At 38.7% G+C, this 121,896-nt stretch overlaps 2 protein-coding genes across 4 annotated transcripts in view; one reads left to right on the forward strand and one right to left on the reverse strand.

Moving 5' to 3' along the window:
- Nucleotides 1-47,522, reverse strand: part of CCDC85A (coiled-coil domain containing 85A) — a 169,421-nt gene extending 121,899 nt beyond the window's left edge. The window contains exons 1-2 of the mRNA XM_042789571.1: nt 47,492-47,522; nt 13,479-13,611 (exon numbers count right to left, since the gene is read on the reverse strand). Coding sequence (XP_042645505.1) covers nt 13,479-13,493 — 15 coding nt within the window. The 5' untranslated portion in view covers nt 13,494-13,611; nt 47,492-47,522. The remainder of the gene's footprint in view (nt 1-13,478; nt 13,612-47,491) is intronic.
- Nucleotides 47,523-72,116: 24,594 nt separating this feature from the next.
- EFEMP1 (EGF containing fibulin extracellular matrix protein 1) lies at nt 72,117-121,688 on the forward strand. Of its 3 annotated transcripts, none has more exons than XM_042789573.1 (12): nt 72,117-72,340; nt 72,730-72,803; nt 72,961-73,048; nt 76,017-76,065; nt 76,244-76,504; nt 108,609-108,731; nt 112,374-112,493; nt 114,911-115,030; nt 116,458-116,577; nt 118,034-118,157; nt 118,280-118,475; nt 120,468-121,688. In XM_042789573.1, the coding sequence occupies exons 3-12, from the start codon at nt 72,968-72,970 to the stop codon at nt 120,624-120,626; spliced, it is 1,353 nt and encodes a 450-aa protein (XP_042645507.1). In that variant the 5' UTR covers nt 72,117-72,340; nt 72,730-72,803; nt 72,961-72,967; the 3' UTR covers nt 120,627-121,688. The 3 variants fall into 3 exon arrangements, with proteins under 3 accessions (XP_042645507.1, XP_042645506.1, XP_042645508.1); XM_042789574.1 differs by lacking the exon at nt 72,117-72,340 and adding an exon at nt 72,383-72,530; XM_042789572.1 differs by lacking the exon at nt 72,730-72,803.
- The last annotated feature ends 208 nt before the right edge of the window (nt 121,689-121,896 follow it).

A 121,896-nucleotide genomic window follows, 5' to 3' on the forward strand; every position in this document is an offset into this window, starting at 1 on the left:
TGCATTGGACACATGCACAAAAACAGATTACCGGAGAGATTTTAGCATTCATCTAGCTGTTCTTCAATATCATAAGTAGAATATTGTTATCTCCAGGGCAACTAAATGATGCTACAAAAGGTGATTTCAGGTAAAGAGTAATGGAGAAAGCTCATGAACCCTACAAAAATAAACATTCTGTAAAGATGAACCTGTTTCTGCTATCACAGGTAGATTACAGTAAAAACTACTTACAGCTAAAACAGTGTTTAATCAAAATTATTTTACAGTTTGCCACATGGTACAGCAACAGCCTTAAATATTACAGCAATCAAAAAAGGTGTCACCTGGTGTCATGCTGGTAGAGTTTAACCCCAGCCAGCGACTAAGCCCCCCCTGGTGGGATGGGGGAGAGAATTGGAAGGGTAAAAGTGAGAAAACTTGTGGGATGAGGTAAAGACAGTTTAAAATGTAAAGCAAAAGCCATGCGTGCCAGCAGAGCAAAACAAGGAATTCATTCACCACTTCCCATAGCAGGCAGGTTCAGCCATCCCCAGGGCAGCCAGGCTCCATCACATGAAATGGTGCCTCGGGAAGACAAATTCCATTGTTCCGAATGTCCTCCCCGTCCTTCTTCTTCCCCCCGCTCTGTATGCTGAGCGTGACGTCATATGGTCTGGGATATCCCTTGGGACAGTTGGGGTCAGCTGTCCCAGCTGTGTCCCTTCCCGACTTCTTGTGCACCCCCAGACCACTTGCTGGTGGGGTGGGTGGGAGGCAGAAAAGGCCTTCACACTGTGTAAGCACTGCTCAGCAGTAACGAAAACATCTATTATCAATGCTGGTTTCAGCACAAATCCAAACCATAGCCCCATACTAAGCACTATGAAGAAATTGAACTCTCTCCCAGCCAAAACCAGCACATGTGCTCAGATTCATGTAATTACTCTTCTGGTTATTAGCTCAAGAACCAAATAAGTGTTGTACTTTGGGGAGACTTGAGCTGCAGAGCACATTTCAAATGAAAAATTTTACACCCTGTCTCAAGAAACTGCATTTTTCTCAAGCAGCAATTCAAGATATCCCAAGTTCTCCAGTGCCATGGCTACTCCACTCTCTTTATATTCTCTAGTGTTACCATATGCGTGGCTTAAAAACAGGGACCACTTTAACCAAGGCTTATTTGGCCATTGTGCTTTTGGAATTAGGAGATCACCAAAGGACCCAGCTTAGTATAATGACAGAAAATAGGAATGACTTTGGCTTAACAGGGAAGTATATATTCTGACTAATGAGGATACATCCACCTTGTGCCAACTGGTTAAACAGTGCTTACAGAGATGCTTAATACTTCTCAAATCCAATCTCTTAATTAAAAAATTATCATAAAAATGAAGATGCTTAGCTAAAGAGGACTGCTTCATCCAACATCACAGACAACATTTTATTATTTCATTTAAGTCTTTGAAGGATAATATTGACCTATGTCTTCTTTGGTCACCACACTAGAGGGGATCCTACAGTATTTATACAGTGTCACATATTGGTTATTGGATGGAGTAAAACAGTCCAGTCAGTGTTGTCATTGCCACGTCTTTGTTATGTGTAGCAGTAGAGTACTCCATGCTGCTGGAGGCAAAACCACAACCAAACGAACTGCTCCATGTCAAGCAACAAAAAATGATTTGTTTTCCTTTGATCCACAGGAATAGGAAACTTTTCCAGGGAGGAACAAGCCCATAGCCAGAAGCAGACTATTCACTCTCTGTGCCTGCTCACTGCTGGCCAGCACTGTGGGTCAGAAAGGAAACAGAGCACGGGCCTTCTCCTGGCACAGAAGAGGATTTGGGGCAGCCCTGGTGTCCACACTCCTCCTGTACTGTCTCTGCTGGGTGAATATCTCCCACCCAGCAAGAAGCAATGCCCTCTTCATGCCGTACGGTGCTACACAGCTATCAGGGATGCACTGCAATCATTCTGTATGTAGATGTGTATATCCTGTAGGCATAAACTTAGAGACCACTGTTCGGAAATTTGTTGAAGGACAGCATTTCCTAGCAAACGCACATTCGTAACTCTGCCTGAAACAAGGGTTCCAGTATAAGTGTGGTCAAAATCTGGTCCAAAGGAAGCTATGCTTATTTATATTCTGGAGACAGATTTGAGCCCTTAGTATCTTGTTTTCCATATTAACTTTAACAAAGCATGCCTTTTCCAAGACTTGCTAATGAGCCTAGCATACTTGGGGAAAAAATGTAAAATATACAAACAAACTCACTGTCAGATGGGTTTTTCCAAGGTCTGGACTGAAACTCAGAGAAATAAGAAATAAATGTTATGTCCCTCCAAATATCTTACAAACTCTGATGAAGAAAAAAAAAAAAAAAAAAAACAACCTTGATTTTCTGGCCAAATCTCCCAGCTGCTTTTGCAATTCATAATGGGTCTGGCTGAAGAGTTGGTTCATTTTTATAAATCCAGTTCCTTTTCACAAAAATGTTACTTTAATAACATCCAAATCCTGATTATTTTGTGCTTAAAACCAAACTTTGTTAAAAAACAGTGCCTCTTCCTGCAATGCACTTTCACTCAACATATATGAAAACACCTCTGAGTTTCTTTTGGAAAGAGTGTGCCCCTTCCAGAACCAGTGCTGTTACTCAGAGATTGGGAAGAAAAATAACACATCAAGATAGAACGATAGTGCCTAAAATCCTGGTGATCAGTAAAACTGTCAAAACATGCAAGACACTAAATCTTCAGAAACCACATATGTTCAAAATTCAACTAATTGGTGGGCAACCAATGCAAGTTCCAAACTGATAATATCACTCCAAATGCTAGAATACACGAATGTCAGTTTTTGAAGGATATATTTCATTGCATTTCCTATATTTCATCAATGCTAATCAGCACTGGATTCTCATGGATTCTTCTACCTTCTTGCAGGTGTAACGTTTTCAAAGATTCACTAGCTAACAAACTTTTCTGGTTTTCTTATAAATTCATGAGTAGCATGTATTTTGTACCTAAACTGTTGCAAGCAGAAATCAGAAAACGTTTTTGTTATATATGCACACAGTTATTAATGCAATTCTACAACTTTTGTGTGCAAATACATGTGTGTGTGTGTTGTAATCTAACTTACCTGAGCATGTTCTCCTCAACATTTATTTTTTTCCTGTCAAATTACACAAAAATAACCATATAGGAACCGAATGTGCTTCTCAGAAATGCATATGCTAGGCTTGCCACAGAGCCTTTTTCCACTTCCAAGCTCCACTGCTCAAAATAGCTGTAGTTCTGAAGTATTTCCAAAAGGCTGGCAAGACACAAAGCAGCTTTCACATGCAACTTGCAGCCACTTGTTTCTCAGCTCCTAAGTGACAGTGAGGGGGTCTGGAGAGGTCTTGACCAGATTAAACCTTTCCTCCACCACATGCACCAGAAGTCTGTATGTAGCTACTTCTCATAATGTGCTTGTCTCTTCAGCACTGACAGCTTACTCAAAGAAGTAAATATTGTAACTTCTGACATCTTATAAGCTTGCTCTGAAGGACAGCACAACAGGTCTTAGCCGGGGTAGCTCTAATGCCACAGCATACACGAAACAGCCACTTCCAACTCTCTAATAAATAGTCCACATAATTTTGCTTCATGAAAATCTTAGAAAACAAGTTAAAATGTATCACATTAAATACACCAGTATTTGCAGGTAGTCCTTCAAAGAATCTGCCTACCAAGGTCAAAATGCAGTCACCTGAAATGGGAATTAACACCAGACAAACATAGATTTAGTTGGAGATTTAGCTTCCTCTGATTAAATTCTCCAGCTAGTCTTTTTCAGGAGGAAAACACTTCTTACCATATGTCCAGAGCATGTCCTCACTTTCTACTGTATAGTACAAGCCATGGCCACCTTCCTGTTCACTTGTATTAACATTAGATGAGAGGCCAGCTCAGTAAACCAAATCTTCAGAAATGAAAGGGAGAATGAAGACATACAGCAAACCTTAAGTTTCCCAAAGTGCCATAACATGGTATGATTGGAACCAAGTGCCATCAAGCACACACAGGGACCCAACACTAAAAGAGTGAAACAGCAGCAACCTGAAGCTCAAAAGCTCACATCTCCTCTCCTTAGAAGTCAGTTCTGTGGTACTTCAGGGAGCAGGGCTCCAAGCTGAGAACCAGCAGACCTACGGGATGATGAGGACTTTGAAAATTCCAGAGTTTGCTGCTCCAAAAATACACTGTTTGACCAGCCTGCTGTCAGAGCCGATTCCTACTAAAACAAACATTTAACATGTGCAAATACTAAAAGATGAATTTCCTGTTTGAACAGTCAGCACAACAGAATATTGCCAAAAGAATCATTGCAACATCTGTCAACGTAACCAACCAACTACCAGCCAGAAAACAGGACAACCATCATCTGTCATCAAGAGACAGAAAGAATGTCCCAGCAAAGCCTTCCTATATCAAATTCCACCACGGAGAAAAATGATGAGCAGGACAGGGTGCAAGAGAGACAGCCACTGTGATCTCTGACCCTTCCCTTCATACCCAAATAAAACAATAATCAGTTTAGGAGTGAAAGTATCTTTGGTGCTTATCTCAAAGGAGACATGAAAGCAGCAAAGGAACAACACTCTGGGCAGTGACAAGTCTGACACCCGTTCTGCCCTCCACAAAGATGCACTGATTTGTATACGCTCATGGTGCTGTTTCCCTCAGACATATGAGTTGACAGAGCTCACAAGCCCAGCCAAATATCCACAGCAGACATGTAAAGACAGTGTAACGATGGTAATGGCAAGCCATTAATATCAACAAGAGACTGCACTTCAATTTTTTTTCAATAAATATTTCCAAGTTCTTTGCTCTTTTTCTAAGCATTCACATATTCACTGTCGCTCACTTTCAATCAACTGATAATAAAAAGGTTTAATTTAAGTTCTGAGAGAAAACGTGCTATTTCTGACAGCTCATTGCACACCTCTGCTCCACTGAAGCAGGTGTGTCACAGTCCTCAACATTTCCTTCTTGCAAGACAGCATGGACTCACTCTGAAAAGCTGTCTGCATGTGCAGTGGGACACTTTCATGCCATGAGAGATGTCACTTTATCAGTAGAAATGATGCTGATGTGGCTATGGGCTTTTTTAACCCATTTCAGGAACAAAAACTACCCCTGCAGCCTAAGTACCTGAAAAGTTATTACGCTTGTGTGCAGTGAAAGAGGAAATGTTATCAGTTTTCCTTTTAAAAATATGTTAAAAAAAAAAAAAGCAGAGGTAGCCAAATTAAGACTAGTCTAATTTGACCAGCTGGTTAAAGACTCCTCCAGTGGTAAGGAGGAGGCCACAAACGGCCAGGGGAAAATTTCCTCTGTGAACTTGCTGCCAGTGAAAATCTGGTGAAGAATTTTCTGAGCCAGTTCTTACTATTGTGTCATATGGAACATGCCAGGAGGGGGAAAAAAAAAAAAAAATAAAAAGGTATAGCAAAACAGTTTATAGTATCTCAACTAGAATATGCTAGAGGAAGGCTAGCAGTAGCAAGATGCAGCCGATTTCCAAACGCTCTCTCCCTGGATACCTGCACCAAGTCTACAGGGAGAAACTGAGCTCACTGCCATTTCAGCCACAGCTTGCATGCCTGGGTTTGTAAATGTGTACGGGGCCCTTAACTTCCAAAAACCTTTTTCCTGTTTCTATTTTAAACTAAAAGGAGCCACTCAGAACTTGTAGAAGGGTGGCATAGCCATAAATCTCTCCAGGCTCAGGGCATCTAAAGCACCAGCATAAAATGTTGCATTTGCAATTTGTTGCAAGTTTGAAGACTGCTATTTGTAACATTATAAAATGACGGAAAGTAAAAATGGTGGGGGTTGGGGGAAGCAATTTCCACTGCTCAGAACTGACACCTGCATTAGTGTATCTATCACTCCCAGTGTTTTACACTGTTTCCGGCTTACTTCCACACACTGATAACGGTAGTTTCCCTTGTTCCCTTTGGGAAACCACCCCCAGACATAACCTACCTCATTATCAAAAAGCTCTCCTTAATATCCAAGCTTAGTGTTCTTTTTTCCTTAATTTATCTTACTAGTCTCAATTATGTTTTTTTCCCTCATTCTAAATTACTCCTTAAATACTTTGATATTTAATGTTCTCCTGCTCACTGATAATCAGTGGGACACTTACATCCAGAAAAACCCAAGATGAACACAAATAATTAATGAGAAAATTTTGTAAATCATTGGCTGCATAAATAAAATCCCCACTTGATAATTTTCTGCTTACCATTCATGCACAATAGCAAAACCTATCTTAATAGTTTGGATTCAATTATTTGACACAAAGTTTGGAGAATAAAGACCCAAATGCATCTTTAAACAAACAGTGTGGCTATAGAGCAGTTTCTTGAAGACAGGACACGCAGTTTGAAGCAGTTAAATCCAGCTGGCTGAATGATCCATACAGCTGTGGCTTCCCTCAGCTCTTAAATAAAATATTAGGGTGTGTTTCTATTGTTTGTTAGCTGTCATCAGACCATCTTTCAGCTGATGGAGGTTAAAGGCTATGTAGATTCCTGGGACAGCTGTTTGGTAATTGTCACAGCCAGTTACTTGGTAACCCAGGAACGGCAATCTCAGGAGGTAGATTCTTGGTTGCTAAGCGATAAATTCAGGTAAAATAACCTTTTCCTGGATTTTATTGCAACTACAGGCTCCAACTGTATAGTCCAAAGCTCTCCTTTTTTTTTTCTTCCCAGGGATGAGATTTTAAATTATTGCTGAATAACTTTTCTGGGATCTTATGCAGCATTCGACATGGGTTAAATGAAGTGGCACTATATTTCACTCCTATTTGAATGGATAAATCCACAACAGGCTTCCTACAGCATGTTGCAGCACATGTAGTTAATCTGCTGAGTATAAGAGAGTGATTTACACGAGAACAGGCTGGGGAAAACAGAAAAAGAGGCAGGCCCTCCTGCAAAAAGGACTTTGTGTTCCTATTTCCTTCCCTTTTTCAGTTTGTTTAGGTGTTTTTTTTATTATTATTTTTAAGAAAATGCAATGTACAGGTTTGAGCTGAGCCAGATGCTTTTGTGACTAATGCTTGCTAAGCAAATGACCGAAGACCTCAGTACCCTTGGCAGCATTATAGGGGTCAAACTTCCACATGTACACGCGGTTCTTTAGCAATTTTTCCCACATGTGTGTCACAAGCAGGAGCTCTCAAACATAATCTCAGCTTCAGCGCCAGCTCTTGGTTTCCCTAATTTCTTCGCCTATGAAACAGAGATACTAACAACACCTATTTTTCTACATTGCAACCTTATTTATGAAGGCCTTTGAGGATGAAAGTCTGCTCTTGCCAAACAGACTCATAATTTTCTGATGTTTCATGAGCAGATGCAGCTGTGCACAGTGGGGATGGCAAGTCACTGGCAATGGGTAAGAGAGAGACTGGGTTAGCCTGGCCCCGGCTGTCAGCAGCTCGTCCTAACCGAGGATGCAGTATCTGTGTGGGACCCTGCGCGGAGCACTGTGGGCTGACGGCTTTCTGTCGTGGGGAAAAGGGCAGCTGCTCTGCCCTCTCTGCACAGGGAATGGTTAATGTCCCCAGCTGCTTCAGCTCTGTCTTGCACAAACATGCTTTGCAGCTCTGTCTCTTTTTTTCATTTGTGTTTTCAACAAAGATGTTAATATTGGTTGCTATGGGAAAAATCCCTTCTACCTCTTGTTATTTATTAATTGTCATGTCCCTCTTCAAGGAAATTGATAAGTCAACGTCACTTTCCTCCAAAAGGGATATGCAAAAAGAATTTGGCTGAATTGGCTGCACTAACCCCATCTTGTTATTACAAAGCAGGACAGAAAAGTGTTATGGCTGTGGTACCAGCCCAGGGAGTAGGTGACTCCCCTTTCTAGGGGTCTCTGACCAGCGTGAAGAAAATCACATCATACTTCTTATAACTGCCCATCGTCCTGCAGAGCAGTGGGCATGACCTCTCCCATAATGCCTGAAGGAGGATGACTTGTTGGTCCATGCTCTGGGATCACACTGTCTATATTTCACTTTCTTTCTGGAAACAACCAGCAATGTCAAGACAATTTCCCAGACACACTGGAAGGATTTTTCTAGGGGTCTCAAGTGACTTATGTTCCTTTCAAGGGGAAGAAATCTAAGGTGTTCCCTTGTCCAGACCTCCATACAATAACCTTTGATACGGGAACATTAAGCTCTCAAGAGCTATCAAGAGCTATCAATCTGGCATCATGCAGAGGAACTTTCAGGAATAATTTGTGTAGCCAGCTCTGCTACAATACCCCAGTGAATAAGACCAATTCTTGCCTCGCTGTCAATGACTTTAGAATGTTCAGACTTGCCTTATTCCCTTGACCAGGAACAAGTGAACTCAAGCCACACTAAAAACCTACCTCAGCCAGCACCTGAGTCGGTACCACAGGGACTGGCAAGCACGATGCATGTGTGCTGGCTACACTAAGCAGGGCATCCAGCCTTCTACACAAAAGACTGACAGAAAATACAACACAGCATCTCAGAGGAAAAGCACACCGTGAAGAATGGTGATGGTGAGGAATATGTACATAACATATTTCTGCTTTGTATGTGTGCAGTGTGTGCCAAGCTTTCAACCAAAACACCCAGAGCTGTGAATCACAGAATCACAGAATAGCAGGTTGGAAGGAAATTCAAGGATCATCTGGCCCAACCTTGGCAAAAGCACGCTCTAGACAAGATGGCCCAGCACCCCGTCCAGCTGAATCTTAAAAGTGTCCAGTGCTGGGGAAGCCACCACTTCCCTGGGGAGATGAGTCCAGTGGCTGATTGTTCTCATTGTGAAAAATTTTCCTCTTGTGTCCAATTGGAATCTCCCCAGGATTAACTTGTACCCATCACCCCTCATCTTTTCCAAGTGACACCTTGTAAAAAGGGAATCTCCAGCTGCTTTGTAGCCGCCCTTCAAATACTTGAATATGGTGACAAGGTCTCCCTTGAGTCTTCTCAAGGCTGAACAAACCCAGTTCTCTTAGCCTTTCCTCACATGGCTTCCCAGTCCCTTGATCACCTTTTTGGCCCTTCTCTGGACCCTCTCCAGTCTGTCTACAGCTTTTTTGTATAGCAGGGACCAAAGCTGAGTACAGTATTCCAGGTGTGGCCTGACAAGTGCTGAGCAGAGTGAGATAATGACTTCTTTATCTCTGCTGGTGATGCCCTTGTTGACGCAACCCAGCACACCGTTGACTTTCTTTGCCACTGCACCACACTGTTCACTCATGTTCAGCTTGTGTCCCCTAGGATCCCCAGGTCCCTCTCCACAGAGCTGCTCCCCAGCCAGGTAGATCCCAGCCTGTGCTGCACTCAGTTTGGTATCATCAGCAAACTTCATCAGGGTACACTTGATCCCACCATCCAGATGACTTATGAAGGTATTAAGCAGCGTTGGGCCCAGTATCAATCCCTGGGGGTCCCTCCTTGGGACAGGTTGCTAGTTTGAAAATTAACTATTTACCACCACCTGTGACACAAGTACGCCGTGCTTAAGGAAGAGCATAGACCTCAGCAAAATTATTTTAACATATGTAGGACAATTGCCTTGTGAATGCACAGACTTCAGGCTGGGTGGCTCCAGGGAAACATATACAAGGGAATCACGACCCTATAGAAGACAAGTCCTAAGCTTGGGAAATGGGGACAAATTCTGAAAGCATCTTCTGTCCTGATACTCTATAAGAAACCAATGAAATACACTTGGTATTTCATAATGTTAGAATTCACACTAGTACTTCTTCAGTATCTTTTCTTTGTGTTATAACCACTGAACTACTGGTGCTATGCTGATAAAGGATACCTCAGCTAGCCAAATAACCCTCCTTTTTTACTAATAAAGGTTAAAGGAATTAACATAAACCAGCAAGTTGGTTTGAATGAGTAACGCACAGACACGTAACAAACCCTTTTGTAAATGTTCACTGTCACAAAGATTACAGAAGAAGTGTTCTTATTTCAATTATTACAAAAATTACTATTCAATATAATGAAGATCTGGCCTGTAGGTATACAGAAAAAGTAGAAAAGTTACAGTTTACAGTGAGACAAAAGGCACATTTTTCAATGGCACTACATTTCTGGTGAAGTGAGGAGCTCATTTGCTGATGGCACTGCCCTGCTTTTTCCTACATAAAAATGATATGCATTACTTTGAAACCAAAATTCATGTTTCCCCCCCGTCTTAATTTTTTTTTTCCCTAAGTTACATATTCAAAACAGTTGCAACATACATCTGAAGAAAAAAAAAAAAGTGGCTTAAAAGGAGTCCAAACAACATCTGGTGGAAGACTGAAGTCTAAAGGTAGTGTAGGTAAAAAGAAGAATGGGCAGTGGCTTTCAAATGAAAAAACAAACAAACAAACAAAAAACCCCAAACAAACACAGGAGCAAATTACGATAATTGGGAATAGTGCAGAGTATGCATTAGGCATGGGTCAGATTTTGCATTACAGACATTAAAGAAAATACACATGCATTTCAATACATCTTATTTAAAAGTGTTAAAAGATACAATCAGATTAAATATAATAATATCCTACATCCATCTGTACACTACCCATCTTAACCCATTTCACTACTTCTTCAAAACACGGGAAAGTGATGGTATCCAAAAAAAGGAAAATACTTGCTTCTGTGTAATTTGAAGCTGCTCCAGCACCTACGGAGTCAATGAAATAATTCCTGTTGACTCCAGTATGTTTCAGATTAGGCTCTTAGTAAGAGAGAGTTTTATACCAGAGAAGGAGAACATCTCATAATCTGCCTCATAACCCAGTCTTCCTATCCCTCAAAAACACTTTTTTGAGGAAACAAGGTACCATCTTTTGTGAGACATTTTCAGGTAGCTTTGAATGCTGATAAAAATTAACTCGATACAGCAGTCATACTGATAAAGGGTTAGTAAATGTTTCAAAATGCTACAAAGACCTATCTCAAGAACTAAGCACAATATTATAGTTCTGTTATGCAAAAAGTAAACAAATGTCCATTTTTCTACCACATATTATCATCTTATGCCTAGGATTAATTTCTTCCCTTAAAATGGCATTATTTTCATATTATTCTTTATTTTTTTGTTAATGTTTCAGAAGATAATTAAACTCTTAATAATTAAGCAATGCCTTTCTCAGAACAGGCAGGCCCTATTTCTGTTTGCTTATTCTCCTGCTGCCTAGCCAGTAAGCCTACCTAAAGCAGTAGTGATTAAACAAGCCACGACTTTTTGGGACACAGGCAAATGTAGAGTAGAACAGAGAAGGTGAAGATTTTTAAGCCACACAAACCTTAAAATAGCACCCTCCTCGCTTGTCATTTTTGTACCTTGACAAGATCTCCAGCAAAAAATTTTGCATTTTCAGTCTCACAAAAACCATGGGTTCTCCAGCAATGAGGCAACGGAAAAAATCAATACTTGCCATGTACCATGTAACCAATAGAATAAGGGCAATGATTTATGTATGGATGGATGCAGACTGAATCAGCTGGGGCCTCAAACAGAGGGAGAGAGAGAGAAGGAGAGAGAGAGAAAGAGAGGTGTGGGGGTGAGCTGGACTGCAGTGATTATTCCTACACTATGGCCAGATTTTTTTTTTCTGCAGCAATAATCCCCCTCTCTAGCACTGCAGGACATAGAGGAAAGACTAGCAATGTGTGGAATATATGATGGACCAGCTTTTCTCTTTTTGCCTCAGAATAATGATGCTATGTTGAATACTAAGGTACAGTAAAAAAGGAAGAATGATATATGGTCTGCAGTCCTTCAGTCTTCCAGCTACCTCCACCCTAATAAAGAACCAATCCAGTGGGTCAACAAGAAATAGTTTAAAGACAGTCAAATTATCAACAGGATAAAAATGTACCATCACTGCTTCATGACAAGAAAAAGCAGGAAGGGCTTACTGAAGAGAACTACTGTATACCCCAGGAGTTTCTGCTGAGAATATAGTTTTGTAAATTGGATTACCAGGGATACAGCACTATAAGGTATTTAATGACTGTGGTAACTTTTAGGATATCTAATACTGCTGTTGATTTAAAAACAAAACCATCAAGATGAAATTTACTTATCTGTTTGTATGATGTAGGCTACCAATAAACACTTATCCAAACTATATTCAATGCTTTACTGCTGTACTATTAATAAATATATAGTAGATGACTTTAAAGTGACAGTAATTTGCTACAGAAATGTCATACTATTTTATTTAATATACCATCTCTGTAGTTTGTGCAAATTGCTAAAATAATCCGTAAACATTTTTGCAATGACTTGGATATTCAGACTGTATTTACATTTTTGAGAATCAGATGTTCATTCAGTACTTTCAATATTGTAGTTTGTCATGTAGTAATCTTGTTACAATTAATATTTCTACCGCAATTACCACTGATGACTGAATCAATTCTCTGTTCTCCCTAGAACATTTATACAACATTTAAACCTTGGTATTGTCAGTCTTTCTCTTGAAAGGCATAATATTTTTAGATAATCCTATAGAACAATAGGAGGCCACTAGTTAAATACACCAGTTATGCAATGTTAGATGAATTAAAGCTTTAAGAATTGTGGTATGTTTAAAAGCCTTAAACATTATAGATGTCTGTGAATTTAGCAGGTCTGAATAACACAGAAATAATTTAATTTCTGACTTTACACAACATATGTATGATAATATGCTAGCGAGATTAATCATTAGCTACCAAACTACATGTGTATGTGTTATGGTGAAAATATCAAAGAACATATGAACAAAATTTAATTTAAGTATAAATAGGTTTTTGTTTTCTGAGGAATGCAATTGTATGTCACCAGACTTTGCACTTGAATTAAAAACATTTCTGACTATTTTGCTTTGATATTACCTACCTAGTTCTTTTATATAAGTTATACTATGCTAAGCATAACATAACACACACCTCTAAGGTCATATCAAAATAACAGTAATGCAGTAAAATAATACCCTATAAATAGAGTTTGTATTTAATTTCCTATTCAGTTGACAATGGCAGACAACATCATATTTCAGAGAATGAAAGTATGAAACACGTTATAAAGCAGAATAAGTATATGTAGCTCATTACCAATTCAGTCAGAAAATTCTTCTTGTGGCAAACACTCAACAACAGGAACAACTAACGGTTCCTAGATCCCTCAGTCCTCTATCTTTATAAATACCACAAATTAAAATCTTGAGAAATTAAAACATTTCTAAGGTCTTAGAATTATGTTAGGCTAAAATGGAAAATTATGTAGTCTATGTACCAATTAAAGCATGACAGAACGCAATCCACAAGTGAAGACACCTTAACAACAACTTCTAATGTAGAAATATTATGATGTGACTAATTTAAGGGGATTTCTGGAACTCCTCAAAGTACTGAGAACAGAGCAGGTTATCAATATGCTTACCTTGGAGCAACACATTGTAATTCTTCTCCCCCTGCTTTCTCTCTCTCTTCAATAAACAGAGCAACAGAAACTCCACGGACGATGACGGACTTTCTTGACTTTTGTTCTGAGCTTCAGCCAGAACACCATGGACCTAGAGCATTTGGAAATGGAGAGGGAATAACATGAAAATCTTGGCACAAGGCCAAGCGAAAAAGTGAAACAATCAACGAAACAGGTAATATTTTTCCACAGCACTGCGACCAGGTGAGTTATACGAGCAAACAATGATTTGGAGCCAGTGACATGCAAAATTAATGAAAGCACATTGCCTTCATCCTGGATCTACGCTGTCTTGGTAAACTGGAAGTACAAGCTTACAGAGTTAAAGAAATCTGACCAAGGCCTTTTAACTGTTCACACAGTTGCAAATTAATATAACAGCAGCCAATTAATTTTAAAGCAACAGACAAGTTTTCATTTTACAAACAAAAGGCAAGATGTACTATCACAACTGTAACTCTGCATCTAGACATAGTGCATGCTGTGCTCAAAAATTTCAAATGGCAAACAAACTTTAATAACTGAATAACATTGTCACAATTAATTAGAAAAAGATTAAGAAAATTATCATATTTGCAATACAGAAAATTATTTTAATGTTTCATGGAAAGCCCTTCTCACGAACAAATGTTTGTTTCTATCCAGCATACTATGTTCTCTTTTCAAATTACCACTTGAAAATATACTTAAATTGAAGAATAGTCTCATGGTGAAAATCCACAGGTGTATTAATAAAAGCTGACACAAAAATACTGGAGAAAAAAAATCTTATTCACCATTTTAAAAGAAGGAAAAGAAATATGATGTTTACTGCAACTCATTTCCTTAGCATGCCTTCACCTGTTATTAGAAGAAATACACAGTCAGGGCACAGACTTGCTCCCATTTACACTAATGGTGAGATTATCAGTAATACTAATGAAAGTATTTCAGCCGATATGTCCTTAGCATTTTAAATATTTGTGCTTTGGGAACAAGACCAAAAAGAAGGAAGCTGGTGTATGACTTTGTTGTAACATATGTGTTATTTTGAATTAATTTTCAATTCAGAAATTCAGCTTTTCATATTCAGAAAATATATACATACAATTGTGTGTTAATATGTCTTAAAATGAACGTGCTAAAATTTCTCATTTCTCTTAAAAGCAATATGATATAATTTAAAACTGTTTAGGTATACACATACAGAAAAGCACATCTGAAACTTTTTCCTACATTATTGTAATTTGTCACATGAATAAGGAAATGTCACAGAATTTACTTGATTGAAATGTTTTATCATGCTCTAGAAACTGGTATGCTGTAGATTAGAAATGTAGACTTCTGATGTCTTCACAATTTTTTGTCTCTGTGTGGTCAAAGAACTATTGATATTTGTTAGAAACTGCTAAACTACTTCTGAAAATGTGCAGCACTGTCAGCTTCAACTGAAACTACCAGTTACTGGGAGTAATGAACAGCACAAGATTCAGCCTAACACAGACCAAAGTAGACCAGTGAATTTAACAGAAATTTAATACGTATCGCAAGGTGTCGAATTTAATAAAGAGTAAAAGGAAAAAAAAAATACAGAAGTATTATAGGACCTAGCTTTGAAAATGCCAGATACACAAAAGCATCACATACTCTGCAAATGACCTGGTGTTCTCTAGGCAAGGCCTTAGTATTGTGAAAAAAATATGAAAAGAAAAATGACCCTTGTTATTTGCCGTATAACAAAGCCAAAATATTTGTGTATCAATACACTCCCTGACCAGCTGGATAGTTGGCGGTTATCATTTGCAATTACTGTAATTGCATTTATTCTTTGCTATCATCTCCCATACTTACATTGTGCAACATCTAACTGATTCTTTTATCTCATGCAAACCATGCCAGCTCTGTCAACAGCTCTTGAATTTTTAAAGAGGTACCCTCTCCCTGCATCTTTTATTCCACCTGAAATTTTCTGACCCCAGATCTTAAGATAGAGCAACTTCCATGGATTAAACAGTTCTATAGGAGTCACCTAATAAAACACTATTAATTGTAATAGATTTTTGTTTCTTCTTCCAATGATATTTCCATGGCAACATTTTCACGTTCTATTGTTGAGGGTGTTCTTCATTCCCAGAGCGGGTTAACCACAGGGCAGGAAGGGCAGGCTGTTGGTCAGCCTTTATTTTCTCTGGTCCTTCAACAAAGGTTAGTTGAGGTCATCAGAAGCCAAAGGGTAATTACTTTTCCTCAACAGGGTTAAAGTCACACAGATTGCTATTGAGACAACTGTATGGACAACCTTCAGTTTTTTATGTTCAATCTTCCTTTCTTTTAGCAGAGCAAATGTTAATAAGGATAGCAGATAGGGTAAAAGCCTAGCAAACTACACACTGCGTACATCTCCACACTTTTCAGTTGTGCTACCAACTATTAGTGCAATTTTCAACAGGGAAGCAATTAGGTGAGCCCAAACCACAAAGGGTTGAACAGTGATTAAATGTAAAAGATATCCATAGCCAAAAAGGAGCTATTTTGTGATTTCTCTATTCAACAAATGTTAACAATATTCTAACTCAAATAAGAATTTTTTAGGATAGCCAGCACCCCCATATTCTCTGTTTCACTAGCCTCAAATTTATCACTAATGTCACTTGCCTCACTCAAAAGAATGAATTGGGATTGCAGGTTGTAACTAGGGACAACATTAGTGCTCAGTGTATCAGGCCTGGCTCCTTTAAGTTTCCCAAGGAATAACCATCAGATCAGGAGTTTGGTGGGGATGGAAGAGAGAAAGCCCGACTGAACTGCAGAGAAAGCCAGGAAGCTGACTGGGTAAATAAGGATTTTGCATGGATGCAGGGGAAGGAAAGCGGGCTGGTGGCACACCAGTGTCTCCAGCATAACGGGTTTAGCTCTCACCCTGTGTAAAGAGTGGAAATACACTCAAATTTTTAAAAAGCTTACAGCACAAATCTAGTCCATAAAGAAGTCACAGTACCTAAGAGTAAGTGAAACCTCATGGTCAGCTGTTACAAGTCAGTGCAGGTAGGAGGAAAATTGAAAGATACCCTGTTGTCTTCTTCCAGGTGGCTTTGGCCCAGGTGGTGCTGGCCACCTGGCCCCAGTCCAATCTTTTCCTCCCGTGGCGGTACGCTCATCTTGCCCAGGGATCTGAATGTCCCCAGTGGCTTCCTGGGCACCACTGATCTCATTACTAAAACTAACAGCATTGGTTTTGCTTTCTGTGGTACACTTTGAAGGAAATAGTAAAAGTCAAGAATGCAAAGCAAGATAAAAAAAAAGGGGGGTGTCATCTTTCTCAGCCTTAGTTTTAGTCTCATATCTTCTGGCTACTCTTTTCAAGCCCAGTGTTGACAAAATTAAATAAATAAACAATAAAAGGATCAGGTACTGGTCATTAAAATACTCATTATAAATCAGAGAAGTGCAACTCAGCTTCTTGATTGCTGCATTACTTTGTAAACTCAGCAAAAGTTATGTATAATCACAATGCTGATAAATGATAAATGGAAGATTTGGTAATCAATCAATTCAAATTGAGCTAAATGGAAGAATAATGCATCATTTATATTTGGCTATATTGTACAGTATGTAAATTATTGAATACTTGCTATACCGCTTTCACATCAAAGAAGTGGTAGACAAATAGACGATCATAAAACAGAATTATCAGACTCTAGCCTTGTAACACTGTTTAACCATCTGCACTACACACAGCATGCTGGTGGGAAGCCAAAGGACCTGCAAATCTTCTCTCCAGTTTTCATAAGGGCAGATCTTTCTTTGTTCAGAAGTTGCACTTCTCCAGGTACAGCAACTGCTACCTTCAGAGGTTCAAATATTAACTCCCAAATAGAAATCACGTTAAACAGCATTACAGACAATATCATTAAATTAAGGATAAATGCGTTGCAGGGACTATCCACCAAGGATGAGCTTCCAACACAGGAATCTAAGAGTTAACATTTCATATATAACTTACATCTGTAACATATATGTATAATAGAACCAAACATACTATGTTATGAAAAGCTGTTTTTTAAAGGTACTCAGTTCCATCATTAAATTACTTTACATAGCAACCACACAGTTACAATTTGTTCTTAACTCTGTAATCTCACACTTCACTAAATTAATTAAGATCCTGAATTTGTTGGGAAAGGAATTTATATTTATCTTTTTCTGACTGTGACACTAGGAAGTGTGTCAGTCCCAGACAGCAAAAAGGCACAGACTACCAATGCCCAGGTGTCACTAGTACCAGTTTTCTACTATGGAAATGCTTTCCCTTTTCCTGTCACTCCTATTCCCATCAGTTACCAGCATCCTTGCAGTCTGGGAAGGAGCAGAGAGTCTTTTTTTCTGTGAGGAAATTAGGAATTTTCAACTATTTATGATACATACATTGAATTTCCCAAACTTTCACTCTCACTCCAGTTACAAGAGGTGTTCACAATCCCTTTCCCTTCCACTTAGCATATGAGAGTTGATACAGAGCAGGACAGACATAGGCGTCATGAGCACTTCTCCACAAATATCTGTAGTAGTAGAAGTCCTTCTGTCCCATCTGTTTTGGAAAATTTGGGCTTCCAGAAGAACATGTAAACATCCAGGACTAGACTAAAAAATCCACGGAGGTCTCAAGAAAATTTAGACAGCTGTCCTGGATTAACCTGCTTCCTTAGGACTCATAAACAATGCCAAGGGCCACAAAGTGCTGACACTGGCAGGCCAGAGAGCCAAGAAACATTTATTCGCTATTTTTTCATTATTAATTTAGAATATATTCTATCCAATTTTATTCAGACAACATTCTTACAGCCAAATGCAGGCTTTCTGAGTTGGTATTGCATCATTAAAAACAACAGTGATACGATAAACCTACAAGCATTCTTATAGATTTAAAAGACAGAAATGGCAAAAAACACTACTAACTTATAAATTTCATCTGTCTTTTCCTTTAGTTAATCTGTGGTAGCGTACCACAATCATTAATGATTTATAAATGGTTATTTGGATATACTCTGCATCTACAAACAATGACTGAAAATGGCACAGACTTGGAGAAGACTGACTGCATAGGCATTTAGTTGCTTTGAAGTCTTCCTCTTGGGTTTCTACTGTTGTTTTATAATGAGAAGAGATTGAAAAACAGCATCTCTGAAAACCACCTAGCCTTCAAAAATGTGCACTCCTCTCCAAAGTACAGCCTGCCTTTGTCACTATGTTTATGCTCATGTAGCTCCAAAGTTATATATGGTTTAGGAGAAAAGAAAAACTGGAAACCCCAAAATATTGAAGCTGTTTCTTGATGTTTTATTCATTTCACCCACGTTTCCTATAATGCCTACTCTCAACCAGAGTGCAAATATTTCCCAGGGTGGACACCTTAGGTGTAAAGCTCTTTAAGCCCTCAGACAGCATAGACCTCTGAAGCCATAAAGTCTTTGCAAAGGTGTGAAAAATTTTCCACAACTTCGATGCAAAAAAAAAAAACAAAAACCAAAATTTTTTTTTCTATAACATAGAGAGGAAAAAATTATGTCCCACTGGGACACCAACCAAAGTGCATGTGTGTGTGAGCACTAGTTCCCATACCGAGTCCCCTTCCTATGCTGCAGATGCAGACTGCTAAACTTGAGCTACGCCAGCTACCAGCGGCACCTCTGGAAGGCTGAGGATGGCTGCCTGAGACCTTGGAAGAACGTGAGCCAGGAGTGCGACTGTCCATTAGCTTTTTGATTTTCACGTGCCTCCCTGGTCTCTGTAATTTCCATTCATATTCTTAAACTCTTTTTCCCATTGGTTCCCTCAGGTGTGTTGGCTTCTCTGTCACAAATTCTATAATCAACTAATGTTATTAGGAATAATGCCTTATTTCAAATAGTGTAGAATAGTGTAGAACAGGCTTTCTGAAAACTAAAAAGAAAAGCTTTAAACTGCTTCTCCAAATTTGGACCCAAATTGTCAACTGGCCACATGCAGTGGAAGCCTGAAGTGAACCACTATAACTTTTATATTAGAATCAGCTGCCTCTCTGACCACCTTCCATACCACACACTCAATAGCAATATACTTCTTCTAAAGTATTAAATATATTTTATATAAAAAGTACTGTTGTATCAGTCATACGAATATAAGCATATTCCAACTGTAGTATAGAGCTCATATTTTTAACCTGGGCTTTTGAAAAGCATGTTTAATGGTGCTCAAAGCAAAAGACACATTTTGTATCTCACAGCTCTTGATCAGAAATACACAGATCCATCTGCATACACCTTTCCAGATGATCACTGCTAGCACAGTGGAAAAAAATAGCTAGGAAACCTGTCTTGGAGCTGACAGAAGAACCGTGGTACCTGAAGTATCGTAAAGGAAAGGTAAATAGGTTTCCCAAATGGTAAAACTGGAAAACATACAAATCAAACAAGCTGACAAGTTCACATTATTTCAGAAATACCCAATCTTCACTAATAATTTCCCATTTCATAGTAAGACTAATAAATATTTATAACCTGCCTTGGGACTGACCACTGCAATCACTGACTATCACAAGTTTGTGCCTAATTGAAAAGATGTTTGTTCCTGAACTTTCTCAGGAGTGACTTTGGCTTTTCCTGGCATTTCTCTGACCAGAGTGCAGATCACAGAGGTCTAGGATGCCCACCCAACACACAGCCAGCCACAGGATACACTGTTCCTCCATCATTCCCACTTCATTCCTTCAAGGGCTATCCCATAAACAACATGAGCTGTAATGTCACAGACCGGGTAACTCTCTCTTACAACAGGTAAAGGAGAAAGACATCATTGTTAGTCTAATAAGGTAGCTTTTCCACTTAACCCCTTATGCCATAAAGGCAGATAGCAAGAGGACTGTGGTATCTGTGCGTTCATTTGACTGTCACCAGAAAAAGCACATGCAGGAAAACCACATACCCTGGCATAGCATTTATCTGTTCACGCGTCACAAGTACTTTCTTCCACACTGTGACCCTCAGCGTCTTGATTTTCCGTCAGCTTTCAAATCCCATCTAATTAGAAGATTCACTACTCCTTATGATTCCTGACTTTCACAGTTTCTAATTAGTCTTTGTAGCAGTCTATTACCTAAATGAATTGTGATATTCCACTTGGCGTGTTAAATGAAAGCAACCAAAATTACCATTTCTCCTAAGCATTATTTACCTCACAGTAAAGTCATTTTGTTCTGAGGATAGCACATTTTAACTTTGCAATTAAACTGGAAGTCATTCAAATGAAGCAAGGTGAAAGGAAACTAAACCAGGTTGAATATTAACTCCAACTTTCTTTTCCAAAATTATTTCTCAGATTAGGAGTTTTAACTGGGAAGATCTGTTCATAATGTTGTACTTACAGATACCGCTGAAGGTCTGTACACGAGATAGGCACATAACAAGTGCCTGCCCAGTCTGGCACAGTCCTCACTCACATGGCAGTGTTTACGAGGACAATTCTCTCCACTCTGCGCTGCAGATCTCTGCTCTCTATTCTGCACTGCAGAAGTTATGGAGTCATTCAAGCAGAACACACCAAAAGGTAAGATGATGGACAAAGTTTATCCCTAAATTTAGAGAAAGTTTAATCCCGAGGGAAAATAAATTATGAAGTGTAGGATGATGAGGGTTGGTTTCCACTGCAGGAGGAGGTGAATGAATGTGTTATTTCTTCTGAATGCTGTAGGCTTCTGAAAGTCATGGACCCACCAGGTCCACAGCTGTTCAATATCACAACAGTTGTTCAGCAGAAACTCTAATATCTAAAAAATCATCTCTGGAGCTGGTCAGTAGGCGATGCTGAAAAATTGACAGCAGCCTTGAGTGTTATCTGGTTTGGAAAAGAAGTAGGTTTGGCCAACTTTTTTGAGCTCAGCCTGAAGACCTGAGATTGATATACCACTAATCTTTCTGGAAAAGAGAGCACTAACAGCTTGTACAGGGTGATTTACTTTAGCAACAATAATTTGAGCAACAAGTCATAAATATTGCTTATTTCCGTCTTCATCCAGTGTAGCAGAAACTCTGTGCTTAACTTTAGATTTCCAATTTTAAGATCAACAAACAAAATTTTAATCTCTTCAGACATTTTATTGCATTATAAAAACTTCCTTCAATCTCGGGCAAATTGCATCATCTGATGCAACCCAGGCACAGCACAACTACTAGTAGTAGTAGTAGTAGTTACCAGAATATGCACTCTTACAGCTCCTGCACCTAATTTCAGGTTAAAACAGTAGGAAGCATTTACTGGCCACTGCCCAATACCTGTCACCTCTCCTAGGAACTGCAACACATAAGCACAGCCAAACCAGTTAGACTAAACCCGGAGTCCCGTCTCTGGCAGTGGCACATAGTGGATGCCACTGGGAAAGGATAATGATATGGCAAAGAGCAGAGCCACCAGCAAACTGAGGTTCAAGGACTTTCTATGCCAGAGCTTCTTCCTCTAAGGTAGCCCTTGTGGATTAAACAATTTGTACCATCCTTTTTTGAACGCAGTACTCCGGGACCTTTTCCACGACCACTTCACTTTCACAGCAGACATTATAGTAACGACCCTGTCATTGGCTCTGCATTGTCTTACACCAGTGAACCAGGTAACAGCAAGTCCTAATGCAGCAGAGAAAACAAGAATGGCAGAAGTTCGGATGAACAACAGTAGCACCAGACTCTGGGGCTAATTTTGTTTCTCTACCCAACATCACAGCAGGGTACTCTTAGGCATCCACTGCACAAACCATGTGATTAGCCTGGACAGCTAGGCAAAGTGAAAAGGTGTATTTATGCAGCACTTGAGTACCTGCGATGCATACTGAGCCACCAGTTCTGGCAGTGGCCCTGTTTACAGTCACTACTACATCTACCGACTCTCTTTTCCTGGACCTTTTTGTCTCTGTGTTAATTATGCCTTGCAGTGCTTTTTAAAGGTTTAGTGTATTTTTCTTGTCTTCTTGCTCTAATTGCCCTTCCCTCTCTGCCTCCACTTCTACTACCAGCTCATCACTACTTGATGCTTGCCTCTTACCCATTTCTGTGACACCTTTCACTACACCATATGTATACTATACCGTACAGCTGAGCTAGGTCAGGCAACCTGGGTCTAATAATAAATCTGAGTGGAAAGTATGTCTTAAAAAATATAAAATTATCTGTATATCCAGACAGTCACCAGTCCATACTAATGATCCAAAAGGCACTAAAATAAGTATTATATTAGATTTTCTGGCTGCTATTGTCATTAGAATATTTTGCCTAAATCAGTAAGTCTAGACAAGGCCTAATGATTAGCTAAATTCATAACAGAGTATCCGAAGCATCTCTCTGAATTTGGTTAAGGCAGTTCACGCTACTAGGATTCACAGGACTAAATCAATCTCATCTCCACGTGCAAAGTTTTATGTGTATAGTATCTATGTATCTGCACACAAAAGGCATTTCTGCATGCAAAACAAGTGGGTGTTCTGAGTAGTTCAATATCACATGCTTATCCAAAATGTCTTTTCCAGGTGCAATTATGCATTCAAAAGCTTGCTTAAACAGCATTAAAACTGTAACGGTCTTTTGTGAAAAATCTATTGTAGTGTATATTTGTAGTGGAGCAGATTTCTCCCCATATCCACTACCAACCATTTGTCAAATAATTATTTTAGGAAAGCAAACTAACAAGATGCAAAAGCACTATTTTTTCTCGACCGAAATGAATTTCAGAAAAGGATAAAAAGACTTCTAAACTTTTTTGTCTGACACTTTTTATTCATTAATAATTATGCAATACTTTCCTATGGTTGCCATCCTTGCCCACAGAAATGGGGGATTCGGAAAATTAGTTATGATCTTCATCCTGTAGATCCCAAAGAGTTCTTATCCCTCCAGAATGAGTAATTTGCAGAAACATTCTACAGAGCTGAAAACAAACTTGCCTATTTTAGTGTCCACCAGACTTCTATCAGCATTCAGCACTTTACAGGAAAGATCTTCAAAACAGTATTTTTTTCTAAGTGCAGGACTAAATGATTGTGTGGAATGTTTAATAACTACTTTAACAAAAGCTTCCCCTGCTCCATTTATTTGGAGCTAGTACTAGCTGTCAGATAGTACTCTGGCAGCAAACAAAGAGTTAATGTCAAAATACATCTTCTGATACCCTGATTGCCTTTCCTCATCCATTGTTATCAAAATTCTTTTGAATGGTCTGAAATTTTCTGCCTGAATAAACTCTCAACAGAAAAGAGAACTGGAGCAAACAGAAAAATGAGTAAAATAAAAACAAACTGTGTTGGCAATATAAAAAGTAGACCTGGTTATAAAATCACAAATTTCTAGCACCAGCATTTATTGTGAAAGCAATATAATTTAAAAATGCAAATTTTTCCCTCTTGAAGCAAAATTATTTAAAGATAACAGCATTCTCTACAATATCATAAATCTGGCAAATTTAGCTTTGGATGACTCAATACTTAGAACAGAAAAGAAATTAGCCCAACTCTGGAAATCTTTTATAAAAACGCTTTTAAAATAACAAATCACTGTTTTCATAGTTTTCATATCTCAGCTTTCCTTTAGACTGAAATTTGATGCTAGGAGTAGTATTTGTCACTAATACATAAGAGCTTCTAATTTTGACCTTCTGTTTTGATCACTCTTAGCATTCTCATATTACTATTGGTAGCAAAAATTATATTCTTATAAAAAACAAGAGTAGTGCATTTCAGTTATGGTTATCTATTGATTCAGTTACACTTGAATTGATCTCAAATTGTTTCAAGCAACTGTTCTGCACCCAAAACACCACATGAACCACAGAAACCAGATCAATAGATTTCAAGTGAAATAATTGTTTTCCTTTGTAAGACCCCATTACTTCTTGAATGCAGAACTGTTTGATTGACCTCCAGGAAAGCAGCAGATGTGAATAAGCCAAGCACCTCAGGCCTTATCATTTAAAGTGAGGCCTTGAAAATTACAGGAAAGTACACTGAACATGTGCTCGCTTAGCTGTGGGAAATGCACAGCTGGAAAAGCCGCAAAACTGCATTTTACTCTGATAACACTACAGCAGTACATGCATGGCAAAAATAGACTTTTAGAGTTAGTCACCTGTGAACACACATAAAAATATTTTACTAGTTCAGGAAATAATTGAAGGATTCTTGAGTGATGGGTTTTATTTTTGCAGTATCAGTATTAGTGAGCTTTTGGTCTTGTTTCATGAAATTTCACACAGCTCTGCCATTGAACTCACTTTTTTTCACAGTGTCTTACTACATAATTTTAATGCTTTGTGAGTGCAGTCATTTCCAGATTGTCATATTCAGACACAAAAAGTAGGAGGCATAAACCAGTGCAGCAGCTGAGGAAATCAGAGTGAGCTCATTAATTCTACTGGCAGGATGCAGATTTATACCAGAATAGCAATTTATTGGGGTGCCTAAAATGAGCTCATAAGCAGTACTGCCAAACACAGTGAGATGGGCTCTTCTAGGGACTGAAGCTGGGTTGAAACAGGGGCTGCGCTGATCTCCGTGCAACGCAGCCCTAGGAAATGAAATGAAAATAGTATCCCCAGGCTGCCAAATCTGCAGCACTGCACAGAGAGTGCTCTAACTATAGCCCTGCCTCTGTGGGGTCAGTGCTGCTCCCTCTGCCATCACACATTTTCAGCCCTGTGATAAAGCCATACAACCCTCGTTCCTACCCGGAGCATGCCCTTTTGCCAGAAGAAAAAGTCCAGGGACCGTTATCTCTGTCCACAGCCACAGGCAGGTAGAGAGTGGCTGCAGAAAACTGAGCAAGAGCGTGACTAGAAGGTGTTGGATCCCAGGTGGTCTGGGATCTGAGGACAGGGGTGGTTGTTACTGGACAGAGCAGCTGCAGAGGGCTAGGATACCTTGTGACAGTGATTAAGGGAAGGGATTGCCAGAAGTAACAAATTTGAGAGGCTTGACCTGTCAATCTCAGCCCAATATTCTGTGCTCTCTCCATTCTACAGACTTAAGCAGCATACAGCAATAGCAAAATTACTGCTTAGGTAATGCAAACATGGGTGTTCCCCGAGCAGGCATCAATGACAAATGACAAGAAACATATGTGCACCTACTTATAAATTGCAGTTTTAATACACATATCTATTTTTAGTTAATTTCTACCCTCAGTTGATGCTTCCCCCCACAAAAAATGTAGAAACTGAGAATACACCAGAGTTATTTTTGTGGTCTTAGGATGAGTTGCTGTCCCTAGTACCAGTCCTACTGGTATGGAAAATTTTTATTTCTTTTAATTATATTGCAAATAAATGAAATATGTTATAGCTTAGAATGTTTTTGTGAGGAAGTCTTGGTTGGCTCCTTGCACATATTGGAACTGATCTGAGCTTTACTCTTTCATGAGTGCAATTAACTGCAAACACCTTGTCATAAACATTTTAAAAGGTCAAAGAGATTGCAACAATTTTGTTAAAGAGATAAATGGTCAAATAAAACATTGAATTGTTAATTCCCAGGTGACGAAAAGCTGCATGAGTCAGATCAATAAGAAGACATACAGAACGAATTCTGGGATAAAGGGCGGGTCAACCTTGAAGTGTTAATAACTTGCTCCTATTATTTTGCTCTGGCACATCATGTGTTCTAGCAGGTAACATTGCTGTTAATAGAAAATTAATGTCCACAGATTCACAGAAGTAAAACTGGGCATCAGAAATTATTGAAAAAAAAAGTTTTGAAAGGATTTAGCTCTATTAACACAGGGGAAAACAGTGACTTTATAAAAAACAGGTAAGAGCAGTCTTACTACTATTTCTAATCTAATGTGTTAATCAATTGCTAGATAGGGCACACTCTCTCTCCACAGATTTTCTCTTTTCAACCTTGTTCTTAATGCCTGGACTTTTATTAATCAGTAACTGTCAAAAACATACAGCCTTATTTGAGTTAAGAGAATTGTAAGAAATCAGTACATTAGATGAAAACCAAGTCTGTTGAAATAGACATTTGGCTGGTGTGTACTCCCAAAGCTGTTGTTACGGAACTGGGGCAATTTGTATTAGCCTAAAGTCTGCCCCACAGAATGCATTAGTATTTGTGGAAGGTCAGATATAGAAATTAGCATCCTTGCCAGACACGTGTTTCTCTAAGAGAAGGGAGATCCCTTTTTTATCTTTCTGAAGTAGATAATGGTATGACCGTTATGTTCAGCATTTCTGTCTGTGAGAACAGCATTTTGTAACTATAGCTACTTCAGATATCAGTCCTCCTTTTATAAGGAAATTCATGTCTTTCTGTCCATACCGACCATCCAACTCAATAAAATGCAAGTTTGCAACTGAAAATGTGCAACTGACACTCAAGATTGACTAAATTTGAATAAAAGGTTCATCAGGTCAAAACAGTAGATATGAAAGAAGGGCTTACAGAATTGTGCAGAAGACACTGTCTATTTTTTGTCTAGTCTACCCCATTCAGTATGATGTTAGTTGGACTACAATAAGAGTCATATGAACCATACTTTGCTATGAAAACTACACCCATCCAATTTAATGACTACCTTTAGATAAGATGACAAATATTTCTTTCAAATTGTTACAATTTCCATTCACTCTTATTCATAAAATTCCAATAGGGAGCGTGCAAGTGCCAAGTATGTCCCCTGAACTGTGTATTGCATGACTGCAGTCTAGAAACTAGCTCTTACTTACCAGTGAAGTAGAATGGGCTCCCATTTCCAGTTTATTTTTAGCAAAATATTAAGAATTTCAGGCTGTTGGAAGGAGACCAACTGCAGAAGTCTCTTCTCAAAACTATTCATTTTTTTAGACCATTATAGAGAAGATTACTAGATTAAAAGTTATATGCAAAGAAAATTCTCTCAACATTATTTAATTAAGGACATTCTCAAGTGAGAGACTTTTCCTAAAGATGACTCAGCAACTCATGGAAGAGAAGCCATGAAAAATGTAAAAGTCTATCAGAAACTCCTGATATGCAGTGAAAAATATCTACCAGTATCCGTGGGAAGGAATTGAGGAACTCAAACTATTCTGAAGCATTATGCAGTGGCGTAAAATATAGATAGCAATGCCTATATTGATCCCACTGGACACTTGAAGGCAAATGAACTTTTGAAAGGTCAGTAATTTTACTTCTGCCAAATTGAATGCTAGTAATTTGCATAAGACTGAAAGTCAAATATCAGTGTAAATCCACCCAGTCATATGTAAAGTTAATCACCCCATACTTCGAACAGCAATTTTATGTCATCTGGCATGAAAAATGTAGAGAAAGTGCATAATCCCATAAAGCACGCAGGAATGAGTGATACATATAACACAAGAAGATACTACATGACAAACATCTATTTTATGTGCTTTATAAAAGCCATGAAAATATGACAGCAAATATACTCTGACAGTGCATTTTAAGGTTGTGTTAACTACTCATTAAATGATTTTGCAAATTAATATAAACTCTCCTTTTCTAGTGCACTTCAGAAATATCTGTTGGGTTTTATGCAGACTGCAATCTAAATGGATTTTTTAAATTCATTTTAGTATTTAAACAAAAATTGACTCAACTCATTTCCAAGTCAACTTTGAAGTCTGATTTTAGCTTTAAAAAGCGAAAGATGCATTAGTGTATTTTTCCAGAAAATATATTTTCACTTTGTGTCTTCTAAAAACATCACTTGATATATATAGCATGAGGCCTCAAGGCTCACTCAATCAATGGCAGTTATGCCACTAAAATTAATGGCTATGGGATCAGGACTTAGTTAGGTTTTCCTAGAGTATTTAAAATTTAAAGAGAAGCCTAAGAGACTTCCACAATTCTAATATAATAGTAATAAATAATAAGTACTAAATGGGTCTGTCCAACATGGGGAAGGAGACCTGGCAACAGTAACATAACTCAAACTAACGTTAAAGCAGTATTTCTCGTGAAATCAACTGACATCATCTGAAGACACGTGAAGAACATAAAGTGACATGAAATGGCACCCTACCCCTCATCAGCTTCTCAGGATTTTATAAGCATTTCAGCAGAAATCCTGGTGCTTTCTTCTACAGATCAGGTACCAGGGAACTGCCCTGATCCACAATTTATTCATTGCCATCATCTCCTTCACCACACTTTTTTATGTAGGGAGATAAAAATGACTGATGCAAAACAGTACGCTGGCACCTACTGGAATCTGTGCTGCAAACTACACTGTCCTTCAAGGAAACATGACACATACAGTGACTGTTGTGTGGACCTTCCTCAATCTACAACCCCTAGGAGAAAAGAGGATTCAACACTGACAACCTAGGGGTTAGCAGGATAGGAGAGCTTCCCAGTAACACTCCTCTCCACTGCAAAATTACAGGCATGCTTCAGTGTCTTTTGCACCCCAGGGTAGAGGAGAGACTGTAAAGTCCAAAACTACCGTTGCCCCTCGTGTTGCTGTTATTGTAAAGACACCCATGTTATGGTTCATGGATTTCTGGTCAGCATGAAGATCATACACTGTAAGGTCTACAAAGAAAGAAAGGTTTCTGTAGGTTGCCTTGAATGGCAAGGCAATTTAAGAACAGGCCACTGCTGAAGAAAGAGTCCATTATGGTGATAGTCTATAGGGCTAATTTCATACCCCTAGTTACAATATAGATCTGTTTAGCTGGTTTTAAGGGTTCTACTTCATCTCTCTCCCTTCTAATTCTGATCACTTGATTACATTTTATGACACTGAACACATATAAATGGGGTGCTTCTACCGCTGCATTTTGATGCAGTTGTTTGCTTTGTTTTCCTAGAGAATTATAGTTTTTAAATAGTCTAGACTTTCATGAGAAATTATGTGCTTTAACCTTATATCTGTAGGCTGACTCACTCTATATTAAACCAAAAGTGACTGTGTCAAAGCAATCATTTGAGCCAATAAGTTTGTAAGACACATGGAGCAACAGCAGTATAGAAGTCTTCTCATGTCACAAAGGACAGAATAAGCTGTTTTTAAAATCACATCTATTTACTAGTTTTTAGTTAGTTCAGACATAATGTTAGACACAATACTATTTGATTCACCTGAGATACAACATGGAATAAAAATAATCTGTATTGCATACCACCCGTTTTACCAACGCAAGACACTGTTTTAAATAACTATTTTAAAGTCTCTTTGGTCTGTTAAGAGAGGAAAACAAGAAGCATTTCATACACACCTTCTAGTAATCCTGATGGAATATAAATGTTAGCTTACTAAAGTAAATGCCACCTACTAAATAGCCACAAAATACTAGATATTCCAGAGTGACTGCTACACTGGTTTAAATGCTTCAAAATGCTAACACAAATTTTTACAAATTGAATAATGTGATACTCAAAGTATAGCAGCTTAACTATAAAAGCTCTCCTTTCTCACAAATGGAGTCTGGCATGCTGAAGTGTAACTAATTCTCATGCAGTTTTATTAATTACATCAAAAGAATGTGATTTGACCTCATAACTGTAGTCTTTTTAAGAAGAGAGCGACAACTGCTGTGAAAGTGCACATCTTATGCACTCCCAGCTTTTCTGGTTCCATTAAAAAGCTCCTGCGTCTCTCCTGGGACCCCACTGGCAGCAGATACAAACAGCACAAACCAGCAGGAGTATGCAAAGGACAGGTGCTCCGGCTTATTGCAGCTGCGGTGCATGGGGAGGAGGGAGAAAAAAAAGCTATTTCTTTTGCTCACCATCTCTGAAAAAGCTCTCTACCTGGAGATGTTTCCTTTCTCCCTCACAATACATCTTTAAAAGCAGATCTTGTCAGATGTTATACTCGCTCACAGTTAAACAACTAGTAAGGCTCTTTCTGGAAGAGACATGGCCTGAAGCGCTTCTGTGATTAGACATACAATCCAGCATACAGTACATTTAATCAAAGATGTTCACAGCAAAAGGAAATACATAAATGTAAATGTTGCTCAGCAAGAGATTGAAGAGAATGCAAAGCCATAGAATCATACTCTCTTATAGTATCACTCTGCTAACTCAGCACTGTCACACACTTTACACTGCATCACTTAGGAAAAATACAGATGAATGGCAAGATAACAACAACAGATATAGCTAAAAACATCAGCTCTGACTGGGCATTTTTGGGAACACATTGTTCACTCTCTCCTTCCTTTCCTCTTCTGCTTTCTGTGTGCCCTGCCTGCTTAGACTGAAGCCCCTCAGGGAAGGGGCTTTCTACTGATCACTGCTCACCCATCACCAGGGACAAAGGGATTCACCTCTGGTTTGTCTGTCCTTGAGTACTACCGAAACAAAAAAATGCAAGGAGGATGATAAGAATTGTGGCAAGGAATCTGTAAAAATACATACTTCACATACAACTGCAATAGCCTCCTAATATTAGGCAAGTCGTGACATTACCACGTGCTTTTGTTTGAATCATATGTAATAGTTGGCATCCAAAGACAGCAACATCTACAGGTACAAAAGCCCACACATAAGCCCCTAAAGTCACTTCTTTATGTAAACTGCTTCTGATACACGCCACAACAGTCTTTTGTAGACTACCTGCTCTCCCTCAAGGGTATGTTCTAACGACCCTTATCACAAGAAGAGACAAAGTGAACATCCGAGTTCTGAATTTTGCTGATCACTGCCCCACCTGTGTCTCCAGCCCGAGCACTTGCCAGTGTAACTGCACAAGTATAAAATTGCAATGAGACCAGAATCAAACACTCATTAAAATCACACTGCTGACCTTTTAAAATGGCAATATAGAATTGCTGTGACTAAAGAAACCATAAGGGGACAATAAAATTGCATTAGAACTTTTTGAGTCTATGCTCACAATTAGCCACATATCTCCTCTGATAAATAATTAGAAATTGAAATAATGAGATGCCAGTCAGTAGAGGTAGAACAACATAATATAGTAAAAGAAGACTTAGGCATGTTGTTTAAGATATTTAAGTTTCTGCTTTCTAAAATTCAGACACTGAACAAAAATTCATGCACAATTATATACCCACTTTCTATGGTTGATTACATTTCATGTGAAAGCTGAGCACTGCCAACACAAATGTCCATCAGGAGTCTCAGAGCCAGCTTTTCAGAGGCAAAACATCTCCTTCGGGTTATGAAGTAGTGTGAGAAAAGACAAGAAAGCCACTAAATGTCCCCATTAGGGATGGCTATGACATGCAGGGCTGTGCCACTGGTATGGAGCTAATATAGCTGGCACTGCAGTGTCTTATACAAAATGACCCCCGTCCCACAGCTACCTGAAAAGACACAGGTTGTTGGACAACATGCTCAAAAATCAATGACATGAAACAATTTTTCACTCCTTTCTCCTAAGTATTAGCAACCACTGTGGTTCGTAGGAATGTGACTCTAAAATAGCAATTGATGCAGGTAGGATGTGTGGATACCTGGCTGCACCATGCAGACGTGGCAACCACACTTGCAGAGCCACACAGGTAACTGCAGATACATCTTCTCACCTGGCCCTCAGCACTGGAAAATCAGGACACTTCTTTTGTTATATTCTTATTTTCATGTGTGCATGTACATCTGTAATAACCCACAAACGCCTCTGTTTTGATGAATTGTTAGTAACATGTTAAAGAGAAATACTTGTCTGTGTCTCTAAAGTTCCAGCAAACTTTGACAAAGTTTGGAACAGGTGCCAATTTAGGGCTGAATATAAACTAATGAGACATAAAAATGCCCCTTGGTAATTCTTTTACAGTGCAGCAGGGGGCCATTTCTTCTCTGCCAGCTCCTCTTATTAAATGTCCATCAATGGGAAATTTGGAATATCCTGCAAGAGTGTTTCTTTAGAAAAACAGCTGAAACCTCTGAACTGTGCGTCACTTCAAAACTCTTGCTAATACCATGGTTCATATAACTTAGTTTTTCAAAATCATGCTTTCAGTTTTGGGTTTCTGATTTGTTTCCCCACTTCCTGAAGCGTATTATATACTTGTTTTTAAAATTGTTAGGAACACAGAATAATCTGTTCTCTTGCCCAGCGCTTACTGAGAGTTTTGGGGAACAGCAGGATTTCTTTAATGCTTCTTATTGAATTTCCCTACTTTCTCATTTAAGTGTAGAAAAGCAACTTCCATTCCGCACCCCTCTTAGCAGATTGTAGTAAAAGAGGAGAGAGAAAAAAAAAAAAAAAAACAAACCAGTAAAGCTCTGACAGATGGTACCCAGCGATTGACTCATGCTGGGCTCAGCAGGACCTATAGTTTAGAAGGTTAGGACTGTCAAAAAGACTCTGCTTATCAAGTGAATAACAAAGTGTGGACTGCCAGGCTGTTTCCTATAGAAAACTTGTATTTTACTCGTAATTCTCTGCTATCTTTCTGGTGCTTCCGAAACTTCTGAGGAGCAGATGCATGCTTTTCTATTTAAGAAACAACTTGGAAGCTGACATCCCGGGAGCAGCCGGCGGCACAGTAGGCCTGACTGTAGGAAGTTGTGCCCCTGTGCTAGTGTCAGCACTGCGGTTTGGGGACCTCAGAAGGGATCTGAGAGCAAGGAGAGAACTCTTCCTCTCCATTCGCCTTCTTTTGCAGTCAGTGAAAAATTAATCTTTTCCTAAATTACTGCCCCAGTCTATTGCTTTAGCAAAGTAACTGTGGTAAACTGTGAGCAAAGCAGAAAGGTCTGAGCATTATGCAGCACTTACCAGGCTTTTCTTTTTAAGTCATTTCCAAGCTCACATCAGTCAGCACCTATTCCAGAACTGAAGTATCTAAAGTGACTACAAATGTTAGTGAGCAGACCTGAAAGCAATACTGAAGTCTGGAGAAATACCAATAAAAGGTTAACAGCTGGTACCCATGTTTACTGGTAAGTCTGGACTTTTAAATTCGGGGGTGGGGGAAGCTTGCTGGTAAATGTAGCATTATGGTGAATATGTGACAGACACTGTTATTAATCATTGCTATAGCACTGTAAATATTCTTAATGCTTTTCTCCTGAAAATAATGCCAATTCATTTGTTAAACAAAACCATTGTTTTAGTCATAAAGTAAACTGGTACCAGCAGTTAGCAGCTGCTCTTCAACAGTTAGAATTAATGAGATAGTAATTATACAGCAAAATACAACCTTTTTTATTGCCAACACTCAAGCCTCTGTCATTGCCTCGGTCGCTTTTTATTCAGAACTATGAAAAATGAAACAATTTAACTGAGTTTTGAAGTTTACAGAATGTAATTAATTCAATGTGGATTCATTGCTACGCCTGGAATCAAAGCTGTTTTATAAAAGACTTTAAACTAGTCTGGTACTAAATGAGGAAGGGGGAGGAATCAATTATGTTTTACAGTGAAACTGAGACACAGGCACACAGGATAGTGTGACTACATGTACATTATTAGTTTTGTTTACTCCGCTGCCAGATAACCTGCAGCAGAACAAGTGTGTGGTCAAAAATTCTCTCCTCATAATTACTTATTAATTGATATCACATTGATCTTACAGCAAAGTCATAGCCAGTGTGATACTCCTGAATAATATAGCTCAGGGCATTTTGAATAAGGCGGTCTGTGTTTCAGGACGTTTTTACCTGGTTTGCATATTAAAAACTTGCTTTGAGTAAGGCAATGAACAAGGACAATAATTTTTTCTTTTGCCTTTCAATCTTCACTGTAAAGCAAAAATTCTGGCCTCAAATATGGCTACTTCATTTAAGGCTCCCCCCCACAAAAAAAAAAAGGAAGGAGGAATAGCCTGAGTGTACCTGTTGCTTTTCTTCCTACCTTATATGATTTCAGATCAGTTTCCATTCTCCAATTCAAATGTCTGCTAACATATTATGTAGAGATCATGACAGGAAATGTATCTGTCCAAAAAACCAGTCTGATTTAGTTTTCACGCAGTTCAGTCATGAGCCCAAGTGAAAGAAGTCATTAAGCAATATATTTCTGAAACACATGTAAAAAATAGGCAGTGTTCTCACCCATCACTTCAGGGTACACATGATGTATCCTTGCAGAAGCTGTGATTCCCATCCCCTTATTCAGCACAAACCCAAGGACCTGCACAAGCCATCTCAGGGAACAGGCAATTTTCCTTCTGTCACTTGGGTCCAGTACAGCCAGGAATGGGACTCCCAGCAGCTCCCTGCAGTCTCCTCTAGGAGCTGACTGAAAATCCCTTAGGCTGTGTTGAGTTGCTCTGTGCTCTACATAGCACAAGGAGCCCTGGCCCAGGAACCATTTTCCTGCCCTTTCCCCTGTTCCAAGGCAGGTCCCAGAGCGGGACTTTGCCAGAGAGCAAGGGCTCAGGGCAGGGGCACGTTGTCCAGTCCTGTGGTTACTTACCAGATTGACCTTTGAGTTTAATCTCGTGGATGTATACACAAGTTAGTGATGAGTGATTCTTGTTGTTGTAAGATGTCCACCAAAAAGACTGACCAACCTATATAAAAACTGGTACCTATAGCAAAGATGTGATGTGGAACAGAGAGAAGACAAGCAAAGATACTTGCATGGACAGATACAGGAGGGAACCTGCATTAAGTCTTCAACAAAACAAGAGCTAGCAACCAAGTCACATTGGCTACTTTATGCATGAATGCCCAAATTTCTCTGAAAAAATCCTCTACACACTGAAAAATCAGTGTTTTAACAAAGAGCCGCAAACACTGTCAGTCTTAGAAAATGCACAGTCATATTCATGCTCGTATTTCAGTAAATGATGTACTGCTTTCAGCCAGATATTAATATGACGTGTTTGCTTTCTTCTAATGACATGATTCAGTCACCAGCAGCCTCTAGTTCTTCACTGAAATGTATCTCTTGTAAATCTTTGGGAATTGCTCAGCTGCTAGCAGTAGAAACTTTGCCCTCACTCTCGCCACATCTGCCTGGGGTGCAGCTAAAGCACACAGCCCAGGGTATCCAAGCTACAAGTATGTGCTTTGTAACAAAGGGAGCAGATGGGCTGGCCTAGGAACACCTACCACCTCTGTACCTTTGACAAAACTGTGCTGATAAAATGTGACGTTAAATAAATTCCACGAATGAAGGCCCTGAATACTTTCCTTGTTCTCCAGATACCAAAAAATAAAACAAAAAATTAATTATTAACCACGATCCCTAGGGCTTGAACCTAACCACTGGGTTGAGAGTTAATGTCATTAAAATCACAACAGTTTCTCATACAATCTTGGGAAGCTTTGTTTCGTGCCTATTTAGAGCACACTGTACAAAACAGGTTGTCTGCTATTACACAGTACCTTTTTCAAAACAGACTTCACACTGCCAACGCAACCATAATTTCAGAATGCCTCAAAAAAAGGATAGAGTCAGATTTAAGCACCGCTCCCTCTTTTCAAAGAGATGAATACAAGCCTTTTATTACAAGCTTCACAGCATGTCATTTAAACATTATTTTTATTTATACCTCAATCAAAGTAAACATGCAAATAGCTTCTATAAATTTTATCAAACAGACAGGAGAGGGAGCTCTCTCTTCATCCCACTAGATTATGAATGGATTTTGCTGAATTTACTTAAATCTAATTACATTTTTATTCTGTATCACATGTTACTTGCCATTCTTTTGTTCTGGGACTGTGTCCTCTTAACAAACAACTCCATAACATGAAACATTCCTGTGTACCACAGAACATTTTTTTTGATGAATGCAGTAAGTACATTTTAAAGGCACTTTTAATTTTGGTATAGGAAAAAATGAGGATGTAATTCCTACTTACAAAATTCTGCTTCCCTACTTACTGATACGCATACAAACGCATACTCTGCATGTATTTGTGAATAAGTATACTTCTGTACTTTCCAACTTAAAATACCAAGCAAGTTATTTTTTCTTTGTCACCATCCTTTACGTGTTCACAAATAGTTCTGTATTTGTCCTGAGATTCATCAGACCAACCTAAGAATTCTGGTAAATCCAAGTGCATTTTTAAGATAAATCACTGAAATATCAAATTCAAAAGAAATACATACAGGCAAACAAACCACAGCTAAAATAAACCCAAGACAAAAGAAAGTCCCAGTAATCTTAATGCCTGCATGTTCACACTGTGTTTATTTGAGAACTTTTTATTGGAATATGGTCTTAATTCACATTCTAAAAACAAAATTTTGACAGCAGAAATGGTTGTATCAGCATCTGGATATAATGCTAAAAATCAAACTGTGAGCTACATCTGTCTCGTAAAGGCTATATAATAAGATTTATTTAATCCATTTGAAAGAAAAAAAAAATGTTTTTGTCCCCCAATTTGTTGTGACATCTGAAAGTTCATGAGGTTATGACCCCTCTTTAAGAAAGCATCTTCTACCACCTGCAAATACCCTAGGAAAGCAGTTTGAAACAATAAAACACGTGCTAGTTAACCGTTACCAGGGAAACAGTTATGCTTCAGCAATGGGAGGTTTCAGCCCCACAGTGGCTTTGTCTAAAGAAGACACGGCCCAGCTGTTACCGAATAACCATTGTTGTAGATCATCGGGAAATAACAGTCAGTGCACCAGCTAAGCCCTATGAAAGTTAGTATTTTCTTCACTGACAGAGGTACATCTGAGTAAAATGACAGAAGATCAGGCATTTTACAACATAAATCAAAATAAAATAATAGTAAACATACTTAAAACAACCCTTCAACAGTGACTCATCTTTAAATGCACACAATCTATTGTCTTTCACACTTTTAGGATGATGATTTTTCTAATGCAATAACCTCAAGTCACTACGTGGCAAATACTAGCACTATTAATTATTGATAACATCAGAAAGTTTCAGAGCGTGAGGATGAAGTTATTCTTTGTGCTTACAAGTGAATCAGCATACAAAGCCATTTTTTTTTTTCTTACATCAAAGGGATACAAAGGGATGCAGCAACAGATTGTCTCCCAGCTCATTATAGCTTTTTTCAGATGCAAAATAGTTAATTGCATTGTCTTGAAACACAGCATCATACTTTTCAGTCCAAATTTTCATTTCCCATTAAAATGGAATTTGGCTGACTATACTTGTTAGATAGTAGAACAGACTGAATAATTTTACAGGGGTGTTTCGCAGGTTTTGTCAGTTGGGTTTTGTCTGATTGTTTGTTTTAAACAGGGAGAGTCAAATCCCGAATCCCAGACAGTCAATGCAGAGTTCTCAGTAACAGCAACAGAAGGAAGGGTTCATTCTGGTATTTAGGAGAGTTTTTCCCTCTTATAGATGTATTCATTTGCTTATTCTACAAAAATTATTACTGGCTACATTAAAAGTTGCAGTGAGATGATGCCATGCTGAAAGGAACCACCGAGCAGGTAGGATGCAGCTCCATTAATTGTGCAAAGCCCCCCCAGCAGCTGTCAGGAGGGGCAGCGCACCTACAGGGACGGAACCGCTGGGACGAGCTAACTCCCAGGCTGAATGCAAAGAATAAACGTGCAAAACGCGCAGCAAAACTGAGATGTTCCATAACCTCAATTTCTTTCTACAAAATACAAGCTGATTTCTCTGATACTGAAGGGTGTGGTGACGGGAAAATGTGGCTCTGTGTGTTCATTTCCACTTTCCTAGTGCTCCACTAGCATTACAAAAAAATTACGAGAATGAGTTGTTCTCTAGAAAGAACCATTTCAACCTCTCCTGATAATCTGCTTAGCAAGGACACAAGCTGTTTTTCATTTGTTTACACTGTAAAAGCAGTCACTGTGAGTCACATCTTATGGAGACTTTTTTGCATGGATTTTTCAAGAATTTCATACAAAACATCCTTTCACTTCCAAAAGACAAAGGGAAATAAATAGTGGTCTTTAGTCTCCTTCTAAACCACATTAAAGATTTTTCACAGCAAAAGACAAGAAAGATCTATTCCTCATCCTTCAAATTCTTTGGATCACTTAGCATTGGCAAAAACAAATCTCTTAATATGAAAGCTCCACACCAGAACTGAGTACATTAATCTGAGGGGTTTATAGCGTCCTTTGCGGCTCACAAAGAGAGTCTTAAAGTAGGTTAAAGTAGCGGTTTTTTTCATTTTTATTTCTTGTGCTTACTGTTTGGAATTAGTCTAAGTGTTAGAAACTATACAGTCCACGATTAATCTCCTCTCATTTACTTGTGTTTTTTTCATTTTTTTAAACACCCACACAGTACAAACCTATTCATAATCGGTGCCTCAAAGAATGCCCAATTTAGATGTAAAAATGCACAACAAGACATAACAAGTGGGAGAGTCATAAAACAGGCAAAAATTACATCAACTGAAGAGGAGAAAAGGTTAGTACCAAAGAACCTCCATGTTGCTGCAGCAATCAAAGTGGGGGTGATGATGACTGGAGACTAAAAACCTTTTATCTCCTTTCTTTCCCAACAGCAACAACTAGATAGAAACAAGAAAGAGAGAAAAGTTGACAGAAAATATTCACTGCTATTTGACTACAATTAGAATGTATATTGAGAAGGAAAGGGGAAAATTATAGTTGCTCTAGACAAGACCAGAAGAAAAAGTAGCAGAGACAGGGACAAGAAGTACTAATTCACAGAAATTTTGAGGAAAGGTAGTGTTCTCAGTTTTAGCCAGATCAAATCTCAGGTGATTGTGAGACATTCGAAATGCAACCTTTGGAAGACGGGGATCCACACAGACTGAATGTAAAGTGTCGGAACCAAACAAAATTGTAATTGTTGTCGGTATAGTTATCTAGTCTTCTAGGAAAATTTCTAAGGAGTTACATCTTGTCTTTCAACAACAGAACCTTCATCAACATCTTACTCGAAATCCAGTTTAAAATATTACACGGACTAGTAGAAAGAAAATATTTCTCTCTCCACTTCAACCTGGATAAAAGTCGCAGACTGGGAAATCTCTGCAGGCAAATGTGATGTCTTTATAGCAATCTCACAATTACCTGTAGAGATTCTACAATCTGGCATCTTCGTACACAGTAATTATAAAGTATACAGTTCTTCAACTTCTGCACCTCTGCTGAGTTGAGCTGAATTCAATCCAAATTGCCTAAATTGCATGGAGCTGACTGCAAACTTTTTTCTAAATAATTTTCATGAGCCAAAAATTGAAAACAAAAGAGTAAAAACTACATAAATTAACCCACTTGACACTGGAAAACTACTGTTAACATCTGTATACTAAAGGACAAAGTTATTATAGGTTATATTTCAAATATGAGGGCTTGATATTCCATTAATAGGCTACACCCACTGCTACCTGAACCTGAATCACAAATGGGGTTTCATGGGTGATTAGTTCATACAGCACTGGATGAGTTCCTCTTTTTTAAAATGATGATGCTTGGAAGAGCTGTTTGGTTGATAAGTGTTCTAAAACCAACCTTTCAACACAGCAGCAGCAATAACTTTGAAAAAAAAAATCTTTTTTTCATATAACGGAATACCTAGCAAGGCAGGCCTTCATCGGTGGAGAAAAAAGTAACTTTTTTTTACTCAATTAAAATGGACCTAGAACTATTTGATATTTGAGAAGTTTTGGCTCATCTTACTTGAATGATATTCAACAGACTCATAGATGGACAAATATTTATTAGGGCTCAGGAAGGCAGCAACTCTTGAAATTTCTTGAAATATCAAGGTGTTGATCCTGTTCAGAAATGCATTCCTAAAAGCTTATGTATGCACAGAAATAATCCTATGCCATACCTACACATGGCCTTATTTTCATCACCGTTCTCAGAAAGGTGATGACACTGAACTACACAGTACAGCAACAGTAAGGTTGTGGAGTTTTAACAGGATAATACAGATGATGCAAATAAAGCTCATGAGAAGATGACTGCACACATATCCTCTCAGTGCTTCAGTTAACATAACATTGAACCAAATGGGCCCTGTTCTCCTCCCACTGACTGTGTACCAGAGTCTGTGCCTACATACTCCAGAAGACAGACCTCTGGAAAATTCACTCCACCTGAACAAAACTTATAGAAAAGCTGGAGAGGAGGACAGTTTGGCATGAAAGGACATCAGTGGTGATGCTGAGCTGTTCATGCAAGAAGACAGAGGCAAGCAGGATCACAATCTTTATCTGGGTTGCAAGTTAGATAAAGACTTTGACCTTCTCAGTTTTATGCTATGCTAGAGGACTCTTAGACAACACTTGTCACTTCAAAGAGCCATCATATCCACTTGAAATCCTGCTGAGAAGTCAAATATATACCTGGGCCCTGAAGACGTCACTTAGGTTTCACCTCAGCGCTACTGTGGGCATAGGGGAAGCCAAACTGCCTCTTCCTCTGACCTTGCTGCTTTGCTACTAGCTCCAGAGGAAGGGAGAAGCAGAGAAGACACTGGTGTTTTCAAGTGCAGAGGTGCTGTTCCAGGAAGAGGGGACATAAAGCAGATACTACTTAGACAGAACGGACAAGAGCACGACACTGAGGCAGGGAAAAGGCATGGTTCAAGCTCTCATTGCAAAACTCCACGAAATCCAGCAGCTGTGCTCCACCCCTTACCAAAAAGGATCAGATGGATGTTTTTTAATTCCAGCATGATTCCCACACTTTTTTTATTACTTCCTCATTTTACATCTCCTCTGTTCTCCCTATTCACAAGAGAGCTATACTTAGTCTGCACAACAGTCTTGCTATGTGACTTTCCAGTTCCCAGCACTTCCCAGCAAGCCACCAATCTTCCAGCAGAGCTACCACCTTTTTTCCAGATTGGAATTTACATAAAGACTGAAATAAAGGTATGAGTTTAAACTATTCTTCTCAAACAAGTGTTAATTGACAAATGATGAGGGCAAGCATGTGCAACTACCATGATTATGGCTGATAATTGTGCATGCAGGTACAACTGGCATGTCAGCATCTGCAAATAAAAATTGCGGTGATATCCTAGAATAACTCAAAACAATGGCAAAGCCCCATTCATTTCAATAGCATGATTGTTTCAACACAAGCCTTAAATATTAATTCTGGGACTGGAGGCAGAATAGCATTTGGAACCAACACATTTTCCCCAATCAGACCCTTATAAATTATCTTTACTTTTATTAAAGCCAACTTGTTCTTGCCTACTGTGTCTTCACAGAGACTGTTTTAATAAGCCATAAAATGTGCGGTGCAATAAAAACATCAGTTACCTTATATGATTCTTAAAAAATTTATCTGACTGTTCCACTCTAATATTTTAAATCCATCTTCAAATATGCAGTCAACCCAAGTCCTTCAGAGATATCAATATGGTGCCATACAATTCCAAAAAGGCTGTTGATGAATAATATGCAACCTGTCCATCCATTTCGATTCATAAAGAAATGCATCAAAGAGAAGCTACGCTGGCAAATCCAGCCCTGAGAAAGAAATCAAAGCTTCATTCCAAGAACTGACTCAAATCAATGCTAGAACCACTCTAGGCTAATCTAAAATTTTAATCCCTTGATTTTTTTTTTTTTTTGTTACTGTTCTGATTAAGAGGCTCTTTCAGTTCATCTTCTAAGTAGCTGACATCATTCTAAATACTTCTTGTCATACTGCCAGAATTACCTATGCTTTCACACCTCTGTCTTCAGAATGCTGCCATTGTATTAACTACAATATCACGCATGAAAGAGAAAAGCAAATTTTTCTGCAAGGTTCAAGAGCTTATCATAAAACTGGAGTAATTATGCCAATGCCAGTAACATGCACCTATTATTTTCTGGATGAAATCTGGGCCCCAGTGAAATCAACACAAGTTTTTGTATTGTCTTCTGAGGGATTCCTCCAGAAGCCTTCTCCTCCTAGTCTAATGACCTATTTCCATCTACCTGTTTATTAGCAAATATTTTTAAGCATTACATAAAAATCTGTCACCCAGCTAGTTTGAACCCATCATACCAATAGTGGAAAATTAAATAGCACATACTAAAACATCCCTTTTTACCAAAAAAAGGAAGAACATTCTTAAACATTTGCCACCAGTAAAGGTAACATGCAAACTGGAAACACAAATCTTCTGCAGCTGCACCAAGTCAACATTGTGATGACAGCTACTAGAGATCTCTGTTCCTGTATAGCTGCCCAGGTTTCAAATACTAACTATCTATTATTTATTGTCTTTTTTTTTAAAAAAAAAAAAAAAAAAGTCTGATTCTTTACTTTCAGCAACAAGTAGAACTGGAGCACCACCTACTATTTATCCAACTCTGAACGTAAGCAAAGCATTCATTATGTCTGAACTTTTCATGAGACATTTTCTCTGCAAATTAATCTTTGAGCTGAAAGTTCTAAACTCTTTTAATCAGTCTGACACTCATTTCATAATCTTATTACATCCATGTTAAAAAAAAAAAAAAAAGAAAAGAAAAAGCTATGTCAAAAGATCATCAAGGTTGAAGAGACAAGCAATGAAAAATTAGAAAGTGCCAGAATTAAGGTTGCCTGTGTGTGATTACTCCGTCTCCTCTGTGCCTTTTCGGTATGAGATAGATTTTAAACTACAGGATCACATGCGTTAGAGCAAGATTAACATTCTTTTACCATAAGGTTTTTATGCATCATAGAAAAGTGAAAGATACTCCAAACATTTCAAAAACTTGGAACACGTTCTCACTCATTGAGAAGTTAGGAGGCAGAAAACAGAAAATTGATGTTTATCTTTAAAAAGACATCCAACCTATGCAGGTACCTTCTGTTTGTAATATTAACCTACATCTATCTACACATGTTGTAGTAATGCTTGCCTAAATTCCTATCTAGAAATGGTCTCCTGCTCCTTTGGGGCCTTTCCTTCCACAGAAGTTCTACAAACATACATTTGGATGCCTAAACAGTTCAGATAAAGAAATGGCAATCTAACAGCCATCCTCCATCCACCGCCATTTGGCTATGCTTTCAGTGCCATGTCAAAATTGTATCTGCATGATAACTAGCACTGCATACAGAGATGGCAGCAAGAAAAAGGTGCAGGCCAAAAATGACCAAGCAAGAAGAGGAGTTGCAAGAATTGACCCCACATGGTTTTAACTCTTTTGACACCAATGGAAAACAGTTTAAGTACTACAACAGAAACACAAAGAAATCCAAATTCTCAGTAGTGTTGTGTTTAGTAGCCTGCCATGCAAGAATCGGCAGAGTAGATATGCCTTCTAGCTCCTGCGCCTTCTCCTTTAGCCAGAAGTTTTCCTCCACTTTCACAGATATTCAACAGATGAGAAAGTCTGGTCATGTCTGTATTCATCTGGAGCTTTGTTTGGGACTTTCTGTATCACCTGATGCCTTCTTTTGCCCAGCAAATACTGTTGAACTGGCTGAGCAAACATAATGAGACCACCTGCCAAGCCTGCCTCTGGTTTGTTCCAGTAGAAGGCCGGTTTGTCTGAGGATTTTCTGAGTCGCTCCCCTGCCAGTATGCTCCAAGGCTGCACTATGCACAGGACTTTTCCCAGAGAAAAATCAACAGCTTTACACCGGTGATGGTACAGGCTGTATTCTGTGGGCCTCACTTTTTTAGTACACAGGTAAGGAAAGCAGCCCAGCCTTGCAAAAACACCTAGTCCAAACACACACCCTGTCGCTTGCCGGAGGGCTCACGCCGGCTAAAGATTTCAGCAGGAACTGCCGGTGGCCCGGCAGTCTGCCCCTCCATCAGCCAGAGGCTTCCCGCCTCTCCATCGCACCCCAGAGGAGCGGCCCCAGAGAACCCCACGGAGCGGGCAGGGTGTGCAGACACGGTGTCAGCACTGCTGCTGCTGCTGCTTATACCCACTCTGCAGGCCTCCTGCGTGCAACGCGGCCCCCAGCGATGTGCTGGGGGCAGGGTGACACTAGCTTTCTTTAAGATACTATGAGCAGAATATTGCCTATAGAGCCTGAGGGGAAAAAAGCAGTTGGCTCTCCTTGCTACAGTACTCTGCTATTGCAGCAAATCATGACGAAACATAAAGCGAATGGTCTTGCTTATCATGTTCTGAAGGTAATCAGCCCTAGGAAACAAACTTATATTTTACTTCATCCTTCAGAAAACTCTTGTACAGCTTTTTTTCAGAACAATCTCTCAATGTCTACCTTTCTTCTTCTAATTTCATCAAATGTCTCCAGTATATCCAACTTCTCTGACTCTTGTCCGTTCCCATGTGCGGTTCTGGCATTTTATTTCTATATATATATTTACTGACAGAGCTCCATAATGACCAAACACAAAAGCAGGATTTGGTTATAGTTCTCTGCTCAGATGTGCTACTCTTGTTTGAAAGCACTGATCAGCAGAGTTACAGGAGCATAAAAGGAGGTAAGTGTAAGGAGCTGAAAAAACATGCACATTAGTCTTAGATGCTCTACATAGATATTTTTCATGCAAAAGTTAGAGAGTTCCTTTGAATTTCTATTTTATTATATTCCTTGTTATACAAGAGAAGCCAAATAAGCAGAGGCTGAACCAGAAAGAACAAGTCTGCTTTATCAGTTTACACGCAGATTGGGGCATGCCAAAGATCACCAAATAAACTAGGTCTCAGTTCAACAAATGAAGTTGCTTAATAATACTCTCAGAGAAGATGCACAGAGACCCTAAACGTTTTAATGACAGATCTTCACAGTACCAGGTGTTGTCTGTGGAATTATGCCATTTTTTCCTGTGTAGGACATTCAGGGAAGAAATTTAGCTGACATGAATCCACTTGCAGGCCTAACCTGGATGGCTGTGAATTGGCTTAATCTCAGCTGGCAACTGTGAGCAGTTAATAACTCTCTCACAGTGGTATCTGGGATTATGCTAAACACAGCAATTTCTTTGCTCTAATGGTTTAGCAGACCTGCATGGCACCTAAATTACAGAACCAAGAGATACCATTGCAGTAAACAAAATCCAAACACACCATGCACACAAGGTTAACCTCCTGGTTTATTCAAACCATGAAGAACACTGAACTCCAGACCTTGCCTTGGTAACTCCTACCCTTCCAAGCGTCACTGTTGCAGCATCCAGCAGCAGCAGAACAATCTCTGTGTTAACTGGGTTAACTAATTTTTCTGAAACCACATCTCATTTCAACCCCACTGAAAATGTTACTTGTAAAAATACATTCCGAAAACATTGGTCTAGGACCTAACTGTAGGGCAGATGATAGCTTTTTTGTGTTTAATCCTTCATGTCTGAGTTTTTTAAGATAAACAAAGTTCTGTGCACAGACTTTTCACTCCATCCCTGTCTTGTCACAAATTCAAAGATTAGTGTTCCACCATAATCACCATCTATGCCGAGTTTTCCATTACGCAAAACAATTGCAATCAATTTTTCCCACATTTGTGACCTTGGTAATGTCCCAACTCAAACCAGTCAGGATTTTTGTAACTTTTTTAAAGTTGAAGTTCACATGCTGAAGAGGAACAAACAATTACCTACCATTTCAAGAAACATGGTTATCATATCTACGTCCATATTTATGGTACCTAGCATTAATGCAATGTTTGGAAAATGAGATGTACTATCAACCTTTATGTAGTTCTCATTTAGCTATTACTTTACCTTTAAAACGTAATTAGAGCTAACATTATAAATAAGCAAATTGAAGCAACATCTTCTGTCTCTAATTCAACCCCATTACTTTATGATAAAGTCACCACTGACTCTGGCTGGGTATCAAAGATCATTAACGTTAGCTAGCTACCAAGTAATCAAAAACAAATCCTTTTATGCTGAAGCATATATTCAGTATTATGGAAGGCAGAGACCCTCCTTGATACCCAGTGCCACTCACATATAATTTTCCTAAGCTGCCAAACAAATATGGTAGCTCCTTAGACATAATTATAATATTGTTATTCACATTTACAGTGCTTGCAACTTCATTACTTACAGCCCAATCCAATGATGCAGAAATCAATACAAGATTCCCATTAACATTAGATAGCCTTAGATCAGCCTATAGATACCCAGAAGAAAGGAATATTACGTATAGGCAGTGCACATAAGATATTTATATTCATTTCACCACAGTTTTATGGCTGAAAGCTCCAGATGGCCAATCCTTAGAGATACCTCCCTAAGTTTTATTTACTTGTGAGATTCCAGGGAGCATCTGTAGTCTGCCAAAAACTATTCATGTCACACTGAGGATCGAAGGAACCTGATAAAAGATGGCTCACTCTGATGTAGAGAAGCTGGTGCTCAGCAAAAAAAAAGGCATGACACAAGTTCTTTTTAGTCCTGCAGGATTTTAGAAGAACATAATTCTATCTCAGATGAAAATGCACTACCTGAAACAGCTCGGGTTAAATGATGCTATTTCTATCTTAGTAACTGTTAACAAAAGCACCTCTGATGTAATAGTGTAGTTTGTCCATAATGTTTATATGGACTTAATTAACACTCTCATTAGTCACCAGATGACACCTCACATGGTTTGTGTTTCCCTGGAAAATGTTCTTTAAATTCCTCAATTCACTGTAAGCATTTTTCTTCCACACCCAAAGTTCAAATTAATGAAAATATCTAGATCACTGTGGGACACAGATTGCAGAATATTTTAACAGAGAGACCTAGTAGATTGCATGGCATTTGTGACACTGAGGCAATAACAAAATAAATGTTACCAGCTTATGTATGGCTTCCAAAAAATGTAGAATTTCTAAAATCAGTGTGTGCTCCAGTCACACACCTGCACCCAGGGCTGTGGACTGGCACTCTTAACAGCTGACATGAGCAGATTGTAATCTAAAGATTCATTTCAGATTCATTTTGCTGATTCTTAAAAACCATGTATTTGGTGGTATTAGAAAAAAAAATAACAAAAATTCTCTGGCTAAGCACGGGTTTTGGTCAAATGTTTGAATATTGTTCAATTGGGCCTAATTTTCAGCCTTGAAACTCAGGAGCCACTGATCCAAATTAAAAAAAAAATGATTAAATACATCTTAGAACTGATCTATGTTGTGACTAAGCATGAAACAGCTGGCAGATCAGAGACACAAGGACAACGCTGATGCATCAGCCTCTGTTGAGAGCTAGTGTAGCATGTTAGAGGGAGGTCTAACCTGCATCTCCACATCAGTGCATACCATCTGAAACAGTGCTCTGTCCCAGCCACGCACAGCTTTCCTCCTCCAGCTCACCTTGGCAACGTGGCTGGTTAGACAAAGCCAGGGCACCTCTGTGGAGGAGAACAACCTGATTAAATTAGTTACAGTCAGACACATTCCAAAATATTTCTTTCTAGACCTGTACCAGATACACAAAACCCCACTGTCTCCAAAATAACTGACTACACACTTTCAGCCAGACATGGGTGAAAGCAGAAATCTTGATGTCTGAGGGATGTGATGACCATATTCTGCATATGGTGTGTGTGTTACTTGCTCTCGGTACAGTAAGATCTATAGCAAATGGACAGATATACCTGGCACATACTCATCCAGTGGAAATCAAGCTACCAAGACTCAGGTCTGAAACCAGATTGTTCCTTTCAAATGTGGTGTTCTTTCTAGATCCAGAAAATGTGTGAGAAATAGGATGGTATCAGGTCTGTAGTTCTCATTGCTCAAATGCTGCATACAGAAAGCCCATACAGGCCGGCGTAAGGCTATGGTTTCTCTTTAGTTTCACAACTCAGACACTGAATTTGCAGACTTGCCCTGCTGCAAGCCTACATCATTTCCTGCATTTTTGAGAGGCAGAACACTTGCTGACTAACTCGTGGTAAACTATTCAACCAACAAACAACAGTTTCCAATAAAGTAAAATTTGTATAAGATGTATAGTGCTCTCTAGCAGTGCTACCTAGAGTGATACTTGGTAATATTCATTCTTAGCAATTCTTAGATAAAAGACAGGTATACATTTCCTAAAAAACTGAATGGCACAAATAAGCAGTTTTCTTTTGTTTCTAGTACACTTGCCCTTTTACGCCTCAACGTTTGAAGTTTGAAATTTTTTTAAAAAGACATTAAATGGGGACAATGCAAATTAAAAAATTAGCATGTAACCAAAGCTACGGAATTTTTGATGTCGCGGATACTGCATCAGGAACTGATTGGATAATAATCAGTCACCATCAGTTCCTAATGCATTGCCTTCAGCATCTAAACAAGCATCTCTGAGTTTCTAACATGAATAGCTGCAATATTGTAATGTTTACGTATTTGCTAAATGTCCACCCACCAAAAACTTGACAGCTCTCTCACAAAAACACAGTATTACCTTTAGAGGGAAATCTAAAGGTATAAGTGCCGTTCAGTGGGACACCTCACTCCTGCCCACATTAGGGCAGTGCAGTTAGAATCAGATTAGGAGAAAAAATTGAAGGAGAAGAGGACTGTTCTTGCCCAAGGTTGTTACCTCAACAACGTATTTCTCTTCATAAAAGATTTACAAGACATACCTAAAATATAAGGATAGTGATAATGACAATAGTCCCTTATATTGCACCTTATTTCAAAGTACTGCAAAACTACTTATGATCTGGTTTGTATTATTAGAATATATGCACAAAAACTATGCATACTACCTGTATGTATCTATAAGACCAAATAAAAGACTAGAGAGAGAGGAATCTTCTCTTCACTGATGAAACAGAAGCCACACTGAACTGGAACACAGCAAAGGACATCATATAACATTAATACCCAAGTCACTGAGGAACTGAATGAAGCATATCCAATTTTAATAGCCTATGACATCTGGGTAAGTAGAAGACCACTTATAAAATATTCATTTGACAAATCTTTGCGGCTGTTTGGGTCTTGCATCTGAAAATGTAATCTGAGCCTTGATTTAGACCTCACCTGAAGAACACAGCCCTCACCAACACATTTTCTATTAATATCACAATTTCACAGCTGAGCATTGGCTCAGAGCAAAGCATCTGGACCCTCCAGTACATCTACAGATGTGCTGAAGGTCTCATATCTCTATTCTGAGCGTATCTTATCCCACATGAATTTGTGCTCACCAAGCTGCAGCAGAAATCTGGATAAACTGAAGCAGGAAGATGCACATCAGGATACCAAAACTATCAGTGAACTTACTTGTATTAATTGCTCAGAAAGATAACCTGGCAAATCTTACCTGCACTCTGACAGAAAGAACATCACCTCCACAGTTCTCTGAGGGGAAAGTGGATGCCTAAGAACTTAATTATGATATAACAGTCAACTGACATTGTTTTATTCATTATTCTTACTAGGACCTGAAGCTCAAAAACTTTAAATACAACCTCCTGGCTGTCTCCTCATGAGTTTTACCCATTTCTTCTACATGAAGATTAGTCTGGCCACAAACTCTGAATAAGAACAGCGATCTGGAACTCATCTCCATCCCAGAAATTGCAGGCATTTTTTTAACCAAAGGTGTGTTTCATTATGTTACATTGGTAGGAAGCAAAATCTGTATTCAAATCCTCAATCCAGAATCCATGTATTTGGAGATGAGAAGTGCTGGCACAGGTCCACAGGTTAAATCCTCAGAGTGAACCACTCCACTGAGAAAGAAATTTGCATAGCAGAAAAACAGTCTAAAGGCACCGCCGTACATGCAGAGACACGGAGCACCTTCTAAGAGGCAGGAAATATGGCTTGTGGCAAGAGTAATTTTAGGAGTAAGACAAGAAGCCTGAGTAAGCAGATGTTGTCTGCAAGGTCAGAAAGGTAAGTGCCAGTTTCACAACACTGCAGTTTATGCAGTGACACAGAACTTATTCCAACCCCTCTGGGGAATCAACACCACCTGTGTTGGTTTGCATCTGTGATCAGATTAAACTGTGACGTACAACTGCCTCCCTTCATGCAGATCCCAGGTTCCTGCACATGGAGATCCATACTGTCTCCAGCTAGCACTGTGGTTCTGAGGGAACAGTCTGAAGGAAACCAAGGTAGTTTCTTAGCCCTTATTTTTCCCTTCCTGGGTAAATATTTCAAGCCTACCAAGACTTAGAAACACTGGCCTTCCACTTATTTTTTCCCTACTGGCTACCTTTTTAAAAACACTTGAATTCAAGGAGAACTACCCCATTTTTATTTATTAGTTTATTTATTTTGACCTTTTCTAGCAACAAAAATGTATCCAGCACATCATGCATGCGTGAATGGTATGGTTCCACAGGCCAAACATACACAAAACGTGAGGAATACTTGCTGCAGAAAGGAGCTGGCAATAAAAGGGTGAAATAATTAATAGTAAAAATTAATAATTATATATGTATTAAGTATTTTTATATGAGAGGAGAGGAGAGGAGAGGAGAGGGAGAGGAGAGGAGAGGAGAGGAGAGGAGAGGAGAGGAGAGGAGAGGAGAGGAGAGGAGAGGAGAGGAGAGGAGAGGAGAGGAGAGGAGAGGAGAGGAGAGGAGAGGAGAGGAGAGGAGAGGAGAGGAGAGGAGAGGAGAGGAGAGGAGAGGAGAGGAGAGATAAGAGAAAAAAAAGAAGAGGAAGAGAAGAGGAAGAGAAGAGGAAGAGAAGAGGAAGAGAAGAGGAAGAGAAGAGGAAGAGAAGAGGAAGAGAAGAGGAAGAGAAGAGGAAGAGAAGAGGAAGAGAAGAGGAAGAGAAGAGGAAGAGAAGAGGAAGAGAAGAGGAAGAGAAGAGGAAGAGAAGAGGAAGAGAAGAGGAAGAGAAGAGGAAGAGAAGAGGAAGAGAAGAGGAAGAGAAGAGGAAGAGAAGAGGAAGAGAAGAGGAAGAGAAGAGGAAGAGAAGAGGAAGAGAAGAGGAAGAGAAGAGGAAGAGAAGAGGAAGAGAAGAGGAAGAGAAGAGGAAGAGAAGAGGAAGAGAAGAGGAAGAGAAGAGGAAGAGAAGAGGAAGAGAAGAGGAAGAGAAGAGGAAGAGAAGAGGAAGAGAAGAGGAAGAGAAGAGGAAGAGAAGAGGAAGAGAAGAGGAAGAGAAGAGGAAGAGAAGAGGAAGAGAAGAGGAAGAGAAGAGGAAGAGAAGAGGAAGAGAAGAGGAAGAGAAGAGGAAGAGAAGAGGAAGAGAAGAGGAAGAGAAGAGGAAGAGAAGAGGAAGAGAAGAGGAAGAGAAGAGGAAGAGAAGAGGAAGAGAAGAGGAAGAGAAGAGGAAGAGAAGAGGAAGAGAAGAGGAAGAGAAGAGGAGAAAAGATGGGTCCCATTCATTACGCTCACTGATTCCACAAGCTCATACCTACTTCTGCAGGAGATACACTAACCTGGACAGCTGGCAATGTGTGGACAAGAGAGAAGTGATCCTGCACCACACACATATGCAGAATTACATGACAGATACTGGTCTATGTGCTGTGGCAATTTTAGCCAGCTTTATTTTTATTGGAGAAGTTAAAAAGAATTGAGCTCCCTGCAATTAGCACTGCCTGGTGCCACTTGCACTCTGATCTCATGGCATGCAGTTACAATCCTTTCTTCTCTAATCCCAAGACTCTCATTTAGACAGAGGTCATGCCAACCCTAACCAATAAGAGTACATTCTTCTCAGAAATTATTACAGACATAAAGCACACAGCTAGTTCTCTTAGTCCTATAGCAGTAATTTTACTTTTACTTTTCTTTGGTCATTCTTCAAGAAAATTTTTGTTTTTTGTTTTTTGTTTTTTTTTAAACAAGCCTTAACCTTAAGTTTTTCTAAATGTGAATGTGTGAATGCACTCTGTGAACTTAACAACTTTGTGGCCATATAGCCACAAGGAAGGGAATGAGGGGGGGAGAGAGGGAGAGAGACCTCTTATAACAAAAGTTGCAAAACTTATTGATCCTTTTAGGCTTTATTTTAATTTACTAGACTTCAAGGTGACTTGACAGTAGTTCTGAGGTGCTCTGAAACCAAGTGCTTTTTGGCCTGCTAGGTATATCAGGCTACCTATGTAGTGCAACACGCAGTTATCTACACTCTAGACTTCTCAGTACTGGGGAGTGGGACTGACAGACCTGGGCCTTTGCCTTGAACCCAATTAACCACCAAGAAATTACTATGGTATTATAGGTGTCTTCAAGTCCCAATCAGCTTAAACACAAATGCCGTGAGAAAGCAAATGGGTGGGAAGACTGAAGGGAGCTGATGTCATCGAGCTCACACTGTAATCTAATTCTAGACTCTTTAGGCCTCCCATCTCTCATCCTCTTCTTCTCTTCCTGTTTCTAGGAAAGAAAATAGCCTCCACCCTGCTAATGATCCCTCAAGGGAGGCAGCGTCAAGAGGCAACACTTGCTGCAGCAGAGAAAAGCCACGGCTGCTGCTGTTGCTGTACACAGCACCAGGCTAATTGTATCCACAGCCTACAGATATCAACTAATCTAAGTGGGTGAGGAAGGAAGCCTCCCCCCCATGGGAACTCTGATTCAGGGAAGGAGGGGAACAGCTTTTCAGTGAAAACAAACCACTGAGCTTCTCAGAACCCCAATAATGTCTACGCATTCTCCAGAGAGGATTTGCAGAAAAACATGAACAAACATACTCAGACAGAAAGATGCATAGCTGGAAACCTCATTTGAACGTGACATTTTACAGTGAAAACATAGGGCAGAGGGCTTAAGAAGATCTTGCTCCTCATCCCCACCAGCAGGCAGCGATGGGTTCCTCTTGCTTTGATTTTTCATAACTTCTTTGCCTCCCTCCTCCCTGCTGCATGCTTACAGCCAGCTTCAGAGCTCCCTCACTGAAGCCGCTGGAAACAGGTAAGGAAGCCAAAATGAACCATTTACTGTTCTTCCACAATTTTTTTCCCCCCTTTCTCATTTCCATCCCAGTTCAGCTACTGTCTAATCAGCCTGCAGCGACAGTCACAAAAAACATGGCATTAACTGTATTTCTCCTCACTTACCTTTTCCTCACTACCCAGAGAGTATCCAGTAATCCTTGCCCTGGGAAACTGTTATTATCTCAGAGGGAAAGCTCCCTTTCCATTACTTGCTCCCACTCCCCGATTCAACCTCTGCCAGAGGAAAGTCTGCGAATGCGATGCTCCACCAGGTTTGTTAACCACAGAGCACCACATTCATTTATGACAGCTATGACCTGGGAGAAAAATGAAGAGAGAAGAAGGAGGAAGAATTTGATAAGACAGTAATTAAATACTGACGTGTTGAATCTCCCACTCTGCTATCACTGCTTTTGAAGGCAATAAAATCCAGACTGGTATTTCCCAGGAACCTCTATACATACAAAAACCCATCTGAGGCAGGCATTCTCTACAATAAAAATTATTGTAATGGTTTCAGACCAAAGATCCATCTAATTCACCTGGCAGTAACTACAACAAGGTGCAAGAACAAGGTAAACACAGTGGTACTTTCCCAAGTGCTCTTCCAGGCACCAACAAACTGTGACTTATGAATCCCCTGAGACATCCATTCCCATGCATTTAGTATCCTAACAAATTTATTTTTCATGAACCTGTCTGGTATCCCGTCAAGCCCACATAAGCTGCAGTATCCATAATACCTGAGGCAAGGCTACACATAGTAATAAAGAACCACTTCTTTTTGTACCTCTGCTCAGTAGAGGTTCCTTCAAGCTTTACCTTACTTGAAAATCTGGCCGCTGAGTATGCATATGAAAAACAGTGATCATTCCTAAAAATTTGTGTAAATTTTACCACACTATTCCATAATTCCTGCTGGAAATGTGCGAAGAAAAAAAGAAACAAACAAAAAAAAAAACATAGGGAGGGAAAAAAAGCCCAGGCAATGAAAAAAGAAGGTGACTGGTAAAACAGGTCATTGTATCAAAAAAGAGAATCTGTAATTCCTACTTTAAGGACACAAAGAAGTCTTCAGAGAAGTTTACACATCTTTTGAATTTCTGCCCAAGTATCTCAGCAAGTAGGAAGATGTTTTAAATGACAGGCCCCCCCTCTCTCCTGACTGCATACTTGGAGATGCTTAGATGCCATATTTATTCCATCAGGCTCGTGAAATAAGTTACACCCAAGAAATGTGCTCCAGAGGTGCCCATTTCAGACAGCAGGGTATGAGTAACTAGCACGGAGGTCTATGGTCTCCCTAGTTTTGGTTAATCCACCTCCCACTTGGACCATATCTCAGCACAGACAGGGAAGGCGCACAAAGCTGTCCACCCTTCTGGATGACTCTACAGTCCTGATGGAGCAACAGCTTGGGGCACACGCTGCAGTTAGCCACCCACACACATAGGTTAATGCACTTTTGATGATTCATAAACCCAGATCTAACAGCAGAATCAAGCCTTTTGTTCATTATTTTGGAATGAAACATCAGCTAACATTTTTTACAGATGACTGTCAAGGCAAAATTCTGGACTGAAGATTCCTGCTTATCTAAAATGATTTTCAGCTACACCCTTTAAGGCAAAGCCATGTCTATTAAAAGAAATAAAGAAAATCCCAGAATCATAATCCTGGAACATTCAGCTGTGTACCGTACTCCATGTAGTCCACTATGTCTAGATTTTGCAGGGATCCTCTGTACAGTGAATGCTATTACTGTGCTACATAATCCCTACTCACTGTGGACTAGTTAAGGATGGATTTGTATAGTCTTAACTGCAAATTCTTCTGCTTTTGGGTGTTCTTGCTGAGTCTTTAATAACATAGCTTTGAAGTTCAATCACTCTCTTCACATTTGCAACCATTATACTTGAGATATATACAAAATGAGGAATAAGCTTGTAAAGTAGGAGTTAAAAGGGAAAAACATGAGGAAAGTTTTACTCATCAATAGTTTTTGACAAAATTAACTTTAGTGTCATGCACTTCAAGTCCAATTTTCAAATCACTGGAGATCTGCCCTCATGCTCCCTCCAGCAAATTCTATTCAATCACTAATTATGAAAGGGAAGAAGGGTTGCAAATCAAGACAGGGGGCACAAGAAGATTCACAACTGCCAGTTAACTTTACTACTAATATAATGGAAAAAGTATGTGCAGAGCAGCCACCCAGAAGATGACTGCCCACAAAATTTTGAAGAAAGAGTTACATCAGAAGAGAAGATGGCCACAGAAAATTAGTGGCACACAGCTCAACTAATCTAATGCACAGAGCTAGAATGAGAGAGACTATGGACACAGAAAAACTGCTCTGACATAAAGATATATTGCCACATTCCCTTTTTTAGACAAAGGGGAAAGATTAACAACTTCTGTGTCAGCTAACAGAGGACAGATCTTTATGAGGAAAGCATTTCCAGAATATTTTATATGATCGAACATTTTCTTTGACCTCCCCACAATACTGCGATACCCTCAGAGCTATACTGCTCATATTTGCAAAATGAACACAAAGGAAGACACTGGAAACGCAGGTCCAATCAACAATCTCCTTTCCTATCTTTCCTGTTGTTTGCCTGATGACATAGACACCGCTTAAGGCAATAATGTACTTAGAAAAATCTGTGTATGTGGAAGTAACTAACTCCAATAGCCCCTTTCCACAGTTGCCAATGCAAAGTGTAAACACACTGTGGCATACACTTCATGTAGCCTACAATAAATACCAAACCATACATTTAGATTTCAGTTCCGCAGCTGCATTTTCTCAGACACCCACCTCTATTCAGAAAGCATCATTTGCACAGTCAGTACACATTAGCAAACAGGACTACAAGATTTATTTTCTCTACAATATTTAGTAAGATAAAGGAAATAAATTTTTAAAACATAGGACATGAATTTTTCTTGGGGGCAGGAGGTGCTGGCAGATGTAGAGACACACATCACAGCATTTTTTTGTTTCAAGTAGTGAGTTCAGGAGTGTTACTCCACATCACAGAAGGGATGGCTACTGGCTCAAAAGCCTTGGCCTTTAGAAGGTTTTTTTCAGATATAAATAACATCCCATTTTGATCGATTTTTCTTACTCCATCTATAAACTTCTTTTTTTCTCCTGCCATTTTCCAATCTGTTCTGGCAGCCATATTATTTCTAGATATGTAACATATTCTACTGGTTCACATAAATTTATATTATATATGAACACTTATGTATATAACTACACACACAAAAAAGAATGTTGAAAGAATGTTAAAGTTGTGAAGTCCAGACTCCAAAGGTCATGAAGTGGCAAGATTCAACTTGCACATTTTTGCACATTTACACAAAAAGTAGTTTCTGGCCCTTAATGATGTCTATGGAATATGAAGGGAAAAGACATCAACATTATGGAGGATCCTTTGATCCAAACTGTTGTTGTAATACATGTACAACATGCTGTCTGTAATAAAAGTTCAGCATCGTTAGACTTCTTTTGCTAGAGATTCTTCAAATGTCTGATATGAAAAGAAAACCAGAGTGTTACTTCTTTCTAAATGCAGTACTACAACAGATAGGGAAATTCTAAATTCTGTGAGACCAAACATTAGGGTAAGACATGTTTTTACACAATTTACCCTAACTTTGTAAACCTAAAAATCCCCCTCCTTGCCATCTAAATGCAGCATGTCTGATCTCGCAACAGAGGATAACTTTCTGACAAAAACTAGAAACTTTAGTCATCTAAATCTTTCTGTAGAAAACTCACAGAATTCATATTCTTATTCAGTGAAAACTTGACTTCTCTATTTCCAATCTTCCTTCACATCAAGGTATTATAAAGAGGTTTCCAAACTTCCAGCTGAGAGGCAGAATTTATTATCTCCACAAATCATTAATTTTAAGCTCCAGTAAAAGTACAAGGTCATTTAATGATGTGATAGATTATATCCCATCCCTTAAGTTTGAGGATCGTGACAGTAGCATCTCCTCTGCTAAATCAACAGGATGGACAGTCTCAAAAACATTCTGCCCAGGGACCACCAGGTTTACAAGCTCTGCTGAGCAACCATCAGCGCTGCAAATTCTCCAAGTCCTGCTTATGCACTGTGCTGGCTGAGACTGCAACCACCAAAAACTCCAGCTGTTTGTGCCAAAGTCCTTTACGTAGATGCACAATTGGAACTTGTAAATTACACGTAAAAACAGCTAAGGCTCATGAAACTCCAAAACATTTCCAGTTTGACCAGTGTGGCCAGCAGGGTTGTAATTTCTGTGAATCCAGTATCTGGGGTTCTTGGAATTTACCAGCCCTGCTGGCAAAGCAGTCAGATCTTGTAACGTCCATGTGGGCAGGAATGAGGTTCAAGGAACTTACAAACTCCCCAGGGCAGCTGGAGCAGCTTGCAAATTCAGTCAGACAGATACCTAGCATTCATGGAAATTTGCCAAGCCTTTTCAGAAAACAAATCACAGCTCATGATGCTTACAGTTTTTTTTCACTCTTGGAACTAAAAGTGAGGTCCACTGCAGAGGTTATACTCCTCTCTAAATGCCTGAATGAGAATGTGTCTTTGCTGGGAATCTAAGTTATATTCTTGGCTGTGTATCTACAGGACAATATGAACTTCCCTACAGACTCAATGGCTGCAGCTTCTACTGTATGCCTGAAGGATACTGTAAATGTTGTTCTTATGCAAATTAACCTCCACAGGTAGTCTGGTGAAGATATAATCTTTATCAAGTATCTCACACAAAATAAAACAGGCACCAGAGGAGCCAGCAACTACTTCACGTTTCAGCCTCAGAGCAGTTCTGGAAAGGCTTGAGGAAAGGTGAAGATGTTCCTAAGCACAGAACACTTTTTTGCTCCTCTGTTGACTGTTTTCTTTTGTTTGAGATATCTCAAACTACCTTCTTAACTATCATCAATGAGAAGCACTGAACCACAGTAACAGAGAGGAAAGGAACACTGACGGGACAGATGTAACAAAATATCATCAAATTATTATTTCACTGTTGCTTCAAACAAAGCACATGTACCAGCTTCAGCAGTCATGTGCTTGAGCCTAACCTTCTAAGCACAGAAGTCTGATAAGTTTTAAAGACTCAGGCTGTTATTATAAGAATATTACATGTACATCTGTATAATGCATATGAATTAGCAGATATTCTACTCCCTGACTATTAGCACAGAGTCTATCTGGAGTCAGTTATCCCTGGAAATTTCCATCCCATGTCTGCCTCCAAGTGTCTATGAAATCACTAAGCAGCTTCTGTGGAGCATCTGCACCTACCCAGATTAAAAATCAGTGTTAGATACTATAATCAGCCTCTTCATTCCACCAGACTCAGGACAGGCCAAAGAATACTCTGACCAATGGAACTGAGCCAAGATGTCCATCCTTATATTAAAAGTAAGAGACTAGCCCTTGGATGGGAACAGTCACAGACATTAGCCAATATCAGCCCACTGAGGAAGAGAAGATTTTGCCTCATCTGCAGCAATTAAGAAAAGGCCAGGATTTTCTGGACAGAGGTCTTTGACTGTGGCCTCCAGCACCGCCCTCTGCCTTCCCTGTTATGCAGCTACATTAGACCCACATTAGAAGGGACTCCTAGATCCTAATCCCAGAGATAACCCAAAGCACCATTATCTTTAGTAATTCTGGTTCACAAAATTTGGGAAGGGGTAGCCCCACTGAGATACCCATTCTTTCACCTTTCTCCAAACCTGCTTTGCGCAGCTTAGCACAGAGAAGCCTCTACAGAACCCAGGGAGACAAATACAGCAGATGCTACCAGAAAGGCCCTTACACAGTTGCATGTGCTCTCCCTGTGTGTGTATGTATGTATGCATGTGCTTTGCAGAATGTGTAGACATGTGTTCATAGGTTTGTCCATACTTCCAGAACTTCTGTACCCAAAGAAATTGATTTTTGCCTTCTAAGAAGCATTGCATTCGTTAAGAGGAAAACAAAAGCTGTAGGAAACATGAATAGGAGGGAGATGTACTGGATAAGCACGGATAAAGGAAAGCCTGATTCATCAACACTCCTTAGACTCTGCTTATTACACTGACTTCCCCTGGCAGAGGTCTTCCCTCTCATTTTAATCTTTTGAAGACTCTGCACAGGCAGTATACATTGATTAAAACTGTCTGCAATCAATATTATCTTTACTTCTCCTTTTATCCACTCTGATATTAATACACACAAAGAAACTTCTCAGCAAGAGCCTTTCATACTCTTCTCCTCTTTGTCTTACTCTTCTCTTGCACGAGTATCCATTGTCATCTCAAAAAATACACTGGAGTAACGCAGCCCCTCCCAAATTCCCTTGTAGTGTACTCTTTGTGAATCTTAAAGTCTGTTATTCCCAGAACCTGAACCTTAAGGCGAATTGTTGCATTTAGGATTCCTAGTCTTGCCAGGTTCAGGGTTTTTTTCCTGAATTCAACTTACTCAACCTTCTGTTTAACCAAATTGAAACAGAAACTACATTTTGCACAGAAGATGAAGATACAGCAGCAGCTTCAGAAAATACCATACCAGGATAGAGATGTTTAATCCACACTAACCAGTCTAGCTCTTCTTAATGTCACATGGTAACATGCCTTTGTAGTCATTACAGAAGCTCAAATCCTTTTCCCAATAACTGTATCATAGAGGGATGGTTAATTGCTCTGACAAGGCAACAAATGAAGCCTCACAAAGAACATAACATTTGTATGTAACAGCTTGCTACATCACATATGTAACTTATGCTAATTCTTTTCTCTTTCATGCAATTTTAAAGAAGTAAATTGGCTTAAGGGGAGTGGAGAGTAGTTATTACCACAGTTTAAACAAGAGGAAAATTATTTTAATTGCATATATTATGGTAGAATATGCTGGCACTCTCCATACAGACTTCCTTCTTAAGGTGAGTCGGTTCAGAGGATTCCTATTTTTGGCTTATTTCATCCATGAAGGTTCCTTTCTTCATGAATCAGAGCTGAAGACTATGCAAACTAACTAGAAGTGAATTCATGTGGCATTCAGGAAAGAGTTCTTTCGTCTATCAGAGAACAACCTTGGACAAAGCCATCAATTTCAACAGTTTCAGACTAGGGCAAGTTCAGCTATGAAGCTACATCCCAGTTTCAAAGATGATCCCTCTTCCCAAAATGATCTGAAGCAAATGTCCAAATTTGAACTTCTTCAATACATTAAGAATTTTTGGAACAAGCTCTGGATATAAAGTCTGTGGAGCTCTTCCATACATCATATGGTACGAGAATTGTGAAAGACCACCTCCCCAGAGGGCCTTATGCCTGTGCTCTGTGTCTAATATTCCATCTTCCCCACTGCTGGTCTGATATTTGAACTGTAACTACAGAATCCCTTCCAAAATACTTGCACATTTGTGTTTGCCTTCCAGTAAACATTCCGCTTTTCAGCCACCGTGAGCACTGAGCACACCTCATACTGACATTTTGCCGCTAGAGGGCAGCTCTATATTTCTATTATATCTCTCTAATTCTCTCCAAGAGGAATTAATTTCATTGCATTCCTGCACAATGGATCCACAACATTTAACTTCATCTCAAGAACCCTATAAAAGCCTTCTTTGTTTTAAAGCAAAACATAGTGGTTACCATTTAATTCACTGGCTTATCATGCACGCATCTCTGAGAGGTGTGCAGTATCACTGTATGCAAATTTCAGAAGAAACTATGCTGAGTTGACTTTTTAATGGAGAGCACCATTGAGAAAACCTCCCTTTACTTTGCTAGGGTGCTGTTTGTTTCCATGGTGCATTCCCAATCTCACAGGCTTATGGTATTTTCTGCTGCTTGTAAGTCCACATGCTTTAAAAAGCAACAATAGCAATTTATCGAAAACCGTATTTTTAAAGGTCAGCATTCTTTTAATGTGCACATTTACTTAAAACCACAAATCTATGTTAAGCAATTTTCACCAGAAAAGAACTGGCTGGTTCAAGTTCACTTTTTTTTTTTCTTCCTGCTAGCAACTTTCCCATCATCCAGGGAAATCTCCACAAAATCAACATTTGCGTTTAGATTTGCTTGTTTGTCCATTCTCTCCTTTAAGGCTCACCCATCAGCCAACAAATGATTGCTGTCAATCAGATCACAGGAGCTCTGCCTCATGGGGAGAGCAGTCCCACTTACCTCATACTCGGCTGCATTCCTCACACAAGCTGCAGGGGATGGCGGGCTCCACAGTAACTTCACACCTGGCTTGAAGCAAAGTCCCATTTCCACGGGGCTCTAGCCACAGATCTGCATGGACATACACCAAAAGTATCCTCCAAATAAGCCCCACAGAGGTTTTGCCGTCCCATCCTTTTCTTTTTAAATGACTAAACAGATAATGAATCATGTTACCACATCTCTCATTCCCTTTAACTGAGAAGTTCCCCTCATTTTGGTCCCTTATTTCTCAGAAGACTTAGCCAGGAGCTGCAAGTATTTACTGGAATTTCAAAGCCAGCTGTTAGTATTCTGCCACCATAATCAAGGGAGGCATGGACTGAATTTCCAGCCTCATTCAGGGACCTAGTCTCTCTTCTGACCTCATCCACAACACACCTCACAGTACCACAGGGCACTTGGTACAAGGGAAGAGGGAAATTTTTCTGGGACCACCATATTAAATTACTATGAGAACACCCTGTTAATAATAATAATATGTTGTACAAGTTCCTTTTCCTATTAGACACCCTACAAGTCAAGACCTACAACTGAATACTTGTACTGGATATCTTCCAACCATGAATGGAAAAACACACTGACACGAAAGTTTATTTTAAAAGACACAGGAGGGGTCACTTCCAGATTAGGCCAGACTGAATTTTCCTCACATTTTGTGAAACCCTTCAGGAGATTTGTTGTGGCATTCCACAGTTCTCTAGGCAAAAAAGCAAAACATACTGTATAGAGCTTGCAGATGCAAGAGTTGAACACTTTTTAGAAAATACCAACCTACAATAACAAATCTCTTTGCTATTCACAAGAGAATCATTGAGTATTGCAAAACTTGATAATTACTGATTCATGACAGATTTAGGAAAAACATCAGCTTAAGTAATCAGGTCAGGGCACTGCTGTTGACCACAGTGTTGGCAAAATAAAGAGTTTCTTTCTTCATATCTTTCATCAAAGTTTAACATTTCACAGTAATTAGCTTTTAGCACTTCATTGGTCCAGACCAGTAAACAACTGATAGTTTGAGAACTAGAAGTTAAATTGTGAGCAAACATCTCTATTTAGTATTATCTCCTAACTTACACCATTTACATACTTTTAAAGTCAAGTTAGTAAAATTACTGATGATCCCTAGTAGTTGTAAAATAATTTATTACTGCTGTTAATAAATTCACAAGATGATAAATCCCTTACACAGCTTGTCACAAAAGGTATGCTGCGTCACACATTGACAACTGGGAATAAAGATTTCATTCAGATCTCAAGGTGGACAAAAAACAAACCTGCTTTTTTTGTGAAGGAGGAAAAGTCAAGAGTTTTTCTCTAATAAAGATTACTGCAAATAAATCCATTCCGCTTTCTTCCATGCCTCCATGATATTCTTTACCTGACACTGAGAAATCATTCTGAGAAGGCAGCAGTGCAGTGAAAGAAGGCCCAAATGAAGTAATAGTTGCTATTTACCTTCCTAAGATGCACACCTAAAAAAAAAAAAAAAAAACAAAACCACACACACACAAAAACCCACCCTAAAACTGAGAAACTGTTCATCCACCACAAGTAAATATTTATTCTACTGTAGAGAAGATACTATCCTTGCCATTTCATCTAATTATGCTAAATGTTACTTACAGAACAAAGTGTGTTCTAGCAATTTAAACCAAGCCCACAGGGGCCAACTTTTAAACATCACAACGTGCTACACCTCAGGCCTACATCACAGATACACTTCCCACACTACGGAAGGCTTTTACTAAATGACGACAGCCACGTTGGAGATGAAAACAGAAGTTAATTGGATGACGTGTGTCAAGAATCTAGAGGAATTCCATCCAAAGTAATGGCTTGTACAAAAGCTATAAGCTGTGATTTTTCCACACAGAAGTATTTTTTATACGTTTGTTCAAAAATTAATGTTATGTGACTGTTAACTTTGAATCATTATTAGCTCTAAAAGAATGCTGTAAAACCACTCAACCCTCTACCTTCAGAGAAACAAAATTATATATCTTCTTACAAAATTTCTTGCTAATTAAAGATGAAAGGAAAATCTTTGGTGGAAGTCAGGAAGCCATTGGAAGAATAAGACTGGTTTACAGTCTTCTCCTTAGCACCATCATTAGAAAGTTTTCATCCATTCACAGGATTATTTTATATTTTTTTAAGAAAACTTCTCATTTTCATATAGTTCTACTCAAAGTTTAGGTGCTATCATCACAAAACCACCATTAAAACAGACAGAATTAAAAGTTATCTTTTCAAACCCCCTAAGTGAACAGGCTGTATTAAACCAAAGAACTCCCTTCTTTATAATAAGACGTGTCCCTGTAGATGAGATCAAGACACAGTGGCAGAGCAGCCTTGAGTACTGGGACGATGACTGTCAGAGCTCAGAGTACCTTGCCTGTTACTCTGTGAGACACACTTCCCCCCGCCAAGTTTTCACTGATTTTGTGATATACTTGTAAATTAACACACACTCACACACACCAGTTACGTTCTATTTCCTCACAGGGTGAGAGCTGATTCTGAATTAACGCTAAGTTCAGTAATTATTACAGTTTCCTGAAAACAGTCTTAAGCAATGACATCATGGTCCAGTAGTCACGTTTTTTTCTCTTTTTGCTTTTGGCCAATCTTCTTTTGAATCAGCATAATAAAGGGGACTGAAGAAAAGCATGGGAAAAATAAGGAAAGGTCTTTCTTAGTAACTGCAGTGCCACAGTGTTAAGGCCAAAGTCACCTCCTCCATTGTTTTTGTGCCCTCCACTTTAAAGCAGCAAGGAATTTACCAGCTAACAGCAGCTACAAGACCTGTCCGCAAAAGCCATTACGCACAGATGCTTACAAAAATGTAACAGGCTCCCAACCCGCGGCAGTCAGACCACACGGGTTTCAGTGCAACTCCACTACAAGGGAGAGAAAGAATCTGACCCTTGGTCCTAAAGCAACAAGTGCCAAAAAAGCTATTTTACAATCATGCAACCAAACAATCTACTTCAACAGGCTTAATTCAGTCATCTTCAAGATTACATGTTTATTAACGTCCACAGCTTACTTAGAGATACCAGTCAAGACCTTCAGAAACATTCCAAGATTTGTATATTAAAGGCCTTGCTGAAAGGTACTTTGTAACTGAGACAGATAATTAATAACTCAGCCACAATTTGCTGACAAAATGTTGAACCAAGATCTCTCCTCTGATTTGAGAAAAGCACAGGCAAGCTCAAACCATTATGCTTTTCCTGCTCCAGCATCCTCTTGCAGAGTTGAATTTATACAGTAAAAGTCTGTTCTCTCTTAGAGATATACATTTGAAAAATGAATGATGAACATGATCATAAATGACCAAGGCCTAAAATTCTGACACATTCTAATTATGGCTTTTAGAAGTAAAGATTTCTGCAACCGCAGTTCATTGTTTAAAGCGCTGTCAAACATTACAGTGAGAAAGGCACATTTTTTAAGAGTAAGGGAACTCGAAAGCAAAAACCTTTTCTACATAAAATGGGATAAAAGGTAATAAATAAGGAGTCTGGCAGTAAGTACTAGTAAGACACTGAGTAGAATCCAGGTAAACACACTCCCTTCCTTTGCACTGATGCAAGTATTTTTTTTTCCACATGGCCCCTTCTCTTTTTGTTACTGTCTTATAAATACATGGAAAGACATGAGGGCAGACTGGTGCTTCAACTGTAAGTTGGTCTGCACAGTGTCCAATGCTTTTCTTAAAGCATGTATCTATCCTTTATCTCCTGTACGCTGAATTCACAATCAGCAAACCACTTTAGCCAACTTTAAGGAGCCTTCTGCAGGAAACGGAAGCACAGCATACCAAACCTTCCCTGGCTAACACAGGAAATGGCAGAAACGTCATTTCTGAGAACTAACCCACATGTGGGAACTGCTTTGAGTGTGCTCCATACAGTCACCTGACAGCCCTGGGAGCTACCAGGCTGTCTTGGAGGCAGGGGTCAATACCTCAGGCGTTGTTTTGCAGCCTCCAAAGAGGGACACTTTAATATCTTAATCTCCAGAACTGTATTTACGACCTGCAGCTGTGGTGCCAAAGAGGCCCACAGCCCAGTACACACTGAGGCTATTGTTGGCAAAACAGAGCTCTGAGGTTTCTTGAGTGACATAAGCAAGTTAACTGAACTACACCAGGCTGCTCTGGATGGGGGTGGAGAGGGGTATTTGTTTTTCTTTGTATCGATCAGCTTGTTTTGGGCCTTTATCGCTTTTGGCAACAGCAGTCTTCTAAATTTTAACAGCCCTTAAAGCATGATAAGGCATGAATGAGCAGGAATTAATTTGTCAGAACTTTGGCCTTCCAGACAATGTGAATTTGAACTGATTAATAAAAAAAGAATTCCCATGTTACACGTAAGTTAAAACAAGCCTATATTGTAAGTTATGTGTTAGTTAATTACACAGACGAAATGTTGGTATTGTTCTGCAGTCACTTAAAAGGGACACCTCAATGACTGAGAGCAGTGGTGTTCCCTCTGTCTCACTCCAGAACTCAGTTTTTTCCTGATGTGGTTAAACTCCTACAGAGCATATTTTGGGAGCATACAGGGATATGGTCTTTTCTGTGCCAGCTTTCAGTCGTATCATCTTCCAACCTTTTCCAGAATTCTGATGCCCTTTAACTGCATGTATCTGCAAAGAGGGATGCGAGAATAACCCCTTTAATCTCACGAAAAGGAAAATCCCTACTGTTATTCTTCCTCTGTTTTCTGTGTGGCAGCATACAGACTTGTACTAAGTAAGTTTAATATTCTAGGGAATTAAAATGCTCTGACATATATCCTTTAGTATTAACATGCAGATATCCACCAGAGAAGTTGTGTCTCTGGACAATAATTAACAGGTTAATTGGGCAGGTTGTTTGCCAAGTTCACCCACACACAATATAAATAAGCAATGGTGCTGCTTTTCCAGTATTAATAACTTTTCTCAAAAGGAAAAAAAAAAAAAAAAAATAAAAGCAAACTCTGAGAGTTCAGAAAATGCTTATGACACCTCATAATTGTTAAAATTAAAAATAGGGCATATTAACAGCTTGAACAGTCTGCTGAAGTTGACCTACCAATTAGAAATCCATGCTAGTCATACATACATCATCTATTCCAATCAGCTCACATTTACCTTTCTCAGAAATGAAAAAGACTATAGGACAAAAAGAGACACCTACTGCTCAGAGGAAAGGGAAATGGATTTCCTACATGCAGGGAAGATAAAGAGAGAACACAAAGTTTTTATTCATCCACCCCCATTTTTCTCTCTGAAGCGTGAACATTGCAGTAGATGAAGTTCTGCCTGATTCTACCTCCAGTTGAGTCAATGGCAAGGTGCCCATGGCAGGCCCTGTCACTGCTGCCTCCATCAACCTCACTGAGAAGCATCCAAATTCCACTGAATTTGAAAGGGATCTGGGTATCTAACACAATTAACTGTCTTTGGAAATCCTAGATACGTAAGTGAATGCATTCACCCCACCTCCCTGTGCAAGCATCACATATTTTCTTCATTTCACAGACAGAGAATATACCAAGACATAGATTAAATGATTTGCACAAAGCTTCACAAGAAGCCAAAACTAGAGATGAAAACTGTCTCCAACATATTCTGGGTAATACTGGATCTGAATTCTGGCATTTCTGTTTTGCTTCTTAGCCAGAGCAAGGAACTGCACTGATATAGTTTAATAAGAAGAAAACTATATATTCCAGCTAGTATTTCAAACATCAGGAAGGTTGTCTATTCCTCAGAGGGGTTATAGTTCTGTGGAAAAGGTTCTAGACAGTTCTCATTTTAACCAAACTGGTTGTAACCTAGTAGAGCATGAGATTCAAACTCCTGTATGCAGCAACACTGGCTTTCCAGAAAAAGGAAAGAAGGAATGATGTTACAAAAGCCATGTATCTACACTGATGCACATTTCACAGTCTGCTGTTTCTCTTATCTGGCATGAGAAAAAGTAAAAGAGAAGGGAAATCACTGGTAGAGGAAGCAATGGAAAAGAGCTGATACAGAGAATGAAATGCTTGAATGAGTTAAAAATATCCATACAAACAAAAGATAGGAAGACTGTTCAAATTCCAGATATAATTGCTTATCAAAATAAAATCTTCACAGCAATAGTGGTGCAATTTAAGTTAAGGCCCAAATTTTTCATACATGAAATTCCTGCCACATTATATAGCCTTTACCTGTACAGTCAATCCATAAAAAGAGACATTCTGGGATTGTGAATAAACTTTTGTTAAATTGGCCCTCAAAGTTATGCCCTGGAAAACACTGAGAAAGCAACTGTAAACCATATTCCCTCATTTTTCAAAGGGAAGCCTTAAATTAACATCACACGTCAGTATCAACAGGAGTGGTGTGCAGTCATGGAAAATTCTAATTGCATAAGGCACAAGAGGTGGTGAACCACACATGGAAAGTAAAATGGACTCATTCTTCCCCCCCACTATCCCATCCTCATTTCATGTGTTATTTTCAGCTGTATCAGAAAATGACTCACACTTCTGAAGCCCTTCAATTTTTTAATTTATTATGGCTGTACAACTGCACCAATGAAAAAAATGGACAGCCTCTGGGCAAACACCTTTCTCATTCACTCATCCGCTCTCACTCACATTTTCTTTTACTGTCAAAGGACTCTGGTGAGAATAAAATTACCACGTTCTGTGGGCATTCAAATTTCTGCTGGAGTTTACAGAAACATACAAAATACAAGATCACATCCCTGTAAACTTCAGAAGAAAAGCAAATTGCATGCTTAATAAACTGCATGCAAACCATGTGCTTGATCTTTAGTAAAAGTTAAAATAAAAGATGGTAACATTAGACTTTAATATCCTCAGAGCATTGTTAGACATTCAGAAACTAAATCACAGGTTAGCCTAAGTTAGCCAAAGGCCTCAGCACAACAAAACTTATGCAAGATCTCTCATACAGGAGATAATTTTGTCAAACTGAAGGCTGAAATAGGCTACTAGATTTTCTAATCCAATTCTCATGCTTTTTTCCTCAACAAATTGTAGGAATTATGGGGCAGGAGTTTGCTCTAATTACATGTTTGTATCATCTGTCACCTGTGTCCTCTACAAAGTAGCAAACAATAACAAAAAATATATGTTTAATTTTAATGAGAGGCCTAAGAAGAAGACAGTCTGTTCTCTGTCCTCTGCTACTGACATTTTGGTCCTTACTAACTTTTCGTAATTTCAACATCTATGATCAGAAACTGATATGACACATTTTTACCTCTCACTGTTAGCTTTCTATGAAAAGTGAGAGTAATTTGCTAACACAGTTTCTTTCAAATTAAGTTTACAGTAAAGTCATACCTCACGCCACATGCAATATGCTCACGATACCTCCCTTGAAGATAAATAAACTTGTAAAATCTTACCTCAAATAAAAGTTCAACATTTGTCATACTTAATCAGCAATAAAGTCAGACATACAATTCTTCACAATTTATCCTTCACCAACACTGTGTCATTTCCAAGTTGAAACATGGAAAAAATTTTGACATTTGCAGGCAGTGTGGCAGAAAGGCAGCCTGCCATGTTATCAAAATAATTTATGTTCTAAAATTCCTGTGAGTCCAACATGAAAATAACATCTCCACCATTCCAGCTCTTAGTTTAGACAACTCCAGTGATACTTGATATGACATGCTCAGGAAAAAAAATCATCTTAAATTGACACTGATAGTCCCCTGAGCTGACAAATACAAATTGCTTAAATTCGCTGTGTGCTTGATTTTATGTTCTAGTGAGCTATGTTTGAAACAGGAAGAGGGGGTCAGATCTGGGAGTAGAAGAGATTAAACTGCAATTTTGTTTTCCTCATTTTCAGGCTAGCCTCTAATATCAATCTCAGCCTGCTCTAAATTACGTCCAGCTGTCTATTGCCCCCAGGGACAATTCTAGCAGCCAGAATTAGTTGGAGTGCAGTGACATTTTAACCACACACACAGTCTTCCTTCAGCCTACCTATCCTTGGGTTTTTGAGGACAATGGGGGGCGGCAACAAATCCTGCCAGGAAGAAAAAATGTGAACGTTTAAGTCGTAAACACATTCAAGTTAAAGAATGTATTAAAACTGTGGGGTTTAAAGAAAGCGAAAGCTGAGATGTGACAAAGAGTTCACTAAAGCAGTAGGGAATAGAGTGCACCATTTTCAGAAGGAGCCAAAAGCAAATAGTTGGGGGCCAGCCTCACAGGGCTGCTTCAATAGGGAACACTGTCAGCGAGTGTTGTAAGAGGTTGGCCTTGGCAATGCCATGTTGTATGGTCAGCAAGAAAGAACGGATGGTTTGACCACTTCTTACATGACGTCTTCAGACATTTCATATATGTAACTAAGTTGTTCTACTGCTGAGCATCTCATTCACATGCCTCACACTCCTCAACATTTCCAAGGGTCTAAATCCTGATATCCTACATCAGGCAAATTTCCAGTTGCCTCAGTAGGAAATATCTGAACTACAAAATCATGAACCGAGTCCACTACCTCCATTTAAAGGATTAAGAACTATCCTGGCAGAATATGGCATTTCAGCAGATGTGTAATACCACCTGAAACCAAGTATGGGATATACTCTCAGCCATGTTCATACATCCTCCAAAATGATGTTTATGTTTTCTGCTTCGCTTTTTCTAGAGTGAAAACAACCAACTGCAGTTCTGTGATACAAGCAATGTGTACATAGGTGGTAGATTAAAACAAAACTTGAGAATTTTGACTTAATCCAGAATCCAACAGGTTAAATGTAGTTCTCTTTGCATGGCAGATATGAATGACAATGCATTCAAATGTCACTGTTATTGTCAACAGATATAAGTAATTGATGTTACTATTTCACATTGATTAGATTATTAGAAGTGTCTGTAATGCTTTCTGTAAGCACTAAACAGTAAAATTTCAAAATATACTAGAGGGCACATCACAAATATGAATCCAGTTTACACTAATAGGAGTCAATGACAGAACCAATCTAACACTTTGAAGCTGTATTTCTAAAAAGAAAAAAAAAATATATGTAGGTTTTAAGGGAACCTTTTTTGGAGGGGGAGATTAGGTATCAAAAGATAGCTTGTTAAATAGGCCGGCATACGAAAGTACATGCAAAATGTCCTAAAAATGTAGTCAACCTAAATTTTCTCTATTACATCATGTTATTGCTTCTGTACTTTAATAACCATTGAGGTGTGTGATCTGAAAGTCCTACATTTTTAGGAGTCCCACTTACCTGTGAGCACAGAAATTATAGTGAGAAAGGAAGAATCCTGTCTTCTCTCATAACTACCTAAAAATAAAAAACATAGGCAACATACTGTTACAGCTAAAAGTATTCTTAAACTACCAGCTTCACTGTTTCTGAAACAGGTAAGAAAAGCAATTTGGTTCAGAATGTGCACTGTATGGCCATCCAAAAAAGTTTTATGGAAGATATGTAATTTAATGTTAAGAATTTAAGGGATTATAGAGCAAAGCTATTCTCTAGGCCTGCAGTGCCAGTGCTCTGCAACCTAGTATGACATTTGTTCAGGAGATCTCAAATTGTCCAGGGTCTTCATGGTCAATATTGAGGAGGTAAGAACTTTTTTTAAATTAAAGACCTCATATTCAACAAGAGGAATAGAATAGAGCTGCACTATTATGGCACAGTGACCCCAGAAGCAAAATTGGGGACCTAAATAAAAATTCAGCTTATCCCTCTGTAGAAAGAGTTCCCCAGCACTCTGCTCCTCACTATAACTGTGCCACCTACAAGAGATTCTGAATCTCTGTAGCACTTCCTCATGTTCCCTTCAGTTCAGTAACTTTCCCACTGAGTAGGGAAATAACGGCATTTCATATACAAAAGCAAATCTTAAAAGTAATGATTGCGGAACTTACATGGTGTGTAAGGAACAAGCACTCCCCTGTGAAGGACTCCTCAGGGTTTTTATTTATCCGATTCAGAATGGGCAGGAAAACACCTTAGTCTGGCTATTTTAAATTTCAAACAGTTTGCCTAGCTAGATAAACACACCATACTATTGCTTGCAAAGTCACAATTCAGCTCAAATTTTTAAAAATATGTATTTATACACAGGCTTTCAAAAATGTGCTCCAAGGAGCAAGCCCAGCGTCCAGGTTGAGCCAGTTCATCAAAAGCTCAGGTAAGAAGATGGCAAAGCTCCTCTGATGCAGAGCAAGACAGCCACCACGCCTCAGTGCTCCTGCAGCCCAACTTCATACAGTAATGCAACCATACCATACGCTACACTAGATACAGCAGGGTTACTACAGGACTACTAACATCTATGTAGGGTAAACCAGCAACTGCTGCACCATTTCTCCCCTTCCCTCCTCCACCTCATCAGAATCCTTCATCACTTGCTGAGGTTTGAAGCCTGATGGGTGTGACCCACCACTGCCCCCACAGCGATGGCCGCCCTACACCTTCACGGACAGACGCAGCTGCACGCTGGCAGTGGCTCCTGAGGGGTTCAGCAGCCTTCCCCCCTCACCGCTCCCCCGGGGCAGAGATGGCGGGAGGGACCCACGTCGCTTCCCCGCAACACGCCTCGGGTGGCTTCGGCCACGGTTCCCCTCAGGACGCGGCGCCCTGCCCTCCCCTCAGAGACCCAACATGGCGGCGCGGCCCCGCACCTGCCCCGCCTCAGGGCGCCCCGGCCGGCGGCGGGCGAAGGGCCGTACCCCGCCCCGCCCCGCCCCGCCCCGCCGAGGGGTCCGGCCGCCGCGGGGTCGGTAGAGGGCGTCCGGGGGCTCCGGTAGGAGCCGGGACCGTTTCTATTTAGCCGAAGGCCCGTGGGAGGCGGGGGGGGAAAGGAGAGCGAGCGAGCGGGCGCCGGCACCGGCACCGCAGCGAAGCCAGCGGACGGACGGGGCCGAGCCCGAACCGCCGCGGTAAAGGCGCCGCCGGGAGCAACAGTGACCGCCGCCGCCCGTACCGGCCCCGCCGCAGGTAGGAGCGGGTAGAGCGGGGCGGGGGTCCGCTCCCCGGGGCAGGGCAGGGCGGCCCCGGGCCGAGCCCAGCAGGTGCCCGGAGGGACCCGCGGCGCAGCTCGGCCCGGCCCCGCGGTGCCTTCTCCCCGCGGGGACGTGGGTCCCGTGGCGCGTCCCTCCTGGGTCTCCCCCTCACCCCGTTGCGGACGGTAAGCTTTTACCGAAAAATCGCCTTGCCGCCCCAAACGTGCGATGGCAAGGCGATCACAGCGCCTGCTCCTTGCCCAGCGCCCGGCTTCCAGTCCGGCGTGACATTAAGTGCTACGTTATTTTAAACTCCGTTGACTTTTTTTTTTTTTTTTTTTCTTTCTTTCCTTCTCTCTTCTCTTTTTTTCCTTCCCCCCTCAGCTGGATAAACTACAACGGACTGGAAGCATAGCCAAACCTCACCCTCTTCTTGCAGGTCCTGCCGCGTCCCCCAGGTAGGGGCCGGGCGGGCGCCCCGCGCTCGCAGCCGGGGCAGGGCTCGGTCCCGGAGGTGCTGGCTGCGTCCTCCAGCGAAGGAGAGCGCTAAAAATATTCCCGCTTTATTTGTTGTTTGGGTTTTGTTTTGTTTTGTTTTCCTTTCTTTCTTTCAAGGTTCACGATGTTGACAGCTACGTTCTTGGCTGGCCTCATTCTTATTACAGTACATTCGCAGGAAACTGAGGAAACCATAACGTACACGGTAAGGTTTAATAGAGTTTGAGATAATTACTGCTTTGCAGGGATTCTTCTCTAAATGACCCTTAAGAAAAACCAAATTTCTTGCCAATGTATAGCATGCAATACAGAGTTCTTTGAGTTCAAATGTTAACCATAAAATAAGCTGTTCCTGCACTGAAACAGTTTTAAAGTTGAAGTTGACAAGATTAAGCAAAATAGGCTACAACTGCCTGTTCTGAAGAGCTTGTCTATGTACTGAGCTTGATGAACTGAACAAAATTATGAGGTTTTAATATTTTTAAAATGCATTTTCATAAAGACAGGGTCCCTAGGACCTTAACTTGAAATAAATTGAATTTGACAAATAATTAGGTCAAACATTCTTTTGTGTTTTCTTTTGGATGTTTCAAGCTGGTTTTAAGAAAATGTAAGTACTTCAAAATTGAGTGTTCTTAATGAAGCATCTAAGTCCTGGAGTGATCACAGGGCTGTTAGTTTCTGAGCTGGTTTTGAGCAGTGGTTTTACATGGCTTGATAAACTTGTGTAAGAACACTGGAAATAGGTTCTACTTGTAACAAAGTGATAGGGTGAGAGATTTAAAGGCTTTTTTGTAAGGCTTTTTTTTTTTTTTAATCTGCTTGTATTCAGTCTTTGGCTTGCATAATGCATGTCATAGAAGGAGTGGCAATTACATCGGCTTGGGCTGGGGAAAAACCCACATTTTCACATCTGATTACAGTTGTAATCCCTGCAACTTGCTTCATATGGGTGGACCTCTGAATATGTGTACAGACATTAGCGCAATGCCACACAAGCAGAAAATTCTGCACACATGCAAAAAGTTAGAGAACCACAGCCAAAGACTGAGATTGTGTCTTACACAAGTAATCCCACTGAAGTCAGTGGGATGGCTCAAGCAAGTAAATATTGCCGAGTTGGACCTTATCATAGAAGACGGGGCTCAAAGAAGCCTCAAGTGAGCATCAGGAAGTCAGTCATAAAATACTTTAACACTGGGCTTTAGAAGCAATAGATTTTTGAAGGTTGGGAGTACTTCTATTCAGAGGCTTCTGTGATATTTTTTTTTTTATTTTATTTTTTAAAGTCCCTATATGTAAGTGGAAACTGAAGATCTAAGTATCTTTTGAAAATCCAGACTAACATAGGGATCCCATCACCCTTCCTTTTCTGCACTGATTACATGTTCTTTTTAAAAAATTAAGTAGCATTTTCTGATAAGCCTACATAGGTCTGTTTATATCAATGGAAAATTTCTAGCATGCATATATGACTTGGGTTCCTATACTCTATTTTCAAAGAGGTCTTAGCATTTAGGTGCTTCAATGACCATTAGACTCTAATCATGTAAAACTATGTAACAAAAAACCTTAGCTTTTAGAAATTTTACTCTTAGGATGCTACTGTTTTTCATGCGTACATTGGATTCATTTAGGGCCAAATCCTTTTCTATTGTAAAAGTCCCTTCAGCTGCAGTAATAGATGGACTTGGCTCCTTACAGTTAAGGAGACAGTACTTCTGTTGTGCGTTAACAGGAATTGGGTGATTCAGTAAATGCATGAATTAGCTGTTTTCTTTTGGGTTTGCGTTTTCATAGCTACAGTAACTTTGGTGTTGTCAACTCAGCATGCAGTCATTCCTTTAGAGATTGAGAATTGTAATTCAATTTGCTGTCCACTTACCCCTTTGGAAGAAAAAGCCTCCAAAGTTACAACTTGCCACCAGATTTGCCAGATTGCTGGTGTCACCTGCAAATTAAGAAAATACTTTCAGTCCCATTGCTGAGTCAGTGTTCATTAGTAACAAGTTCCTCAAAGTAACTTGAGGATAGTAGAGGGAACAAGTGGATCTCAGCATCCGAAGGTCAGATTTGTCACTTGTACAGTTCCTATGCAGCAGAGGAGTTGCAACAAGATTTAGCTTGCTTGACTGTGACTAATTGCATTAGCTGACTCGATTCTTTCTTTCTATAAGGCCATTAAAGTAATATCCTAAGCAGCATAGCATGCATAAGCACCTACTAGTACAGCTCAGTTGATTCATTGATACTTTAAATGTCTGCTGTAGTTGGTAGAATTCTGATACTTTGCTAATTAGTTTCTGTAACTGTCACCTGTGATTAAAATTACTGCCCTCCAGACAATTTAATGTTCTTGGGCAGAGGAATAATGAAGATGCCACCCTAACTGCAGGGCAGAATATTTAAAATTCTTCCCGAACTTACTAGTTGGCGTTGATATGAATAGCTGCTGAGTATAGTCTTGTTTGAATTTTGCAGTCTTATTTATATAAGTAGTCCCACTGTTATAAACTCTAATCGTTTATTGTATGTCTCAAAATATAAATTGTTCTTCCTAGACTGCAGTTCCTGGAGTCATGTGATTAAAAAGCATGTGAATGAATTTCCAGCTGTCATGGGATCCTTCCCCATTGCTAGAGTGCTAATGGGAGAGAGGATGAAGTACAGGGGCAGAGCGGCCCATTAGTCCCTCTGGCAAACCAGCCACAGGAATGAAGGTGTTTGCCTGTTGGAAAGCAGTGAACAAGATCAAAATTCAGAAAATCTTGCTCCTTTTTTTGTTAGAAGATTTTTGTACTGGTCGGCTGGGTCAATCCAAAGGTTCATCTGGTCCAGGATTCAGCCAATGACAGATGCTTTAAAACAGTGTATAGGAACAAGGCAAGGAAAAAGCGATGCTTTTCTCACTTTGTTCCCCAGCCACAATAAAACCTACCTACTCACAAAAAACGCTATCTTAGGAACTTCCTGAGATAGAGGCTCTCTCTGTACATACTTGTTCCTGCACAGTAATACTGTACCAATAGACATTTTTCTAGCTTACCAAGGTATGCAAACATTGCATTTCCCTTGGTGTCAAACTTTAGAGTTTGTTGAAACATGCTTGATTATTTTTCCAAAATAAAGAAACCTGAGTGGCCTAATTTTTAATTTTTTCTTTTTCTCTCTAGCAATGCACAGATGGCTATGAATGGGATCCTGTTAGGCAACGGTGCAAAGGTACAGTAAATAATTTTCAAAGACAGACTTGCCATTGGTATTCTTTAAGTGTTATCATTACACACCCCTGTTTTGGACGAGGAGGTGTTCTTGCATGCCTCATTGTGTTACTTGTATTAATGGCTGTTGCAGAAGGTTCGACCGTTAAAAGCATGACTTGTGTTGTTGCTAACCACAGATATTGATGAATGTGAAATAGTCCCAGATGCATGTAAAGGTGGGATGAAATGTGTTAACCACTATGGAGGATACCTCTGTCTACCTAGAACAGCACAAATTATTGTAAATGAGCGAGAAGAAGCTGCAGCAGAATCCACTAGTGGTCGAAACAATGTCATTCGACGGACTCCAGCTGACCCTCACCGTGCCCCTCCAAACCCAACTCATCAAATCCAGTGTGCAGCTGGGTATGAGCAAAGCGATCACAATGTGTGCCAAGGTAAGCAAGCTGCCATACATTTTACATTCGGTGTAACTGGAGTGTGTGTGGTAGCAAATCCAATGCCTGGAAAATGACAGCCTATAACTCTTGCACTTACTAGACTATATTGTTGCACCATTAAAATGGACGCTTACGCACTTAAGATCCAGAAATAAAATATGTGCATGTTGTTATTGTTCAGGGTAACAGAACTTGCAGTTTGTCGCAACCTTACAGTCAGTTCCATCTATTTCAGCCTAACAAGTAGCACTAATTCTGTTGTCTGCAGATCCTCAAAAAAACCCTTAATGCAAGTAAGCAACTGTAGTCAAACGTTTTGTATGGTATTATGTCCAGGAGATGCAGTGCTTTGAAAAAAAGTAGGCAACACAGCAAGTCATATTATAGCCAATTTCTACAGATTTGCAAAACTATGTATTTTTCAATAAGTGAATGCTGAGTGGAAGAAAAAATAACCACCATATGAACTCTTGCTTAGACCAGATTGTAATACAGAAGAATACAGTGTTTTTATTATGTATGAGGAATATTTCTCAAGTAGTAGGAACTAAACATCTGAACAGCTTGTGCCCTTCTGATCTCTATGGAAGTAGTTCTACACAGACCCTGCCAGCTTACTACCAGTCGTAGTCTAGCCAGTTTTTGAAACTATGGCAATGAAGAGCTTTCATCTGAGTGTACATACACCACACACAGTGCCAAAATTCTCAGGCTATTAGCAATGTTAATTGTATGCATTCAGGAACCAGACTCACAAGCACTACTGTAAACTAAGACTGTTTCATTTATTATTTTATATAAATAGTTTACTCTTATACTTGCTGAAGTAACAAATGCTTTGTCCACTGTTTTGTTTTCTTTCATAAAAATATATTCTGCTCCTTGCTCACAAACTTGGTTTTCAAGCATGTTAGTGGGATACCCGTGCAAACAGAGGGCAAAACTTGACCCCACGGTTCATCTTTTCCACTTTGTGGCCCATGCCAGTATAATCATATAAAACAGTACTTGAGTGACTATAATCAGGGCAAGCTGTAATATACAGTGATAGTTCCTTTCTCCCTGGTATTCATGTATATAGAACATTATTTATCACTAGTAAGTAAATTCCCTGTCATTCTGAAGCACAGTAGTCATCATGGAGGCTGGATAAGTTATTTTTGTAGGCAAAGCTGTAGGGTTGCATTTCTAGCTTATCTGCTAATGTTCAACATTTCTGTCACTCTAATTCAAGAATGTCAAGCAAAGAACCTACCGCAGGGGGTCAGTACCGTGATCCCCTTAACCCTGAGCATTCACTTAAGGTTATCAAGAGAAAGTCAATGCCAAGGATGGCAAATTATTTTTTCCTTAGTTTAACTTAGCAAAGTAGCAGTAGAACCAGAAAGAGAATACCGGACTCCTGGGTTTGATCCTGAACTCCCTTTTTCAGGTGTTGCTTCATTATTGTGGCTGGCACTCATCTTTGCTGATGAATTGCAATAAACCGCTTCAACTTTAGTGTGTAACAACATTTTTATTTGATTAAAAAATGCAAGCAATGCTACAGAATTTCCAAATGTCAAAGTGATGTTCACTACAATGGCTTTAGGTATATAAATCAGGGATAGCATAGGAAAGTTTAGCAGCATGTAGCACCAATACCTTATATTCCAAGTAAAGGTTGAGAGTTAGGGTTTATTTAGAGACTGACAATGGGTTGAGGTTTTTGTTTTGCTGAGGAGAAGACTGGTGGTGATAACTAACTATTATTTTACTTCATGCTCTGGCTTCATGAACCTTGCAACTAAATATTTATATTCAATTCACAAATCTTTCATTAATTTATAACAACAACTAATTGTTGTTACAGTACCAGAACTTTTTAACTAGCAGGCACACAAACTATGGTGAAATCTTGGGCTTGACTGAATCAGAGTTTTGCTACTAATTTCCTCATGCCAAAATTTCAATTTAAATGCAGAAAGCATGGAAATATTAGTGTTTAAAAGCTGAAATGTACTGAATGAATTCCAGCTGGGAAAAGAGTAGTGGACAGTGTGCTTGAAAGAAAGGATAAAAGACTTTTGGAGCACTTAAAGCATGCATTCGACTTCATGATATTCATGCTTTTCACTGCTGAAAATATCTTATAAAAGATAATCTTGATCAGCAATGGTCCCACTGTGGATTTATTTAATTATGGTTAAAAGACTTTGCTATGATAACTGCTCGAGGCTCCTAGGGAGTGTAACTTACACATATAGTCACACTTAAGCTTGTTTTATTGTTTAGTAAATCAAATATGAAGTCCAGCTCCTTCTAATTGTTTGCAGATGTATGACATTTTCCTTCCAGTCCAGCAGCACTAAGTATTTTATAACCAATGTGAAAGTGTGGAGACCTCTGTTTGAAACAATAACATGCTCTGAGGAGCTGTATTACTGACATCATACTAGAGTATGAGGAGCCTTCTGTTTTAATACAAATGTCCACTCCCTTTTAAAACATTGAATAGTGAGGGTATGATAGGCCAAACACACTCATGTTGCTTTCTGTGCTTGGAATAAACATGCATAAATGACACTCGTCCTGTTGGGCTTTAAGAGGCTTTGGTGATGTGCCGAGCTTCATCGTTAGGTATAGTGTGATGCAGTGGGGCCAGATCCTATTTCTATTGACAGGAATGAGAAACATTCAGATAGACACATGATTCCCTGCAGTTCTTGATCTACCAAAACATGGACATACGCCTGAGTTACAAAAGATACTTAATACCTTCTTAACTTCTGACCTGAAGAAAACAAGTGACAACTACAATATTTACCAGTGTTGAGTTTTCTGTCTGCAAGGCATGCTGTTATTTATTAGAGACCACATAGCACGTGAATAGCACAGATGGCAAGTTGATAGCAAAGCATGCTGCCTTGCAGAAGGCAACTCCATGGAAATGACTGCAGTTTCCTATGATATACATCATTTTTATAACTACTACTGATCAGAAACATGTTCTTGTATAATTGTGTTGATGTTAAAAGTGTGGGTAGCAAAAATTTCCCGGGAAATTCTTAAGATACTGTAGGTGAGCCGTAAGTACCAGAAAACCTTAAAACTGATGAAAAAACGAGGGGACGCTATTCCAGAGGAAGATCTCTTATGTGGAATATGTACAGAACACTTGAGCTTTGTGCTTCAACTTAAAACACTTCAACTGTATCTTAAATTCTGAGTTTATGACCTTAACTAACCCCCCTTGCCCCTGTCTCTGCATAGACAGTTCACAATTCACTGACACTTCTAAATTTGCCTTTAACTCAAAGGGCTCCTGTATTAGTCACTAAGGTAGATTCCCATAGTGGCCTCTGGCAGGTGCCACATCAGATGTTCTGACCTGTCGTTGTGAGAGTATCACTTGCCTTGGAAAAGGCAAAAAAACAAAGTAAGAAATATTTTTAAGCAAATTACTGAGTTAGCTAATACTCACAGATACTTTTTGCCTAATAAAAAACATAAATAGCTGCACTCTGTTGCCTCTATACAAGACTGATTTGTATTTCTGTTGTGGTGTCTCTGATTTGAGTCTGCTGTTACTGAAGTCAAAAGAAAATCACCCAATTAATTCAATTTTGTCAAATCTAGTCTGCAAGAAACTACTAGCTCTTTCTAGAATGTTAATGACACGTGAATGAAAAAAAGACCAAGCACAGGTACCAAATAACCTGTAAATTTGAGAAGGAAAAAGAACTTTTTTTTTCCTTGCCTTCCTATCATGCTGGCAATATAAGCAATAAAGTAAGCAAACTTGCTCCTTGGCTAGATTAGCTTCCTATATTTCTCCAGTCTCCCTAAAACTCTGTGCTACTGTGATTATAAAATTTCCCTTCCTCCTTCTTCCTTTTCCCTTCCCTTCCTCCTCCTTTCTTTTCCCCTCTTTTCTGAGGGAGGGATAAAGGGAAGCAGTTCATGATGTTTTGTTTTCCACATAGAAATCAATTTATATCATATATGTATATGTGTCAGGGATGTGCAACTAGCATATTAAGGACATAGGCACTGGATAAGGGCAGGTGCACTCAGCCTGGCCCTTTGTAGAACTGGTTCAGGTTGGAGAGTCTGGGTGTGCTCTTCATTGGCATTTTGGCTGGGGTACAGACTGCACTTCTGAAATGAACCTTCTAATGAGCTCCACTTAATGTGCTTTGATTTGCCTTACTGAGCGGTCTTGGAACATGCAAACCAGATCCTGTTCAGATGAAACTAAACCTGAAATGCACTGCAGGAGTGCCACTAATATGCACAACCACTAATGAGCGTTCAGGTTCCAGGGCCAGACTACAGCACCCACAGGCCCTCAGAAATGCAGGTGCTGGGACACTGGATCCTCCGCACCAACTTCTGATCTGCTCCTATGGGTCCACACTACTTGCTAATACAGACACCACCTAAAATACACCTATAGTAGTTTCTTAGGCTGCCCTGGAGATGTTTTGGAGAGCATTTTGTAAAATTTTGCACCCAATTTAAGGATTACTTTAAAAAATGCTTTCAGGACTGATTTTAAAAGAGCCTGAGTTGTGACAAGTTAGCTCCAGAGCTGTTCCTCTCAGTCTGTTTTGTTTGAGGACAGAGTGAGGAGAGAGGCTGTGGTAGGAAAAATAAGGTCTAGTTTTCTGTTTCAGGATGCCATTATTTCAAAGTGCTTACTCAGGCACAGTTCATATGTACATATGTTTACTGTAGCACTTCGGCAAGCGGAGAGTACTTGTTGCCAGCAGTAGCCACCCTAAGAGACTGACCTGGTTACACGTGCCATTTGAATACTAATTACTTGGAAAAGCCATAGGAGTTTTGCAGGTCTAAGAGAATCCACAGAAGGATACAAGCTGATGTTTTCACAGCTCTTTGTATTGAGCATGCATAGACACTAATTAATTTCTCGTACATTTGGGTACATCATGCAGTGAACATCTTTCATCAGCCCATCCTGAACCAATTGTTCAAGCTGTTAATTTGTGACACTGCTGGATTTTGCTGCAATGAACCCTTTCTGGAGCATCTCTGTAACAGCCCTGAGGGACCAGAGGGGAGGTCACAGAAAACCACCTTGTTTTGAGGGCCTGAGGGCCTGGTTTTGGGCATTTTCAAAATTTGGCCACTCTGAATCATCTTCCCATCTGTGCTATTTGCACAGCTGTGAGTGTCATGTCAAGACCTTGGATAGATATTCTCTGTTCTGTCTGACCATTTTAGTGTGAACATCCATCACAAGCATAAATACTAGCAGCTGCTTTACTTCCTTTCGTTACTTACTGCTTTTCCATTATTGTGACCCCTGCAGGAATATGCTCAGTACATGGCAGCTAAAGATTCATACCATATGCTAATCACGCCAAGTGTCCTAGGTTCAGGCAAGCTTCCGAAAGTTGTATTTACCTTAGCTTCTTGAATTGTGATTATGCAGGCAAGCACTAGACTTCAAGTTTAAGTAAGCTCAGTAGAAGTTCTCGTGGCTTCTTATTCAAGAAAAACGGGATCCTACAGTAGTCACATCCGCTGTCATACTTTTGGGCTTGATTTGTTGCTTGTAAAGCCTGTTTGCTTAGTAGCTCTGAGAAGGCTAATTTTTTGACAGGCAAAAAATAGCAAATGTATTCAGAAGGCACACGGCCTGATGGAAGTCCAAACCTCCAGCCATCTGTCCTTCTTCAGAATTTCATTCTCTAAGGTTGGAGGTCTTTTTCATAATGCAATCGGGAATAACACCAGATAGCAACGGGGAAGAATGTGCTAATATCTGGTCCTGTCTGGGCATCCCAGTATACTTGGCACCCCATTAAAAGACACAGAGTATTTATTTATCTTTTCAAGGACTTCCCTGTATCTGTTGCAAATGCTTGGGCACAAGCATCCTAGAAGTCAGTAAACCCTACAAGGAATGATAGCTGTCATCTGTTGCATTCAGTAGCATCAGATAGCATAAAATATGATTTGCGGGAGCATGGGCTGGCTTTTGTTCCCTATGTCAATACCAGCCGTTAATGAATTGTGGTCTACAATGTTGCAGTGATACGGAAAGCTTCCCTAGCAGTAACAGCAGTGTGAGAGCATCCTGGCAGCTACTTTTAGCACCTTTCTTGGATAAATTTTGTAGTGATACTGTTGTCACTTTGTGGCTAGATTCTTTCTCCTATACTTCCATAATAGAATTACAGGGATGTTCTCAATGTGTTTGATTTGAGCAGGTCTGCAGTTATTTCACCCTGGACTACTGCATTACAGTTCTTTAGCCTGTTGAGAAGGGTTGTGTGTTCCTCCTTTCTCCAAGTGTTTACTCAGGGTAATTTTTTCTCAACCAACAATTTTTTCTCTGTTTCCAAACCCAATTCCTGCTTCAGATTACTTAGTATATAATGGAAAAGCTCTTATCTGTATTTTATTTTAATTTTTGAAGTTCGGGTTAGCAAAACACCTTTTCTAACCCTAGAACATTTCGAAAGGATCTCAGCATTACAGACACACAGTTTTTAAAGGTCCAAGACATTTCTTGAGCATCTCCAATGATGGTACACTCATTTAGCAAGTTGGAAAACTAGTTCAAGAGCTGAAGTTGGAAACTTATTTTCCTTATTTTATTCTCTTTCCAAGTGATTTTTTTAAATTTCTTTTTCATGCTGGCAAAGGAAGATGATAGCTACTGTTACTCTTTGCCTTTCTGTGTATGCCAAAATAGTCCTACAGGAAGAACAAACCTTCCTGCAGATACAGAAGGGGGCTGTTCGATTCTTCACTGTACCACCTAGGGATGCCTATGTTCCTCTGCCTATCCTTTACTGAGGAAGAATATCTGCTGCAGTGTAGCCAAGTGAACCAGTCTGCACCATTACTTTAATTAATTCAGCATGTTGTTTAGGCTTGCTATTTTGCCATTTTCCTATTGTCAAGGACAATGAGAACATGGTGTTATAGGACCCCATACTAGTGAGATATTTTTGGTCTGGTAGAAACCACAAGAGAGTAATTTTTGAGTCCACCTTACCAGGTTGCACCTTAAACATTTTGCATATTTTGTGGTGTAGTCAATTATTCTTGGACAGCCCTTTGTCATGGCAAACCCTTTGTCCTGTGTACATGTTAACCAAGTAAGAACTTTTACTTTTTGTTCATGGGTTTCAAATAAGTTGAGCTTGGCTGTCTCCTTTCATTATACTTAAAGAATATTTATTCTTATTTTCTCTCTGTAATGCTTTTTGAGCTATTTTTCCTAGACTATCATCATTTATGAATGTTCTATAATTAGAATTCATATAAGAGTTAAGCATCCTTTCAGCTGAAGGCTTCTTATCAAAGGAAAGTTTGCCACATACCTGTCAAAATTCAATTGCTTCTATGTACAAGATTGAAAGATCTGAACTTGGCTAGTAAGATCTCTTTTCACTGTATGTGACAAGAATACATGGAATAGGTAATCAGCCATATAAAGTTAATGGGTAAAAAGCATGAAATTTCACAAATATTATATCTGTTTTCATCTTTAATTTGCTAAGTTTTGTTTTCATAGCAGCCAGAAAGCTAGAGGGAACACTATTTGCCATAATTCAATATATGGCAAAATTTAACCTGAAAGAACATTAAATGCACAAGAATCCTGCTTGTACCTTCTTTCATTTACATTTTAACTTTACTAAAAATACAAGAGGGATTTTCAAATTACAGAGTGATGAAGTATTTTAGCATAGACAGTTACTATAAAATACCTTTTGTGCTCATTCACATTTGTGTTCTATTTGTTGATCTGAAATGTTAGAAGCTCGTTCTGTCATAAGTATAGTGGAGAAATATCTTTGTTATGTATAACTACGTGGTAAAAACAGTAGCTTTGAAGCTGAGAAAAGTTACTAAGAAAACAACATGTGTTACATATACTTTTGTAACCTACAGTGCTAAGAAAAAGTTCCTGAGGCCCAGAAATTAATTAGGCCTTTTCTGGCATAATGTGTCCCAATCTCTTAATTCGGCATTTTTAGAACTAGATATTCAGTAGACCCTTATCTGTTGCTGTTACCAAATACTTTAATTAATTTCACCTAACTGAGAAATGGCCCATAACTATTCTGCAGTTAGAAGGTGGCGTGTTGTTTGTTGTTTTGGTGGGGCTTTTTTGTTTGGGGTTTTTGGTTTTGTTTGGGGTTATTGGTTTGGGGTTTATTTTGTTTGTTTGTTTGTTTGTTTTTTTAAACACTGCTTTCTTATTTTCATTTCTTGCTTTCAAAACACTAGTTTTCAGGAGGTAGGAAAAATAGTACTTGTTTGGTCAACAGTAGTGATGATGACCGTAGATGGCTAACCACAGAAATAAGTAAAATTCTTTTAATCGGATGATAAAGGATTCAATATATGAAGGTGTATCTCCTGGGAAGAGATGTTTACTTTGGGAAGTTCCAAATCTGCCTTTATTAACTCCTGATTTAAAAAATCAATGCCTTTGAATGGACATATCTAGTCATCATTTAAGCCTATTTAAATCAGTTCTGAAAAGAAGACATGGCTGAGCTTTCTTTTACAAGCTGAATTTAATCTGAAGTAAACTTCTAGTCTAATGCGTGACCTGGTATGATATGATATAAGCAAATCTGACATTGCACTTGAGCATGTTTAGTCCATGCCTGAACAGATGTTCTATGTAGTTTCCTGAGTACAAACAGAACTCATTCAAGGATTTTTTATATGCATATGCCTGCATGGGTGGGATTTCCGTTAACAGGTAACTAGTCATAATGTGTGCAGTCAAACCTCAATAGACAGTGAAAGCAACAGAAAGTACAGTGATTTTAAAGTTTCAAGCCTGAATGGCTTCAAGAATGATTTGGGGGTTTTTTTGTCCATCAACTCCAGTAAAATCTTCAGCTTGAGTTTTCAAAGTAAATGGTCACTATCTACCCATGAATCTTTTTTTTGTTCTTTATTTTTTTTTTTCCAAAAAGGTGGTCTTTATAAAAGAGAACTGGCCTTCTGGCCTCTGAGTAAAGAATCAGCTCACCTACTTTGATACTATTGACACTTAAATTCTACTACCAGCTGTAACTTGCACCAAAAGATAAACTTTGATAAGTCAGATTGCTGTGTAAAACTGGTGTTTATATGAAGATTTAGAAGTTTGTTTTTCAATAATTAAAATTCACAAGAGTTAAAGAAATCTAGAGGAAAAACATAAAATGTCCTATGGGATGAAAAAATACCATGAAGTCAGAAAAACAGTAATATGAACAACTAATTAGTGCATATCTCTTAGCATTAGCAATTTTAAAAGAAAGCCTTATCAATACTGTAACAGTTGCCTTTTCTAACAGAAGTAGTTAGAATTGGAAAATGTAAGGACTTTTGTCAGGTAGCAATTTTCTGTATGGTTTTAAAGAGGTTGCCAATAAGCTAACATTGAATAACAGACTTGCACAGAGGAAAGGAATAAAACATGACAAAGTAAGCAGAAATTTAGGCATGATTTTAGCTGACTTGACCTACCTTATAAAACTATCTTGATCAGAAAGATAGAAGAAGCAATCTCTTGTCTAGACTTACTCCATGGAGAATTTGGGGTATCTGAGCTGCATTAGAAAAGAGATGGAATTAAATACACATTTAGAAGTAACAAATATAGTTCAGTATTTGGAGAAGGTTCATCTAAATTGATAAAGATAGCATAATTTTAAGAAATAGATATCTTTGTCAAGTGCCTAAAAAATACTGAGTTTACATCAATTTTGAAGCCATTTTGGTTTGCACCTACATTACCAGATCTTACTTCTACTTTTATATCTTGTAGTATTTAAAGTACTTTCTTAGTAGATGAATTTGTTTTCAAGAGACCTTCTTATCAAAAAGAAGTTTTCCACATAGCTTTTAGATGAGAAAAGTGAACCAGATAAAACAATGTATTGCCTGTCACGCTAATTAAAATCGGTAATATTTCAATAGGCAGTACTGCAATTATTTCTGATGTGACACTGCACTAAGCAGTGCTTTAGAGCACCCACTGATCTGCCCCCGTAGGCTGAGGAAGATACCTTATTCTATTCCTCCCGGAAGTTATTGGAGATTAAATCAAGAAAGTGTGCAGAATCCAAAAATCATTTATATTTCCCAGGGGTAAAGAAAAAACACACTCTTATCTGAAGTCATCCTGCTTGAATTTACTCTGTATCTAGCTCTTCCTCAATCTTATCTGGCTTCATTTGAAGTATCAAGACAGATTTTCTTTCCAGCTCGCTCCTTGTATGTTACTTGAGTAGAAAAGAAGTTCAAGATGGTTGCAAGACCTTAAGATATTGCCAGCACTTCTAGGCCCAGTATTTCTTACCTAGTGCAGAAAGCACTGTACAAGCAGATAAAAATTATAGGCTTAAGTCAACAACATTGTACTCCTTGAGCATCACTTGAGCTGTTGGGGCTTGCAGAAGTGGGAGAGCATTACAGCTCAAATGGGCCTGAGTTGCAAGAGAGTTATAGCCATCCTCCTGATACGGTTTATGCGCTGCAAAAGTTAAGTGCAGGAGAAAAACACCTGTTTTTCCCATTGTAAACACTGTTTGACCACTATTAAAGCAATACAGAAAATATATTTATAAATTTTAATCTATTTTTCAGCATGTGGAAAATTATGATGGGGGGGCGTTGCTTTTTTGTGTGTGTTCCAAGATGAAGTATTCTTCGATCAGAAACTGTGGCTCTATATGCCTGTAAAAGGGAAAATTCCCCATTTGTACAAGATATTTTATGAAAAGGTTGCTTCATTATGTATTTAAATCAAAATGTTCTCTCCACTATGATTACACTCACATTTCAGTATTCACCGTTAAGAGAATCTCTTCCTTACTATGTATGCAGATTTATAAGGCTCCAGGCACCTTTGAAATAAATTGAAAGCATAGCCATGTAATAAAGCCAAAACCAGAAACTAGCCAAGGAGATCCACCCAGCAACACCCTCGAACACCCTCAGCCTCTTCCCCTAAGCACAGCTTTAGAGCACTAGTCTTGATCTTGTCTCCGCTTTCTCCACCCTTGTGAAAGCTTCCTGGGGGATTCCCCAGTTAGCAGAGAAGCCGGAGCTACTCGCGTGGCTGTTTGTGATGCAGAAACGGTTCACTTGCTTGATTTTCTTACCTATCAAACGGCTCATAAGGGGTGGGGCTGTTTGCAGTACTGCTCAGCCCCTTTCAAGGGGAATATTGCAAAATTAGGAGCAGCCCACAGCAGGAGAAAGCAACAGTTAGGGGGTGAAAAGAGATTTTAACAACTGAGAAGAGAGGTATGAGGCAAAACCATACAGAAATAATGAAGGAGTAAGAGAAAGCAGAGTTGCAACTGCTGTTCCCCACTTTGAAACACAACAGTTCAAAACTTCATTTACAATGCTGAAAGGTGGTATAGTCAGAGGACACCAGAAAAGGAAATGCTTCCTAAGCTCACTGCTGTAGGATATTAGTGAGGCCAACAATTTAAGAACTTAATTAAACATTAATTAAGTCTGAGAATTTTATACAGTGAGACCAGAAGTTAAAAAACAGCAACTTTTGAAAGGGGGTAACCTAATTTATATGTTTAGGGCAATGTTTAATTATTAAGGAATGTCAGGATAAGGTTAATTGTTGGAAGGTAGATCAGCAGTATCTGTACCCTTCTGGGGTATCTGATGCTGCCCAACTTGAGAAAGCAGAGTGTGTTAAATTTCCATCTTCCTGCATTTGGTGACTGCTACCTGTGGATTGAGCATAAAGCCTATTCCCCAAAGCTTTGATTAGTCGGTCTGGTGGACATCAGATGTTCAGGATCATAATGGAACCATTCCCTGCCCTGCAAGCTGCAGAAGGCTGAGACTTTTTTTTAGAGCATGCAAACCAGTATGGTTTCATTGAAAATTAAAACCATTGGGAAGTTCAGACAAAAATTTCTGTTATTCTGACAAACTAATGTATAAATAATCTGATCTGATTGTTAGCTGTCAAATTCAATTTAAAACATTTCTATATCAAAAAGAAATCAGGTATTAATATCAGAACATTTTCATCATAGGAATCACAGTTTGTTATTGTGGGGAAAAGCATGCAATACTGAAATTCAGTGACATCATTTTGTACTGCCACAGATTTCAGGGGCCTTACTTAGGCTTCATTCTTCTGGGCAACATATGCACGTAGAAGGAAATCTGTCCTGCTCTGAACAGCTTAGTGGTGCATGCACTTGCATACCTTAACAAGCAGACACTTTACACAACACTTGCTGTGTTTAGTGTTGTATTTGGGACAAAAGCAGCAGCAGCAGCTTATATCATTCTTTGCATTTGATTCTTTGTGTTAGTATCTGTCATGTCCAACCTAGCCAAAAACTGGCCTCAGCAAATTCTGGCTCATAGATGCTGTGGGAGCCCCGGGGGCTCCATACACATGCCTCATCTGTGACCAAACAGGGGCTAAGGAGCCATTTCACAGTGCCTTGTCCTCAGGGTGGAGTCACACTCCTATGACAGCTATGATCAGTAGGCTGAAAGCAAAATATTAAAGAGACCAAAGGGACCAATTGGGATTTTCACAGACTGAATGGCCACTCAGGGGGTTCAGCCAGAAAGAACGATCCTAAATATCTAAAAATATGAGAAATAGCAAAAAAGGCGACACAAAAATGTTTTTTTAATTTGGCCGTAACATTCCAAGTGGAACAGCTGTGGGTTCTGCCTGGATCAACTTGAGACCATCTTTGCAGAACACCGCAGAAGCTCATGCAACGCACCAACTAACACGCACTCAAGCTTTATGGCATAAAGTTACAGAACCATCTCTGTCACACAAATTCAGATTCAAGACAGCATTACTGTCCCATTGGGATGCAATTGGGATGGGCTGGGTAGACAACAGCCCTTAAAAACTAGATGATAATATGCAGGTTTTTCCATTCCTATCATTTGTCCTTAATTTGAAAAAATTAAATGCTTATGTCCCATTGTTAACTATTCTTAGCACTAATTTCACAATTTAGCCCAGTGATGACCAAATGGCTTCCTTACAGTTTTTTGTACTTTTTATTTTTTTTTTCTCTCAGTTCACAACTGTCCTGAATTTGTTTAGTTTGGTGCTTAGGTTGTATTAAAAAAAAAATAATAATAATAATTGTGACTCAGCCTCCATAAATATTTTAATCAGAAACCTCACTTGACTCAAATACTGCCCGAAGAACACTATTTGTAAAAAGTCAGAGGAAAGAAAGGTAGTACAGTTCTCCATTATGGTTAATAGCATAGAGTATATTTACAGCATCATAAAATAATTCAGGTGAAAATATACCTCAGGAGGTCTTTAGTCCAACATCCTGCTCAAAGCAGGGTCAGCTCTGAGATCAGACGAGGTTCATCAAACCATCAGACCAGAGAGGTTTATCCAGTCAGATCTGGAAAACCACTGTGGATGGAGAGTGCACAACCTTTCTGGGCAACGTGTTTCACTTCTTGACTATCCTAATGGTGAAAAACCTTTTCCCGTATATCCAGTCAGAACCCCTCCTTTCAATTCACCCTAAACTGACAGAGACAGACAACAGAGATGTGCTAAAGAGGCAGACTTCTCCTCCCCCTTTATTTTTTCATTATACTTCTAGCTGGTTTGCATAGGTCCCTCAGTTTTACTTCTCAAACTATTTAGAATTATTTATTATTTCATTAGCACAGAGAGGGTGCCAGACAGCAGTTAAGGTTTCCTTCTGGAAGGTACCATATGCACAAATGCAGTGAAAAAGCTCACCTGAGAAAACCTTCTATCTTCATACTTCTAAACATTTGACTTGCATTCCTTCATTACTCTATTTTCTTCACTATTAAAAAATATACTTTCTTGGGTTTTAACTACTACTAAGACTATTTCATACTGTACTTTTCAGCACTGAAATTTTTATAAAGCTGTGCTATATTTATGGGAAAAACTGGTTTGTTTTCTTACAAAAGGTGGAGGTGGGTAAGTGCTTTCCGTAAGGGAAAGTAACGCAATTCTGGGGCAGCCCAGGGTTTGAATGAAAACATTTTAATGGGAAGCAGACTAACTAGTGAGAAGCTGAATGTCATCCCCAGCCTCCCATGACCTAACTCTTACTACAAGTCAATCTCTGCAGCTTTTTCAGTTTTGGTTTCTTAAAAAAAACCCAAACCAAACAAACTAAAACAACAAAAAACCCCAGACCAAACAAACAAAAAAAAAAAACCAACCAACTGACCAAAAAACCACCAAATCAGTAAAAAAGGATTATCAATGTGTATCCACAAACCAGGAAAAAATGTAGTTTCACTGATCAATGTCTATGCTACTTAATGTGCAAACCTCTAAATAAATGTGAAGATTTATTCATACCTAGTGCCCACCAAACTTCTTAAAGTACTGAAAATATATCAAGACTGATTTTAATAAACAAAACCACAGTTTATACTTTGAGGTGTCATATTAAGACACATTTAGTTGTGTTCCAGCATTTAAAGCACATGCTTGGATCCCAGCAATTTCACTGACATCTTTGCACATGACTAATTTTAGAGAGTTACTGAATTCTGTCCTGAATTAGTCCTTCACCTTGTTGCTAGGAACTTTTATTTTAAAAACCCTCACTAAAAACTTGCCAGAGCAAGCCTGCAATACCAAGCACAGACCAATCCTCTTCATGGGTGGGTAGGAAATGCTTGAAACTATAGGAGGGAGTAGCCTTGATCTGAAGGAACGGTGCTGTTTACTCAGCTTGCAGTTACGCTGCTGGGACATAGCTTTCAGTTAATTCTGCTGAGTATCCCAGCTTGTCTCACATCTAGCAGTACTGTCCCTTTTAGATACTCTTCACGTTATTTTTGTGTCTATTTAATTCTTTATTCTCTCTTCCTCTTTTCTTAAACTGGCAACAAGTGCCAAAAACTGACTGAAAACAGCAATTCACACTGTGATCCTGGATAAATTACTATACAATTAGCAACACTGCAACGTGAGTTTCAAAATGTTAATGAAATAAAGCTGTTCCTTTAGGAAACTAGATACTTTGCAGTTTATGATTTATGGTGACTCTAAATAGGATTGTGAACAGTTTACATTGCCAGATGAAAAAAAATATTGTCACTTTTACTAAGGATACTTCATGCCACTTCTGTAGGAAGTGATGCCTGGTTTGACTAAAATAATCAACTCCTTAGTATCCTTCCTGTAAAATCTTATCCCTTCTAGAAATTGAATTGCAAATTGTTATGATCTGAAAATCAGATACATTTTCTTCATTATGAGGAGCAAAATGATGCAGCGGACGTGAGTGGTTTGGGACAGAATGACACGTAGCTGTATGTTCACAGAGAGTTCTTTCCATGAACTTCTCGGATTCGTTTTCTGGCTCGAGAGGCTTTGCTCTCTACTACTGGACATTTCGGGCAAGCACATGTACGTGTAGTAAGTATGGAGCCTTATGGGGTAAATAAAACTTACTGCACAAATAAAATAATAAATCAAGCCCAAGAGTTTTAGGTCAATATGCAAAATTAACCTATTTACTGAACATTCTGTAGATAAGATATCATTGTTCTTTGCTTTGAAAGGAATTCTGGTTTTAATATGTATTCAGTCATTACCTATCTATTATGCTTTGCTTCCTTTTTATTTTCCTTTCATTGAAAATGAGACCTAACTCCTTAAAAATCATTTGGACTTGATCCTAAAACACATTGAACATTTCCCAGTCCTTCTGAAAATAATAGGATACAAGAACTTTCATGACTTAGTTTTCATTTCTCTGAGGTGTTTTTGAAACTTTGAAGTCAGTTCAGAAGATCCTATCTTGTAATTATCTGAGACATTGTATTTCTTTTCTTTCATATTGATCTTTTTGCCTGTCCATGAAATCTCCAAAGCATACATTAGTATTAGATCCTAAATAAGTTTAGATACAGATCTAGCTACAGAGGATGTTCAACTAACTGCTAGAAACCAATCTTGTAGTTGGTCTTCAGTGTTTTGCGTGTTTATTGGTAGAGTCTGATTAACTAAAACCAGCCTCTAAATCAATGGAGCTGACTAGGTGCTACATGCAAAAGTTTTCAAGCTACTTAAGCCTATATGTTTACAGTCTGTTAAAAAACTTACCCTCCTCTTCAGTAGTCCTTGTCTGGAAATCTTGTATTTTGCAAAAGTTTTTAAAAGTCTTTACAGGCCACAAATATCATTACCTACCAGTCTGGTTCTTTCTGTACTTTGAAATCCTACACTCTCTCTCTCTCTGAGACTTAAGTTGCTTGAATGTGGCCCTGTCTTTCAGTTCAGAGTTTGCGTATCAGCAGAACAGTGGAATCCTTATCCATGATGGGGGCTTTTGTAAGCTAACAGCACAGAGAAATACAAGTACTATGTTACACCTCTTAAGCTTACACAATAAATTTGAAGTTGTTTATCCTGGGAGAAGGCTTAATGTTGCAAACAGTGGTTTGTGTTATTCAAGCTAACAAAAATCATAGCAGCATAAATAATAATAGGATTGGTAAAATTATCAAAAAACTTACTTTAAAACACTCTAGCTTCAGAATTTTAAGCAATTCTCCTCCTTGGTAAGAAATTAACCTGCTTGTAGATGTTTACTTTTCCTCCACTGCAAATAGACCATCTCACTAATAATTAGGTACATATCTCCTTGCTTTACCTTTTAATTCTATTCTTTGCTCTTGGCATTAATTACTTTGATATAATTAGTCTCCCCTAGATTCATCTTCTGTCACTTCATCTCTTGCCTCATCAGTTATTGGAAGATAGCACTTCCATGAAGAAGGAGCCACTAGTCATTGTTTTTTTGCCATCCAGCAGATGAATGAGCATGGCATGGACTTTCCCCCTGAAGTGCACAGCTGCAAAGGCAAGTGGACAATCAATCATACTGGAATTAAATCCATCTGGAAGGCATTTGAGGCAGCAAGACATCTATGAAAACCTTGAGTGTGATTGACAGCTTTTTCCAATAGCTTTGATGGAAGTCTAAATCGAGAAATTTCTTCTCCCATCCTGCAAGAATTTATGAGCAAAATTTATTTTGACCAACCAATATTGGCCTGTATTCAACAGCATATGAGGCCCTTATGTTCCCCTGTAGGCTTGTGCCCATTTGTTAACCTCTGCAATGGTCATGAACAGGCTAGATTAGATTTTAATCAAACATTTATGACTGTCTACCTAGAGCTAGAGACAACTGGGCAATGGAACGGTTATGCTGAGCAATGTACCAATAATGTTCTGGGCATCCCTCAGAAATACCAAGATGCAGACAGTCTACATATCCTTGGCAATTAGCTCATGCACTCAATTTGCAAGAAAATCAAAATCTGGGACCCCATGCCTTTTAAAGAGGGAATGGAATAGACTGATAATCAAGGAAAATACCTTCTGGAAGAAAAAGATGAAGAGAAGGAAGGGCATCAGTGCTACCTTTTTAGGAAGCATGGCTAAAGCTTCCCACTCATCTTTCTTCCTGGAGCCAGGAACAAGAGAAATGTCTCATGCCACAAAGTAATAAAAAATTTGTCCAGTGAATCCTTCAGGGCTTGTTCCTTCCCTTCCCCATGTTAGCTACAAAGCCCATTCCTACTTATTTCTTCAGGTCTCCCAAGTCAAAAAGGCTCGTTTGGGTGGGCATCTGTACTAACAACTGTCCCACAGTAGATCTCCTCCTACATGCATACTAGGCTCCATGCTGCTGGTGCTTTTCAATGCCTGCCAGCAACCCAGAGCCAAAAACTTGCCTGACATTGAGCAATTGCTAATAACAGCGTACCTCTTTGAGGACTGAAATGGTTAATTTCTCAGTGTCCTTGGCTACACTGCCTACTTAACATCAGCATGTTCTGGGGAATGTCCACACTTTGTCACAACCACAGATAGTTTCAAAACCAACAATTTTCTCCGATTCATTTGTAAATGACACTTTCAGGAATTTAATCAACTTGCCCAGAGTAGAAGGGATTAGCAGAGGAGCTTCTTGTTCTTTCATGACCATCTTGCAAAAGCTGATTTTCTCACCAAACTGTGTTTCGACAAAGTGTGTTTCTCTCCCAGTACCCACTTACCTGTGTTCTGTACATTTTAAGATCATCTTGAGACTTGCAGAGGGCTGTATCTATTTTAGATTGTTTTTATTGGCAACTAATGTATACTACCATGCACCCACATGAACTAAATTACAGAGCCCAGACAACTTTTGTACAGAGTTCCTTTGGCCACAGCTTCTCTGTGGGTTTCATTTGGCAGAAGTGATATCAAGCAGAAGTCTTTTCCTCAGCTTCTGATGTAAACTAAAATACACCTTATAAATAGCAAATACAGGCACTGAGAGCAGTGCCTTTGGGCAAACAGCCACCTTTGGGCTATGGGAAAAATTCAGATAGATATGATTCATAAATATAATGAATAGGGTGCCATAAACTTGCTTTGCTCTTCACAAACAAAGGCACATTCTCCACCTTGAAAAATTAGAAGGGCAGAACCCAAAGGAATAGGGAAAGAAAAACAGGGAGGAAAGTAAAAGTGGGAGATTTAAGGGGGAGAAGGAAAAAACGGGGGCTGAGGTTGTCAAAGTGAAAAGTATCATTTTAAAGACCATCAAACAATATGTGGAGTAAAACAAGGGGCTTTGTTAGGCACTAAATCCCTCTGTGCCTCACTTCTGATGAGCTCCAGCTTTAATTTTGCAGAATTTGAAGTGTAATACACTTCAAAAAAAAGTTAGTTTGTTCTTTAAGCTCGAGTTTAGTTGAAGGCTCCTATTGATTACAGCTGGAGCTGGATCAAGCTTGAGCTGACTGTGTTCTCCTGGCAGACTCTCATTTGTAAATACCTTTCATCTCATCCAGCAGTGATAATGATGTGCTTAGATGATGTGGCAGCAATTATTTATCTGCTGTGTTAGGTTTTCTACTTTATGCTAGCCAAGTGCCCTAAAGTCAGACCATAGAAAGGGATGCTTACATTTCCATTAAATCTTATTTCTTCCAAAGAAATTGTACACTTCTATTGTAGTTTAAGTAGTCATTTCTTTCTTCACTCTCACTGACAACTTTGAAAGCAAAGGGCTCTATTCCACCATATTAAGCAAGTTTAAACATGTTACAAATAACTTTGTTATCTAATAGCACACCCCAAAGGAAAACCCCTCAAAACTTCCACTTTTCCAGATTTCTGAGCATCCTGTCTACTAATCAAAGACAAAGCAGAAAAAAGGGGGTGGTTTAGGCCTTGCTTAGTCTCTGAGTAGATTTACACACTTGCTGAATACCATGTAGATACTGGAAAATAAAGCATGGATCTTGTCAAACCTAAGAATTTAGCAAATAAGGAGCATTAGAAACAGCACTAATAGCACATAGAGCTGAAGTATCTACTGCCAAGTCAGTGAGAGATCCCACGTCCTGCCTGGCGATCAGTCTAAATACGTCCTTTCTCCCACTTCATGTGACCTTTTCAGGTCAGCAATGTTGTATGTTAGTTTAATATTTTAAAACTGGAACTTTACTGGTATTTGGCCTACTTTTTTTTCTATTTATTTTCTAAACAAATGATAGCCACTCCCTTCTCCAACTAACTTTTAAGTTTCGCCAGAAGTCTGTGAAGATCACAAGGTATTAAAAAAAAAAAAAAAAGAAAAAAAAAAATCACATGCTCAGGCAAACAAAAGCAGGTTGCTGCATTTCACCATCCTGACAGCCCTGCAAGCAGACTTCAGGAGTACTCTGCTTACTCTAGGAAACACTGCTGAAATCTCATTTTCAGTGAAAAGTGCCAGGATTATGGTAGCACAGCCTCTATTCTGAGGCAAACCCATGTAACTTTCCAGCCAAAGACCAGGAAAAAAAAAAAAAAGAGAAAAGCTGTCCCAATTGCTACTTCTACTTGATTGCTTAAAGGCAGCTGGGAAGTCAGATCCTTAGCCTGAGAGCAGAGTTGATCACAATTTTAAGGCAAAGTAATTTTGGAAGAAAAAATAGCTCTCTCTTCCCAAGGAAACTTCTGTTTTTTTAAAAATGTTAGTTTTTATTTATTACTGGCTCATTGAAAGAACAAAGTATTTTTTGGTGTCTTTTTTCTTTTTTGTTTCCGAACACAGAAAAAAAAATGTGGCTCAACCCCAGAAAAATCTTAGTTAGGGGCCAAAAATAATAATAATTTTCAGTTTTAAGATTTTTTTTGTCAGGTTTTTGAAAGAACAACAAATACTTCCCAAGCACCACTCCAACTTACAATCTTCAGTCAACTGCACACCCTCAACTTATTTCAGTTACCCTTCTCGTCCATCCCCACTTCGCCCCCAGCCCACCATAACCTCCCATGGGCTCATGTCTTGCTCTCACCATGTCCCAGGCACGTGCAGCCACAGGAGGACACGTTCTTCTGCGCTGCACAGAGTGCTCTGGACCACCTCGGCACTTGGTATTTAGGTATTCTTCTAACAGCTCCAATTATACTGTGAATGAGAAAAACAGCAGCAAAATACAGACATTGGCAGGTACTTACGTGGTCTGTGATCAAAAAGTGGGCATCGAAAACACCTTGGTGATCTAACCAGATCACACTGTTAGTCTTGAATTATAATAAAGTGTTTAATAAACACTACTTCTGTAAGTAGAAAGCAGCTACATTAGTAGGGCTCTCGTGTGCCTTACTTCCCCCCCGACCCGCTCCCCATTCTTTTCTTTAGCCTCGGCTGAGTCACCTCTATCATGATACATCTCTTTAACTTTTATGTTCATTTTTCTTCCTTCATAAATAGTCATCCTGCCATTTTTTTTTCTTTTCCCTTCAAAGAATAGATTTCTTTTTCCCTGGTGCCTCTGCCTCTCTTTTGATCCTGCCTGGCTTCACCTCTTGTATCTATTCTTTTTCAAAAAAAAGGGGTTTTGAAACTTCATTTTAAGCCCTCTTCATGCTAAGAACTACATGGAAAATTGGATTTTCCACTTAAGTGCAAATGGAGAGCCAGCTAATGTGAATTCTTAAGGCAAGACAGGCAAACAGAAATTCACAAGATACTATTCCTGATGGTTTTGTCAGATCAGTGTCAGGTAACACTGCTTGTTTGTAGCATAGTCAAATTGATATTGCCACAGAAATCTTAACTTTTGCACATCCCTTTCGCTTCACTTTACTTGAACTGTGCAACCTGAACATTGTGTTTTTCTATCCCAGCTCTTCCAATCCCCTCCCATCCCTAGAGTATATTTTGGACCAAATCAACTGATGTGTCTTTTTTAAGTACTATTTTCATAATTTGCTTCTCTTGTTCTATCATTCAAAAGTTGTAGAAGACATGAAAGCTAATTTATTTTAACCATTTCATTTTTTATTTCACAAGAAGGTGAAATACTGACCAGTGCCCACCAATTATATTTTGAAAGTAAATAAGTATTAGATACATTTCTTCAAAGCAAGGCATCTGTGGGTACATACAGCAACATGCTATAAGTATCACATAACCACGGAGGAAAAATTCATAACTAAATAATGCCTTCAAAGGCATTTCTGAAGTTGGAACAGCATCAGGAATCTGCTTATTTACGTAGGGAGCTGTGGAGATTGCAGCATGTTGGTACTGCCAACAGATAGGATGATTAGTGCTAAAAACAATATCATCATTTAGATAAGCTTTCTCCTTCTGATAGCTGCTATTGAACTCGACTTGAACTTAAATGTTCTCAGCTTGAGAACTACAGTTAAAATTCCTAAACCAGCTCATTCAGCCTGCAAAAGCTGAAAGGGACAAAGATTTTATTGATAAAATTGGTCCCTTATATCAAATATTTTAAGTCCTTTGTCTTATATCTTGAGTCTCTTATATCTTAAGGTAGCAAAGTGTGCCCTGATGAGTTATGCATTCACTACCCAAAAAACTCCCCAGGCTATTGTATTTCAGGCCAAGGTTGGATATCACATAGTTTATGCTCAGTGCATCGGTTTGCTTGCTGTGTTAATTCGGTTTTGTTCAGTTGATAACTAGCTGCCTTTACTGTCCAAATGACATTGCAGACTATGGTAATGCCACACAGACAGAGCAGGTTTTCACCTGACCGCCTCCCCCACTGCAGAACCTCTGCCAGCAACTCCCACGTGGAGATGCCTCCCTCACTGTAGGAGACACTGTGGTTCCTCACAAGAGGAATGGTCTGATTAGGACTGAAACAGTTGAAGATGTGCCAACATACAAGAAAGGCAAGATTTTTTTTTTTTGCAGGAACTGTTTTATATGTTCTCTCAGAATAAAAGTTGATTTTTAAAGTGTGCTCTGAAGCATGCTTTTGGGGCAGAAGTTTGTGTTTTCCTGTGCAGGTACCCAGCAGCTGCCAGTTTAAGTGCTGTGAAAAGGCTTGCAAAGATTTAATGAGTGATTCTTCAACTTCCTAATTAAAAACCACAATGAGCTTTTGGGCCTTTATTTCCCTAATATTACAGGTTGTAGCAGTAATATTTTGTTCAGTCAAGCCTAGCTAAAGGAAAATGCTTATGAGGTTTCCAAGGAGAGAAATAAACAAAATGGAAATGAATAGGGAACTTGGAACTTTTAAGTGTACGTAATTAAGAAAAAAAAAAATACATCCTTCAGATAATTCTGGAAACTATTAGGAGATATTCATAATTCATAACCAGTTGTTTGGTTTTCTTTCAAGCAAGGGGGCAGCTTTACATCAAACACTGACTAGCTTTTCCATTAACTTAAATAAACAAAACAGTATGCTTCAAGTTAAGTGAACATTTTTTTTTTTCTTTTTAATAACTGGGTGAATTAGAAATAAGAACAAGACATTTACTTTCAAATAGGAAATTAGTTTGCATGCTATTTCTTCATGTTAAAAATACTTTGGAACACTCACAAAAACAATGTTAAGCTGAATTTATGGAAATGTTCCATATCAGTTTTGAAGATGATATGCCAGATGTCGGGGAGAACTCTTTCATCTGCAATAATGGAATAGTTTAATCCACCCTTGTTGTTTTTGAGTATAATCCAAGTGTATTGGTCATCATGGGTGGGTGATCCTCTCTTAGGCAGGCATGAACCAAAAAGCACAAGTTGTTAGACCTCTAGCATAAAGTCACAAGAAAGCAACAGCAGGAAATACTCTACTGAAAGTAAAAATAAGCTATTGCAATGTAAATCAAAAAGTTTACCATTATGACAACTCACATTTTGAAGCACTTTGAGACTTGCAGACACTTTGCACTGAGATACTGGATTGTAACTTGAAAGCAAGCATGGCTCCATTTATGGCCCCAGCAGAAAAAGCCAAAAATACAAATTTTAAATTAATATAGATCAATCAAAAACATGGAATATTTTTCTTTTTGATGAGCAGGAAGACTAATAGTTAACAATGTGGTCTTCTATTGGGAAAAAAGTACTCTTCCCTTTGAGAAAGTTTAAACACAAAGACATATATGTTAACATCCGTGTTCTTGTTTTATGAACACATGTTGAAGTAACATTGGATAGAAAATACTATTGTTAAATGTCTTTTGGGAATAGCGTTTATGGCCTTGTATCAGACTAACATTGTTTTCTTATTAGCCATACCACTTTTATTTATAATAATCATTTTAATTACTGTATTACTTGAACAGTGGGTTTTGTGTCACATTCATTTAATTCACTATGGTTGTGATTCGATAATGAATGTTTATCAGAACACATTCCTACAAGCCATGTTAATGGCTGCTACTGGTGGGGGCCTGGAAAAGTACAGAGCACAACATAGAAAAAGTTGTAGTAATACAGCATTGGGCTTTTTGACTTACCATACCGTTTCCAGCATGGACAGCTACTGTGCAGAAGGCACAGGAGCAGAATTCATGTTTGGGTGCTGATTCAGGTTAAGCACCCTTACGCTGTCACCACAGAAATGCTGTCCTGAATGTAGAGATTATAAGCATTGTCTTGTGTTAAGATGCAGAATGGAAAAAGCATGTTCAGTTGCACTTGGCATCTCCATCTTCAAAGTCAAAAAAATCTCAGAATTAAAAGCCATTAACCTTTGGCAGTGTAATTCACAGACCGCATGGCATACACTGGAGAAGGAAGGTAGCATCACAGATGGAGACAAAGTGGAGGAAGAAAGGAAGTAATGCATCAATTCAAAGCTTCATTCATTTCTTTTTTCCTTTTCAGCTGCCTGCCACTCCCAAACAAACATGTGGGAGATGTTCTAGTGCTGAAAGCTATGGCTCACTCCTTTCTTTAGCTATTCTATGTGATAAGTCAATTCAGTTTGGACATACCAAAGACAATACATAATTGTGACAAAGTACTGCAGTCCAGACTCAATTACTACAGCTTGATCCCTTGTTAACTCTGTTGAGTTAATAGAAGAAGGATGCTTTTCCTCTACCTTCATATTCATGAAGTCACTGTGGTTGGGTAACTTCCCAAATTCATGGTAGTTGCTAACACTTTTGCAGTCCAAATACAGGAATCGCACAAGGAACTACAAGTTGCATTGCATTTGATTTTACTTTTTTTTTTTTTTTTTTTTTTTTTACATTTTCTACGTTAATACTTTGCATTACTTCTATTTTTTTGTGCCATGATGTCCAGGAAAACTAAAAGACAAGCTTACAATGAACTTGCTTTGTTACACTCTCAAATGTGAGAGGGGAAATGTTTCAGCACTCCAAAAGAAGTCATGCCATTTTTCATGAAAGTCTCATTAATTTAAACATTCTACCTCACATATTTGCTTAAATGTAGGTCTTGGCCCTTACATATATTTTTCCTGTGCAAACAAGTATTTGTGCAGGTTACCTTCGCTCAACTGTGAAAACTTGTTACCAGGGCAATCAGTCCAATATACTTAACATGAAAGGGCCAAAGGAAAATTTAAAAGGGAAAGAGAAAAAACAGCAATAAAGAGGGAGCTTATGGGCTGCCACAGAGGTGTACAGAATTATAGACGCTACCTCATGACACTACTGGATAGTGACTGCACTGTTCAAGTGGAGGTCTCTATATTAACAGGTTTTGCCACTCGAGAAGTGAGAAATCTCTCCAAATATTTAATCTTTTGGTACCTACTGACCTGATGTTATGTAACATATTTTGTGCTGGTATTTACCACCACAAAGCACAGCCTCCCAACACCAATGAGTTAAAAGTTGTCTGGGCATCCAGCCCAGATGAATAACATCCCAAATGCTGAAGGAAGTAGCAAGGGAAATAGAAAAGCCTTTGACAGAAATTGTTGATAGCTTGCTAAGGCTGGGGAGGGAACCAGGGAATTTGAAAGTTGCTAATGTTGTTCCTATGTGTAAGAAAGGATCAGGGAGGATCCAGGAAACGACATAGCAGTGAGCTTGGCTTCAGTTGCAAGAACAATATAAGAAACATAAATAAGGGACAGAATACTTAATTTGGTAAAATAAAGTAAGCTCATACTCGTGGAAGAACTTTAGTGGTCTAATTTCTTCATGTATTTTACCTTCAGCTGGTTATTTCTGAAAAATACTAATATAAAATGTCTTACAGACAGAAGGAAAGCTAATGAAGTAGACAGAAAGTGAAAGGTGTAACAGAATCCTGAGGTTCACGATACCTGCAGTACTGTGTAGATCATTGTATGTCTGATATCAGACTCACTGGTGCCATTGCTTACATGGGAGGCTGTGTTTTTTCTTCAGATTAAGCTATTAGAAAAATAGACTAAGTCATTTTCTGGTCTCACTCACACTGAGAACTCAAAAAATTTAAATTGATTAACTAAAATATTTATTGTTTACATTCAAAACAAATTGAGTCAATGGCAAGTGCAGCACTGACATTGGTGGAATCATTCTGGGTTTAGATTTGTATGAAGCATTCAGAAGAAGTGGGTCCACTGATACTGCTCAGTGGGGGTAGAAATAAGAATTTGAATCCCTTAAGGTCACTTTAAGAGCCCTCTTTTTGACCTGGTGGAATATTCTGCTCACAAGATTGCTACAGACCAGAATAGAGAAAGCACCTACAAACATTTTGTGACTTGTTTGAACAGATTAATATATACACAAACAAGGCGAGCATGAAGATGCTGTAGTAAAATTGCAGTATGTTGAGAGATAGTGAGCAACAAGAAGCTGAACACTTAAGTCACAGGAGTAAGACAAACTTGAGTTGGGTAAGAATACAGTTCTCCAGGCCTGAGCAAAACATACAGGTATGAGCTAGAGGAGAAAAGGTTTAAGTGGCTGAAATAAGATGAAGGATAGATATGGATTGCATTTTTTTCTACAAAAGTTTGAAGCACTGGTGAAATGCATCTTGTGAATTTATGTATTCATTTCTCATAATGATATGAAGAAAATTACAGAGATTAAGCTGTTGCATAAGTGAGCAAGCAGCATGAGTCAGGGGGTTTGGGAAAAATGAGTCACAGCATGAAGGGAACGAAGCCAGGTTTGTAGCTCAGAAAGAGAGACTAGGAAAGAATTTTATGGATGTAGATAAGAGCCTGACAGAGTGGATTGCAGTAGAGAAATAGAAAAACTAACTACCTCTAAAACAGGGAATGATACACTAGATTTAGAGAAAGCTATAGCTGAAAAGCAGGTCAGGCAAAATTTTTGTACACAACTGATGGTTGAAATATAGTGCAGGCTGCCAAAGTCAGCAATGGAAGGACATAATTGTGTAAATCACTTCAAGAGGGAGCGCGGGTACATATTTGGAAAATGAGGGAATCACTGGGTATAGCTATTAGTGAGGCTTGTGGAATTAAAACTATGAAATGCAAGTTGATTTATATTTTCAAGGAATACAGGAGCAAGCTCTGCTGCCCTCCATGGTTCTCACATTATTTCTGTAGCACCCTGCAAATTTCAAACAGTGGCCTATGCAAATCAGAGCATTATCTTAACCTGCAGATGGTTATTAATGTGAAAGTCTTCTAAAATCGACTTTCTAGAATAGCCCTGGAGATTTCTGCAAAAGGTGGTATTTATATTAGGATAAGTCGTTGAGGTCTGATGGCCATATTTACCGTAGTACAGTTGGGGACTTCCATAAACCTTTCTGAAAAAGCAGTGTGGCTTACATGTAAGTTGAGACACCAGTGTCCTCAGCTGTAATGCTCCTCCCCCCACTTCTCTATTGACTCTGACTCTCTACCTCAATTTATGGTTTTATATAGCAGTAATCATTGCAACTGGGTAGAGGATCATACCACCTAACCCATTTTGAGAATTACAAGGTTTGACTGAGCAAAAGCCTGCAGGAAAAACAGAATGTGAGATTCATATAATTAAAGACTATGTCATGATGCTTAATGGATCTGAATTCAGACACTTCAGAGAACCTGCATTCTGTGTTTTGCAATCCCCCAAGTGCTTGACATTGAAACTCTTTCAATGTAGTATTCTGGATGTCACACCTATGGACAACATATGAAAATTAAAGTACTCAATCCAAACACATTTTACAAGTTTTCTTCAATTTTTTGTAACTAAAGTACACATAAATCCCATAATAAATTTGCTTTTGAATGGCCTGATGAAAGACTACATAATTATCCGAGTTTGATTTTTACAATGATCAAGACACTGAAGGTAACTCAGCTCCACTTTCAAGTAAGATCAATCTGTAAAAAGATTTTTAGAGACATCCAGGATATTTCAAAGGAAATTTTCCGAGTACACAGGCTGTCACTGTCCAGAGAATAACTGTCCGGGAATAGAAATCTACGCAACATCTTAGATCAGACTCAGAGATACAATGAGTTTAAGAATGAATCTGTATTTCACAGGTTTCATGCATCAATAATCAAATACCATCCAAGTTGTTTAACAATTTAATACAAACAGCTCTTGTTTATCTATAGTGAACAGCACAACCTTTTAAAATGCTAGCCAAGATTAGAAAATGCAAAGAAGCAAAGAAAGGGTAATGTTAAAAGGTAAGATCATTTTCATTACTGGTTATGAACAAATGTATGTGAAACATCTAGAAATTAAATTTAAACAAAGTTGATGAGGAATGAGTTGAGGGTATTTTTTCAGGTATAGCTTACAAGATACTTGTGTAATGGAGATGCTTGAGCTATGGCATCAGTTGCTGAAACATTTATGGAAACAAACTTGATCATGATGACACTAAATTTGGAAAAGAGGATGCAGAGGAAAGATGCTCAAGAATGAGCTTGTAAAAGCCCATTATTTTCTTTCTAGATCTGTTTCTTATAGTGCACTCATCACTGTGGTATCTTGAGTGCTTTCCAGTAGTGCATTAAGCAACATGACAAACATCTGTCACATGTTTGTTCTCTCACCCTCTCCCCAGAGAGACAAGTGTGTGCAGTGGAGTGTCTTGTTTTAATTTTTTGAATTATTATAAATACACACGCATGTAACAGATATTATTAAACATTCATGCTAGAGAGGAAAGGTCAGACAAATTTATCTTGCTCTTAAGGATTAAAGCTGGTGGGCTCTGTGATGTTCATGTAGGAATTTCTATCACACCTTTGCCCCAGATTGCTGTCTCTTCACAGATACCACATCAGCCTGGTCATGGGTGTCTCCAGTAGGCAGAAACCAAAAGTATGGAATCCCAGTGTACTCATTTAATGGTCACACTTAAGTCCAGGGATTTTGTCAGGAAAGACAAATGAGAGAAGATGGTAGAAGTTAAGGAAAAACATGTGCTTTGTATAACCACCATCTCATCCCTGTATTATTGCATTTGATATAGACTAAAAGCAGGAATCGATGCAGCTTCCAGATCACTATCACAGAATCAGAGGGTACTGTGCAAGTTATGCTAAACAAGCTAGGAATCTAATGGATTGGGAAAGTCTGATGTAAACTGGAAAAGGAAGTTCTTAGAATAATGGAATGAAGACCTGGGAGTTACTGATTTCCATACAGAGGGGAAAACTGGGAAAACAAGCTGGAAGCTTCATATCAGTCAGACCCTAAACACTCGCAGATAGACAGTCTACCCATTCAAGAACCACAAACACATAAGTGGGAAACCCAGATCAGTACTGGCACCACCAGGCTAAGTTTATGCTATTTCACATGGGGAGATGTCCTGGGTTTGAGTAAGTGGTGGGGTTTTTTGATAGCAGGGGAGGGGGCTATAGGGATGTGTGTGTTGATAGATAACTCTACCTCTGCCACCTCAGAGAAAAATGGAGCTGATCTGGCTCACCCCAAGGAAACCTCCAACATTGATGTTGCTTCCTACCTATGACTTCTACTCCTCTATTACACCAATGACTCTCAGGACAGTTAGGAAGAAAAAAAAAAAAAAAAAAAAGAAAAAAAAAAAGACTCTTTCTCTGATGGAGGATGATTCAGGTCACATCAAGTGCCAAGAAGCTGAAGACTTCTCTTTGAGCCTCACTTAAAGGCATAGATGCAGAGATCTGTGCAGCAACATCACACTGAAAAATCCACCAGTGCTTCTTTGCTCCACGAGAGCTGGGCTGCTTCTGGTATCACACCAATACAATTCACATCTGGCACTGCTTTCAGCACTGAGATCTTCCACTCACTTCCTCACCCTTGTATCAGTCACAACAGCAGACATATCTGTAATTATTGCAATACTAGAGATTTTAGAACTGAATGTTCCAGAATGGAAACCTTTTTAGCTGCCTGTCCTCCTCCCACAATATTTTCCTTGAAGCACTTAAACATGATCTTCAGGCCATCCCCCTTCCCCTAACATTACTGATTTCTTTGCACAGATGTGAACAGAACTGCTCCAAGCACAGCAACCTATTTCCCTTCCCCAGTGAAGGCTAGAGGCTGCTCTCCTGTCCACCTTCACTTCCCACCTTAGGCAGTTCAGTAAAGTCCACCACCAAACAAAATAGGATTGGAGTTTTCAGAGAACTCACATCAATATTTCATTCTGTGTATCTGTTTCACTAGTTTGCCTAGGGACTCATATCTCAACAAAAGTCACGAAGCAGACACTGTCAAAATAGCAAAAATTACCATGACAATGCAGACTATAGTCATGCTGATAAAGCATGACTGATAAAGATCTTCTGAAGTCCACCAAGAATATGCCACATACTGATATGTGTTTTCCTGACATGGAGAAGACAGACAGGACATACAGTCACAGCTAATATGCAACCCAGTTCAGGATCTGAACTTCAGTAAGAAGTTTAGATCTCCAAAGGATTCCTATAAACATACAGGTCTTTCTGGCCATAACATCGAATCCTCCAAGAGTTTCCAAATGAGGAGGCAGCTAGCAGTCAAACGCTACTTTTGAATAATTTTCTCTCTTTCAACCTGAAGTTACCGTTGGGAAAAATCAAAGACCCTGAGTGCATAAGTCAATCTAGTTTGCTTCACTTTAACTGGAGTAGCTTATTATTCCATAGAAATTAAACTAAATTGAAATCAAGCCATGGATGCAGTTGGAAACATAAGGACTTAATGCATTTTAACTAATCCATCTTAAAAAGTAACTCATGTCAAGTTTACTCATATGTGAGGTTCCTAAAGATCAAATAAACTTTCTTTGTTCTAGCACACACTGCAACAAAAAGGATTTGAACTATATCAGTACTATAGCCATTTTATTTTCAACTTTTGTAGAAACTAGGAGTACATGCAAAGCCTAGTGAAGTCCCTGCAAAGACTTGCATTGAACTCCACTGTGCTTTGGCTCAAGCATTTAATGATGTGTCAGGTTGGTATGAGGCAGCCAGCTACAGTCCCTGAAAGTCTTTACACCTGAGAATGTGCTTTTCAGCTGTCAGTACAGAACAATGCAGTCAGCAAGTCCTGCATCAACACAGCAGCATTAGGACTGATATTATGCAGAAATGCAAAGAGCAAGCTAACATAAAAGGACTTTTTTTTTTTTCTGTCAGATAAAGAGAAGATATATGTAAACTATTTGGACATTTGGGGAAAGGGCAAGCATTGAGAATTAATTCAAACTGTTGATGGTTTATTTTTTATTGAATCTTGTGGTCAAAATTGTTTTCATTTGCTATGAGAAAGAATCCATCATTTTTTCCAAAGCACCACCCAGAATCTGCCACTGGTGATGTTCTAACGTCCCCAGTGCCTATACAAATAGAGAGGTCAGCTGAGATTTGTAAACTAGAGATCATAAGTTTTAAGGAATTTGTTTATTCAGCCTAGAGTCTCCAAATTGTGTACAATGCCAAAATTAAAAAGTCTTTTCACTGTAGTGTGTCAGGTTACAATAAAAAGCTCTCCAACATTTTGGATGTTCAGATGAGAAAGCAAATTGTAATTCCATTTTAAGCAACCTATTTGTCAGCACATGCAGTTTAATTATAATTAAGTACCTTCAGCAGTTATAATGAATAGGCAAAATCAAAATGTTGTTTTTATACTTGTATAAACCTGCACTTAGTGTGAACTAAAGGCTTCCTGAATTACACTGAAAAGCATCAGTCTAGTATTTGCATTTTTAGCTGTATTGTTCAAATACAAACATACATAAAGTGTTTCCAAATACTTTAACAGATTGGTTGTATTAAAGGGAATTTTCATAGGAATGAAAAGAGGCAGATCTCTTCCTGATGAGAAGGCCATCACATACTAAGCACCAAGTTCTAAGTCCCTGTCCAAAGTATGGAGCACGGGAACCATGCAACAGAGATCACCAGAGTCTTTTTAGTATCAGCAAAACAATATGTTTCTAACTCATTCTTGAGAAAGGGATGAACTATGCTGAAATTTTCCGGAGTAATTCAGCATGCAACAAACAACCAGCATGAAAAAAAAAAAAAAAAATTATTAAAATATGATAAAGTTGCAAGAAGATTACAGAAAGTTTTATAGTGATAAGTACAAAATATTAAAGGTATTTGACCAAAGTATCTGACTGATTAAAATAACCATATCTGAAAATGTTTCCAAATGCAGTATGTCAGAATTAAAAGCTATTAGGAATCTGATAACATTTTATGTCCTGCAAATGGAATAGGCACTGAGATGACATCTTTGAAGTATATTTGAACTTCACTGCCTTCACTTACAAGTAGCTTGAAGATGCGTAAAGCATTTCAACAGGCTAAATATATTAAGTAAACTTTATGACTAATATTGCATTTGATTTTTTTTATAAAGATATAGATGAATGTGCAACTGGAACACATAATTGTAGAGCTGACCAAGTATGTGTCAATTTAAGAGGGTCCTTCAGCTGCCAGTGTCCTCCAGGCTATCAGAAACGAGGGGACCAATGTGTTGGTAAGTGTTGCTCTAGAGTAAATGATTTTCTTTCATTATCTACAGTTGCAAACCTTATATTGATTATAAAGTTTATAGATGTGTGTACTGTAAAATAGCTATATAACTTTGAAATGCAATGGAATAATAACTTTATCACAGTAATTAATCACTAAAACATGGAACTAGAAACTATTTAAAGTATAATCTACACTTGGAGTTGAACTTCACAAGATTAATTTTCCCAACGGTTACCATTGTGTTTATTGTTTGTATTGGGGTATTGCCTAATGTCCCAGATATAGTCATAAGTCTACTATAGCAGCAAACTAAAGCATGTCTTTCCACTGACCTCAGTGAGACTTGACTCCAGATCTGTACGACAAAGTGCTACCTTCACACAAACCTAATCCCTGCTCTGCAGAGCCCCCTTGCACAGTCTGTTTTATGAGTATAAATGAAAGAGATGGAAACTCTGAATGCAGGTATATATTAGCAACTTATAAACCACCAGCTTTATTCTTCGTGCCAAAATAAACTATCAGCACCCTTGAGACCTACACAAGTATAGCATTAAATTAAATCCAAGTGCAGTGTAAACACTGCATCTTCCCTATTCCATCCCCATTTGGGGACATTATGCAGAAGTGCCATTACTCTGTCCCTGCAGAGTTCCTCTTTCAGCCCTTATTTAACACCTATTTAATTATGATTTCAATTGATGAATTGCTTTTATAGGCACACCAGCCTTAAGTCTTAGGTTTGTTGGAGATAAACGCAACTATGAAAAAAGAGAATCAAATATATACACCATGAGGTGATAGAAGATGTGGTCTTGAGTAAGACAAGACTGGGTTTATGCAGCATAGGAGAAAAACATTTGTTAGCACATTTTTTGTTCTCAGCAGAACAGGAACAACAGAACTCCAGGTCTTCCTCTTTTTCTTTGTGTTAGGGATACTGTATTTGAAAGTGCTTAAGAATTTTTTTATTTTTAATCTCTTTCAAAAAGCCTTGCAAAGGCTACAGGTAGTCACTGCCTAACACGGGCTGCATGAAGGAAACTGAAGAAATTTCAGTACGCAACTAGACTAACTGCAATTTCTGAGCATGGCCCTCTCTTTAGGGTTCTGAACCAAGGGCTGTAGAAATCAACCCAAAAATTCTTATCTCTTTCACAAAAGATGTGTATCAGGCCCTGAACTGACAAATTGATATAAACACTGATGTATCTGATTTTTCTCAGTTTTCTGTGCAAGAGTAGGATGAGTAGTTTGGAATGCAGATAGAGAAATAGCTTTGACAGGTCACTGATTTTTATTTTTTTTTTTTAATACCTGGGGTTTACCTAGATTTTTTTAGAGCAGATAAAGTATATTACTGCTATGCAATAGCACTTTTCATGTCAAGACCTATGGTACTACCTGAAAGTCTCGTGGGACACATACTACAGCACTCCAGAGAAAAGTGGAATGATACACCCTTATATCTACATGTGAATACATTTATGCATCTAAATCTATACATGAAGATGTCTGGAAAGTGAAATTTCCCTTCTATTTAGGTCAAAACCAAGAATAACACCTGTGTTACATATTACACGCTGACCTAAATTATAAGTACATCCCTACACTTAGTACTGTCAGCATTTCAGAATAAAGCCTGTCTTTGGGGATTTTATAACAACTTAGCCAGAAAATGTTCTTGGGGCCAAATCTTGATAGAGGTTCTCCATATGGGAGGAAATGTTTCTCAAATTTGAAAGAAATTTTTCCAGACTATTTTGGCTTCAAGGTAGAGGGAGAAAAGGACTCATTTCTAACAACTGATTGATTTTAATCAAAATTCACTAATCATTTCTGTCTTCTTTTGAGATTTTTTTGTTTTTATTTGCTTCTTCACATATTGCAAAATTAGTCTTTTCTGAAATACAGGACTGCAGATAGAATGAATTGTTTTCCAGCATTACTTCAAACAGAAGATTTGGTCAAATTGATTAGGTAATGCTTAGCCCTTAGATCTCCGTGGAGCTGATGTGCACAATCCCACAAAGAAAACTCCCATTGAATTGGAGTCAGATCCTGGAAGCATTTATGTGCATAAATGTAGTGCCTAAGCAGCACAGCACTGCTCATATGTTTATAGTGTATAATCAGATCTTTAAACAGCAATTTGTAACGGCTTAGTCCTGTAAAAGTCAAGGATGGATGAAAGCTACTGTGCTTCCTAATTTATTCCATTCCTACTTCCAAATTTCTTTCTGTAACAAAAGAGTTACAGTGAAAATCGCTACTGTATAGATAGCCAGGAATTTTCCAGCATAAGCCTTTTCATTCAGAACCATCCAAAACACTCCACTGCTAAGTTTAGCCCCAAACAGTGACTGCAAATTTGACAAAGAAAGGGTTAACTTCTAAAGATTATTTTTTCACTTGATATTAAAACAAACACTTTCCTCATTATAAAAAAAGTCTTGGCCTCTTTTTAAACACATCTATGGTGGAAACAGCTGGAGGTAGGAAACTCAAGATCTGGCATGGATATGGGAAGTGCCTTTCTTTGTTCCAGTGAAAACTGGTCTTATTTGTCTGAGTGTTGAGCCTTTGAAATCTCACATTGTGTACATGTACAGAACACGGCATGGATTTCTTCACCAAGCTCAAGCAGGCCACAACTGAAGACGGCTGCTGCACATACATGCACGATCAGCATTGCGGCATAATAAAAAAAAATGTTTTCCAGATACAAAAACAGAGGCAGTATCTCCTCCAGAATGCAAGGGAACCTTTTAAAATGCAGAGAGGTAAAAGAATGGGCTGTTTCACATTTTGTATGGTTCGCAGGTGAAAACCCTGCTCCAATGCACATTAGGAATGCTGAAACTTGGAAAGGCAGCCTGCTCCACCTCAAAACCAGGGCTAATCTTCAAGGAGAGTCTGTGGAAAGTTAACACTGCCTGAGATAGCACCAGCTACAGCCAGTCTGATTGCCTTCTTTGGCACCAGAGAGTGCAGCCAGAAGATGCTAGTGCTGCTGTATGCAGAGGTACGCAGGAGAGGCAGGGAGGGGAAGAGAAGCAATGGCAGCCCCTCAGGGGACCAAGCCAGTTTCTGGGAGATCCCTGCAGAAGCACAACCACCTGTTTCTTTTTCAGGCCCATTAATCTTCTGTCTTTGCTGTTCCCCTGTACTTGAAGGTTTGGACTCTTCCTAATAGAGCTGAAAAGATTTAGTACATGCCAAGAGTGCAGTGTGCAAATTTTTGGAAAAACGAGCCACATTCACTGTGTTGGTCGGCATTATGACTGATCATGAGAAATCTTGGCTGAAAAGCAGAACAAAATATTCTGAGTTTTACCTATACAAAATAATCAAGACTAATTAGTACTGTGGAACTGAATCAAAAGTCAAGTTTGAAATTGTTTGGATCTCAGTGGCTAGAAGACAATCAGCATAAAACAGATTTTTAAAAAAGTTAAAGAGTAAAATAGCATTCCAGTTAACATCCATATAAGCAGTACCTAGCTCACATAACCTTTCACTTTCTTCTGCTTTTAATCAAGTGCAATTAACTTTACAGTTTCTTTGGACAGATGACAGCAACAGTAAACTACCATGATTCCATTTGAACTCATTTATCTTTTTTTTGTTGTTGTTAACTCAGACATTGATGAATGCACCCTACCTCCATATTGCCACCATCGATGTGTGAACACTCCCGGTTCCTATTACTGCCAATGCAATGCCGGTTTCCAGTTAGCATCCAACAACCACACCTGTGTAGGTAAGAACTTCTCTGCACGTACCGACACATGAGCTTACTCAGTATAGAAACAAATACTGACACAGGAGTTGACACAGCTGAAATTTTAAGTATCTTCATCTCAACTTAAAGGAAATAAATACCAACCAGTAAGACATACCAGTTACTGTATTGAGATGCTCTCCTGGAGGTGATCCGAGAAGTACAGGAGGACTAGAGAGAAAATTAAAGCCTTATTGAAAACCTGCTGTTTTGTTGATGTAGCAGGTTTCTGAGGAGCATCTAGTTTGGCAGCTAGGACTCTGGAGGTTTATATTCATTATTTAATCTTAAACTTAATTATTCTTTCAGTTCTGGTGGATCACTTTGCATTATCTTTGTCTTTCATTATATTGTTCCCAGTTCATGCAACACAAAGGCTGGAACAGGGAACCAGAGGAAGCAATACTATACCTCTGCAGTTAAGCATAATTATCCTCAGCATGTGATAAACATAGTGAGGAAAGAAAGCACCTATAAGTGTCACATTTGATTATCTAGAAAATAATGTTAAAAATGAAAATGAGGATCATTAAGAAAGAGTGACCCGTTGGACACGATCCTCCCTCTAGAAGTAAAACTCTAAGGGAAGCCTTGCAGTAAAAATGTAAGGCTGCTATTAAGTTTTAAATCATAAGTTCTGTTCTAGAAGAATTAGAGTAATAATAAAGAGGTAACTGCATCTGCTGAAGTGCATAGAGAATGGCCGTAAAAAAAAAAAAAAAAAAAATCAAGAAATTGGTGATGGAGATGGTCAGAAGTTATTTTATGGCTATAATTTATATATATATGTATATATATATATAAAAACCTATATTATATACATATTTTTATATTTATAAATCAATCAGGGTTTTTCAGCTTCTACCATTACTTCCAAGTGTTGCCATATCTTATCAAGTACACTGGCACACTGCACAGAACTGAAATGGAAGATGAATTTCTTGGTTTTCACCAAATGATAAGATAAAGAAATTGCACATAGACACAGCATAACCATGTGACAATTTGTTACTTACTTGACCCTTTCCATGGCTCAAAGGCAAGGTTTATTATTTCAATTACACTCACAAGTCTATGACAGCTCCAAGTTTGCTAGGTGCTTCACCAAAACACCCATTCTCTGACTTGCTGGCCTCCCAGGCTTCCCATCAGGAAAGGTGAAGGCAATCTTAAGAAAATTTGTAAATGAGTGGTTGCTGCATCAAGACAGACTTTCACATCTGCAACAGTCATCTGGCAGAAGTGATACTTGACAGCTGTACCAATTACATTTGTGTTACAACTTTTGCATATATTGAAAGTGGGTCAATATTTCTTGGAAGGAAAACAAACAGAATTGTGGCTTCTCCATCTGGTAACATTGTCATGATGCACATTCTTTGCATTGTTGCCAGAAATTAACTAAAAGGAGAAAGAAAATACTTTGTAATCAGTTTTCCCCTATTAACATTCATTTTTGGGACTAAGAGAGTCTTCATCATATAGAGAACTCATTAGTTTGGTTTTGGTGAATCCAAAGTCCTAGTCATTCTAGTCCTAGTCATCTTTGTCAATTTTTAGTTGAATCTGTAAATGGCTGAGTGTTGCTGACATTTATAAGCATTTACAAAAAACATAAACTCGAGACTTTTTTTTTTTTTCAAATGCATTTGTCTACTAATGGTTATATCTGATAAACACAAATATGAATGGAAAACATGCAGGGGAGGAATACAAGAGAAAATACACTAAAATATACAAAAGCAATGACAGAGGAGCAGCAGTTACTCAACAGCCTATGAAAAACAAGTGTTCTAGATTCCAGAGGTGATTACAGTTATATAAACTTCCCACTAAAAATTGCTTCTCTTATACCACGTTGCTCTCACATATGTTCTCAGGATGGGCACATTATGGAAAAAGCCTAGCACAGAAACATACCTTCCCCCAATATGGTCTAGGCCTTAGAGCACTGCAAAACTCTACTGGCCTCAAAGGCTCATGTTATAATTGTAATGGAATTCAAAAGAACAAATTTTAAGAGTAATAAATAGCTCAAATAAATCTTAACCACTGCATGCTGAGAGGTCTTATCAGTATGTGTTCCTTATATCAATTATTTATAGAGACTTGGCATTTCGTACCTGAAAAAAGGCACTGGAATGTGGAGTTTAATAGCCACACTAAGCATTTTTGGAAGTATTCATCACACATTAGAATAACTCTCATTCCTGGAAAAATACTCTTTCTACACAGAATGTAAAGCATAGATCTGACATTGTTCCAGTGACTGCAGATCTATATTGATATAGTCAACTGAGCTTCTGCTAAGCAATAGACCCAGACTAAGGACTAATCCACTTAATCAGCCTAATTACCAGATACACAAGATAAAGATCTGTAATTTTTCCTTTCAGACATAAATGAATGTGATGCCAATAACCCATGTGCACAACAGTGTTATAATATACTGGGTTCTTTCATCTGTCAGTGTAATCCAGGATTTGAGTTAAGCAGTGACAGAATCAACTGTGAAGGTAAGCAATTTTTTTGTACTAAAAGAATGATTTTTTTTTTTTCTTTAATTATTTTCTCAGAAGTCCTTCTCTGAGCTATGGGATATAATTCAAGTGGAGCTACACTGTGGGTACAGTTTGTAGCCAAAACCCTCAGGACATTTCTTTTTTTATGTTGCAGATGTGGTTACCAATACACACTTTAGTAGCTGCAACTGCATTCAGGTGCATGTAGACATGGGTATCTCTCTTCAATAGTAAGTGCAGAACAGAAAAGACATTACTACAGATCACAGCTGGGAAGAATAAGGCTTCTGAATACTTCTTCCACAAACTCACTTGAATTGTGTGTGGTCTGATGCTGATGACCATTAAATGAATCGGAAAGGAATGCAAACCAAAGACAAGTGCAATTCTGTGTGTTGTTAGGCTCCTCTGAAAATAAAACCTCAAATTTCTGATTTTAAGGAAGCGACAATTGTGCTTTTGAGGTGCTTTCAAGCCTGTGTATACAAACAGCATGTCTCCTGATGATTATACAATCAACACTTTATTTCCCCTGCCAGAGTCCCCACAGGGGTCCTCTAATCTCCTTTTGGACACATGATGATCTCACCCTTAAAGCCCATATCCTTTCTACCAGTCTTCAAGCCAAAGAGGTCTTTTTGGTTTACCACTGCCCTCCTAAACAAGCCAGCAGAGCTATTACAGATGCTCCCTCTACACGCTTCTTAAATTAATCCTACTTGCAAGTGAACAGAACAGGGAGCAGCAAGTATGCAGCCTCCAAGGACGTAAAATCAAGAACTGGGCTCAAGCCTCAGAAGTAGTAGGAGGGAGTTATGCTGTTTTCCAAGCCATTCCCTAGTTCTGATAGGTTTAATTTAATTTCTGGTTAATGGCATATACTGTTAAATTCTGTTTCATGCTACAGTTCTCTAGCAAGGGACTGATGGTTACACAAGGATTAAAAAAGCAAAAGAGAATGGTGTACACTGAATATTATTTGAAGACAAAAAAGTGGTCTTCCCTTCTTTTCCACAGAGCTACTCCATTAGCGTAGGGCATAAGTACAAAGGCAATATTTTCACCTTACTAACTAATCTCACATCTGTATCTTTTGTGAAAGTAATCACATTTTGGAATACTAAAAGTATAAATTCTTCGAAGAGTTATTTTCCGTAACCTGTTCTCGTCTAATTTAGCTTCTGCTTTCTCAAATCTAAAATTCTCATTTTGAAATATTATTGATAAAACAAGTAGAACTAGCCCTTCAGTTTGCAACTTTGAGGTGTTAAGCAGTACCCTTCAGTTTTTCGATAATGTGTTCTTTTTGAACAGAATTCATTTTTTTTTCCTGTTCAAACCAGCATCTGGCTATTATATTTAGTCCTGTAACAAGGTAGATGTTAAAAAGCAATAACTTTAAGCTGTCTTGCTCTCTGCAGACACTGATGAATGCAGAACCTCAAGTTATATATGTCAGTATCAATGTGTCAACGAACCAGGAAAATTCTCGTGTGTCTGCCCTGAAGGATACCAGGTAGTAGGAGGCAGAACATGTCAAGGTAAGTGCCCTCATCTTAGCAGCCTCAATACGGCATTATTAATAGCAAGCATTCCTAGTTTTGCCTGAAATGGTGTTATCTAAATATTTATATTTCCCAACAGGACTACCATTATGTTAGCAAAAGGTATGTTGATAAAGCATTTGGTGATTAATTGCATATATTAATTGTTACTTGAACCCTTCAGCTCAAACTCCTAAGTCCTTCATATTCCTAGGACAAAATTTCAGTTTTTACAACCCTCGGGTAAAACTTGTCTTGAATGTCGAGGTAGTGAGTCTAAAGTTTCAGAGATTAATATTTCTGAAAAAATCAGGCCATTTTTTATAGACACTAAACATGGCTTTACACTATGTTTCATTTTATAGATTCCTAAATCCAGCCACAGTAGAAATGAAAGATATATTTCACAGAACAAAAAAAAATGCAAGACTTGAGCAGCTTAGATAATTTGTGTTTAGAAAATAAATATTCTGGTCAGGTGCCACCAAATGCCAGAATTTTAAAATTTGTGTTTTTTCCTCACTGGTGCTAAATGTCTCTGCATCTTATTAGAGAATATTGCAGAATAACATATTAAGTGCAAGAACCATTGCTTCTGTAATCCAGAACCCAATTTAACAGTCATATTTAGAAATAAATAGGTGTGCTATTTATTGCAGAATGAATGAGGCAATAACTAATTTTTATTTTAAAACCAGATTAACTTCTTTCCCTACTTAAGAACAGCAGCTGATACTGAACATTGCGGGGTAATTTGACCATCTAGAAATATGTTTGTGCCTTCTAAGAGGTTAATTTGAAAAAACCCTTTCTGTGACTGTGTTAATTTTAGTAGACCATATAGGTAGACAGTAGTGGGGTTTTGGCACCGACAGGATAATAGAGCATTAATACAGTACAAGTCTGACAGTCCCCACCTCCATTCAGGGTTATTTTCCCAGGCAAAAAAGGAAGCTCTACTTTGCACAATAAACAAGTTTTGATTATTCCTTTCAAAACTATTTTAGTTAAGACGTAGCCATTAACGTGTTAGAGCATGAAACTCAGGCAATTAGAAATAAGAACCTGCAAAAGGCAGGAAATCACAATTCTTCCTCAAAACCTTTTTCCTCTGTCTGTAAGATATCTCCTGCTATAAAAATAATCCTTTGCTAAGTAGAAACTTTACAGTATTTCTACAGTTATATTACATATGATTTATGTGTATCTTTAGTCAACTAAAAATATCTTTGGACTTAATTAACACTCAATAAACAAATCTATTCCATTTCTACGTAGAAAATCCTTTATAGCCAGGCCCCACAAAAAACAGGTGAAGAACATAGAAACCTGTTGGGTTTCAACAGACAAGCAGGTGGCTCTTTTTTTCTGGTTGTTTTGAAGACATTGTGTTTGCTTTTATAGCAAACTCATTTCCATCTACTTTGACACAGTCCCTTTTCCTTCCTCCTAGATATAAATGAATGTGAGACTACTAATGAATGCAGAGAGGATGAAATTTGCTGGAATTACCACGGAGGATTTCGTTGTTACCCAAGAAATCCTTGTCAAGAGCCCTATGTCCTTACATCTGAAAAGTAAGGGAAAAATTAGTCTTTTTGTTTAGGATCATCCTCAACAGGAAACATGATCAAACGCAACAGAAAGCATTTACCCTTTGTTTGCAACTTTCACAGTTTCATCCATTTTTGTTTTTCAGCCGCTGTGTCTGCCCTGTATCAAATGCCATTTGTCGAGAGCTACCTTACTCGGTTGTGTACAAATACATGAGCATCCGCTCAGACAGAACAGTGCCCTCTGATATCTTCCAGATTCAGGCAACCACTATTTACCCTAATACTATTAACACATTTCGGATCAAGTCTGGAAACGAAAATGGGGAATTTTACCTGAGAGTGAGTATTGGTGGGAGTTGGACCCCAAGCAGGGTATAAAAAGCACTGGTGCTACCGAAGTAGGATAGTGCCTTGCCATTTTGACAAACCCATCAAATGTCCCTGTAAGAGTATCACAGCATCCCAAAGTTTATCAGCTTTTTGATACTTCCTTATTAAATGTGCTTGGTGTCCAAATTTCAAAAAGCCTTTTACCTTTCTACCTGAAAACTCTAAACTGAGGATCAAACTGTTTCTTTCAAATTAATACAACATTAGTAGCAACCATGAATATTTAGCAACCCTATGACACCCATGTCAGATTCCAGTGATACACCTCTGTTTTTCACTCTCTGTACCAACACCCCATATCTATGTATTTAGGAGACAACTATAGAAAGAGTCCTTGTACAATTACTTTAATTTTCTAATTTTAGCAAAAACATTAAGAAGTCAATCATAGCTTGGGATGTGGCACTCTTTTCTCAAGTGCTAAGTTCAGGCCAACTTACAAAGGTTTTGTGTTGAGACATACTTAAACCTTTATTTTCCCATAGAACTGTAACTATTGCAGAAAACCACGAAAGTTCAAATTACTTACAATAGCAGTATTTCCTGTTGGTGTCATGCATTCAGGTAGATGCACATGAATGAAAGTGTCTATAACATCTGCTTTTTAAGGTTTTTTTAGAAGAAATCTGATATTCTTGGATGCTTATAATGTTTAGAAATACCTGGGAAATCCTTTTTGCTTCATATGTGACTTTACACTCAGTAAAACAGAAACAGCACAAAATGCTTCAATCAAATATATTAATTGCAAGGTTTTAATCTTTGTTTTTTTCACTTCAAATTTGAAGATTAGGGGTTGTGATAGTATATCCAAAAAGTGCACCAAGATACAGCGTTGCCTGTTTGCACAATGTTTCCCCAATATGGGAACAAGGAACTACTCATCTGTATCTCACTTGTTCTGGTATAACTGATAATCCAGTGCTTTTCCCTGGATTTATTACACATCAAAACCCCATACCTACCCCCAAAATACGAACAATTGTTTGCTTAAAAAAAAAAAAAGAACAAGATCACTCCAGCTCTAGTCTGGGTTAGAGCCCAATCTAGCCCTAAAACTGACTTTACAAATCCAATCTTCTGTTGCCATCCAAAAAGAAATCACAGACCTTAAAATAAGGAAGCATGTGTTTATTCCTGCCAAGGGACTGTGGTAAACAAAGGCTTGCTTATAAGTTATTCCTATTGTTTTCATGAAACTCTGAGCTGGGTCTCAGATATAACAGATAGATTAGATTCATCTGTTCCCCCTACTCATTTGACATGGTGAGAAAATATCAGTAGCTAGTGAAGGGAGAGATAGACCTTACCCTTTTATTGTCATCTGTAAATTATGAAGCTGTTTAGCAAACTAGCAGCATGCCACAGACAAGGCCTGTCCATGTTCCTCCGCAGCATAACCCCAGATTGGGAAAAGAGCTTCAGGGCAGTACAAGATGGGGATGGCAACAGGCACACCAGTCACAAAAAAAAATGCGGTCTTTACAAGGCGAGCACAACTTCTGGAGTACGAGCCATGAGACAGACTTAGAGTTTCCCTCCACTGAACAAGCTACACCACTGTTAAAGACATTAGGTCTCTCTTGGTTTACTTATTCTCTATATATTATAAAAGCTGATAGATGGGGATAAAAACAAAGACCATCCTGGGATAGATTACCACTTTTCATGTCCTTTAGGAGAGTCAGCATAACCAGGAACAGATTTTTCAGTACAGTTTATTCCTCTGAGCCCTAGTCAGGTAAAGTTTCCCCTGCAGCAAAGCCAGGTGTGAGATTAGTCATGGGCATTTAAAAATGTTAAAAGAATACTTGCATTGTGTATCTCTGTGCTGAAACAGAGCGTTTTTACAGTGTAGTAACACACAAGCACTCTCTTGACGCAACTAGGGAATCATTTCAGATTTGACTGATTTAAACCTTTTTTTTGTTGTTCTTTCAGCAAACAAGCGCTGTAAGTGCAATGCTTGTACTGGTGAAATCACTATCAGGACCAAGAGAACACATTGTGGATCTGGAGATGCTAACAGTCAACAGTTTGAATTATCGTACAAGCTCCGTGTTAAGATTAACAATAATAGTGGGACCTTACGCGTTTTAGTGGTTTTCAATAACCCTTCACTGGCACTTAAAGCAGCCAAAGAATATTATCTTAAAAGAAAGCACTTACTATTTTATTTATAGATTTTGCTCTCTTTTTTTAAGATTTGTTTAGTAAGTTGATATCTTTAATCCACACATTACACCTGTAATTCAAAATTAGTAGATGTGTTCCATAGTATAACATGGGCATTGTCACTTTCTGTATAAAGATTTAAAACTTTTTTTATTACCTTTCTTGGACTAAATACATACTACACTTTTGTACGAGAACTGTATGTTCATACTATCCTGTAAAACTTCACACACCATTCCTAACCAAATAGATCATGCAATTAGAAGGTGATCTGTGTTGTTTTTATTTTAAATTCTAATACAGCTACACTGACAAAAAGAATAAAATGATATAGTATGAATGATACAAAGTAACGGTTATCTGATAAGCTAAAATATATTTCTTCTTTTTAACTACTTTGTAACAAAAGATAACAGTCAATAAAAACCTGTTTCTGTAGTCATTTATGTGCTATCAGTTGGTTTTTCTAATCTGGGTTGGAGGTAAAGTTACATTGTGAGAAATGTTTTGCATTTGGTTTGTATATGCAGATTGTGTTAACCATACCATGGAATAACATTCTGCTCTCTCCAAGAATAACAGACCATAGGAAGAAAATTTCTCCAACAATGAAAGAAACTTCAAATGGAAAATCACCACGTAGGGCATATGTGTCCTTGCTTTCTCCTGAGAACACTGTTGGTAGTTACTGGCTAGAGGGATACAGCATTTTCAGACAGAAGTTAACATGCTTTTTTTCCAGAAATATTATGTTGTATACTAAGAACTGAGTGCATGTGCTTATTAAGTTATATCATTTTCAGACACTCGGTCCTACTCCTGCTCTTACAACTCAGATGTATCATGTACAGTGTTCATAAAATTTATTTCTAATTCAAGAACTAATAACATCTTTTGTAATATGTAAAATCTTATTTCTTGTTTAAAATGTAGTAGTTAATCCTTTGATGTACAAAATTTTTAATAAAAATCTCTTACCATATTGTATTTAGTCTTTTTTGAGGTAGTTTACTGGCTGCATTAGAGGACTGAATTGTCAGCTAGTGCGGGAGTCAGCAAAGCCCCATTGAGTTCTGCAGAGTCAGAATGACCCAGATCTCAATCCATACAGTATTAGTTCATGGAAGACTGAAAACAATTCCTTTGTAGAAGGACAAATCTATTACCTACTGAGTTTAAGTTTTACCGATATTAA

The sequence above is a fragment of the Tyto alba genome, unplaced genomic scaffold, assembly GCF_018691265.1.
Source record: "Tyto alba isolate M040663 unplaced genomic scaffold, T.alba_DEE_v4.0 Super-Scaffold_16, whole genome shotgun sequence".
NCBI classification, from domain to species: Eukaryota; Metazoa; Chordata; class Aves; order Strigiformes; family Tytonidae; genus Tyto; species Tyto alba.

Excerpts from the sequence above, each read along its gene's own strand:
- EFEMP1 (XM_042789573.1), top strand. The coding sequence starts at position 72,968 with ATGTTGACAGCTACGTTCTTGGCTGGCCTCATTCTTATTACAGTACAT. Across the intron at positions 108,732-112,373 it reads ACGAGGGGACCAATGTGTTG|ACATTGATGAATGCACCCTA; the intron begins GTAAGTGTTGCT and ends TTGTTAACTCAG. Across the intron at positions 115,031-116,457 it reads TGACAGAATCAACTGTGAAG|ACACTGATGAATGCAGAACC; the intron begins GTAAGCAATTTT and ends TGCTCTCTGCAG.